Source organism: Lutra lutra, chromosome 9, assembly GCF_902655055.1.
Source record: "Lutra lutra chromosome 9, mLutLut1.2, whole genome shotgun sequence".
Lineage (NCBI taxonomy): Eukaryota > Metazoa > Chordata > Mammalia > Carnivora > Mustelidae > Lutra > Lutra lutra.
The window spans coordinates 73,420,688-73,564,866 of NC_062286.1; the positions used below are offsets into that span (position 1 = coordinate 73,420,688).

Here is a 144,179-nt window from a genome sequence, read left to right on the forward strand (position 1 = left end):
ATGTTTTAACCCATTTTTAAGTAAGTTATTTTTCAAAAAATGGCATATATTTCAGAACTAGTATGAACTAGATGAATGCAATAGTGAGAATACTTTTTTTTTTAAAGAATTTATTTATTTGACAGACAGAGACACAGCGAGAGAGGGAACACAAGCAGGAGTGCAAGGAGAAGCAGGCTTCCCACGGAGGACCCCCCCCCCCCCAAATGCGGGGCTTGATCCCAGGACCCTGGGATCATGACCTGAGCCGAAGGCAGACACTTAACAACTGAGCCACCCAGGTGCCCTGAGAATAAAATTCTTAAGGAATAAATACATGAGTCCCGAATGCCTATGTTTGGTAAATAATTTTGTATAACAAAAAGATGCTTTGGAAGGAGGGCTTAGAGTGTGGTAGTTTTGAATACAGCTGTCTCATTTGACTCATTTTAAATAAACAACTCCACATAGCTAATACCATTTAAATTACCAGTACAGAATTTCAAAGGGAAGTAGGGGGTGGGGGGGGATTAAAATTAAGATGTTGGTTGCCCATTATTTCATTTTATAATGGATGCCCCAATTTTTAAACACACGGTAGTACTGGATATTGTTGAAGTAACAACACTACTATATTTAGAAATAATCTTCATTATCTGCACAATTTTTCTTATATTTCAAAATATCTCATATGTATATGAAAAAATATACATGAAAAGTTCATCTTCAGGAAGAGAATAATTAACACTTTTAGCTTTCAAAATTACTAAAATGGCCTGTAAAAACCAGGAAAAACAATACTTTTAAAAAAAGACAAATATTCTGAAATTAAAACTTCATTTTTCATTTGTATGACTTCAACTTTGTTTTTTTTTTTTTTTGACTTCAACTTTGTAACACCAAAATGGAAATGGCATGTGTATGTATAAGTATGAGCCACTTATATCTACACTACCCACCCCAAAAGAACAGAAAGTACAACAATGTTATAAAACCAGGTTTATTCTGCAATACTTTATCATAATGAATTGCATCTCTTTGGTAAAAATAAACTTTATAAACATTTTAATAATCAGAGATTAGATACAAAAACTAAATATCTGTTAGGTTGCTTTTAATATGAGCGAAGTCTGGCAACTGAGAAGTGGTTCACTTGTGACTGGTCATCTACTGGCAGTTATAACTCAAACTCAGGGCAATTTTTATGCTACATTAGAAAAGAGGATAAGGAAACCAGTTTAATAACTCAAATTTCTTGAATCAGGAAGCATTACTCTTTCATTTAAAAATAAATAACAGTTACAGTGAATTGGCAATTATACATTTTTATACACTATATGATGGCAACATAATACTTTAAGCACTTTAATAAGAAATGTACAACAATTTTAAAAACAAGTTTTGACAATGGCACTGGCAGTTAGATGCAAAAAAAATGTGCTTTAAGAAAAAAATGGCAGGTATAACATTAAAATACTCTACTTTGTCTTTCAATAAATATTTTGAGTACATCATTAACATAGTGAAGTAAACTTTAAATCAAAGTTTACACATTTCAAACTAACAACAACAAAAAAATCTGTAAAGTATATGTAAATCAGAAAGCCTTTAATTAAATGCTATGGTCTTCACAAATGGTTGTTAAGTTACTGTAGTATTTAAGACAAAAGTCTTTATAGCTTTGTGAAGTATTCACATCTGTTGGTTAAATTGCTAGGAAAGGCCTCCTGGTCCACGAAGACACACACATTCCCTCAACGCTTTCTCTACCTTTGAATTCGTGCTTACATATATTTAACTGACCACCTAGTATGAACCCTTTACATAATGCCTCAGAAAGTAGCAAAAGAAAAAATATATATATTCTAAACCTTATTATATACAGGGGAATCTACGTTAAGAGAAGTCATGCTGGCTCTAGGGAGGAAAGGAAAGGCTCAAAGGTGGAAAAAAGGAGGCAATCCACCAATAATTAGCTTTTCCATGAATACAAGTATGTTTTCTTTCTCTGAATTTGAAAGGTAAAATAAAATATCAATTTAGTAATAATATTGCACAAATAAATTTCAAAAATCTATATTCAAGAAACACTGATTCTATTTGGGATGTGAAAGATGAAGATTGTGCTGACTCAAAACTTTCACTAGATATCTATTATAAACTGGAATTGGCTGTAACACTTTGTATTGATGTAAGGCAAATTATGTTAGCTTAAATCACAGTCTTAAAATATGCTGGAACATATATAACCTCTCTGGGACTGCCAAACTGTTTCTATTACAGTATAATTTCTTGTTAATATATTATTAGAAATACAATTTCCAGTCCATAGGACTTGAAACGACTTTCCTTAATTGGGTGGTTATTAGCTATGTTTTTATCTCAACACACCTGAGGAATGGGATCATAATATCTACGGAAGTAATAATGGGGGAATCATAATTAAAAAGCTACTTCCCCTTGAAAATAACTGCCTTGATAAATCAGCAAATGGAAAGTGATGCACTGAATTCTGTATAAGAATTGTGTAAAATATTATTATTTATATTAAATGAAAATAATTTTGAAGATCCCTCTTAAAGAGAGAACAACTCTCCCCCTCCTTATCTTAGAACACTTTCCTCTGCTTATGAAGAGTAATTATCTAATGGACAGGAACCAGAGAGAACACCTGTGGTACAGAATTTCAGTAGAACAAAATACACTGGAACCAGATCACTGAAACACACTTTTACTAAGGTCTATCCAAAGAGCAACTGTAAACAGCTTTAAGATATTGTTATTAAAGTGATTTTTATAATCTGTGTGCTGCTTATACTGTGGTATAAGCATTTTTTTGTGTGTGTAACAGTCACCATCTACAGCAAAAGGTACTAACTTGGATTAGCCATTTTCTGTAGCAGATGTGACATGTATGAAGAAGGAAAAAAAAAAAACCCAATACCTCATCCTGCATACTTAAGAACTATTTTTCATTACCAACAAATTTAAAAATAACTGTATTTCAACAGCACCGATACTATTAACATGGCTATCCAAGTTCAATTACAATGAACATGGAAACAGGACAGGTAATATTAATGTTGTTATCCCTGGCTTAAAGTTTTACCAATTGAAAAGATGTTTTCCATTATGCTTCTCATTTAACAGTTTTGCTCAAATAAAATTTACAAATGAAAATAAAAGTATCTCTTAAAAAAAATCCAAGAAAATGCTTTAGTCATAGAAACAGCTGAAGTAACCAACCCAAATCATGAGCCTATGTATCTATGTGTGTATGTATGTATGTATATACGAAATTATCAGAAAAATGAAAACAAGGTCATTGTTATAAAACAGAATGTACCATGAGATAAGACTGAACTTTTGGAAAGTTGCTCCCACTACTGTAAAAATATATACATAATGAGTAAGTTTAGTTTTATTAGTATCCTGTGTTCTTTCTAAATAATAAAGTCAAACTATAAAAATGATATGGAAAAATGTCTCACAGAAGCAGATTTGTTCAAATACTTAAAAGCCTTAGTCAGTGCACCTTTGGAACAGCAATATAAAATCTTTTAGCATGGAATAAATGGCACATATATTATACTGCCTCCCCCAAAGGGTATACTGTATAAGATTTAATTGTATGTGAATTTTAAAACTCATGAAGGTACTTTGTCTCTATAGTTTTGTTAAATCCTTTTAAATTTAACTAGGAATACATAAAGACTTAATTCATACAAACCTCGGACAGAAGTTTTTTCCTAAATGATCTATCTTTATTTAAAAGGACATAAGTAGTAACTATTCAAAATATTTCTATTAGATTACACTCCATTCCTACTACAAAATTCCCAGAATGCAGTCCATTTAACAACACATGAAAGATTCTCTTATTGCAAAAAGTGTGTCAAAATGGGTGCTAACCCTGTAACACACTTTATGGCTATATCCTCTCATTGGATTGTTTCTACTCAACAAAGACAGCTAGTGGCTAAAATTCAAACAATGGTTGCAAAGCACTTCGGGAACAAACAAAAGGCTCCAATAAATGTTATGCAATATCTGGGAAGAAAAAAAAATCAAAGATAATATTGTAATAGGAATTGGAGTGTTCTTAGACAAAATTTTACCATAAAACTGCCTTTTCTAAATTTTAGAACTCTTTGCTGAACTTCCTGCCTATGTAACCAAAAGGAGCTTTCTAGACATCTAGGACCTTTTCCAATTTATATTCAAGTCTGTCCACGCTTCAACAAAAAATAATTAAAAACAAAAATTAAGATAAAGTAAAAAATCCAAATCTCATTCTACTGGGTTGCATGTGTCCAGAGAGAAGTATGTGAGAAAGACATCAGCAACATTTTTGGCTGGATCAGCAACTATAGCTAATTATAAATGATTGGAAAAGAAAATGAGAAAAAGCTACAGAGTTGCCAATTCTTATACTTTAACATATTAACAGAATAAAAGATACTTCCTACAAGTTTTAAGACACAGGCTGTGGATTTTCCTATAAAAAATTTCCAAATTTTAAAGACACTTATCACAAAAATTATGCTTTTAGGGCTTGGCATCGTATCTATGGTTGGGCATGGTCCTAACAGCAATTATTTAATAAAGATTCAAACAAATGTTTCAAAATAAACAGGTAATTAGCACCCCTCCCCCACCCTAAACCAAAAGAAGTCCATTATGGCTTTGATATCCCTTGTAAAGAATTAAGTAGAAGAGTATTGCCACACTTGAAAATAATTTCACACTAATAAGTATTTCTATTTTTTCCGCTGCTTTTGATTTTGTGTCTTTGCAGTACTTATTAGGGAACCCAGACATGTACGGATTCCAGCAAGGTGGAGCAGAGATCCAGCTGCCTCTTTGAGCTCCTCATCAATTTCTTGACATAACTGTTTGCACATCTTTTTGCCTGGCTGCCCTTTTTCAGAGGTATCTGCACAAGCCTGTGATGCATAGCCACTGTCTCCAAGAGGATCATCTTCATAATCAACATCTGTATCTTCTTCACTGTGAAATCCTTCACTGCCATCACTTCCCACATGGCTGCTCTTTGGGATAAAATCATACGCCTCATCCACAGAGGACAGAGAAGACACGCTAGACCTGGATGCACAGCGCTGTGCCGCCATGCTACTTGCACTGTAATTGTGGTCTTCTTTTGGATCAATGCTCGTGGCCAAAGAATCACCCTCTTGCAATCGCACAGTACTGGGATGATTAAATGCACTGCTGTAACTCCTCTTTTTTTGCATTGCTGTTTTAAGAGGAAGAGGCTTCTCACCTGTGGAAAAGAACACTTCCATCAATAAGTCAAATGCATTTGATTGCCAAGAATAGACCACTTAAACGAGTAGTGAGTGTTTTAGGGTTAGTAAAGTTCTGTAGGTTTTTGTTCACTTGTTTCTTTTTTTACTTAGACCATATGTCATCCTTTGGTATTAACTTGAAACATTTTAAAATCACTTAATGATATGTCTTGACCTTTCCAGGAAAATTATAATTATTTTGAGCTGTTTGTAGAGAATGCCTCAATAAGAATGTACCACTGTTGAGCTAACCATTTTCTTATTGATATTTAGATTTTCCCAATTTTTCACTATGAATAATACTGCAATGTGAATCCTTCTAGATGCCTCTTCTTACACATATGCAAATATTCTTCTAGAATAGCAAGAAACAGATTTATTAAGTAAAAGAATATATACATTTTAAATTGTAATTAGTATTATTTTTTAACAGAAGTATAGTTGACATACAATCTTACATTAGTTTTAGGAGTACAATATAGGGATTTGACGATTCTAAACATTATGTAAGTAAAGTCACCATATAAAGTTTTACAATATTATTGACTCTATTCCCTATGCTGTACTTTTCATCCCCCTGTGATTTATAACTGGAATTTTGTAACCTCTTAACTGCCTTCACTTATTTCACTTATCCCTCCACCTTCCTTGCCCCTGGCAAGCACCAGTTTGTTCTCTTGTAAGTCTGTTTCTGTTCTTTCTTTCTTTCCTTCTTTCTTGATTTTACTTATTTGACAGAGCACGCACACACACACAAGTGTACAAACAGGAGTGGCAGGTTCCCCGCTGTGCAAAGAGCGTGACATGGGGCTCGATCCCAGGACTCGGGGATCATGCCCTGAGCCAAAGGTAGATGCTTAACTGACTGAGTCACCCAGGTGCCCGTTTTTTTTTGTTTTTAGGATTTTTATTAATTTGAGAGACAGAGAGGAGTGAGGGGAGGGGTGGAGGGGGAGGGAGAGGGACAAGCACACTCCACATGAGCATGGAGCCTACTCGGGGCTCAATCTAGGACCCCAAGATCATGACATGAGCTGAAACCAAGAGTTAGGCACGTAACGGACTGAGCCACCCAGGCATCTGCTTCTGTTTTTTGTTTGTTCATTTGTTTTGTTTTTTAGATTCCATATATGAGTGAAATCATATGCAGTTTGTCTTTCTCTGGCTTTCTTTCACTTGGCAAAAAACTCTCTAGGTCCATTTATGTTGTCAAGAATGGCAAAATTTCATTCCTTTTTTATGGTGGAGTAATATTCCATTGTGTATATATATCACATTTTATCCATTCATCTACTGATGATGGACAGAGGTTGTTTGCTTCCATACCTTGGCTATGCAAATAACGCTGCAATAAACACAGGGGTGCAGGTATCCTTTCAAATTAAGTGTTTGTTTTTTCAGGTAAATACCCAGATGTGGAATTACAGGATGGTATGGTACTTCTATTTTCAGTTTTTTGAGGAATCTCCATCCTGTTTTTCATAGTGGCTGCACCTACTTGCATTCCCACCAACAGCAGGTTCCCTTTTTCTCTATGTTCTCATCAACACTTGTTATTTCTTATCTTTTTGATACTAGACATTCTAATTAGTAGGAGATTTCACTGTGGTTGATTTGTATTTGTAGCTGGTATTTTTTTTTTTTTAAAGATTTTATTTATTTATTTGACAGAGAGAAATCACAAGCAAGCAGAGAGGCAGGCAGAGAGAGAGGAGGAAGCAGGCTCCCTGCTGAGCAGAAAGCCCGACGTGGGGCTCGAACCCAGGACCTGGGATCATGACCTGAGCCGAAGGCAGCGGCTCAACCCACTGAGCCACCCAGGCACCCCTGTAGCTGGTATTTTCAAATTGTGCTCCAAAATGGTTGTACTAAATTTACATCCTACAGTGTTCGACGATATCCAGTTCTCACAATTAAAACCCAATATTATCATTTTAATTTTTCATAATCTCATGGACAAAAAAAGTAGTATTTCAATATTGTTTCATTTGGCATTTCCCTGTCTTCTAGAGAAGTTGCATATCTTTTCAAATGTGTGTTGTCCACTTTATTTCCTTCCCTGAGACCCGCCTAATTCATGTATTGGCTTTTCTGAATATTTTTCTTATTTCTTACTTGTAGAGTCCTTTTACATATACTCAATATTAACCCTTTGTTTATTATATACATAGTAAAAAAAATGTTCTCTCAAGTGTTTTCCTTGTGTGACTTTTCTTACAAATACCTTTTGTTGTGAGAACTACAGAATTTTGATGTTTAAGTTTACCCATGTTTTCTTTTATGGATTTTGCACTTAGCATCTAAAGGGTTTTCCAATTCCAAGGTTATAAATATACTTTCTTATATTTTGTTATTTATAACTTTCATTTTTACTTTTAAATTCTCAACTTTAATTTCTACACATGCTATTTATTTCCTTATTTCCTGGTCCATGTAAAAATATCACAGTATTAACTTCAAGCTCATAACTGCTCACATATATTAATGGAAATACAATAAAATGGAAACTAAGTAATTCAAATGAAAACACAATTTAGTTAGAAAAAACAATTCTGCCTATAACATTTAAATATTTTACATTCTAAATTACATTTGAAAAAGCACTCACAAAAATGTATTTTAGGAAGAATGGCATGATTGCTTACATTCTAAAATTCCTTGTTCTATAGAAGTATTTAAAAGCATCATTGCAGTGGCAGCATCAATATCAGATTCTGAAAAAGGAAGAGAGTAACGATATTAATGTTCTTTATAAAAGAGAGGCTATTATAAGTATTTGTAAAGGTAACCAGTGTTAAGATTTGGTGTATATTCTTTTACTTAAATACACACACACACACACACACACACACACACACACACACAAAACAAAATGAGACATATTATTCTGCAATCTGTTTTTGTTCACTTAAAATTATGAACAGTTTATAGGGCGCCTGGGTGGCTCAGTGCATTAAGCCTCTGCCTTCGGCTCAGGTCATGATCTCAGGGTCCTGGGATGGACCCCCGAGTTGGGCTCTCTGCTCTGCAGGGAGACTACTTCCCCCACCCCCGCCCCTGCCTGTCTCTCTGGCCACTTGTGAACTCTCTCTCTGTCAAATAAATAAATAAAAATCTTTAATACAAAAATTATTAAGAGTTTTGTAGATAGTATCGAATAAAGGAGAATTGAGAAGTACCAGATAATAAAATTTCTTATGATTTTCTTAGTAACATTTTTTTCTCTAGCTTACTTTAGTGTAAGAAAACAGTATGTTATTCATAAAACATACAAAATATGTGTTCACAACTGTGTATGTCATCACTAAGGCTTCCAGTTAACAGTAGACTTATTAGTAGTTAAGTTTTTGGGGAATCAAGTTATACATGGATTTTCAACTGTATAGGGGAAGGAGGCAGGGGTTAGCAGTCCTAACCCCTGCATTGTTCAGGGGTCAACTGTACTTGACTAAAAATGTACACTAAGGCATTATTACTTTTTAGAATTTTTACCTTTTAAGAAAAAGATTATTTGAGAGAGAATGAGACAGAAAAAGAGAGGGAAAGAGGGAGAGAGCGCAAGCAGGTGGAGGGACAGAGGGAGAGAATATCGAAGCAGACTCCCACTGGCAGGGCTCAATCCCACGGCCCATGAGATCAGGACCTGAGCCGAAACCAAAGGTCAGACATCCAACCAACTGAGCCACTGAGGTTCCCCTATCCTTTTTAGCATGTAAAAAAATCTTTATCTGTGCGTATCTGCAGTTGTGAAGTACTGCATTAATTGCATCCTAATTACAGGAGTTAGAAATATGCATATTTGGTCAGTCTAGATCATGTGAATTTACAAATGCTAAATAAATAATTACTGCTGGCACAAAAGTATTAGTCATGTTTTTAATCATAATTATCTATGAGCCCACAAGTACTACAGACTTTGTAAGAGGTCAAACATAATTATGGATATTCCATAAGAAAAACAAACTTTAAAAGGCTGGTAAAATCAGCAGGTTCTACTCCAGATAAAGTTATTATGCTCTCATATCACTTTTCTGCTAGAAGTTCCTCTCCATCTTGGTGATTTATTATTCTGAATAACTGTAATTAAGTAAAAGTAATATGGTATAACCGAATGTGAAGGAAAAGTTAGAAAATATTGAGAAATCTTAGATCATAAAGGATGTTTAAAATAAGATTATGAAACCTCCCATTTCTATCTCAAAGCTAGAAAATTTTTATTATCCTAATGCTTTCCATTTTATTTGTAATACCTAATTATAAAGTTATTTTAGACAGTAAAGCCATAAAAATATTGACTTCTCTTCTCCCCAACTTGACCATAAACTCTGTGAAGACAGAAAAAGTTACTGTTACTGACTTTACCAAATAGACTTAAGTAAATCAGAAGATGGTTGTTATGAAGAAGTACATAATACTACTACTCTTTCCCCTTCAATAAACTGTGACCTCATGAAACAAGAATCTCTATGAATGCCTTCCCAATTAAGGTAGGAACCTGTCTTATCTCCTATGTTCCACAATGCTTGGAACAATAGTGGGTCCTTGATAAATGTGTAAATAATAAAGTATATGACTTCCTTGCACTCCTTTCCTTAGATTAAGCTAATTAGCACCAAATTACTGATGTTGGGTATCAATGGGCTTGGCATGTTCTGAGTATTATTAACTCATCTAATCCTCACAACTTTATGATGTGGGTACTATTAGTATTTCCATCTTAAAAATGAAAAAAACAGACGGACAGGTCTTTAGGGGAGGCGGGACTTGAACCTCTCTATAGCCTACTTCTAGAACCTAGGCCTTCAATTTGTACTCTATCAATTATCAATCATTAATACTTGTATCCATGTATCCATGACTAGAGTAGGAAATTCTGCGGGATTTACAGAATATACTGGAAATTCTGTATTTTGTTACTCACTCAATAAAATGAGTATCCTGTTATGAGCTAGACATCATTCCAGGCTATGGGAATACAGCAAAAAACAAAATAGGAAAACCCCTAACCTCTCAGAATACAAAGGAATAATTAAAACACAGTATGTTACAAGGTGACAAATATAAGGGAGAGGAACTAAGTGGAAAGGGGGATAGAGAGTGTTGGGAAAGGGACTGCACTTTAAATAGAGAGGTTAGAGAAGGCTTCAAGAAGCAAGTGTTGAGCACAGATTCAGGGAGATGAGAAAAAGAAGCCATGTAGCTATCTGAAGGAAAAGTATTTCAAGGCAGGAAGAACAGTAAGTAAAAAGAATATGAATCACTGTTTCTCATGTCATGGCCAAGAAAAGATCTCTTTTAGAGATATCTTCTTTTAGAATGAGACCTGACTATAATTTGATAGAGTTCAGTATTCCAACACGTCTTTGAAGAAGAAAAGGTGCAGACTCCAGCCCATATTGTAGCTCTGTGTGAACTGGAAAAAAGCAAGTCTGCCTCCAGGTGAATGCTTCCCTGTGTGAAGGCACACAGCTTGAAGACTGGAGCGTGGGCTGAATTTCAGACCCCACTCATTGCCTCAGCCAAGTGGCCTTGCACAGGGACATCTTGCCTGGCGTTATGTAAAAGCCCTGACAGAGAGTTTCCTGTTCCAGGAAATAATTTGTCTTTTAATAAAAAAAAAAAGGGGGCTACCTTGATACCAATTTCATTAAAGGAAAAAAAAGGAAGTAATGCTGAGGGAGAATCTAACTCTGAAAAGCATTATAATGAGGAAACAATTTCAAAAAATTTATAATCTTACAAATGAAGTACCTATAAAATCTTAACAAAAAGATTAGCGTATCTCTAGCTTAACTTCCTTTAGAAAATTCCATTAGAATTCAAGGAGTCGGGGCACCTGGGTGGCTCAGTGGGTTAAAGCCTCTGCCTTCGGCTCAGGTCATGATCCCAGGGTCCTGGGATCAAGCCCCACATTGGGCTTTCTGCTCAGTGGGGAGCCTGCTTCTCCCTCTCTCTCTCTGCCTGCCTCTCTGCCTACTTGTGATCTCTCTCTCTCTCTCTCTGTCAAATAAATAAATAAAATCTTTAAAAAAAAAAAAAGAATTCAAGGAGTCATGTTTCTTAAAAATAATATCTAAAACTAAAGAAAATTGGTGAGCCTTAACTGGACAACATGAAAAAGCTGCATGAACACCACTTCTCTTCTTAGTTTCCAAATATTTAATATGATAACACAATTAGATACTATTTTTGTAACAGTAGGAGGACAGAAAAAGTATACCTTAAATGCATTTATTTCTTGTAATAGATTTATTATAACCAAATTAATTTGAACTCTCCCACATGAAATTAACTTTATGAAACCAAAAACTTCCCTGCAAAACGATTTTATCTATGTGTAATTTGTTTGGTTTCAAGCATTTTAAGGATGCTTCCCATAATGACTTGCCAATTAACTCTAGAAAAATGTCTTAACTGCAAGAAAAATGACTCCAAACACTCAGTAATCAAGAATACCTGATTACCAATTATTTGTCCAAGGAACAATCTTGAACTTTTTAGAACAAAAAAACCAAAAACTCTCTGTATAGACTTTACAATTTTTATTTAGAGTACTCAATCTGTTTTGGTATTAAACTGAATACTTAGTTGTTTATTGTCACAATTGAAAATACTTCATGCTATTTTTTCACTGATAATACTTTAAGCTATTTAAAATGTAGCTCTGTGTTTTTAAAGACATACTATTACCTAGCATATCCAGTTCATAAAATTTGGTTCTTTTATAAAGTCTTTTATAAACATTTTCTCTGACACTATTTAGATTAAACAAATAATTCACTTCTAGTTGAAAGTCATTTGTCATTAAGATTCATGAGAGCCATCCAAATAGTGATTAAAAAAGCCGACTTAGCTCAAAGTCATATTATTTCTCTTTATTCCTTCATAGTTCTGACTGGAGTTGAAAACATGCTACTGATTTAATATCTGATTCCAACAAATTTCTGTCGTAAGTGTTAATTTGTATGTCCTGGTTTATAGTTTCTTAGCCTTAATGCTGGGAAATTACTAATAATAACTGAGAAAAAAATTCTAAGACACTAGGTTCACCTATGTGAAACTAAGGGTTATGACACAAACTGACAAGTCTCCGTTACTGATTCTCAATCCATTTGCTTAAGGAATGATATGAGAACCATAAAGGCAGAATTTAAATGGTTATAAGCTCAGTAATAACTATAAGGACTTCCTAGCTCTATCAAAGCTAACATATACATTTATAAAGCATCCAAACAGAGAAGCTGTCTCATGATTCTTTAATAGAGAAGAGCAATTTTGATAAACTGCCAATACTGTAAGCTGCTTGGACCACTGGTTTAGTTTCATTTCTATTAAGATAACAATTATGTTGGGGTGCCTGGGTGGCTCAGTGGGTTAAGTATCTGCCTTTGGCTCAGGTCATGGTCTCAGGGTCCTGGGATCGAGCCTGCTTCCCCCCTCTCTGCCTGCCTCTCTGCCTACTTGTCTTCTCTTTCTACCAAATAAATAAATAAAAATAAAAATAGATTTAAATTATGCTAATTTAGAATCTTAAAATTGGAATCTAGATTTGCACTTAGCCCATAACATCATCATTAACCATTTAAAGTTTATATTTATATATATAAATAGGTATATTTCTATATATGTAAATACGTACATATTTATATATGTAAATATGCACATATTTATATATGTAGATATATATTTATATTTGCAGTATACTATGACTTCAGTATAAATACTACAATTCAGTAAAGTTCCATTTTTGTCATCTTTGTTAACTGATGTAACCTTGTGCCTAGCCCACAGGTATGCTCCATAAATATCTCTTAAGCAGATGAATTTATTCTAAATCCAAACCTAACCAAAATACTGACAAAAAGATTTTGTTTTGCTATCTCAGTAAGAGATCCCTGTGCCTCCTGCCCTCTGTTATAAACTACTGTAACATATACATTGGCACATAAAATTTGTCATTGTAAGGTGAGCAAGAGAGACAACTAGACTTTAAACAAACTGCTATACCTACTTTGGGTGATAGTAACTATTTCTGGAGTTTCTACGCCTAAATAAGTTCTCCTGTTGCTCTTATGTGTTTAAACGTAGCTTTATTATAATGATTAGTAAAGATGAGTCTGTGAAGTGAGAGATAAATCTAATACTGGATTCTAATACTGGAACTCAATGACACCTAAGTGACCTTTATAAAACACAAAACTGACAATGTTGCCTCCTTCTTTAATGCGCTTCAGTAGCTCCCCCAGTGCCTCATACCTAGTAGGAGTACAGGTTCTGATATCAGAGTTTCTGCATTCCTTGTATGCTTTTTACTAGTGATGTGGCCTTGAGAAAGTTACTTAATCACTCCAATCTTCTCCAACTTTATTTGTAAAAGTAGGTAACAATACCTCAAAGAATTATAAGGATTAAATAAGATAATGCATTCAAAGCACTGTAGTAAGGAACTCAATGCTAACTAATGTTGTAATTATATAGAAGGAGTTCAACTCATAATGCTAAATAAGTTCTCCTTGACTTGACTGATGCTCGCTTAAACTTCATTTGGCTTGCACATGCTAAATGATCACATCTACAGTCAGTGGGCCAACACTGCCAAATCCTCTTCTATAATCCTAGGCTTCAACCATACTCACTGGCTTGCAGTTCCTAGCAGATACCCTCCAACAAGGTCAAGTATTTCCCCAACTTCTGAGGTCCAGCTCAAGCACCACTTTCTTTTCTAAGAGGCCTTTCCTGATCTACTTCTAAGCTTACTTTGCCAACTTACTTCCCTTTTTTTTTTTTTTTAAAGATTTTTATTTATTTATTTGACAGACAGAGATCACAAGTAGGCAGAGAGAGAAGAAGGGAAGCAGGCTCCCTGCTGAGCAGAGAGCCCGTTGCGGGGCTCGATCCCAGGACCCTGGGATCATGACCTGAACCAAAGGCAGAGGTTTTAACCCACTGAGCCACCCAGGCGCCCCGCCAACTTACTTTTTCCCCAAAGTACTCTGCATAACCTTGCCAACCTTTTTCAACTAAACTGTATGGTTTTTGAGAACAGGTCCTGGGTCACTTTTATCTCTGCATATCCCAAAGTACCCACACATTGTTCGACACTATGTGGGAAGTCAACAAGTACTTGTAGAATAAACAGTTGAATGTTTAGTCCATTTAGCATTGTTTTTTCCCAAACTTTTCTCTAGAAATAACATTGAGAGAAGAAGCAGCAAATTTCCTCTTAAGTCTAGGCCCTAAAGCAACCTGATTTAAATATAAAATTTTCTTAAGTTTTTGTGTGGTTTTGTATTTTCTGCTAAAATTCATGAGAACTGTATATTCTATTCCACAACAGGCCTGCATTTGTTTTAACCTGGAACTCCAAGCCCCTATGTCCCCAAGCTTAAGACTCACCAGTATAGAGATGGAGGGAAGTAAGTTATTAGCAGCACTGGAGAGGTGACGCACCATATGTCTAAGTCATTAGATGAAGGAGAGGGCTATGCTCTAGTTATAAAAAACTGCGGCTAAAACTAGCAGGAGAGGGGTGCCCGGGTGCCTCAGTCAGTTAAGCAGCTGCCTTTAGCTCAGATCTTGATCCCGATCCTGGAGTCTCAGGATCGAGCCCCGTTTCAGGGTCCCTGCTTGGTGGGGAGTCTGCTTGTCCCTCTCCCTCTACCCTACCCCCCAGCTCTCTCTCTCTCTCAAATAAATAAATAAAATCTTTTTTTTTTTTTTAAGATTTTATTTATTTATTTGTTAGAGAGAGAAAGAGCATGAGCACAGGCAGACAGAGTGGTAGGCAGAGGCAGAGGGAGAAGCAGGCTCCCCGCTGAGCAAGGAGCCCAATGTGGGACTCGATCCCAGGACGCTGGGATCATGACCTGAGCCGAAGGCAGCCGCTTAACCAACTGAGCCACCCAGGCATCCCAATAAAATCTTTTTTAAAAAATTAAAAAAATAAAACTAGCAGGAGAAAAAATTGTAGACGTGTCTGCTCACCAAAAGCAGCAGCAGAATCAGGATAGAATGGAGTAAGAGCAAGAAGAGATTCTAAATAAACCCAGAATTCACAAAGAAAATGTTCTCAAAATCTGTATATGAATGGAGCTTGAAAGACTAAAGGTCAGAACTTATTGAGATAATAAAAATATGTAGTTTCCGCATGCCTAAATGTAGAGAAACCACATCTACCCATGCAGGAAGGAGAAAATGGATATCTGCATTATGTTAAGCCAGAACATAATCTGAACATATGCTCAATACACTTAACTTCTTTGCAGAATTCTCTTCAGCTTTTTCACACCCCTTCTCTCCCTCATTTTTACAGACCATCATCACACCGCTTCCTAGGCTTGGCTTAGTGTAGTTCCAAAGAGCCAAAATGTATCTGATATGCAGAAAAGACCTCTGGTCTGAGGATTTCTGTTTTTAAAGGTCACAGAAATGTTTCTAGGCCCAAAAGCAAACAATGCTAGAAAACCTTATGTTACTACATCACTAACTTACGATATTAATTATGAGTAGGGGGAAAAAACCACTAATTTAGAATTTTTATATACTTCAGAAAAGTCACCTACGAAATTCTGAAAGTTAACTTGCTCCCTCCTTAAAGTTCTTTACACTTTATAAAAGAAATACTCTAAACTATATTCTGATCCAAACTTCTTCTGTAAAGGGTCAGTAAGTATTTTAGGTTTTGTCAGAGAAGAGGCACAAACAAGTATACCATAGAGATCTCTGTTGCAACTACTTAACTCTCTGTTCTTATAGGGAATTTTCACATCCCTTGAGATATTATTTTTATTATTTTTCAACTATTTATAAATATAAACTCACAGACCACATAAAAACACACGGCGGGCCAGATATGGCCCAAGGCATACTTTACTAATCTCTATTCTAGACTAAGACAAGCTTGAAAAGACAGCTCTATAATGAGAGTATTACTAAGAAATAATTTCTTATTTTCAAGGAGAAATACACAAAAGGAAATTAAAAAACGGAATATACAACAGTATACACAGTATTAGCCTAGCATTTGGGAAAAAATGTGTGTGTGTTTATGTGTGTGCATGCAGGCAGACACATCTACTCATGTCTAAAGTGTAAGAAGAATCAAAGTAACTAAAACAAAATGTGGACGATAATAAAGAGTAAGCTTTAGTTTCTTTTTGGGGGGGGGTTATTTAAATTCAAGTTAGTTAACATATAGTCTATCATTAATTTTGGGGTAGAATTTAGTGATTCATCACTTAACATTTAACACCCAGTGCTCATCGCATCAAGTGCCCTCCTTAATACCCATCAACTCCACTCCCCAACCGTCCACCTACCCTCAGTTTGTTCTCTAGATTTCTAAGAGTATCTTAAGGTTTGTCTCTCTGTTTTTATCCTTTTTATTTTTCCTTCCCTTCTCCTATGTTCATCAGTTTTGTTTCTTAAAATTTAGATTCTTTTCTATAAATGTTTTTATTTTCCAAATCTTCTACAATGAACATGTAATACTTTTACAATTAGAAAAATATTAAATAGACCAAAAGTCCTGATTTTTGACCTGAGCTGTTACAATTTAAAATAAAGTTTTTATACACATACCTTTGAGGGTTCGCACCTGGTTCTGCTTGAGTACAGAGTTTAAGAAGTGAGGTGATAAAGAGCCACTGAAAAATAAAGACAAGATAAATATGCTTGTACAAATCTTTGTTTCACTTTTTATAGAACTTAGTCACAAATACAACCAATTTATACAATAAAAAACACAAACTATTTTTACCTTGTTTGCTTTGCTAATACTATTCAGTTTAGGAAGAGTCTGCCAAAGCAGAAAGAGCATTAGATCCAAGATTAAATCAAACTATTTGGACGTTCTTAGGCAAAATAATTAATTTCTTAGTTTCTTCATCTGTAAAATAGGAATAATTAAACCTCCCACATAGGGCTGCTGTGATGAATAATAATAATGCATTTAAAATGCCTGTAACAATAGACAATACATAATAGTTACTATTTGGTTTTGTATTGGATGTTTTTAAGTTTGATATGATATCATATAGGTCTTACCACAGAAATGAAAGCGTTTATCAAAACAAGTATGTGAAGAGAATGTATGGTAATGATGCAAAACAGATAAAGTTCCTGATTTTATTAAGAAATATCAGTATCAAATTAAACTTGCTATAGTCATAAAGAGATCAGGACTTTAGGCTTTTTTTTTAAAAAGATTTTAGTTTTAAGCAATTTCTACACCCAGCATGGGGCTTAAACTCACAACCCTGAATCAAGAGTCATATGCTCTTCTGACTGAGCTAGCCAGGTGTCCCATTTTGGCCTTTTTTTTTTTTTTTCCATTCCAAAAATTAAATCATTTTTGGGACACACTACTTCTGTTTTTTGAAATTTGTGAAAGCATAAAAAATCTGTTTTGCTAACTAAATTATAACTCTATTTTGCATTAATAGTTTTACATATACTACATTTCATGCTTTTTCTCAATTTACCAATTATGACATGAAAGTGCTACACAAAGGTGTGTTAGATGGAACTATCATTTTGCCAAACAATGAAAAAGAGAAAATGTTTCCAGAAATATTAAAGTAATGTCTTTTTTTTTTTAAAAGATTTTATTTATTTATTTGACAGACAGAGATCACAGGTAGGCAGAGAGGCAGACAGAGAGAGAGAGAGAGAGAGAGAGGGAAGCAGGCTTCCCGCTGAGCAGAGAGCCCGATGCGGGGCTTGATCCCAGGACCCTGGGACCAATGACCTGAGCCCAAGGCAGAGGCTTTAACCCACTGAGCCACCCAGGCGCCCCTAAAGTAATGTCTTAAAGTCAAAAATTATCTTTATGCTGTCATTTATCTGTTTTTAAACCACAAAATCATTTTTATTTAACATATGATAAAGCTAAAAGATATAATCATGAAAATACAACTTATCAAAGGCACAGTGAAGTGCATATTTGATGGTATACAAGAGTGTCAATTCCCTCATTTAATCTTTAAAAAAAAGTATAGCTAAATAAAAGACATAAATGACAATACGCAGAACTTACCATTAGTTTCTAAATTTTTTTTAAACTGTTTTTTAAACTAGGATATCTCACAAGCACCAACATTAACTGATAAGATACCAAGTTTCAAACAATGAAGATACAAACTCTGATAAGTTTTCTAGGTTTCATTTCATAAAGATAAACCACTCAATCATCTACCAGAAAACAAGCTTAAGATCTCACTGAGTAGATACATATTACTAATTTCAACTTTAGCCTAATTTATTGTATTTCAGCTACAGACACTCCACTTAAAGTTATTTAATAGCAACTTTATTATTATTATTAACTAAGTTATTTAATAATAGTTTAAGAAATTAAACACTGTATGGAAATATTGATAATTATTGCAGTTGAAGAGTTCGTTATAGTTTTCTCCCTCCTTTTGTGTATGTTTGAAATTCTCCATCTAGTATTCTATTAAAAAGCTTTTTAACCATTATAAGGCCACCCTCAAAAGTATCTCAACAAAATCTGGCATTTTCAAATGAATTTACATAAGAAGATTAAAAAAAAAAAAGATTCTGAAGGCTTTTTAGGAAATGGAAACAAAACCAGATTTGAAGTATTTTCAGCTTTCACTTAAAATGGGAAAGCTGTAAGATCAATAGGAGTCACTGAGTTTGAAAACAAGAGCTAAGGAAATACATTACAATATTTACCAGCAGAAACCAAACAAATAAAAAAGTCAAAGCATTATTTTACTTGTCAGACATCTTAAAATTTGAGATTGTGAACATAATTTTCAAATATTTAATGTGCTGTGAAAGAAAACCAACTTAAAATAGAAAAAGGAGGGCGCCTGGGTGGCTCAGTGGCTTAAGCCTCTGCCTTCAGCTCAGGTCATGATCTCAGAGTACTGGGATCGAAGCCGGTATTGGGCTCTCTGCTCAGCAGTGAGCCTGCTTCCCCTCTGTCTGTCTCCCTACTTGTGACCTCTCTCTGTCAAATAAATAAATAAAATCTTTAAAAAAAAAAAAAAAGAAAAAGGAATACATACATAAAAATGTTATAAAGACAAACTTAATCATCTTATTTTAAAAAGTTCAAATATACTTTTAATTTCCCATTTCATTAGTCCGCATTAGTATTGTAGGCAATTAAAATAATTAAAACCTTTTGTACCTGAAATCATTATTATAACTTTCTTTAGGGTTTACTTATAATATACTCAGGAGTGACTATATTTTCCAAAATTTATGTTCTCACCTATCAAATATCCTGTTTCCTAATAACACAAGTTAAGACTGTAAGTTAAAATGCCTTAGGCTAATTTCTTACCCATAAATTATTCTCAATGCAATAAACCCCTCCTCCCCCAAACCATACAACTTTGTTAGGTTTTTCCATGTCATACAATGAAATCTTTTAAGTCACCACTGACACTTATATAGAAGATCCTGTACCTTTGTGGAGATGCAGGAGGGGTGTAAAATGTCAATGCTGAGGAAAAAGGTTGCTTCTTCAGTGCCTGCATAAGGTTGGGTTTATATTCTGGATCAACACACCATAAGGAACCTTTCCCATTAACCTAAAATAAAATACACAAGAATTATTAACCTGCAACTTTAAGACATACACAATCAGTGCCTGAATGTTTTTACTAAATGTGTGTGGGGAAAAAAGAACCCTACAGTACTCTTTTGAGTACAATGCAAAGGTTGAATTAAGACTGCTGTAGGGGCACCTGGGTGGCTCAGTGGGTTAAAGCCTCTGCCTTCGGCTCAGGTCATGATCTCAGGGTCCTGGGATCAAGCCCTGCTTGGGGAAATCTCTGCTCAGCAGGGAGCCTGCTTCCCCTCTTTCTCTCTGCCTACTTGTGATCTCTGTCAAATAACTACTAAAAATCTTTTAAAAAAAGGGATGGGTGGGTGCCTGGGTGGCTCAGTCGGTTAAACAGCTGCCTTCAGCTCACATCATGATCCCGGAGTCCTGGAATCCTGGGATCCTGGGCTCAAGCCCCACATCCGGCTCCCTGTTCAGTGCACAGCCTGCTCCTCCCTCTCTCTCTGCCTGCTGCTCTGCCTACCTGTGCTCTCTGTGTCAAATAAATAAATAAAATCTAAAAAAGAAAAAAAAAAAAAGACAGACTGCGGTAAACATATTGTAGTTCAAAGGCCCTGGAAGCAGCTACCTGGGTTCTTATCTCAAGCTCTGTTATTTACCTATTGTGTGATCTTGAAAGTTAATCAACCTCTATCTCTCCAGGCCATTACTCCTTCTTCTGGAAAGTAGGAATGATAACACTACCTATCTCACAGGTGGATTAAATTATGCCTAAAGCACTCTGCATGGTGCCTGGCACATAGGGCCACAGAACATGCCAACCACTTCATAGTCTGTGAGAATGGTACAACCTCAAGATGTACAGTGAACAGCATGGAGAGCTGTACGATGTGGTCTTCCACATAGTAAAATGTAACAAATACAGCCATTAGAGTTACTGTTATAGAAAAACCAGAAAGAAAAGGAAAAACTAAGCTTTCTATGCAGCATTTCCCCCAAAGTGATAAACAGTATGAGATCAAGTGATATAGCAAAAAACAATTTTTTTTTAATGGCATTAACAGTACTGCTTAAGTTCTCATTTAAGGTAAGTTTAATTTTCAAAAGCAAATGATTTCAAGGGCTCCTGGGTGACTCAGTAAGTTAAACAACCAACTCTTGATTTCAGCTTGGGTGTGGAACTCAGGGTTGTGGGACTGAGTCCAGCACCCAGCTCTGTACTAGGTGCAAGTCTGCTAGAGATTCTCTCCCTTTCCCCTCTGCCTCTCCCTGTGCTCAGTCGCTCGTGCACTCTCTCTCTAAATGAATAAATAAACTCTTAAAAAAAAAAGGCAAATGGTTTCATGAAAAACATAGCAAACGTCTCAAAGAGGGGTAAATCAACAACTGAGGTATGGAAAAGACTCCTGTAAAAGATAACAAAGAGGAAGGAAGAATCTTTGTGTAAGATGATTAAGTTACAACATTTGAGAGACTTTTAGATAATATGGCAATGAGCACACAAACCCAGATTCCACTGAAATAATCAACAGAATCTAAAAATTATGGAATTTTTATGATTTTAGAAACTAGAGAAACTGTTAACAAAAGTGCCTGCTTGGGGTGCCTGGGTGGCTCAGGTGATTGAGCATCTGCCTTTGGCTCAGGTCCTGATCCTGTGGTCCTGGGATCCAGAGTCTGGCTCCCTGCCCGGTGGGGAGCCCGCTTCTCCCTCTCCTCCCTGCTCCTGGTCTCTCTTGCTATCCCTGTCTCTCCCCCACCTCAACTAAATAAATAAAATCTTAAATTAAAGGGAAAAAAAATGCCTGCTAAATTTCAAATGGAAGGGGCCTGAAAGAACGGCTTGTGTGATCCACGGTTTCCTCACTAGGAAGGAACAGCAAGTGGACAAGATACATGGAAAACCTCACTAGTATTATCTAACACGCAGGGAAGAAGGCTAGGTTATGAGCTACTAACTCCTTCAAATAGGTTTGAAAAATGCTGCACATTTTACTTCCCCTTCTTAGAAGGTCACACTACCTACCAGCAGGTTAAGGGATCTAAATAGTCTTGCTATCATTATACCTGTTTTATATGGTTTCCTAAAGTTATCTGATCAGAACCTCCTTCTCCCAGGTAGTATTTGAGGAAGCTAGTGTTCTGTGGAACACTTATGAGAAAAACTGATGTAATTAATCAATTCTGGTAGAATATACTTTCCCAATATTAATGGAAAAAGCTACAAACATTGATTAGGCCATGAAGAAAAATAAATTCCCTCTTAAAGTTCACAATTTTAAGATTCCAGTGCAAAAAAAAAAAAAAAAAATCCCAACTCACAAAATTCTATGACCACTTGGAAATTTATAATTCTCTTAGATTAAAAAGATATCCAAACTACAATTATAGATTATCTGGTAAATAAAGGGTATAAACAGTTATATGAAAACTAAGAGAATGTAGCCAAAGGCAAATTTATATCCCCTTTCTTTCATTTTTTAAAACTTATTTATTTATGAGAGAGAGAGAGGGTGCACACGTGTGCATGAGGGGGAGAGGGAGAGAGAATCTCAAGCAGACTCTAGGCTGGGTGTGGAGCCCTCCTGGTGACTCCATCTTAGGACCCTGAGACTTTGACCTCAGCTGAAACCAAGAGTCAAGACACTCACCAACTGAGCCACCCAGGTGTCCCTATCCATTTTCATTCTTAAACAACTGAAATATCTGAAATAAGCTTTTAGCATATCTGGAGAAGGGGAGATTGAAAATTAGGGGGGAGAGAAAATTATATAATTTATATAATATATGAAAAATGATAAATTGTTAAACTGGAAATCAGGTGGGGTGCCTAGGTGTCTCAGTGGGTTAAAGTCTCTGCCTTTGGCTCAGGCCATGATCTCAGGGTCCTGGGATCGAGCCCTGCTTGGGGCTCTCTGCTCAGCGGGGAGCCTGCTTCCTCCTCTCTCTGCCTGCCTCTCTGCCTACTTGTGATCTCTCTCTGTCAAATAAATAAATAAAATCTTAAAAAAAAAATAAATAAACTGGAAATCAGGAAAAGAATGGAACTGATAAATCAAGAGAGTATTCTTAAAAAACCATCAAAATGCTAAACACCCTAGTTGAGGTAGTCAAAGGAAATGACTGAAGAACTTTAGGAGCTGTGATACCTATCACCTGCTAACTCTTTCTTCCTTCAGGATAAACCTTTTCTACTTCTTTAGCTGAACATCCCTAACTGCACATCCTGAAAAGAAGCTGGACTATAAGTATATCCTAGCACATGTACCACATCCATACACAGCCTACATACAGAACTCCACAGCCATGCAAGGAAATACAAACTCAATCTCTTCTCACTTCTCCAGAGCTAAACACTACTTGTACAGTGGTTAAGAGGGTGAACCTAAAAGCATTTTTGCCTCCTTGGGAATCCTGGCTGTCACTTAAGAGCTGTGTAATCTTCAGAAAAATGTGTTTGTTTCCTACGTATTAGTATACTCAAAATAGAACTATATTAAAAATAGTACCTACTTCACTTTAAGAATTACTGTATTATAAGAGTTAATTCACATAAAGTGCTTAGAGCACTGACAGACAATAAACACTCAATAAACATTGGCTGCTGCTGTTGATATATGTTCATTTTCTTTGTAGTTTCAAAAACAGTTCCTGTTTCCTCCAGTCTAATAGCATGCAAATTTGTTTTTCTGTTTCTATTCCACCAGATATTGGCATTACATTTTAACAAATATTTCTGAAGATTTTTTTTCTTTTTCTCTACAAATACTAAAAACCAACTATAAGGTATAACTTTCCTCCTCTCCCACCATGTGACGTACAAAACTTCCTCAGAACTCGTAAGATTAGTGAGATCCAAACTGTTAATTTTTGTTTTATACTTTTTCTACTTCAAAAATCCTTTTTTAAAATTTTAATTACACTTCACAATTCATTAAGAATTACTTGGACAACAATAAAATTTATGTGTGTTCTATCTCCCTGGTTCCTTTTTGTTCATATAAAATTCTATACGATGTAAGCTATTATGATTGCTTAAGATTTGACGTGATGAATTTGAGTGCTTCCATTTCCCAAACTCTTTTTAAGGCAATATTATTCTATTACTGAGGTTCTTTTATCTTCTGAACATCATGTCATAGTTATTACAGCACAATGGCATAATATAAGAATATTTCCACTGGTATAAAAATAGGTCCTAATCATTGCTTATGTGATACTGGACAAATCATGTAATCTGTAAGAGTCAGTGTTCTTATTCATATTTTATTCGTAAAATTAAAAAAAAAAAACAGTCCACTTCACTGAGTTTTGATTAGATTCAAATAAGGTAATTCTGGACACATGGGTGGCTCAGTCAGTTAAGAGCATGCCTTTGGTTCAGGTCATAATCCCAGGATCCCGGGATTCCAGGACCCTAGGATCATAGGATAGAGCCAAGCATTAGGCTTCTTGCTCAGCAGGGAACCTACTTCTTCCTCTCCTCCCTGCCACTCCCCCTGCTTGTGCACACTCTCTCTGTCAAATAAATAAATAAAATCTTTAAACAAGAACAACAAAAATAAGGTAATTTATGTGTAAGTGATATAGAGCTGCAAAATAAATGGATACTTGCCTATTTCTGGGGGTTATTCTGAAATTGGCATAAGGTTAGAGTTTATATGTTTATTTTTTTAAGATTTTATTTATTTGACAGAGAGAGAGAGTGAACAAGAGATTGAACATGAGCACAGAGAGAGAGAGAAGCAGGCTCCTGGATGAACAGGCAGCCTGACATGGGGATCAATCCCAGGACCCTGGGATCATAACCTGAGCCAAAGGCAGACACTTAACCGACTGAGCCACCCAGGTCTCTGTTGTCAGTTTTTTGTTGTTGTTGTTTTTTGTTTTGTTTTGCTTTTCTTTAAGATTTATTCAGAGAGAGCTCAAGTGAGTAAGTGGGGAGGGGGCAGAGAAGAGAGAATCCTGAACATGACTTCCCACTGAGCGCCAAGGACCCTGAGCCAAAATCAAGAGTCGGCTGCTTAATGGACTGAGCCACCAATGTGCCCCAAGTTTATATGGTTTAGTAACAGCATATTCCTACTCCTTTACCTCTAAGATGGAGCTTTGAAAAAATGAAAAACACGAACAAAACCAATTAATTCTGAGTAAGAGATAAAAGGTAATAAAGAACAAGAAATAAACTAAATTTAGAAAGGAAAATAGCTCTTGTTTTAGAAAAAATATGCTATCAGTGTAAGCAGTTTTTAACATCCTAGCAACCTAAATATATCAGAAAAGAAAAGCCATAGCTGTCATATTATGCTGTAATATAAGAAGAAACATACCATACTATTAGGTGAAACTTTTTTCTGGCCTTCAGCAGCAAAATATCATATGAACTATATACTAAGTAAGTATTTGAAATTTTGATTTGTTTTTTAAAGGAAGTTAAATTTTACAAATGTATTTTTGATGAAATTACTTAAATTAGGTATGTTTTCTGTCAGATGGCTTAGGAGATAAATGTATTTTTTAATGATAGGGAAATAAAACTTTAAAACATTATCAGCCACAACATCCTTTGCCTCAACCCACTTCAGTTTCATATAGAAAAGATATGTATGTATTATTTTTCATATATTGACTAAGACAATTATTTTAACAATTATTTAACAAGCCATGTTCTATCTTAGTATTCCTGACATGACACTCCTAGAAACTGGTTAAAGAGTCTACTTTTTAAATTCTATCGTGAGAATTACAAATTGTTTTGATCATAGTAGAATTGCTATTTCCTTGAAATAGTAAATTGGAAGAACTAGTACCGAAAACCTGCTGTTCAGGGCAGTTAAGTATCTTGAGTAAGGTCTCCAAATAACAGTCTGGTTATGTTACCATGGCAGCATTTCCTTTCACTTGGGTCTGTTCACAAACTATCAGTAACAAGAGATAAAATTATGTATTTGCTAACAATATGTTTTAGAGTCTTCAGCAAAGAGGAATTTATTTTAAACTCTCACTTAAAAACCTTGCCCCTTTATTATTGTGCTTAGATGACAGAACACAAATAATGAAGAGTTTTAGACCTTAGGTATTGTTTTAAACTAAATTTGCCTAAAACAAAATAAATCTGTGCAATGGAAACAAGAAATGTGCATTCTCTCATTCACTATTTTGCATTTTGGAATTACAAGGCTTATGGACTTACTCAGTAAAGAACCACTGAAGGTTTTTAAGAAACAAGGAATATACTAAGAAATGAACTTTAAAAAGATCTTAAGATTGGTTGTAAAGAACAGTTTAGGAGAAAAGGCAAACAATATTCACTATTCCTGAAATGTTTTTATGTATTTGCCCTATATATTTTAACAGTTTCTCCCCAACTATCTTTTCTGTGGTTTTTAGAATGACTGAATTAAAAAGAGTTAACTGATTAAAAAGGGCATTCATAAGTGCAGTTTACAGCTTAAAGCATGAACTTTTACAGTGGTCGGCGTGACTTCTTTTCCTGGAATATTCAGCTATTGAAGCGAGTCATCACTATGCAAATGTACAGACTAAAACTGTACTAACCCAGGCAAAATTTCTAATTTTGTGTTTCCCAGCTCAAGTCTCACAGTTATAGTGTCTTGGTTTGGCTTTATAAAAATTAAGAGAAGTAGATGTAAGACCTGGATGTTTAAATATTTAAAACATGAAACCCAAAGCAAAACAAACAAAAAAAGACAATGTCTAACTTTTATAATTTTAAAATACTGAGGTAGATAAATACCAAGCCAAGATTTTTAGATCTGTCTGTTCAGAGTAATAACTATGGTATGGATGATAGGGGAGAAAATCTAATCAGCAGCTATCCAGCTGGCTGCGTATCATTACCACTTTGTAGTTTGACCCAGACCTTACCATCTTGCCATTTTTTTGAGATTATCACCTATAGATAAGAGATATTCATCAGAAAAGTGCTGGCAAGGTTGCCAAATTCAATTCCAACATTTATTCAAAGTATAACTTACTTGCCTTCTGCAGATTATAAGAGAAGTGCTATTATTCTGAAATACTGATTCTAGAAGTATTTCATAAACTAAAAAAAAAACACAAAAAAAAACCGCACAGCAAACCCACAAGCAACCCCAGTTCTACCTGAATATATCATTTTCTGTCCAAACTTCAGAAATTTAAGCAGAGTGGCTATTGATTCTGCCAATTTCTTTCCTCCTACCCTGACCTGTTGTAATTGCTGACTAATTTTTATCCAAATATATTACAATTTCTATATTTATCCTCATATTTTTTATTCTCTCCTAAGATGATTTCTTTCTCTTTATCACACTCTCCCTGTACTCTGGACTGAATGCTTTCTTATTAGCTAGCTCTCACTTCTTTAATTTCTTTCTTTCTCTGAGCATTTAAAAATGCTCAGGTTAATTATGTAAATAATGCATACATTTAAAAATCAAGGATAAAAACAAATCCCTTTGATCACTACCACAAATTAAACTATACTGGACATAGTATTCGCAATTTTTATTATAAACAATACCACAATGGATATATACCTCATCGTATGCAAGTATGAATGTTACTCTAGGGGAGAAATCAGAATCTAATCCACTAGATAAAAAGATATGCACATTTTTAATTTTAATAATTGTAGCCAAGGTACCCTGAAAAATGGTCATACTAATTTACACTCTTATTAGTGGTATGAAAATGCTGGTATCATTTCTCCCATTCTTATCTAAATTGATATTATCAAGCATTTAAAATTTTTGCATTCTCATGGCGTACAACTATTTTTGCGGGTTCTTTTAATTTGTATGTCCCTGATTACTAGTGAGGATGAACATCTCTGCATGCTTATTGGCCATTTGTATTTCCTCCTCTGTTAACTGCCTGTTCATATTCTTATCCATTTTTTAAATATTCTCTTATTGAATTAGATGAATTCTTTACATACAGTGTGTACTGCTCATTGTAAACATCTCCTATCAACTTCACATTTAATGATGGAATGCTAATAGTTTGAAACTGGCCATGATGGAAATATTTATACTGTGAAAATCTATAAAAGCTATATCCTCACCCCTACTCAATCCCTACCCCACATATACCAGCACACCATATTTTGAATCCTAATCTGTTGGCAGCTAGTTGTCTCAATCACTTCTTAATCAATCATTTTCAAGATTTCTGCAACATTTGATACTGTTGCTCATTCACACTTAAACTTACCCTCCTACAACTGAATTTTTCAGTTGTTTCAGTTGTTTAGTTCAGTTTCAGATTTTTCAACTGAAAAATCAGTGCTGATGACTTCCAAACTTGGAGCTTTAATCTAACATTACCACTATTCCTGTACCATATTTCTAAGTACCTAGTAGACAGTTCCAGTTCTAGGTCCCAACATAAGCATAAACACAATAGGTCTAAAACTAGAAAATAAAGAAGTGATATAATTCAAAATAAGATCTAATAATACATGTTGGAAAGAACATGTCCAATATTCCTAAAACTTTTAGTCATTTGAAAGGAAAGTTTGAGGCTGGGGGAATCTGCTTCCAAGATGGCTTATTCACATGACTGTTGGCAGAAGGCCATATTTCCTTGACACATAAGCCTCTCCATAAGGCTGCTTAAACGTCCTTATGATATGGCATCTGGCTTCCCCTACAGCTAGTTATCCAAGAGCCCAAGATGGAAGCTATAGTGCTTTTTATGACCTAGCCTCAAAAGGCATGATGCACCATTTCCACAATATCCTCGTGGTTATACAGGTCAACCCTATTCATTACTGAAGGGAATTCTACAAGGGCAAGAATAGTGGAAGGTAGGGCTCATTTGGAGGCCTCTTGGAGGCTATGACAGAGATTGATCCTTTGACATTACTGAGGCTTTTTTAATGGCCTAACACTTAGTTGGTCTTCATAAATATCCCATGTGTAGTAGACAATGTGCTAGATAGCAATATGTTATGAAAGATAACTAATACAACCTCCTTTAAGTTAGCTGTAAGATGATGATGGATGATGATATATCCTAATGTCTTGCTACTCATGGACTAATGGCACCAGGATCAATGGGGCACCTGTTAGAAAAGAAAGCCTCATCTCCACTCTAGATTTCCTGAGTCGGAATCTGCATTTTAACAAGAGCCCCAGATATCAGTGTATACACTTAAACTTGAACAGCACTACCTTAGAAAAATCCTTCAGTCATTTAAAAACATAATTATTTGCTCATAATTTTTATTCAAAACAAGAATAGGAGAGTTCTGCTACCACTTGGGGACAGAAAGCCATTAAAGAACATTGTTCCTAGCCTAACAAGAAAAAAACAAAATAATCCATAAAATCGTAATATTTTATGAGCTCATCTGAGAGCTAAGGCCACAGACAACTGAGAGAACTAAATTCTAAAGTGTGACAGGCCCGTTAGGAGAGATGGAATACACGAACTGTTTTACCTTTGGGAGAGCACAGAAACAGTGGCTGTCATAAAATAAGGTTAAAAAAAAAACAAAAAACAAAAAACATGGGGCACCTGAGTGGCTCAGTTGTTAAGCGTCTGCCTTCAGCTCAGGTCATGATCCCAGGGTTCTGGGATTAAGCCCCACATCGGGCTTCGGGCTCTCTGCTTGGCAGGAAGCCTGCTTCTCCCTCTCCCACTCCCCCTGCCTGTGTTCTCTCTCTTGCTGTCTTTCTCTCTCTGTCAAATAAATAAATAAAATTTCAAAAAAAAAAAAAAAGACTTAAATTTTAACAAATTCTTTTTTTTTTCATTTTAACAAATTCTTTTTTTTTTTTTAAGATTTTATTTATTTATTTGACAGAGAGAAATCACAAGTAGGCAGAGAGGCAGGCAGAGAGAGAGGAGGAAGCAGGCTCCCTGCTGAGCAGAGAGCCCGATGTGGGGCTTGAACCCAGGACCTGGGATCATGACCTGAGCCGAAGGCAGCGGCTTAACCCACTGAGCCACCCAGGCGCCCCCCATTTTAACAAATTCTTAAAAGCAGGGCGCCTGGGTGGCTCAGTCAGGTAAGTGTCTGTCTTCAGCTCAGGTCATGGTCCCAGGGTCCCAGGATCGACCCCTGAGCTGGCTCCCTGCTCAGCAGGGAGCCCGCTTCTCCCTCTCCTCCCTGCTGGTGCTCTCTCTCACTATCTCTGCCATGATCTCTCTCTCAAGAATAAATAAATAAATAAAATGTTCAAACAACAACAAATTTTTAAAACCCAAGTGTGAGCTAGCAAGATAATTTAGCATCCTTGCCATTCCCATATAAAAAGGTCTGCATCTATTAGCCAGCATTTTTCTACAGGCCTCCATCCAGTGCTCCACTCCATAGGAAGACTTTAGACAGGACAAGAGACCTAACAGAGACACCCAGGGAGATGGTGATGGATGTGCAGAATATACTAAGGTTTAAGGCTGAACAAGGATAGCAGGCAAACCTCATCCATATTCTGGGCTTTACATGACCATAAGATGAGATCAGGTGTCACTGTGGGAGAGGAACACAATCTGCCTTACATACTGGACAAAGCTCCGCTATGAAGCAAAAGCTGCCTGCCACTCAGAGAGAGGCAAGACACCCTCCTCACCCCAATCCCAGGTAAGGGATGGTTATTGCTGGAGAAAAATACAACACTCAACTATCCTCACACTTTAGTGACACTAGGCAATGGCCATCTGTCATTAGGTAAGGGGCAGGAAATCTGCTCATGCCCAGATGATACAAAGCAGAGATCTGCTGCCCTGAGAAAGGGAATGGTAACTTACTTGTACCAGGACCTCTCACTGATACTAGTCAGAGTTTATTTACCTTGAAGGGAATGAGCAGGAAACTGGCCCAAGCTCTGGAGCAGTGCTGTCCAATAGGACTTTCTACAGTGACAGGAATATCATGTATCTGTACTGTCCAATATGCCAACCACTAGCCACATGAAGAAGTCACCACTAGACTTCACTCTGAGTAGATGGGAGACCGTCTGCTCCAAGGGAAGGTAAGGAAAGTCCTACTTTTGAGACACAGGCATACAAAGCCTGCTTAATACTAAAACTAGAGCAGAAAAATCAAGAAACTCATGCTCCTACCCCAAGAGCCTCATACCAAGTAACAGCAATTGCTACGGGAGGGGCAAGAGCACAGAGCAAAATATGTAATTACCTTCTTGCCCCTAAATGTATCACAAGCTGAAAGATCAAGGTAGAGCAGAAATGCTAAGAAAAATTATCTGGCACTCCAGGACTCACATTAAGCCCAAGTATTAGCAGTCCATCTCTGTATGAATTTGAAGCCTGTGGTACTCAGAAGGTTAACTATGACAATCACAAAAGCTAAACCCAGCCCAGTTATTACCTAAATTGACCTATACCTGTTTCACGCTAACAACCTGACAAAAGTAGAGGCATGTTTATTTCTGGACAGAAATATTATCTATCGAAGTCTCAACCATTCTTTTACAATGTTTGACATTTAATCCAAAATTATGAAACACACACAGAACAGGTTAAAACAGTCAGCAAAATCAGACCCAGAGATGGAGGAGATATTAAAATTATTAGACAGAAACCATATTTATAATTAATATGTTTATGGATCTGGTGAGAAATTTTAGCAGAAAGATGGGAGACTACTTTTAAAAAGGCAAATGAAGGGCAACCCTCTTGAGTTCCCTCCCACTTTGGGACCTTTGTATTATCACTTTATTATCACTCAATAAACCTTGCTTTGCTGCCAAACAAAAAAAAGGCAAATGAAAATGCTACAGATGATAAATATGCAGAAGTCCTTTATCAGGTTTATCAACAGAATGAACATACCAGAGGGAAGACTAAACCAAAAAAGATTGAAAGAAATGATCCAAACTGAAACAAAGAGACAAAAGACTAGAAACTAGGGCAGAGCAACTAAGAGGTGAGACAATAGCAAATGGTCTAACATATTTTTACTTGGAATCCCAGAAATGGGAAGTGAGCCACAGAAATATTTGAATAGCTAATGAGCAAAACTTTTCTAAATTAATGACCACAAATCACAGATCCAAGAACCTCCAAAAAACCAAAGCAGGATAAAAATAAAGAAACACACACCTCGGTGCACCACAGCCAAACTGCTGAAGTAATGACATAAAGAGAAAAGTCTTGGAAATCAGACAGAAAAAGAAAAAGAAGAAACATTACAGAGGAACAAAGATAAGAATGGCAGCAGACTTCTTATCAGACACTATATACGCCAGAACACAAGACAGTACCATCTTTAAAATACTTCAAGAAAAAAAAAAAAGAAAATTTCTTAACATCCACAAAAAGATTCTTATAAATTCATTGCTAGATTTCAACTATAAGAAATATTACATATACTTATCCACGAAAAAGGAATTGATTCTGATAAACATCATGATTAGTCAACTTTTTCTGTGTAAAGCCATATAATAAGTGGTATAATAGTATAATGATGAGGGGCACCTGGGTAGTTCAGTGGGTTAAAGCCTTTGCCTTCGGCTCAGGCCATGATCCCTCGGTCCTAGGATTGAGCCTGCTTGGCAGGGAGCCTGCTTCCCTTCCTCTCTCTCTGCCTGCCTCTCTGCCTACTTGTGATCTCTGTCAAAAAAACAAAAAAACAAAACAAACAAAAAAAAACCTATAAAAAAATAGTATAATGATATTATTTGAAGATAGACTGTGATAAATTAAAGATAAATACTGAAAAGTAGAGAGCAACCACCACCATCACCAGCAGCCTCCAAAAAGGGAATAGCTGATAAGCCAATAGTAGAGATAAGAGTGAATCATAAAAAAATACTCAATCCTTAAAAAGACAGGAAAAGTGGGGGAAAAGAATAGAGCAAACAAAAAATAGCACAATGACAGATTTATAGCCAACCATATCCATTACATTAATGTAAATGGTCTACGTTCCAATTATAAGTCTCAGACTGTCATACTGAATAAATAACATACTGAGAGTGGCAGAATACTATAGAAACTAAGCATAGAAAATTAGAACATTAGAAAACTAATTTATGTCCTATAGTAGACTGAAATTGTTAGATTTATATCAATATTTAAGAAATTTAAAAACATCTCAATGAAAGCAAGTGATGAATATAATTAGGCTCAAACTGAAGTAATTATGAGTTGACAATTTTTTGTCTTCCTTTAGTTTCCCCATATTTTAAGGTCTCGAAGTTAATTCTCCCCCACCCTCCCTAAATACAGCAATGTTCATAAACACTGACCTTGCCATGGCTTCTTTCCACTTTCTGAAAACATTTATTCAGGGACAGATTATGTCGAACAGAATTCTTCCAGCCTGTTGGTGCAGTAGCAAAATATGGGAAGCGGTCCAAAATCCAGCTATAAATTTCTTTGACAGGCAAACATTTATTTGGAGAGTGTTCAATAGCCATGTAAATGAGAAGACTAAAGGAGTATGGGGGCTTTGCAGTTGCTGATTTTTTTTCTGGGTTCTGATAGCAAGATGGTCCTAAGGATGGCACATCATCTCCCTCTATGTCATACAATGGACTAACGATTGGAAGACCCTCACTTCCAAAGCTGAAGTTTGTTAGAAGATTAGTACTTTCATGAAGCCAGTTCAAATTTGTGAGTTCATCATCGGCTGACTCACTGTCCACTACAGTGGCCTTTGGCCTGGCAGCATCAACAGCTTCAGGCAAGCTTCCCATTTTGTAAATCTGGCTTAATCCTGCAACCTTTTCAGCTCCTGGAGTTTCAGCTCTCTTTTCTGGAGTCATTCCAATTACTGGACCCATTTACTCTTACAGTTCTGCAATAAAGAAAACAATTGTCAATCAATATAATACTTAAGACTCGTAAGCTCACGGAAAATGAAAATACATATTTAAATATCACAAATCAGAAATTTTGCAATCAATTATCCCACATAATACTGAAGCACAACATTTGTACAACAAAGACACTAAAGGTTACAATCCAAGGAAGAGAACTTATTTCATATTATTTGAAATGGCTGTAAATAAAATACAGCATTGTAACACCATATGTGAGTGATATTAATACAAGTAAATAATCTATTTTGAATACTTATTAAAGTCCCCAGCCTACAGTAACAGCCTCGTAATGGTTATTGTTATTAAAAATGAGCAGACTTTCTGGGACACCTGGGTGGCTCAGTGGGTTAAGCAGCTCCCTTCGGCTCAGGTCATGATCCCAGTGTCCTGGGATCGAGTCCCACATCTGGCTCCTTGCTCAGCAGGGAGCCTGCTTCTCCCTCTGCCTCTGCCTGCTGCTCTGTCTGCCTGTGCTCGCGCTCTCTCTTTCTATCTCTCTCTAACAAATAAATAAATAAAATCTTTAAAAAAAAAAATGAGCAGACTTTCTTTGAATTATAAGACTAGATAATCCATGCATTTTTTTTTATTTTTTTTTAAAAGATTTTTATTTATTTATTTATTTGACAGAGAGAAATCACAAGTAGGCAGAGAAGCAGGCAGAGAGAGAGAGGAGGAAGCAGGCTCCCTGCTGAGCAGAAAGCCCGATGTGGGGCTCGAACCCAGGACCTGGGATCATGACCTGAGCCGAAGGCAGCGGCTTAACCCACTGAGCCACCCAGGCGCCCCAATATTAAGCCAAATTTAAAATATTGCTTAAACAATAATTCCAAACAAACCCTTTCCTCAAATCAAAATATTTACTACAAAGAGATAAATAACTTCTAATATTTTTATAGATTAAACTAAAAAGGTAACATTTCTTACTAAATTCACTATCAGCAAAATTATTACTTACTATAAATTTATTACATTCAATATTTTATATTATATATTTAAATATATATAAATTTATATGTGTAATATATAAAAATTTATATATAATATATATAAAATATATATATATTTATATTAATTCTATATCATCTCATCAAGTATTGACAATGAAAGGCTGGCATTCTCTAAGTAAAATTTGAATTATCACCGTAATTTTCCAGAAGGGAAAAAAAGCTATTTCTAAACTATTCTTTTTCATTTCTATTTTCTTTTTTTTTTTTTTTAAAGATTTTTTATTTATTTATTTGACAGAGAGAAATCACAAGTAGGCAGAGAAGCAGGCAGAGAGAGAGAGGAGGAAGCAGGCTCCCTGCTGAGCAGAAAGCCCGATGTGGGGCTTGAACCCAGGACCTGGGATCATGACCTGAGCCGAAGGCAGCGGCTTAACCCACTGAGCCACCAGGCGCCCCTCATTTCTATTTTCTTAAATGTCTTTTGTTTTGCCTTTGAAACATACTTCAAGGCAAAAAACCTATCATGGGAAAATAAGTGACCAAAGAGAAAAGTGATACAAGTAATGTACTATTAAATTCATTTTTAGTGGTTCATAAAAGTACCTCATTTATGAATTCAGTGAAAAACTTTCTATCTGCCATCATCCTATTCAATCTACTTATGCTTATATAACTGAAATAAGAGAAATACCCCCACAGTTTTATTTCACTTAGAACAAAGCTGGCAGGTTACTTCAAGAACTATGAAACCAGTCAATTTTACATGTGTAACAGTCTATCTGGATTCTGGTAGCTATTAATAGATGTAGTCTCAAAGCTCTTATTACCAACAGCATCAGCTAATATTTTGGGGGCCAGGCATTGTGCTAAACATTACAAACTATATCTCAATTAACCATCAATTAAGCCCTATAAAGTAGGCACTATTATTAACCCAATTTTATTAATGAGGAAAATGACTCAGAGGTTAACCATCCTGTTTTAGCTTACCTGGTTAGTAATGGGAAACAATAGAATTTAAATCTGGGCAGACTGACTTCGGGACCACAACTACTACATAATCCTGGTAAGAATGCAAACTCATCATTGTTGAATACCAATGACCTAGTCCTATCTATTTTAAATCTTACTACTGTTCTCTCCACATCCAGTTCCTATTTTTCTTACTTAGACCTGTACTTATAACTTGACATACCAAGATACTTTAAGAAGGAAAAGATCAAACTGTAAAAATTTGGTTTGTATTTCAGGTATGAAAGCCACATATTCATAAACACGCACATGTGTGCATGCATATGCGCAAGTAATATATGTCAGAGATGACTTTCTGTCCTATGTAGAGGACCAAATTATTCACTTTACCACCAAAGTCTCTCTACCCATAGAGAATTTCAAAAAAATGTGTCAATGAAAATTCACTGAAGAATATCTTGCTTCCTTTAAAAAAAAAAAAAAACCCAAACACACATAGCAGTCAGTGTTCAAAGACGGGAATGACTAATTTCCAATGTTCTACTTTTGCCTTTCACCTATATCTCCACTGATCTTCAATCACATACAGAAATCAGAGAGTACCAAATACCAGTAGCTTACACTTACTGAGATTTTATTATATTATAGATACTATGCTATGGGCTTTAAAATCTCTACTTACTCTGTGCTGCTACTAAGTTCTGTGTATGGTCCTTTATTCACAGCCATGGAGTCCATAATGTTTAAGCATTTTATTTTTGTATTCCTAATGAATCTTAATATGTTGGGCACATGAGTAGGCATCCAAGTTATAATCATTTCAAACTAAAATGAACTTAAAATCGACATATATGTTTACTCTATATCAAGTGCTGTGTCACCGGCCTTTAAGAATTACTTTATTTTAGAAGAAAATCCTTAATGCTAGAAAATATCCTAACTGGTAACAATCAGAAAATTGAAATTCCCTGTTATTAATAAGGAAATTGAAGCAAAAAAAGCCATTTGCCTAAAGTTATAAAACTAATTAACAGTAGAGCCAAAATTATAAATCGGGCTGAGTTCAATATGCAAGTTCTTTGTCCATTAGAGTACACTCAATCTCTTAAGTAGCTGATATTTTTAGCAATACTAATTCAGACAGACATTGTTGACAGATATGAGAATAACATATATTCTCCTCAGAAACTAATTCAGATGGTTGCAAATATATATTATTTCTCTGAATTACAAGTTTAGAATAAAGTCCATTACTTTAAGATGTAAAGCAGTATTATGGCAGCATACATGCCAAAGATTACACAAAGTGAACAGCCAAGGAAAGTTAAAAAAAAAAAAAATCAAGTACTGACACTGATAGGGTGACATTCTCTTAGGAAGGTTTGAACTGTGACTGTATTTTCAAGGAGAGAAAAAGAGTTTAGTATACTAAACTATCCTTTTAGTATACTTTAGGACATTCCACTTAGAATACTAAGTCCACCGCAATAAACAGGCAAATCATCTTTTCTCATAAATGAAGTAAGTATGTAAAAAGCAAACATATATTAGAAAATACCCAACTTCACTGATAATCAAAGAAACTCAAAGCAAAACACAAATGTGATATTAAATATGACAATGTATTTGGCACAATGCCTGGTATGCAATAAGCACAAATATTAGTAATAAAAATAATATCTACTTTTGCCCAAATTAACAATGGTTTAAAAAATATTATATTTAATACACAATTTTGGGCAAGGAGCTAGTGCCATTTTGGAATACTAACTGGCAATATGCACCAAGAATCATTAAAAATGTCATATTCTTTGACTCAATAATTCACAGATCAATGGAACAGAATTGAGAACCCAGAAATAAACCCACACACATATGGTCAATTAAGGTACAATGATGGAGACAAGAATATAAAATGGGGAAAAGAGAGCCTCTTTGATAAATGGTCTTGGGAAAACTGGACAGCTACATTCCTAAGAATGAAACTGGACCACTTAAACCATATACAAAAATAAACTAAAAATAAATTAAAGACCTGGGGCTTGGGTGGTTCAGTTGTTAAGCGTCTGCCTGCGGCTCAGGTCATGATCCCAGGATCCTGGGATTGAGCCCCACATCGGGCTCCCTGATCACTGGGAAGCCTGCTTCTTCCTTTCCCATTCCCCTTGCTTGTGTTCCCTCTCTCACTGTCTGTCAAATAAATAAATAAATAAAATCTTTAAAAAAAAAATAATACATTAAAAAATAGATAAAAGATCTAAATATAAGACCCGAAACCAGGAGCACCTGGGTGGCTCAGTGGGTTAAAGCCTCTGCCTTCGGCTCAGGTAGTGATCTCACGTCCCGGAATCAAGCACCGCCCCACCCCCGCCTGCCTCTCTGCCTAACTTGTGATCTTTGTCTGTCAAATAAATAAATAAAAATCTTTTTAAAAAAATTTAAAAAAGAAAGAAAAGACCTGAAACCAGAAAACTCCTAAAAGAAAACAGTCACTGATCTCTTAGACATCAACTATAGCATTATTTTTCTGGATCTGTCTTCCCAGGCAAGTGAAACAAAAGCAAAAATAAACAATAGGGCTATATCAAACTAGAAAGTTTTTGCAAAGCAAAGGAAACCAGAAACGAGACAAAAGGTTTTCTCCACTGAATGGGAGAAAAGTTTTGTAAATGATATATATGTTAAGGGTTTAAATATCCAAAATATATAAAGAACTCACAGAACACCACCAAACCCCCCCTAAATAATCCAATTAAAAATGGGCAGAGGACCTAAAGAGACATTTTCCCAAAGACACACCGGATGGACAACAGACACATGATAAGATGCTCAACATCACTAACCATGTGGGAAATGCAAAAGCAGAACCAGAATGAGATGTCACCTTATACCAGGCAGAATGGCTACTACGAGAAATATAAGAAATAACAAGTATTGGTGAGGCCACGGAGAAAAGGGAACTCCCACAAACCACTAGTGAGATGGAAATTGGTACAGCCACTGTGGAAAACAGTATGGAGGTCCCTTGAAAAATTAAAAATAGGTACCACAGGATCTTGTAATTCCACTTATGAGTATTTATCCAAAGAAAACAAAAACACTAATTCAGAAAGATAGGAGCACCCCTATGTTTACAGCAGCCAAGGTACAGATGCAACTTAAGTGTCCACTGTTACGAATGGATAAATAAGATATGGTATATATAAGCAATGGAATATTAGTCATAAAAAGGAATGAAATCTTGTCACTTGTGACAACATGGATGGACCTAGAGAATATTATGCTAAATGAAATAAGTCAGACAGAAAGACAAAAACCGTATGATTTCACTTACATATGGAATCTAAAACACAAAACCAAACCAATAATATCAATAAAGAAACAGACTCATAGGGGCACCTGGGTGGCTCAGTCGTTAAGTGTCTGCCTTCAGCTAGGGTCATGATCCCGGGGTCCTGGGATTAAGCCCCACATCGGGCTCCCTGCTCAGCAGGAAGCCTGCTTCTCCCTCTTCCACTCCCCCTACTCATATTCCTGCTCTTGCTATCTCTCTCTGTCAAATAAATAAATAATATCTTAAAAAAAAAAAAAGGAAACAAACTCATAAATATGAAAAACAGGTGGTTACTAAAAGGAAGAGTATGGAGGGATGGGTAAAATGGGTGAAAGGGATTAAGAAATACAAACTTCCAGGTGTAAAATAAGTAAGTCACAGGGATGAAAAGTGTAAGACAGGGAATATAGTCAATAATATTGTAATGTACTGGGGTGCCTGGGTGGTTCAGGCAGTTAAGCGTCTGTTGATTTCAGCTCAGGTCATGATCTTGGGGGGGGGGGAGTCCGCACTCAGTGGGGAGTCTACTTGAGGATGTTCCCCCTCTTCCTCTCCCCTCCTCATCTAAAATAAATATATAAATCTTCAAAAGAATAACAGTAATATTGTAATGCACTTATTGTGATGAGGATTTTGTAACATATATAGCTGTTGAATCACTATGCTGTATACCCAAAACTAGTTTAATATGCTATGTCAACTATACTTCAAATTAAAAAAGTCATATTCTTTGACCCAATAATTCCATTTATGAATCACTTTGTGAAATAATCCTACACAGTAAAAATAGATTGTCTCTGTCTCCCTCGTCTTTTATACACACACACACACACTCATCCAAAAATTATTAAAGACAGTAGAAAAGTATAAACATCTTATACATTTTATTATAGAGAAACAGCTAATTAAACTGAAGTACATCAATTCAATCTAATATTTAGTCATTAAAAATAACTTTCTTGAAGACTGTGAAGTAAACAAAAAAGCTTATTATAAATTGGTGAAAAAGTAAAAATATATAAAACACTAAAAGTGGTTTTTATTAACTTGATAATTTTTTCTTTGATCTCTTTACCATTTTTTCTTTAATGCGTTTATTATTTTTAGAATAAAAAATTAAAATACATTCAAGGGGAAGAGCTGTGCTGGATTATTTTTTAGTGTTTCCACTTAACAAAGAATCAAATCACAAAAAGATCAAGGACTTATCAAAGATCTTAAGTCAAAAACAGAAGCCACCTCAGAAAAAAACACACACACAGAAAAAAAACAAAAGGAAAAAAAAACGAATAAAAGTCACCTCTTAAATTCAGTACAGTCTATTTTGCTACCAAGCTTTTCTGTAGCACAAATTAGCTCACTGGTAAATAGGGGAAAGATTTTAGTACAATGTGAAAATCACATTGGTTTGTAAGTGATTTTTACCAGCTTATGTTTTTGCAATACTAAGTAATAACAGCTGAACCCAAAATAGGCTAACGTAATGGAAAGCTGCAAGCTGCTGAAAATACAGTATTGTACACAATTCTCATTCAACCCATGTTCTTCCTCTTGGCACAGCTTGGCCACATGCATTTTCTTGGAAGTGTTAATGAGCTGTTCTCTCCACAAATTTGTATGCATTTTATCCTATCCTCCATAACCTTGCAGCTTCAACCCTTCCTTGCATTCCCTTCCATCAGGCTATTTTCACCTTTTTTTTTTAATTCCTAAATTGTATTTCTTTATTTGTAATAAATTTAATATATCTTTTAAAATATTCTAGGGCGCCTGGGTGGCTCAGTGGGTTAAGCCGCTGCCTTCAGCTCAGGTCATGATCTCAGGGTCCTGGGATCGAGTCCTGCATCGGGCTCTCTGCTCAGCAGGGAGCCTGCTTCCCTTCCTCTCTCTCTGCCTGCCTCTCTGCCTACTTGTGATCTCTCTCTGTCAAATAAATAAATAAAATCTTTAAAAAAATATATTCTAATATTCTTAAAACTTAATTTTGTTAGTGTTCTGATTACAAAGCTTCATACTTTTAGGTGAGTTGACCTATCAGCTAGCACAATATTTTAATGTTTTCAGAAATATATAATATGTAATATTACACAAGAAAGACCTGTATATTTCACACCAAAAATTTTTTAAAAAAGCTTTTACTTTTGTTTGGAAAATTCTAGTTTTATACCAAAACAAAATCTAGTTTTATAAGAAACGGCTTCTTAAAATGAACTGAAACCACTCAGTAACAGGTCATTAATAACGTGCATGGAAGTTTGCTTCAAAGCAGAACAAGTAAAGAAATAAAAGGAAATCTGAGCTAGCGATGTAACATTTCCTTTTATTAATCTTTTAAGAACAATACCTCAATAAACCACACGTAATTGTTACACATAATAAATGTCACTCAAAATAAGCATTAGGGTCAAGAGACTGTGATGTGGGGTTTGAAAACTGTACTCTAATTTCCTAGGAGCATAACTAGCATAACCCAAGTAATGAATACATCCACTAATAAACCAATTCCTAAAACCAAGATAATGCTACAAAAAAAGTAGGTAAATGTACAAGACAATTTTGCAAAGTACACATTGGTGTTAAGACTCCCAAGTCTTCTACATTTCAGAAAAAATTGAATTTCTTTAGACAAGAATAATTTAAAAGTGGAGAGTTCAAACAAGCCCACTATAATCACTCTGCAACTCCTGCCTAGAGCTTCACTGTGTAAGGTCATAGCAGTATCTTGAGAAGAGGGCTCAGGATTAAAATGTAACATTTTTTCACATCTGTGCAGCCCATGCATCTATCAAAGATATTTAATAGAGATCTGCATATTTCCATACTATGTTCAATATTACAATGACGGTCTACTCTAGGACAAGAGAAATAAAATTCCATATTGGAATTCTTGGATCATTTCCCAAAAGGTTAGAGAAGAGCATTTTTGCTTAGGTCAGTATTAACAATGGTCTGAGAGGAAATGCTTGACAGAGCTCAGAGAAGGGAAACTAAGGTATAGAATTTTCAATATTACCCTGGTATTAGAGGTATTGTAAGAGCTATTATTGATAGATCTTTTGCCCAAAATAACTAAGAAACCTTCTAAACACAAAATGTTGGTTATTGACACACAGTATTTATTTATTTATTTATCCATATTTTTAATTGACTGTATCAAAGACTAGGCAAACAAAAACATTTTTTCTTTATACTTCTATCATGTTAGGACCCCTAACCATTATTTTAGCTCCCTCCCCCTTTTTTTTTTTGAAGTTTATTTATTTATTTGACAGAGAGAGACACAGCGAGAGAGGGAACACAAGCAGGGGGAGTCAGAGAGGGAGAAGCAGGCCTCCCGCAGAGCAACGAGCCTGATGTGGGGGCTCGATCCCAGAACCCTGGGATCATGACCTGAGCTGAAGGCAGACGCTTAAGACTGAGCCACCCAGGTGCCTCACTCCCTTTGTTTTTTAAACATCATATAGGGACGCCTGGGTGGCTCAGTTGGTTAAGCAGCTGCCTTCAGCTCAGGTCATGATCCCAGCGTCCTGGGATCGAGTCCCACATCAGGCTCCTTGCTTGGCAGGGAGCCTGCTTCTCCCTCTGCCTCTGCCTGCCACTCTGTCTGCCTGTGCTCACTCTCGCTTCTCTCTCTATGACAAATAAATAAATAAAATCTTTAAAAAAAATAAAATAAAATAAACATCATATAAAATTGAATTGTACTGAAACTTACTTTTCCCCCCACCAAATTTTTTAACATTATTGCAGCAATAATTCACTTTTAAAGATGACAACTATTCTACTTTATGAATATACCAAAATTTATTATACTCTTGTGGACAATTATTTATTTATGTTTGAGGCTGTTACAAGTAGCATTGTTATGGATATCCTTGTTCCTATCTCTTGGAATACAACTGCCAAGAACTTTAGTGGGGTACCCAACTAAAAGCAGGATATATTGGGTAGAATTATTGGGTCACAGAGCATTCTTCTCTTCCACTTTAACTGGTCATGACAAATTGCTACCAGGAATATACGTGTATTCTGTTTACTCCATGTACTCATCAAAAACATTTTTTTGCCAACCTGATGACTATGAAATTTCATCTCCTTGTGTTTTACTTGGCATTTCCCAGATTAGTAATGGGGTTGAACATGCAGGTATTCCCTGCTTTTTGAAGTTATTATACTACTTTGCTTCTACAAAAGACCTACATTAGTACCTGTTGAAGATGATTTTCACTTTTAGGAAAAGGCACAAAATGAAAATAGGATTTAGGGTCTGTTCTGAAGCATGTGTGAACCCTGAGCAGGGAGAGTGGCACTGCCAAGCTCCTTCCCCAGAGGGTCTATACTTAGCCCCTTAGAGTCAAGCTGCCATAGCTTTGAATGGTACCTGTGGAATTCTGGGCTTTATCTTGATTTATTTTGTGTATCCCTTGGTAAGATGTGTCCTAAGGTACCAGAAAAGCCTATGGGAGGTTCCTTTTTTTGGCTTTGGGAATGTTCCTATAAATTGCCATATAAATTAATGGTAATTTCTTCTTCACTTTACACCACTTGGGCTTCCTAAGGTTTTGTAGGAAGATTCTACTTTTGGATAGCAGGAGAAACCTGTACATAAGAATTAAGTTCTGGGACACCTGGGTGGCTCAGTTGGTTAAGCACCTGACCTCAGGTCAGGACATGATCCCAGAATCCTGGGATGGAGTCTGATATCGGGCTCCTTGCTCAGCGGGGAGCCTGTTTCTCCCTCTATTGCTCTCCCTGCTTGTGCTCTCTGGCTTTCTGACAAAAAAACAAACAACAAATAAACAAATGAATAAATGAATAAATAAATAATCTTTATTTTTAAAAAAATCTTCTATTAATTGTCTATTTGAGTCACTTATATTGTTTGTATACTAATCCTTACATGTAATGCAAAGATCTTTCCCTAGTAGGTGGTTTGTCTTTTTAGTCTATTAGTTGACTATGAATGAAAAAGTTAACTTTAATATGATGGAATTTATTAACCCTTTGCTTTATAGTTACTGTAGTTTATTTCTCATTTAAGAATTCCTTCCCAGGGTGCCTGGGTGGCTCTACTGGTTAAGCATCCAACTCAATTTCAGCTCAGGTCATGATCTCAGGGTCCTGGGATGGAGTCCTGTGTGGGCCTCCTCAACAGCTGGTAGTCTGCTTGGAGATTCTCTCTCTCCCTGTCCCTCTGTCCCTCTGCCAGGTCCTGCTCTCTGTCTCTATGTCTAAAATAAAATAAATCTTAAAAAAACTTGTATCCTTTCTGTTGCGGGAACCAATCTTGAGCATTGGCATCCTTGAACATTCTTGCTATATATGCCAAGAATGAAAAGCCTTCACTTGGGCTTTTTTTTCAGGGTTTTGTTTGCTGCAAGCAAACTTGAGGGATAACCTAACATCTCCTCCCAAAGAGCAGGTCAAGCTCTGTTAACATTTTTTCTTTCATTCATGAGTTATTTAGAAGAATGCTTCTTAATTGCCATGTGATCTTTTTTTTTCTAACTGATTTCTAATTTAAATGGTCCATAGGATACTAATCCTTTGAAATGTATTAAAACTTGTTTGGTCCTAGTGTGTAGTTGATTTTCATGATTCAGCTGATGTTTCCAGTGATTGGATGAAATAGATGTCCACTGAATTAAGCTTCTTAACTACATCATTTAAATTTTCTATATTTGTACCAATTTGGGGGGTCTGTTTTCTTTATTAAATACTGAGGAAGATATATTACAATCTCCTACTATGCTGGTGAAATTAATCAGATTTTCCTGGTAGTTCTGTTAATTTTTGCTTTTTTTGTGGTTACAGTTATTAGTTGCATACAAATTTAAAGCTTCTAGTATTCCTGGCAAAAATGAAGCATTTACCATTTTGTATCAATTCTTTTTCTGTAGTAATTCTACTAGTTTTAACATCTATTTCAATTGATATGCCAGATTTCTTTCCACTAATATTTGCCTTAAATATTTTTTTCCATCATTTTACTTTCAACATTTTTTCCTCTTGTTTCCTTCCAGTCTCTGCTTTAAACCCCATTTTAAATATAAGGTATAGATATGTTTATTTCTAACACTTTATTTGATATTCTACTCCATATTTCTTTCTCTTTTTTGGTCTTCTTTAGAATTCCTTTTCCCCGCTTTCATTTTTTATCATTTAGTAGTTTGGAAGTTATATATTTATTTCTATTACTAAAGTGTTACCTTAAAATTTTTATCATGCATTCTTTTTTTTTTTTTTTAATTTTTTATTTTTTCAGCATAACAGTATTCATTATTTTTGCACCACACCCAGTGCTCCATGCAATCCGTGCCCTCTACAATACCCACCACCTGGTGCCCCCAACCTCCCACCCCCCACCCCTTAACAAAATTCTCAGATCGTTTTTCAGAGTCCATAGTCTCTCATTGTTCACCTCCCCTTCCAATTTCCCTTTATCATGCATTCTTATCAAAATCTAAAAGTTACCTTTAATCTGAGTAATAAAAAGATCTTTTGAGGGACACCTGGGTGGCTCATTGGGTTAAAGCCTCTGCCTTCGGCTCAGGTCATGATCCCAGGGTCCTGGGATTGAGCCACGCATTGGGCTCTCTGCTTAGCAGGGAGCCTGCTTCCTCCTCTCTCTGCCGGCTTCTCTGCCTACTTGTGATCTCTCTCTCTGTCAAATAAGCAAATAAAATCTTAAAAAAAAAAACTTTGCAACTTTTGAATACTAGTTCCAATCACCTCCTCCTGGTTTATAAAATAATGGGTATTAAGTAAACAACTATAATAACTGGTAATTTAGTTCTAGCTTTTACTATTCATGGTTAATAATATTACTTATAGTTAATTTTTATTAATTTACCCATATACTCACCACTCTGATTATTCCTTCTTGAATCTCATACTAGCTATGACCATTTTTCCTTCTACATAAAACATGGACTGCTTTTGAACTTCCAGATTTTATTTACTTGAGCATATCTTTATTTTATCCTTTGTTTAGGAAAGACATTTCTGCTAGCTATAGAATTCTAGGTTGAACTAGGATAGGTCATAGTAGTTAAATTTCTTTCTACTGAGTATATAATTTCATGGTCGTCTACTTCCATTATTGTTACTGAGACCTGATATTCCTCTAAAGGTGTTCTGTTTTCTCTTACAATGTTCCCCTTTATTAGCCTCTTTTATATTTTCCATTTTCTTCTTAGTGTTACATTCTGGATTTCTTCAGAGGACTATCTTTCATTGTATCAATTTTTCTTCAGTGGGGTCTATTTACTTTTATCTATCTTTTGAATTTTAATTACTATATATTTTTATTTCTAGAACCTCTGATTCTTTATGAAATATCTCTTTTCCTTATTTTACGTTGTCACTGAACATATTAAATGTATAATTTTTATATTTTATATCTAATAATTCCAAGATGTGAACTACTGGCAACTCTGATTCTGCTGATTCTCTTATATTATGCCTTGTTTCCCTAGACAGTTTGTAATTTTTATTACAAATTACTCATTTTCTTTTTTTTTAAGATTTTATTTATTTCAGAGAAGGAGCACGCAAGTACAAGCGGGGAGAGGAGCAGAGGGAAAAGCAGACTCCCTGCAGAATAGGGAGCCTGATGTGGGGCTCAATCCTAGGACTCTGGGATCATGACGTGAGCCGAAGGCACATGCTTAACCGACTGAGCCACCCAGGCGCTCCTAAGCTACTCATTTCATTAGAACTTTACTAAAAGCAACTCTTTGTTGGTGACGATTTGTGTTGCTTCTGTCAAGTCCCCAGGAGTAGTAACAATGAAGAAACATTTTGAATTCTTAGTGTGAATTCAAGTAAACCTGTGTGAAAGGCTTGTTTGTGGTTAAAAAAATTTTCAGTAGTGATTTTATTCTTCCTGTTAGCAGCAATATTCTTATAACTTTCTTTCTTCTCTAAGGACATGAAGAGAAACAGTATCTAAATCACACATCTAGAAGTTATAGCCTTTTGGGGCTCCACAGTAATGGGGAAGACTATTTCCTGCTAGGTGTTCTACCTTGGCTGGGTCTGGGCTTTGCTTCCTGTTCCTGAGCCCCACAAGGCTAAGAAAACAGAAACTCACTTGATTTGGTAAATACCCTCAAGGCAAGAGCCAGCTTCAGTACTCAGCTTACTGCACTGAGTTCTCTCTGGGTTTGCAATTAGTGTTCAGTCTAAATATTCTTTACTTTTGTGCCAGAGCACTGATGCATTTTACTGAATATTTTAGGTTGTTTTCAGCAGAAAGGCCATTTAGTTTGCCATGCTGCTGGAAACAGATATTTATATTAGTTCCTGATGGCACTATCACTAACCTGCATTATCCTGTATCTTAAAGCACTGTTTAAGTTTCTCCTGCTTCAACACACTTGAGAGATTTGACTCACTCCTCTATCAGTAAGAGTTGCTCATTGTGATAGTGATTCCCAAATGGAAGTAGATACAGGACACTTCCCTGGAGGTGGAAGTACTTATCAAAAATTGTGCACATTTTTCTAAATAGAGGTGGTTCTTCTCACCCCTTTAAAAAAAATAATATTCATTAAAGACATAAAGACATTTTAGCCCCTTTAACTATGATTCAGGCTTGTCATTATAAACAGACTTGTAAGGTATATTTATATGGACTCCTCAAGCATACAAGAGTATTTGCCACTTTATAAGTGTTTCTCAAGTGAGGATGTCCCATTGATATACTCTGGGGGCCAAGAGTTTTGCAAACTTTCATTCTGTGCTTTTATTTCAGTAATAGCATAAAAATGTATTTTACTATTTTCAAAGAGAATAATGAAAGACTTATTAAAAACTTCAGGAACTAAAGTCAGTGATCCTTAAAATGGGACTTGAATTTTTTTTCTTTAAAAGGGATCCATGTATCATGATCTCACGGTCTTGGGATGGAGCCCCATGCTGGGCTCTTCACTCGGCAGTGAGTCTGCCTCACCCTCTCCCAACTGTGATCTCTCTCTCTCAAATAAATAAATCTTTAAAAATAAATAGATAAAAGAGATCCATGTATCATTCAAGTTGAGAAATATTGCTCTACGCTGAAAGACTTCACCTTGCTATGCTTGAGTTACTGGATTAATCTTCTTAGTTCATTATATCCTAGTTTTCATTTGTACTGCACTCACTGTACCTGATTACACAGGTGTGTCGTCCCTTATCTAAAATCCTTGAGGGCAGATATATTTGAGAATTCAGAATATTTTAGAGTTTAGAAAGGAACTATAATGCAAATATGATATGTTGTACAAGATGTTGGTGAGGTTTGAGGCAGTACTCCCTAATAAACGTGTTAGTATTTCTGTAGCAAAATGTAGTTTCACACTAAGAAGAGAGTAAACAAAGACCATTAATAGTCGTACATCAGTTCAGATCATGTTTTGCTACTAAATATGCTAAGAAAAAACTTTGGTTTTCAGAGCATTTTGGATTTCTAAATCATTAACATCATATTATATTATCTGCTATAACTAGAAAGCCAAAAAATTTTTATTAAATTTCATATACGGGGGTGCCTGGGTGGCTCAGTCGTTAAGCATCTGCCTTTAGCTCAGGTCATGATCCCAGGGTCCTGGGATCGAGCCCCGCATCAGGCTCCCTGCTCAGCGCGAAGCCTGCTTCTCCCTCTCCCACTCCCCCTGTTTGTGTTTCCTCTCTCGCTGTGTCTGTGTCAAATAAATAAAATCTTTAAAAAAAAAAAAAGAATATCATAAAAGATCACAGTAAGATCAGTAAGTATAAAGAACTCACCTTTATACTTAGTTCTAAGTATTTTCACTTAGTATAATATTTATATAATACTAAGTATTTATACTTATATTCTAAGTTCTTTATACTTACCGATCTTACATGAAAGTATATGAAGTATAGTATTGTACTGATATATAGTACATACTGGTATTGATATATAGTATTGATCTATACTTAGGGTGCATAAGTTTAATGCATAAACTTTGTAATTTTTTCCCCAACTATTTAGGAGTCCCTTTTTGTCCATTTGTGGTTTAATAGTTGAGGGTACAGAATAAGTAACTTCCTGATCAACAGAAAATATATATTATGAATTCTAAAAATGTCAGAAGTACCTAAATGTATACAGAAATTTAAAATACACCCCAAAGCTAATGTATTAGCTATACTGGATTATGATTATATTATCTATACATCTTGCAATGTGAAGAAAAGGTAGAGAAAGAGAAGTATAACATATATATGACTCAGAATAACCTTTCTTGGCCCTATTCAAAGAAGCTTCCAAAAAAAACCACACCACAAAAAAAACACACCAAACCCTTTTACTCCTACTACATTCATGGCTCTATTGCCGTAATTGTATACTATTTTACCATAGAATCTAACAACTATGTGTGTATGTATGTATGCACGCTGTGAAATGAAAGGCTTCGTCCTTGAGAAAGGAATTAATACATGTAATACTAGGAAATACTTAACAGAAACTTGAGGGGACAGTGTATCTGAAGTTAAAATTGTGAAGGATAAGCAATTTCATATTACAAAAAAATAGTAAAATCTAAATCACTATTCTTGATATTATAATCACATCTGGTGGCAGTAAAGCAGAGAGTTAAGAGCATGAGCTGTGAAGAGATATTGCCTGGGTTCAAATCCCAGCTCTGCCACTCAACTGATTATAAGACCTAATTTAGAATTTTAACAGTACTGACTTTCAAAAGACTGTTAATACAAATTAACATGAGAATATAAAGCACTTAGAAAAGTGGTAGAGAGTAATGGTACAATGAATACTAGCTAGAGATATGGTAATTATTGTTAGCTGTTAATTTTTTAAGTCATTTTTATTTCCTTCTTAAGGTAGATTTATAAATGATATAGATTTCGAATACAAAAATTAAGGTACAAAATCAGTAATAATACTTCATGTTTTGAAGTTTGAAATTTTAAAAAATCCTAACATTAAGGATGGGTCCCCTTTATGACCAATGACTGGCAAGTCAGCCACCTGAAATTAGGACTTCTCAGAAGAATGCTGCAATAAAAATTTCATCATTTTCTCTATGACGTGACTTTCACTTCCTTATTCTATTTGTTTCTATGCACTTTATATATCAGTATTTTACCAATCACACTACGTGACAGAACTCTTCAAATCTTTCTAGTTTAAATGACTAAAAGAAATCAAATCATATAAACTTTTAGAACTTTTTAAGTTTTGTTATTAAGTGACTCCGAAAACTCTTTAAGTTCCTTTATTCATAGCTCTGCCTGATGTTAACATTCTCATATACACACAGACAAGTAATTTATAAAAATATAAAGAAAATACATTACCTCTCAAGTAAAAAAAAAATGTTGAGTTTTCACTAGTAATGACATCCTCAATAACAAAAAGAAAAATATAGTGGCAAATAGGAAGCTATAACCAAACAGAACAGGAATATAAATATCTACATATTATATAGTACATTCATTTATAGCCAACTAATTCAGAATCTACTATCCTGTTACAGAATTCCTATCAAGTTAGAATATTCAAGATAATAATCTCTTCTTTGAAGGTATTACTTATAGTTTTGTGATTTGAGCATAATATCTACAGTACTTTAAAAATATGGGTTCAGGGCACCTGGGTGGCTCAGTGGGTTAAGCCTCTGCCTTGGGCTCAGGTCATGGTCTCAGGGTCTGGGATTGAGCCCCACATCGGGCTTTCTGCTCAGAGGGAAGCCTGTTTCCCCCTCTCTCTCTGCCTACATGTGATCTCTCTCTGTTAAATAAATAAAATCTTTTTAAAAAAAAATATGGGTTCATAAAAAAATGCATTAATGAATATAAAATTTACTTAAAACCCCCCAAATCAGGCTCAGGCCAGCAAGTCTCATGTATATGAGACTTTTTTAGTGTATATTTTAGTAATATAGATCCATAGCAAATAAGGAATAATTGCAATTAACTCAGTTCTATTAATGATGTGTCTAATATTTCTAAGAAGTGCTTTTCAATATAACTGAATCTCCTGATGTTACATTTTTCAATTTCAATTAAGTTTTTACTTTACCTATATTACAGCTCTTTAAGCCCTAACTCTAAGATATTATTCGTGAAATAATTTTTTAATCGTTAAAAATTTATTTTTAATTCATTACCTAGAATTCTCATTAAGAAATTTTTTAAAAAGCACCAAAAAATACTCATCAAAATAAAATATGACAATCAATTCTTGATATCCCAAAGCAAATTTATTTCAATTTTTTCCTTGCATTCCCTTGCCAGCTAATCACTGAATATTTCTTTTCATACCATATTTCCTAGATTAATGCAACAGCATATAAGATTATAATAAGCTCAACATAAACTATTTTAGCAGTTTACAAATACTAATTATTTCCTAAATCTAGAGAGTTCCTCATTAAAAAAAAAAAAAGAATACCCCAAAAGAGTAATAAGGAAAATCAATTTTGCTGTTAAAAGCTTTTACTACACTAGAGTGAAAAGGAACCATGCCATCTGTTATGTTTTACTACAACTGGGAAGCAGATGAAACCAACACTTGAGCAATTGTACAGAGAAATCCTGAAGAAGACTGCTGTCAGTCCTATGGTTAAAGCAAGGGATGATTAACCTTCAACAACATGGCAGCATCTAACCCCACAGATAAAGCTATTTCTCACCATTTCACTCTTCCAGTCTAGCTTTCTACTTAATATCAGTCTCATTATAAATCCTTCAACATGTAAATTCATGAAGCATGTGGCAAATGAGTGTTATATTTAACTAATTGCATTTACAAATTCTATCTTTCTACATAGCCTTAAGACATTTGGAAACTTTAGGGCGCCTGGGTGGCTCAGTGGGTTAAGCTGCTGCCTTCGGCTCAGGTCATGATCTCAGGGTCCTGGGATCGAGTCCGGCATCGGGCTCTCTGCTCAGCAGGGAGCCTGCTTCCCTCTCTCTCTCTCTCTCTCTCTGCCTGCCTTTCTGTCTGCTTGTGATCTCTCTCTGTCAAATAAATAAATAAAATCTTTAAAAAAAAAAAAAAAGGGGGGCGCCTGGGTGGCTCAGTGGTTTAAGCCGCTGCCTTCGGCTCAGGTCATGATCTCAGGGTCCTGGGATCGAGTCCCACATCGGGCTCTCTGCTCGGCAGAGAGCCTGCTTCCCTCCGTCTCTCTGCCTGCCTCTGTGTCTACTTGTGATCTCTCTCTGTCAAATAAGTAAATAAAATCTTTAAAAAAAAAAAAAAGACATTTGGAAACTTTATTTTAATTGACTTTCCTTCTTCCTTCCTACCAATAACTTAATGTCATGAGTAAATCAAACAATCCTGCAAATATAAAAGAGCAACCAAAGGGCAGGTCCCATCTTAGATTTACGGCTTACTCATCCAATCACTTTAAAGTAACCAATATAAAGAACTATTTGACTTGGGCTAAGACAACCCTAGCAAAGGGAAATAGTCTTTCACTTAGTTCAGATCACTAAACAATGTTTGACATAGAAAAAAACAAATCTACATGGCATAATACAGAATTCCAAAATGTTTGTGATTTTAATAGCACAGACTGGCAATTATCTAAATTCTTTACCATAATTTAAAGCTTTCTCCGATGAAGATAAATATATAAAAGAAATTTCCACTCAATTTTCCTCTCATTCCCTCACCTCCATTCTCCTTGGGAGTGAACAATTTTCATTGAATAATTATAATAAAATACCTTTTCTCAACCCTGGAAGCCAAGCACTATATTCCCAGGATTTATTCAACAGTATAAGAAACTTATCATAAGGTCAATATAAAATTATTTTAGCAGCTTACAGATACTAATTATTTTTTAAAATCCTAAGAGTTCTTCATTTTTTAAAAAAGAAAACAATTTTATTCCTATTAATTTACCACACTGAGAAAAACAAAGTATAACATTTATTGAGCACATACTATTTGCAAGGCACTATGTAACAAACCTAACACATACTGGAACTTTTAGGATATTCCATTAACTCAAACTATCTGATAATGCTGGTAACCCTCGGTAAGAAAAAATTTAGACACATAAAAGGAAGGAACTCAATCTTTTCTATTGAATAACAATAAAACTTTCATTTTGATTAAGATTCTCTATTATAAATACTGTCCATCCCATAAAATCCAATACTGAGATTAGAGGGTAGAGTCAAATACCAAATGTACTGCAAAAAGACGTGTGTTTGATTATAATGCTACATGATGTCACATATCCAGGACAACTGAAGCATTATGGTCTCTTAGGGATAAAACTGCCTCTTGGTCATAGATTTAGGTGACACAGCATGTGATCCATTGTCTCTACACAAAAAATGTGTGCAGCTGCATTTTCCAGTCAAGAAAGGGCGGGAAAGTGGGGAGGGGGGCAGAATACAAAAGGGTCAAAGATTTATCTCACAGGGAAACTGTTTTTCGAATGGGGGTAAAAAAAGAAATAAAACCGAGTGAAGGAAAAGACCTTTCTCCAACTCATGCTGAAAGCATCAAACACTAAAATCTGGGGGAAAATTCTGTTGTAACCTTCCACTGAATCCATTTTTCTCCACCCCTAACTTGCCCAGGTACCTAATGTAAACCATGATTTAAATGCCATTTCTATCTAAATAGTTTTGTGCTACCTGTACACAGTATATAGACTTCCCCTATACATTGTTGCAGCATTTGTCTTTTAAAAAAAAGTCTCAGTTTTTCATCAGTTTCTTGGGGAAGTTAAAATGAAGTAAAAGCTTTATAAGTAGAAAAAATGAAACACATTTGCTTCTAACCAGTCAACAAACCTGGTATTTTCTTTATAAAGACCAAATACTTTTCCTCAAAATGAATGCTAGCAAATAACCTCACCTTTCACACACAGAAATACTTATTTAAAAGAATAGTACCACAAAAGATCTAAATGCAGTGAAAGCTCTTTTCTCTGATAAGGAAAATTACTAGTTCTAATAAATGTTTAAAAAAAGTTGATGACAAAATAACTTGAAAACTTCTATTACCATCTAAAACATAGCATTAATTTACTTTACCTGTTATTAAATATGATAGGGAAAAAAAGCACTATTCGCTCTTAGAGTAAATCTAGCTTAGAAAAACCATCTTTTCTCAACCTTTGGCGCTGCAATCAATGTTGTGCACAAAGGAAAATATGTTAAAGGGTGGAAAACACTGACAACACAGAAATAAAAAAAATAAAAATAATTGCTAATGGAAGGAACTATCCATGCCATCTAGTATTAGAAGTAATATCACCATGCCACAAACCATACAGTAACCAGTTAACCAACCAGCCCTTTGGTTTTTTGACAGTCCTATGCCAACCACACTGGAAAAATGCTGAAAGGAACAAAGTTACAGAAACCTGAAAGTCAACAGATGTAATGTCCTAAACTATACAGGTAAATTTGGTTGGCATCTGAATACAAATAGTAAGTATTCCTTGTCATCAAAATTTACTTATATAGAAATTATTTTTAATCCTTTGAAATAATCCATAATCAGTCAGCCATGCAGTAAAATCCCCTACAGCCAATTAAATTTTTCCACTGAAAATAAGCATCTTTTAAAAGAACATTCAAGATCGGAAATTACATTTAATAAAGGCAGAAAATGGTATCTTACCTTACTAATAGCCTTCTATATTAACTTTGGAAAGCAAAAGTACAACTTAGGACTCTATACCAGTTGATATAATATATATCACAAACACAAAATATGATTAATTAAAAGTATGATTAAAAGTAAGTACATTTTGGGGTGCCTGGGTGGCTCAGTGGGTTAAAGCCTCTGCCTTCGGCTCAGGTCATGATCCCAGGGTCCTGGGATCGAGCCCCGCATCGGGCTCTCTGCTCAGCCGGGAGCCTGCTTCCTCCTCTCTCTCTGCCTGCCTCTCTGCCTACTTGTGATCTCTGTCTGTCAAATAAATAAATAAAATCTTAAAAAAAAAAAAAAGTAAGTACATTTTAAATAAGACTCAACTAACTCTGAGTAACTACTGAAATAAAATACATTTATGCTAAAAATTATTAAAGATAATTATGTTATTAAATAGACTATCTCCAGGGCATTGTAGAAAGTAAAACTTAACCTAATAACTAAGTTTCTAAATAAACATACTCAGAATATAACCTAAATCCTAAACAGCCAAATCAACTGTAGCTATATGTAGCTAGGAGGTCTAGTTGTCACTACCAGTAGATAGGATCAGCCACCAAATGGATGTTGAGTTCCATTTGATAATACAGAGAATATTGACAGCAAAATGGCTGCTTTTCTTCTTGGAGGTAGATATTGCTCATCTAGACCCCTATAATAATAGTCTACATGAATGGTACCCATTATAATTGCTGCACAAACATATACAGTGGCTCTGACAATAGCTTTTTAATTAGTCTCCCTGCATCTATGTCTGATCTTCCCTTAATTTGTTCTCTACAATATAATCTCATAAAATGCAAATCTGACAAGGTCCCTTTCTTTCTTAATCCAGCAAGGGGACCCTGAGGTCCAAATGTATAGTCCTTTACACAGTACAATAGACCTGGCATGACTTAGCCTCTAACTTCTCTGGCCACACCTTTTGCCACTCTTTTCCTGATTCTCCCCACTTTAGATGTCTGAATAGGCCATGCCTTCTCCTCCTCCAGGGCCTTTACAAATGTTACATCTTTTGCCTGACACACTCTTGATTTCACCTAGCCCTGGCTGCTATTTATCACTCACATCGCAGTTGTAAAATCTTAAAGGAAATCTTCTCTACAACCCAAGACTAGGCAGGGCCCTAAGTTCTGTCCTTCCATAATATCCTATACTTTTTTTTTTAAAGATTTTATTTATTTATTTGACAGAGAGAGAGATCACAAGCAGGCAGAGAGAGGGGGTGAAACAGGCTCCCTGTTGAGCAGAGATCCCGATGTGGGGCTCGATCCCAGGACCCTGGGATCATGACCTGAGCTGAAGGCAGAGGCTTAACGCACTGAGCCACCCAGGCACCCAATATCCTATACTTTTTAATAACATTTAGCATACCTGAGATGGCGTAAGACCTATCTTTCCTAACTGACTGAAAGCTACACAATGGCAGAGCTGGTTTTCTGCTTTGTTTACAGCTCAAATAATTTTTGTCTGTCAGATATTGGTTCTAGCTCTGCTACCACATAACTTGGACATCTATAAAGTGAGATGGTTGGATTTTCATTCTATACTAATCTAAATGCCATTAAAAACTGAAATTAGGGCGCCTGGGTGGCTCAGTGGGTTAAAACCTCTGCCTTCGGCTCGGGTCATGATCCCAGGGTCCTGGGATCAAGTCCCACATCAGGCTCTCTGCTGAGCAGGGAGCCTGCTTCCTCCTCTCTCTCTGCCTAATTGTGATCTCTCTCTCTGTCAAATAAATAAATAAAATATCTTTTAAAAAAAACTGAAATTAAAATATTACCAGCTTTCCTATAGATACATACATGGTAAAACCTATATATTCTACCCATATGTATATTTCTTATGTGTGTGTATAAATCATGTACACATGGATTTATGTAAATGAGAGCTAGTAGTTTCTTATATAAAAAAATTCACTAAATGCTTACTGATACCAGGAATTGTTTTTAGTGACTTACTAGTATTAACTCTTTTAATCTTCACAACTCTGCCAGGCAATTGCTATTATTAGTGTCCATTTTCTATATGGAAACAGATACAGAAAGATTAAATGGTATGCTCATTACCACAAACTCTAAAGTAGCACAAAGGAGATACAAGCTCTAGAGTATGGCTCTAGAGCTCACACTCCTCACCACTACACTAGTTGCTACCCTGTTTAGATTGCTCCACAAGTACAAAAGACTGAAAAAAAAGTATATGCGAACATAAATATATCTGACTCAAAAATCTATAGCATCAAGCTAATGCTCCTCTACTTGAAGTTAGTCCAAACCTGACTAATTTTGTCCAAAAACTTCTTGTGCATTTCTCTATTTATATTCTTGTTCCTGCTTTTCTAACATCTGGATTGTCTACCTTCCCTACCACCATTCAGCCAAAACCCTAAGGACAACTCCTCCATGCAATTACCACCTGAACATCTTTTAGAAATGTTTCTCTCTCTTACTATGTTCCAATTGCATTAATATGTCCTTTTTTTTTTTTTTTTACTGTGGTTATTTGTGTCAATAGCTCAAAGCAAACAACAGAAATGAAACCACTTTATAAACACTAAGGTTCTATACCTTAAAAAAAGACTTGACTTACTCCAGAATGAAAAACAAAAACAAAAAGCCTAGAAAACAATGGACATAACAACCCTAAACAGAGTACTTAAGCAAGGAGTATTTGGAAAATAGTATCAGAAAACTTTTTAAGCATTAATTATTTTAATTCCATTTGAAAATCTGCTATTTGGAAGTAGTAATTAAAGGAAGACTACAGTAAAACCATTTGTATGAAACACTATAATGGAAAAAGTTTACAAAAACAAAGAGAAGGGGTGCCTGGGTGGTTCAGTGGGTTAAAGCCTCTGCCTTTGGTTCAGGTCATGATCTCAGGGTCCTGGGATCGAGCCCCGCATCAGGCTCTCGGCTCAGCAAGGAGCCTGCTTCCCCCCATCTCTCTGCCTGCCTCCCTGCCTGTGATCTCTGTCAAATAAATAAAATAAGGGCGCCTGGGTGGCTCAGTGGGTTAGGCCGCTGCCTTCGGCTCAGGTCATGATCTCAGGGTCCTGGGATCGAGTCCCGCATTGGGTTCTCTGCTCGGCGGAGATCCTGCTTCCCTCTCTCTCTCTCTGCCTGCCTCTCCATCTACTTGTGATCTCTCTCTGTCAAATAAATAAATAAAATCTTTAAAAAATAAATAAATAAATAAAATAAAATCTTTAAAAACAAAACAAAACAAAAAACAAAGAGAAAATGAGTTTATTAAAGGTAATGATACACCATTAGTAAACCTCTTTTATAACTAAAAAATTGACCCTCCCCACTCCTTGGGGAAAGCTGGTTCCTACACTACTCTTGAATCTGTGTCTAGAAGGGTATACATCATACTGCAATTATTTACTTACATGCAGCATTTGCTATTGTAAATAAGTACCTTTTTTTTTTAAAGATTTTATTTATTTATTTGACAGAGAGAGAGAGAGAGAGATCACAAGGCAGAGAGAGAGGGGGAAGCAGGCTCCCCACTTAGCGGAGAGCCCGATATGGGGCTCAATCCCAGGACCCTGAGATCATGACCTGAGCCGAAGGCAGAGGCTTAACCCACTGAGCCACCCAGCCGCCCCTGTAAATAAGTATCTTTACCTTGAACAAATAATTTAAATCTTTGTTTTTCTAAACATCAAGAAACTACCCCATTAAGTCTTCCAATTATTTCATATTTCTGAATTTAATTACTATCTTATATAAAGTAAAATCAACAAGTTCTCAAAACTAACCAATTCTTTCTCCATAATTTAAGAATAGCCCTAGGTGCAAATAATGTAGGTTAGCTTTTAAATATTGGAAAGAGCTAAAGCATTAAATGTCAAAGCGCTAACACTTGTGTATTTGCAACTGAAAGATAATCCCATGACCCTTTCAAAATTTCCCAAAGGATTTTTAATAGACTTTTAAATGCTTGCTCAACTAAGAAGAAATAATCAGGGCCAAATAACAGATTCAGAGTGCTATGACATATAAAATCAATGGACAGCATTAAGTGGCAATAATTTTAGAAGAAATTAGTTTTTTTGCCAAGATTTTAGGGGGGAAAGAGATATAACCACTCCCCAAATTAAAGTTATCAGGAAGAGGATTATGGAAATTGGCAGCTTTGGTGGCAGCAAATTTTTGATTCCCTGTGAATCTTTACATAAAACAGAGCAATTAGAGAGCAACCCAAAACCCATGGGTAACTTTTACAACAAAACTATTTGACAGTCTCACCACAAACCCCGTAATACAAAGGACTGAAACAAACCACAAACAGCCAACCTTTTTTCAAACCCTCACTCCTCCCCCAACCTGTTTTCTATTGGTGTCTAAGTGAGAGAAAGCAGGGGGGAAACAATGAGATGTATGAAGAATTTGAGAACAGAAGTACAAAACAGCCAAAAGGTATTCAGTGGAAAGCAGTGAGAGACAATTTGTGAGAAGCTAAAATCACTTCTGTATAAGTGCAAGCAGTTCACAATAAGGCATACAGGCCTGGAGCAGACTGGTCCTCTTAGGTGACTTGAATCTGGCACTTGGGCTGTCTTCCAGGATAGAGCCTACACTTAAGAGTAAGTGCTGGGAATGAAAAGAAAATTGAGCAGGTTATGGACAAACAAGATACAGGTAAGAGAAGGTTCAAATAGAAGTGTCAGAGTAGAACAGAGCCTGGAAATTTCAGAAAGCCATCTACCGTTTTTTTAATGGTGCACAAAAACAACAAAAGAGAAATCTGTGAAGTCAGAAGAGCTATCTGAACTAAGTCTCCTCCTACAAGTTCAAGAAAACTATTTTCATATAAAAAACAAGTCCAAGTTTTGGGGCTGAATATCATACAAAGTTACAATAAGAAAAAAGAAACAGGAAGAGAGTCAAACTCATAGAAGCGAGGGGGGGTGGAATGGGAGCTGTTCAATAGGTATAAAGTTTCCATTATGTCAGATGAGTAAATTCTAGAGATCTGCTGTACAATACAGTGCCTACAGTTAACAATATTATATTGTACACTTAAACATTTTTTTTTACCAGGGTAGGTCTCATGTTAAATGTACTCAACACACACACACACACACACACACACAGAGTAATAAATTTTTTTTAAAAAGGTGGGGGTGGGATACAATAACATCCTACAGATAATTAAAGCATGCCAGAAAGAGATGCTCATAGGAGAAATAAAAATGAGCTTCTATTTCAAAATGAACTTAAAAAAATTATACAAGACCTGAAAGAAAAACATTTATCAAAATAAAAACTCAGAAATAAAATTGACAAGAGTTCAGGAAAGAATCTGGATTTATAAAAAGGAAAAAATCATTTCAGAAATGAGGACTTAAAGTAGAAGAAAAAGTAAATATACAAGATAAAGCCTTAGGGCGCCTGGGTGGCTCAGTGGGTTAAGCCGCTGCCTTCGGCTCAGGTCATGATCTCAGGGTCCTGGGATCGAGTCCCACATCGGGCTCTCTGCTCAGCAAGAAGCCTGCTTCCCTCTCTCTCTCTCTCTGCCTGCCTCTCCGTCTACTTGTGATCTCTCTCTGTCAAATAAATAAATAAAATCTTAAAAAAAAAAAAAAAAAGATAAAGCCTTAAAAAAGAAGGTGAAAAGAAAAGTCAAAAAGAAATGAAGAGGAAGGAAGTGTGCAAGCTTAATCCTAGTGTCTGGGGATATATACTTGGTAATAAAACAAAAAAGAAAATTAAGTGACTTTCAAAAAAAGTCAGGAATAGCAGTTATTTCTTGAGGGAAGGGAGTTATGTTTGGGAAAGAGGCAGATTTGGAAGGGCTTCTAAGGTAGCTGGCAAAATTCCATCCCTTAACCTGGAAGATGGTTGCATGGGTGTTGGTCTTATGATAATTCACCAAGCTACACATTTGTTTTCTACATCTACATTTTATTTTACAGTAAAAAGGGTAAAAAAGGAATTTAGGAAAATCAAAAACTACAGATAAATTAATTTAAATCTACTAGGTATCAAAGGAAAACAGGTGCAAAAAACTTTTGGAATAATCTTCAAACCAACTTCATAAAATGACGTGGCAAACCAAGAGACAAATTTTCTCACGTTTTGTCCTTATGTTTGGCAAACAGGATGGTGAATTAAAAGTCTAGTATCTCAATATAGAGTACCTACCTGTTCTGTTTCTCACATGTAACACATACTTTAAAAAGTATCTGACATTGACTAATTCTTAGAATTAACTGCATACATAAAAAATACATAAAAGGGTTTTTTGTTTTTGTTTTTGTTTTTTTTTTTTTAAAGATTTTATTTATTTGACAGAGAGAGATCACAAGTAGACGGAGAGGCAGGCAGAGAGAGAGAGAGAGGGAAGCAGGCTTCTTGCTGAGCAGAGAGCCCGATGTGGGACTCGATCCCAGGACCCTGAGATCATGACCTGAGCCGAAGGCAGCGGCTTAACCCCCTGAGCCACCCAGGCGCCCCAGGGTTTTTTTTTTTTTTTTTAAGATTTTATTTATTTATTTGACAGATTGAGATCACAGGTAGGCAGAGAGGCAGGCAGAGAGAGAGAGAGAGGGGAGGAAGCAGGCTCCCTGCCGCGCAGAGAGCCCGATGCGGGGCTCGATCCCAGGACCCTGGGATCATGACCTGAGCCGAAGGCAGAGGCTTTAACCCACTGAGCCACCCAGGCGCCCCAAGGGTTTTTTTTTTTTTAAGAGATACTCTAAAACTACCTGGAGAACTCATCTTTGCAACAAATATGGTGGTCTTCCAAATAAATAAAATTAAATTCAACGAACATTTATCCAGGATATATTATGTATGAGGTATTTACACTTCACTTGAAGAAATAAATAACACCTATAATAGAAAGCTATATATAGTGTGTGTTTTGAGAAAAGGTACAAAGTACTGCAGGTACAGAAGAAAGAAAGGGCTTTGCACCTGCCCTATTGCATTAATATTCTAACCAGACCCTTCTCATATTCCTCCAATCTATCCTTTCCAGTAATGGCAGAATGATCTTTCAAACACCAAAATCCCCTTTTAAAAACCCTTCACAATGTACAGTACACAGGCAATTTAAATGCCTTACAAGGACAAGGTAGGTAACAAATGAATGAAGCTGGTCTGGTGTTAGACAATAGAGAATGATGGAAACTGTCAAAAAGAAGGCAACTCCTTATTATAAGGGTTAGTCAATTATCACCATGTAGGAACAGGAAACCATTGTTGCTACAATGTTCAATTTTTCCAGAGATGACAGAACTCTAGTCATTGCATGTGAAATGTACCAATATTTAAATGTTGGCAAATAATGCAAAATTTGAAAAAAAAAAAAAAAAAGGTAACAAAAGTAACCCAAACAAAAAACAGCTGTAGGCAAAATTTGTGACCTCTGCCTTCAGAAATGGGTCTGACATTAATATCCCAATAGCTGGCCCAAGTGTCCTCAAAACTGCAAAAATGACTGTCTTTCTAATTCAAAGGAATAGTGAACAATTACAAAGTTTCTCTTAAAACATTAGCACCTGCTACCACTGGTCGGCTAGCAATGGCTAACAGATGACAAAACACAAGGAAAAGTAAAAGAGAAACATTTATTTGATAGCCACCTCAAAATTGCTTAACCAGTTTTTGGTTGTGATTGTTTTCATCAACAGTTATATTCATGGGCACCATTTTATACCTCATACATGTTATATGGTCAAATTTTCTTTTCTTTTTTTTTTTTTAATTTTCTTTTCTTTTCAAGATTTTATTTATTTCTTTCTGAGAAAGAGCAAGAGAAAGCATGAGCTGGGGGAGGAGCAGGAGAGAGAGAAGCTGACACCTCACTGAGTAGGGAGCCTAATATGGGATTCGATTCCAGGTTCCTGGGTTCACAACCTCAGCCAAAGACAGACGTTTAATGAACTCAGCCACTCAGGCACCGCAGGTCAAATTGTCTTTTGCTAAAACTGCTTCTGGATTATAGGATACAATCAAATATATACATGTATTTGTTCTTTAACAAAAGAATACCATGAGACTCTAGAAAATCATGGGGCTAGTAAAATCTAAAATTTTTTGTACAGTAACCTATAAGCTCCTGGAAAAATCTGGCTCCTGTATGCCAGTATTTCACACCACTTCAAGTTCCTGAATATACTACGCTCTTTTATTCCTTCAGGCTTTTAGATGTATTTAAGGCTCTCTTCCCCATTTGTTACAACTGCTTAAAGTCATCTTTCAGCCCTCCTTGAATTATTTGCTTTTCCACCATGCTTCCTTAGCATCCTAAACAGAACCCTATTATGGAACTTATTTGCTGTTTATGGCATCCCTAGAGATCCATGATATACATATATAACTGATACAAAAGGAAACTACACTTTTACACTTACCATATACAATACATTGAAATTTTCTATTCGATTTTTTTTTTTTTTTAAGAAATGCTGATTACAGTTTACTACACTGGTTCTATCATCCACTTAGGAAATACTGCACTAGACTATAAATCCTTACAGGCAGAACTCAATATATTCATTTTTATGCTCTCATACAGACCATTTAGTAAGCAAATGTTTAAATAAATGAATAAATATAGCAGCATCCTGTACCAGAAAAGTCAAAGAGCAAGGCTTTGAGATCAAACAGACCCATCAGCCAATAAGCTTATACAATCTGAGAAGTGACTTAACCTCCTTGAGTCCCAAGGAGTCAAGTAACACCAGTTACTTAACTCATTATAACAATAAAGTAGTAGCCCTCCTAGATGAGGCATTCTATAAATTAGGCATCAAATGAGTGAAAATGTCCTGGAAATTAGTATTAGTTTCCTCTCCCTACCCTGTATTTTTACCTACTCCTTCCTGGAGACAGATCAAGATGTTTCTCATCCTGGCAAATAACCCTTTTTTAAAGACTTCACGTCACAGTACATAGAATATGTATTTTTTCAAAGATTTATTTATTTATCTAAGACAAAGAGAGAGAGAGTGAGAAGGGAGAGGGAGGCAGAGGGAGAGAATCTTCAAGCTGATGCCCCATGGAGCATGGAGCCCATGTGGCTAGACCTCAGGACCCCTGAGATCGTGACCTAAGTCAAAATCATGAGCCCGAAGCTCAACCAACTGAGCCACTCAGGTACCTCAGAATATGCATTTTTAAAGACTGACAGACTTGAATTCAAATACCCAGCAGTGCATTTATATAACTTTTCATTATCTTTTTCTTTATCAGTAAGAAAAAAAATATTTCCTGTAGGGTTTTTATAGGGAATTAATAAACTATATATACTATATACTATGTATATAGTATAATTCCATAAGACTACAGTAGGTGCTCAATAAAAGGTATTGATTGCTGCTATGATTATTAATAAATGTTGTTTAATAACTATATAAGAGGTAGCATTCAAACTAAACTTTTGAGGATGGAGGAGCTGGACAAAGGCCAGGGGCAAACAAAAGGAATAGAAAAATATTTACAAGAAATCACTTCTTTTTCTGTATTTCCTCGTTTAAGATAAACAAACCACAAGGATATGAGTTTATCAATTTTCTCAATTCACTACTTCCAAGGTTACAAATAAAACTCAAAAATACGATTTTAGCTCTGTGTCAAAATTCTAACTTAAATAATAAATTATGCTCAGTGGCTGTACAAATAGTGTGAAAGGTATAATGTATTAAAAACATTTTAGAAAGAACTTCAGTAAGAATTCAAAGTAAAAAAAAATTAACTGAAATCTCATTCAACATGCCTTTAATCAAATTTTTGTCCAATAAAACCAGCACTGTTTTATTGGTAATATTCTCAATAACACATTATTATAACACTACATTTATAACTGACAGTGAAATCAACACCTTTGTAAGTAAGGGGATAAATTCTATGTTTTTTATCAGGCAGACTCCAGAAAAGTAGAAATGACATCTCCTGCTCACCACTATATTCTTAGCACTGAAATGCAGTAGATGCTCAAAAATTATCTATCCAAGTTTAAATGTTTATTTATGGAAAAGAAAATTAGGTTGAGGGGGGGAATATATGAATCAAAATTAGGTTAAGGCCTTGAGGATGGGATATGCTTAGCAACTTGCTTCTAAAAACAGTAAAATATGGAAGGTGGGGGTAAAATATGGCAAAGACCTCAAAGAGTGATCAAGATCATCATCAATTTTATCATATTGTTAGTATGTACTCTTGGAGTACAAACTATCTAAACTAATCTAAAAAAGTTTATTTATATAAAAACAGAGTAAGGAAAATAAGGAATGAATCAAAATCCCTTGAAAGTAAATAATGATAAACATTCTTTTAGTCCCTTTATGTTTGGTGGTAAGACAAAGATAGCATTCTCCTATAGTGGAAATAAAGTTATTAATAAAACACACTGTAGGCATCGTATAAGTCTATAGTATTAATTACGAAGTTACATATGGCCAAAGCAAATGCCCTCTGAATTTTAGTTTCCCAAAGTATCATTCTTGGTCCTCAACATTTCATTTCACTCTGTGACAAAAATTCATAACATTAACTGTCATCTCTAATCTTTAGTCACTTTAAGGTCATTTCCTCCTTGCTATCTCCCACTCACCTTACACTCAACTAACTAAACTCATCTTCTTGATAAAGCTCCTCTTCCAAACCTCCCTCTCAAAGTTATGCCTCTCCACCCCACAGTTTATAATCAGCAGTACACACTACTATCAAATGAATCTTCCTCAAATAAGGATTTTATCATAAACCCAGGCTCAAACACTTTCTTTTAACTAAACCATATTTAAATTCAGAAGTGATACTTTCAAGGCCATCCATAATTGCTTATGCTTTTTTGTACCTTCCCTTGTAAAGATCCTTGCATCCATCTCTACGTCATACCATAAGCCTTTCCTTTATTCAGAAAATAATTCAATACTCACTAAGCATAACACATATACACAAGAAAACAAGATTCTTCTGGGTGGTCAAAGACTTTATAATCTCCTTGGGGGTGATAAAACCTAAAAAAAAGACTAACAAAGAACACAGGAATTTTTCTCATTCAAAGCTGTAACTTCAGTTCCTATAACAGTGCCTGCCACATGTAAGGGCTCAAAAAGTATTCATTAAGTGAAAACAAGGCAGTATAGAATGCTACAGCCAAAAGAATTATATGCAATTTGAGAAGGTAAAGAATTTTCAGTTGGAGAAGTGAAAGCAGGTCTGTATTTCTGTGATTCTAAGGCTTTAAGGGCAGCCAAGACTCAAGATCAAGTATTTCTTGCGTGGTTAAGAGGATGTGTGCAGGTACACTTCCCACAGAAAAATGTTACACCAGCAAAGATAAGAAGAAGTAAAATTCTTTTACAACACTTCAGTAGTAATTAAAGAACAGTTCCTGAAGGTTACTGGAAAATAAGATAGGAGAAGACAGGGACCAAAGTTGGGAAAGTCCTGAGAAGAAATTTGGTATTCATGTTTGACATAAAGGGTGATACAATTCATGCTTGACATAAGAGTGGAATAACATAGGTTAGACTTTAGAAAGCAAGAGCCTTATTTCTTGAAGAAGCCTCCCCAATCACAACCCTGTAGGTTCCTTCTCCTTTTAAGCCTTACAGTACTTGCCTGCATTATAAAATTTAACTCCTAACTGTATCCTCTCACAATATAAATTCTTATTTTCATTGGTGTTAGTCTGTTCTCTTCAACTGAAGAACAAGGATCATATCATAGACCTCTGTTTTTTCCCTAAGAAATGAGAAAAGCATTGGGCCCCTGAAGCTTTATTTCAGGAGGACTTTTTGCATTTGTGCAAAACCCAGTTACCAAAATGACAACAATCTAAAAGCAACACACAACATACATACTATGAGTAGCTAAGCTACCATAAGAACAAGAGTTAAGTCCTCTTTGGATAGCACTTTTCTTTTTTTTTTTTTTTTTTTTTTTAAAGATTTTATTTATTTATTTGTCATAGAGAGAGAAGCGAGAGTGAGCACAGGCAGACAGAGTGGCAGGCAGAGGCAGAGGGAGAAGCAGGCTCGCTGCCAAGCAAGGAGCCTGATGTGGGACTCGATCCCAGGACGCTGGGATCATGACCTGAGCCGAAGGCAGCTGCTTAACCAACTGAGCCACCCAGGCGTCCCTGGATAGCACTTTTCAAAGTTTCATTCGATAGTTGAAGCCCATAACTAATAATGTGTCAGACAGCATATGTTTTCAGTGCTTCCTGCTTTATATAAGTATTTCATCACCTCATTTACTTTTCTTTCTCAACTAAGCATTCCTCTCAGTGGTCAACACAGAATACTAATTTCTCAATCACATTATCTTTTCTGCACTGAAGCCTCTCTAACCTTTTTATTTATTAACTTCATTGATTGAGAACCATTGTTAAGGCATAATTAAATTCTAATAAAGGGTGCTGCTGTAACTTCTGTACATAATTCTTTTACACATTCTAAATGTTTCCTGTGGCTTAGCACCCTTCAAGTAAAACTGATTCAAATAAAAACATATGTTACAGAAATAATTCAAATCCACCAAAGCTTTTACAAAATGAAACATGATGTGTTAGTGTCCAGGGATTACACCTAAATCCTAAAATTCGCCAGCTCTCCAAAAGTTTGGATTTTTTCCATCTTCAACCCTTTGACCCTCTGTTTTAAAATTAAATGTCATTCCTTAAAATAAAATCTGTTCATGTTAACATTCATATTAACTATTAAAACTTTCCCCAAAAAAGCTTAAAGTGCACATACACAAATCAAACGGGTATGTATTTCATCCCTAAACAAGTATTTTCACTAATAATATATTTTTTCAGGTCAGAATTTTTATGTAAGAAGAAAAAAATAAGACTTTTATAAAACTCAAAAAGAAATATTCCACGTGATTATTTCTTATTGCATTAGAACCTCTCACTAACGCTTTTGAAATACAAACGACTTTTTTTCCAGAGTTGGGGAACTCCATAATGTTCTACTCTATTGCCCCACCACCTCTTAATGGTACCTAATACTGCTGAGATTTTAGAGATGAATCATCAAAACAGCATAGGAAGGCAAAAAACCACGTCAAGGACTGCAAGGTAACAGGTAAATCTCACAATTCGGATGGAACAGAGATAGACATGAACCGTCCAGCTTTTTCCACTTCCTCATCTCAGAAAACACCAAAATAAATGTGGATTTGAGGCTACAGCAAGATTGCAAAGCCCCGGGTACCAGTGAAGCCTCACACCTAGTGGCGCTAGGGCACTCTATTACACTCGGCCGGCCACGTGGCTGTCACAATCAGAAGGAAGACAGGAGAAACAGCACAAACTAACCTGGAAACAAATAACCTTCCTCCTCCCTCCTCCGCGGAGTTGGGGTAGAAGAAAGACCATGCCGTTTCTTTGCATGATAAGACTTTCTTTTTTCTGTAAGGTGAAAACGAAGTACAGGGGCTGCTTTAAAGAGACTTTAAATCAAAAAGCAGGTCCAAGAAGATCCCGAGTGTGCACCCCACTGAATTCGCTAAGCTCACTCCCGCGAGCTAAGATGGGAACAGAGGCATTTTGCAAAGGGGTAAAAGAGGTGGAGTTGAGTAACAGTGGAGGATGGAGGGTTATGCACTGGGGCCCGCTTTCTCCTGACTCCCACCGTCCCCCGGGGTTTCAGACTCGCTGCTGCTGCTGCTGCTGCTGCGGTGGGGCGAACCCAGCACGCGGAGGGCCTCGCCTGCGACCTCTCACCCTCCCAGACACAAGACAGAAGGGCAGAAGTAACCACGGGCTCAAGAGAGTTGGCAAACAGGAAGTGTCCATATTGCAGCGCAGAAAAACCCTAACTCGCACCCCACTAAGACAGCCACCCGGCGAGGCCCCCAGGGCGCCCACTGGAGGAGGGGCCAGAGGGTGCCGGGGGTCGGCCACCCCCACATCCGGGGCCCGCCCCTGTACCCCCAACGCCCGGCAGCTCCGGGGCTTAACAAGTTCACTCCAGGCAGCGGCGGGCGCCTCCCCGGGCACTACTTGGCCCGGCCCAGCCAGGCCGCCTGGGGCCGGACCAGGACTTCACGCCCGGCACGTCTCGCTCCACTTGGAGGCGGGGGAGGGCGTGCTGCACACACTCCCGAGGGGCTTGAGGCACTTCCTCTAACAGCAGATTCGCCCCGAGTGGAGCCCTAAGCGTCCTCAGGGCCACCCCCGAGCCTTGCTGGAGAGCCGGCACCCCTAGCCACGGATCCCGCCGCGCGGCACCCGCTACGGGGCAGTCATTACCTCTCACGAAAAACTCTTAACTCCTCAAGGGGCCGCGCTCCCCTTAGTTCGACACCCCCGGGAGCCCACGCAGGACCCAAGCCAAGCGCAGGGGAGACCCCCATGCCGGCGCCAATTCCTCACAGGACAAAAATGTCCGGGCGCGTCACGGGACAGCCACCTCCTCGCCCCACGCCGGGCGCCGACCGCACGCGCTGCCTCCGCGCCCGGGAACTGCGCGGCGGGCCGGGGCTGGGAGCGCGGCCGCCCGGCGGCGCCCGCCCAGGAAGGCGCCACTCCGCACGGGACTCACCGTCTGCTCGGCCGCCGCAGCGGGGAGGCGAGGGACGGGCAGGGGAAGACACAATATGGCAGAGCAGCGCAGCTGCTCCCGACGGCTCCCAGCAGCCGCCTCCGGGAAGACGCGGCAAAGAGCAGGCAGCGGCAGCTGCGGTGGCGGCCGCGGCAGCACCACATCCCCCTCCCGCTCGCTTCCTCCCCCTCCCTGCACCCTCCTCCGATGCCATGGCAACGCGGCGCCAAGGAGATTAGCCCCGCCCCTCCCTCTGGTCCCCGCCTCTTGCGACCACTCCGGAGGGGGCTCGGCCCGCCCCTCGGTTTCCCCTCCCACCTCCTACCTCAGGGCCGGCCCGGGACCTCGCCGGCGGCTCTGAACTGCTGGTGGGAAGGAAGGGTGATGCAGTGTCCGGAAGGGCGGGGTTCGCACGGAAGGCAGGGAGGAGACGTTGTGGGCCAGTGCCTCTTTCGGGCTGAGGAGGGGCTGGGAAGGCGGGAAAAATGGAAAGGCCTCGCCTGTCCGGAAGGACCTATAGGAGGGCGGCGGGGCGCGGCACGGCCCCTGAGTGGCCGAAATGGTGCGGAGGCGGGGCTAGGGTGGCTTCCCCGGTGGTTCCGCCCGGGGAGCCTGGTGCTGGGACTGCCCTGAAAACCTCCAACAGCCGGACCTTCTGGGGGCTTCCCCAAGAGCTTACCGCCATTGGGCAGGCTTTGAAAGCGCTGTAGGAACGGTAAAACATTAATATGAACTAAAAGTAGTTATTACACTCGCTTGACTGAAATTTTAAGTGAAAACTGAGCTCAGCGTGTTTGTGGTGGAAAAAAAAGGACTTTGGAATCAGATCCAAAATTTAGTAAGCATTGCATTTATTGAGCCCTCACCAAGTGCTAGGGACTGAGCTAAATTTTTGACATGCGTTGTAATAACCATAATGCTAAGATAGCGTTGCCAGATAAAACACAGGAGTGTCCCATTAAATCAGAATTTCAGATAAATACAGAATCATATTTTTTAACAAGAGAATGTTCCATTTGGGGATACACTTCTGGTGGTTTGTTTTGTTTTTTGCTAAATCTGCAAACCCTATCCTAACTCTTACAAATTCCCACTTTACAGATAAGGAAGCCGAGGCTTAGAAAAATAACCTGAAAAATATAAGGTAAGTGGCAGAACTAAGGCTCCATCTTACTAAGATTATGATTCTGATTACTAGATTTCTGAATATCTATATTTACATCTTCAAAAACTAGAGTAGTCATACCTATCTCACAAATGTGCTGAATGGATTGAAAGAAAAGGTGAAGAGACCTGCATAGTGACTGATGCATGGGAGGTTCACATTCTTCTTCTTCTTCTTTTTTTTTTTTTAATTTATTTATTTGACAGAGAGAGATCACAAGTAGACAGAGAGGCAGGCAGAGAGAGAGGAGGGAAGCAGGCTCCCCGATGAGCAGAGAGCCCGATGTGGGGCTCGATCCCAGGACACTGGGATCATGACCTGAGCCGAAGGCAGAGGGTTTAACCTGCTGAGCCACCCAGGTGCCCCGGTTCACATTCTTCTTGAGCAATGAATGTTAACTGAATATTCACTATGTGCCAGGCTGTGAGTATAAAGTGAGCTGATTATGAAACAAGCTTCCTACTGATAATAAAACAAGTCAAGCTGTGGGGATGACAGAGACACAGAAGAATTACAGGCATCAGAATGTATAAAATAAAAAATGGAAGTGTTCAGTCCTCATTCCACAGAGGAGAATGCTGTGTCTGTATGATTTGTCCAAAATCACCTGCCAGTTCCGTTTGGTTCTCATTACACTGTCCTGAAAGGCCTCATAACTGTATTTAGAGTAAGAGGCCACAAGGTAAATATACAGTCAGCTTCAGTTAAAGCAAGAGTTGCTTCATTTTTTCCCTTTAGAACAATCACTGTTGCCTCCTCATGTGGACAAACTGAAGGAAGTTCCTAGAGGGAGAAGGTAGTAGAAAGGGAGCAGAGGAACAAAGGGAAGATTGAGAGGAGGTAGCTTCTGGTGATCCACGGCCTTCTCATACCTTAGTCCTTTGTTTTATCTCTGCTGCCCATGGTGATCCCTAATAAATATAGGTCTTCATCTCCTTACAGATTATTGTAATAGCGTCTTATTTGATATATTGAACTTTAGTTTCTATTTTTCCTTCTAATCAATTATTTATTTATTTATTTATTTGATGGACAGAGATCACAAATAGGCAGAGAGGCAGGCAGGGAGAGAGGAAGGGAAGCAGGCTCCCTGCCAAGCAGAGAGCACGACACCGGGCTCGATCCCAGGACCCCAGGATCATGACCTGAGCTGAAAGCAGAGGCTTTAACCCACCAGGCCACCCAGGTGCCCCTCTAATCATTTTTAAACTCAGGTGACCAAACAGTCCTCCTCAACTCTAGAAGAATCACAGAATTTGAGATATGGAATTAATATATACTTTAAAGATATGTCATCTAGGAGCCCAGTTTATCATGGATGCAAAAACAAATCCAGAACAGTTAAGTAACTTGTTCAAGGTCAAATAATAAATATACTGCATTGGCATCCACTAAGATCTCTCTGCTGGTCCTCTCTACTAATTCAGTAGAGAGGCTGGGAACATTTAAATAATCTCTGTGCGTAAAGCTCAGGTCCCTTAGGAAATCTGTCACACTTTAAGTTTAGAGTCCAGGGACACTTGTATACTTAAAGGCTATTTTAGAGAACTTTGGATACCTATCAAGGAAAAGCTCTGATTAAAACTAATGATGATTCAGAGTGCGTAGCTTTTCCCAGGAGTTTACAAGAGTAAAAAGGCTATGAAGCCATAGTTTAACTCTTTTGGAAAAAGAGGATCCTGGCATTTAAGGTATCTTGCGAAGTTTGTATTCTTCGTTCTCCAAAATACTTTAAAGGAACATATTCAGTAATAAACCTCCCTGGAAGACAAATGCATTAGAAAATATATTGTTTGAAATGCCCTCATATTTAGGTTGAAATATGATATAAACTTGAATATACGTGTTTACATTTTAAATGTATTTATCATTGTATTACATATATTTAACAAAGACTATTTAATCATGACTTGGTGATTCCAAAAATAACCAGCTTACCGATAACAATTGTAGGCTTCAAGCCCCTTGAAGTCAATGACCATATCTTTTTCATTCTTATAGTCTAATTTCTTGGAACAGTTTTTGGGACAGAGGTGATATATAATATATTATGTATATAATATATAATATATAACAATGATATTTGTTGATAAAAGTAGTCACTTTTCTCAAATTACGAGCTGCCAGGACTAGGATACAACAGTCCTAAGTACTGGTCTGCCACTTGGGCTAAAAAGATGGAATTGAGGATCTTTTTCAATGTCCTTCCTAAGTGCAACTACCTGTATTTGATAGTACCTACATTTCTCTTTTTTATATCTTATTTATTTATAAAGATTTAGTTTGTTTATTTGAGAGAGAGTGCGAGAGACATAAGCCAGGGGAAGAGATAGAGGGAGAGGGAGAAGCAGACTCCCTGCTGAACAGGGAGCCCGACTCAGGTCTCGACCCCAGGACTTTGGGATCGTAAACCTGAGCTGAAGGCAGACACTTAACCAACTGAACCACCCAGGTACCCAAGGACCTACATTTTTATAGATCCTATTATTGGCAGTAATTTGGACCAAATTACTTGGGACTTAGTGTCTCACTAGTTTCTTACTAAGGACTCTTACTAGGACTAGTGTCTTACTAAGGACACTGGAAAAACTTAGCAAAATATAAAAAATATCAGCTTGAATGTGTTAGATAGAAATTATCGTCCATGACCTGAGGGTTGATGGAGGCCCAGTGAATCCACTTACAGATTCCATAGAAGGTTGCTGAGAGTATGAACAGGAATGGGGGATAGTGATTAGAATTCAGGATATGCAAAGGGGGAAGGAGAATGACTGGGTTGAAGCCCCCTTGCTTTGGACAAGGCATCCAAGTGGTTATATCCTAGAAGTAAAGGGGAGACATCTCCATTTCAAATCATCTCACCCCTGAGATTGGATTAGAGTAATTCCTTTAAGCTAATGCCCCGAAGCCCTTGGCAGAAGCAAACTGAAATTTTCTCTGGAGTAAAGTAATATCATTTTAGGCCTCAAGTCCTGTGTACCATTTTACAAAAACTATGTCTAGTACACAATGAAAAATAAGCAATCACACAAAGAAACAAACAAAAACAACAGAAACAACAACAAAAACTGAACAAAAGGGATTCAGATAGTGAAATTATCAGACACAGATTTTAAAATAACAATGCTTTCTATGTATAAGTAAATAAAACATAAGAATAAAAATTTAGACAGATAACTGGAAACCTGAAAAAAAGAATCCCATGAAAATTTTAGAACCAAAAAATTCACTAGCTGAAGATAAGAACTCAGTGCTGGGTATAACAGCATATTAGACACAGATAAAGATAGAATTTGTGAACTACAAGATAGTTGAGAAGAAACTATGCAGAATGAGGCATAAGAAAAAGGATGGGAAAATACACAACACAGGGAAAGCACATAGAAGATATAGTTATAAAGCTTAATATGCATGTAGTTGGAATTCTGGAAGGAAAGGAAAAATAGTATTGGGCAGAAATAATATTTGAATTAATGAATCACCAGCAGGATACAGTTGGCATGTAGCTACATCATGGAAAAAAATGCTAAAATCCAAAGACGAAGAGAAAAATCTAAAGAAGAACTAGGGAAAATAAGAGCTTATCTTTGAAGAAACAATAGATTTAGAACTGACTTTTTAATAGAATAGTCTGAAGCTGGAAAATGATGGCACAAAAACTTTACAAAACTGAAAGCAAATGTAAAAAAATCAACAATTTTAGCATGAGATGTTAACATATTCTGCTACTGATAAAATAGACAGACAAAATATTCAGTGAGAACATAGGTTTGAACAACAATTAGCAAAGTCGATTATAAAAACATATTGACTACTTTTCTATAGTCCTTTACATATGAATAAATTTATCAGTTTATATTATTTCTGTTTTGGCTCATGAAGCTGGAAGGGACAGCTGAGGATCTGGAGCCTTCAGGGTGGTTAGAACCTATCTTCTTACTATGTACCAGGCCCTGTACACAGCACAGGGATAAAAGTTGTAGTTATAACTACATAGAAGCAAATCAGAAAATATAATGTGGCATTATGAGTGCAATGAAAAGCTTTACATAAGGAGCAGTGGGAACCAAGTCCTAATTCAGCCATAGGAGATAATGTCTGAGCAAAGTTTGCAAAAAGAAAAGAATATGGAGGAGAAGTGGCAATGTGGAGTGTGGGGAGTGGAACTACACCTAGCAAAGCCTCAGTTATGTGAGAGCATAACTATTCAAGTCAGAGAACTGTCAGTCATTTAGAATATCTGGAGTGTAAAAGGTTGCTCGAGTTAGGGGTTATCTGGTTGCAAGAAACAGAAATTCGCACCAGCTGGCTAAAGTAAAGGAGGAACGAATATAAAAATAGGCAGGGATTTTGTGAGACAAAACTGTGGAAAGCAAAGCCAACATTACAAGAACCCTCCTTCCCCCTTTCTCTCTCTCAACTTCCAGTCTCTAATCTGAGCTTTTCTTTGTATGTCTGCTTCATTTCCTCTGCAGATGGGCTCCTCTGCTAACTTGTGTGCTTGTATCCTACTATGGCAGTCCCAAATAGCGGCCCCTGCTCTCCACTTCTGGCCTCCACCCAGTTTGCCCAACTTTCCTGCTAAGCAACCCACATTTATTACTTAACTCCATTTCCCAGTGCCAGTTCCAAATTCCCAGGAGCTGTACAATCTGACTAGTCCAGTTTCAACATGCATGTAGATCAGGGGTCAGCAAACTTAGGGCCTTGAGGGGTGGGAGGGGAGTTGGCAAATCTGGCCTGCCTTCTGCTTGTGTAAAGTTTTAATGGAACACAGCCACACACATTCATTTGCGTGTTGTCTTTGGCTGGTTTGACGTCACAAGAAAGAGTTGAGTAGTTGCAACAGAGAACCTATGGACCACAAAGCTGAAAATATTTACTATCTAGACCTTTGCAGAAGAAAATTGCTGACCCCTGGGTTGGATAGTTGGATGTGGAGACATAGGGCTGTATAGAGGCTCAGGGGGAGACAGTGCTGGGAATCAAAGCTTTGAGCAGTGGATAAACCCTTCCCCCTCTTTGCAGAAAAAGTATAATGTAGGGAAAAGGCAGCTGAGGAAGTATTTTGAGAAAGGAAATGTTTGAAGGCTCTAACACAGGAAAGAAAATAATCAGTCTCAAGTATGTGCTAAATTTTTCACACAAAGGGTGGAAGAGTGCAAGACAGTTACTCCTTAATCTGGAGAAGTTCATTAAGTTGCTAAATTTAGAAGAAAGTGTCACCATAACTACCTTTAAATAACTCACTTGTGGCAAATTTCGCAGACCCTCCATAGTTAGCTCTTGCTGAGAGGAACTGGCTGAGGCGCAACGTCCACGGTATGTAGAAAGATTTTTAAATGCATGTCCTAAAGGTTCAGTATCTACTTTTCAAAAGAGGAAGAAAAGAGAGGCATTGAGAGGATGAGACAGTTGGAAAGACAAAGGAAGACAAAGACTTGGGGAGTAAGAGGAGATGAAATCTAAAATCTACAATTTTGGTAACCTGAGCTAAGATTGTTCTAAGGAAAATTCCAAGGAAAGACTTTTTATTTGAGTAGAAAAACCATTAGAGGTTTTAAAGCTCTAGAGATCATTCTAGTGCTTGTTATATTCAAAGTGTAATCTGAGCACGCTCAGCAGCTTTGGCATCACCAGGAGTTTATTAGAAATGCAGAATCCCAGGCCTTAACCCAGACTCATTAAATAAGAATCGGCATTTTTAGAACTCCCCATGGGTGATTCATATACACCTTAAAGTATAAGGAGCACTTAATTAGAATGGCAGTTTTCATATTATTCAGAGTAGACTGATAGAGTTTTGTTTTCTTTGAAACCTTACATGGAATCCAACTCTATAAAACAGATCAGAGTGGACATGCTGTGGTTGAAAATGGGCTGATACTGAAAGGCTGGGAAAGCCCAGGCATTTTTATCCAGTGTTCCTCCAGGAACACAATCTGAAAACCACTGATCTAGGGTGCCTGGGTGGCTCAGTGGGTTAAAGCCTCTGCCTTCGGCTTGAGTCATGATCCCAGGGTCCTGGATGAGTCCCGCATTGGGCTCTCTGCTCAGCAGGGAGCCTGCTTACCACCACCACCACCCCCATCGTCTCTCTGCCTACTTGTGATCTCTGTCTGTCAAACAAATAAATAAAATCTTAAAAAAAAAAAGAAAAGAAAAACCACTGTTCTAATGGATCTGGAGGAACTATTATCAAAATCTTTAGGGCCAAGTTCTGTCAAATTCCCAGGCACTCACTTACACACTCTCTCTCTTTTTAAATATTTATATTTTTGAGAGAGAGAGAGTATTCAGGCTTGGGGGGGCGGGGGCAGAATGAAGGGTGGGGGGGCAGAGGGTAAAAGAGAATCTTGAGAATCTCAGGCAGACTCCTCACTGAGTACAGAGTTCTTGCCAGGCTCCATCTCATGACACTGAGATCATGGCCTGAGCTGGAGCCAAGAGTCAGAAGCTTAAACCTACTGAGCCACCCACCTGCCCCTCCCAGGCTCTCTTCTACCTCATTGAGAACTTCTACAATGAATACCTGATAGTGATAGGATATGTACCTTGAGAGAGTTGAATTTTTTTTTTTTAAGATTTTACTAATTTATTAGAGAGAGAAAGAGAACACAAACAGGGGAAGCAGCAGGTGGAGGGAGAAGCAGGCTCCCCACTGAGCAAGGAGCCCCATGCAGGACTCATCCCAGGACCCTGGGATCATGACCTGAGCCAAAGGAAGACATCCAAGCAACTGAGCCACCCAAGAGTTCCAAGAGTTGAAATTTTTAAAGACCTAGAAATCACCAGTCTAGCTTCCTGTCTCAAAGATGGGGAAACTAAGGCTTAGAATGTGACCAATGAAACTCAATTAAAACATAGGCACATTTAAAACTATACTAATCAATCACAGAAGAGGCTGCTATAGATTGAATATTGCCCCTTTCCCCTCCAAAGTCATATGTGATTAGGTCTTGAGAGGGGAGATGGAATGAGATGAGTGCCTTCATGAGAGAGGCCCCACAGAACTCCCGTGCCCCTTCCATCATGAGAGGTTATGGTGAGAAGATGACCGGCCATGAACTAGGAATTGGGTTCTCACCAGACACCAAATGGTGGGACTTCCCAGACTCTAGAATTGTGAGAAGTAGATATATGTTGTTTATAAGCTATCCAATCTTTGGTATTGTGTTATAGCAGCCCAAATAGACTAAGACAGAGGGAAACCTAAAGCTTCAATAATTCTTAGGGACAAAAAGTGCTGAAATTCTATATCCCTTCCCTGGTCCCTCCCTCCTTAGCAGTCAAGTAGAGAGACAATTTGTACAGTTCTTAATAGCTATAGGCTTAGAGTCAGGTTAGAATCCTGGCTCTGCTGCTTACTAGCCCAGGCAAAATATTTCAACATTTTCTGAACCTCTTTGTGTCTAAAATGAAGATAGCAATTCCAGCCTCAAAGGGGTGCTATGAGGCCAATGTATGTGAAACAATGGAGCACATGACCTGGTGAATAATAAGTGCTCGGTAAATGCTAGCGGCCCTTGTCATTTTTTAAATGAACAACAACTAGAAAGTCAACCTACTGCAATTTTAGGAATTGTCCAAAAGAATTGCATAAGAGATGCTATAGAGGTCGGTTTCATTTTCTACTGCTAGAAGAATAAAACAAATTATGTCTATAACAATTGGCTATCCAGTAAATAGAGTTTATTCAAAATTAAATATACAGTTGTGAAACTGACTTTTGACCAATGAGGTAATTATTTAGGGAAGGCAGTATTAAAGAGATTCCAAATTATATTTTAGCAAATACAAATTTTTGTTCCCCAGTAGTATTGCATTTAGAGTTAGGCATTTTTAGTAACTGTGGTCAATTGCTTCACTCTGTCTCTTTGATTGTGCAAGCCCCAAACCTTGAAGTCACCTTTGGCTCCTCTCTTTCTCTTTAAAATATGTCTAAAATCTCACCCCATCTCCCTACCTCTACTGTCACCATCCTGCTCAAAGCCACAGTCCTCTCTCAGCTGAATGGCTTTTTTAATACTTCCTAATTCTTGGCTTCTCTTCTTACGCCTAGGCAATATTTCCTTACCATAGCAGCCGGAGTGATCCTCTTAAAATCTGTGGGTTCATGTAACGCCTCAGCTCATAACTACTCCGTGGCTTCCTCATTTCATTCAGAATAATGCCAAAGCCCTTATTATAGCCCACCATGTTTTACATGTTCTAACCCTACCACCGCCACCATTGGCCTCCCTGCTCTTTCTTGACGGTGTCAGGCACACCCAGCCCTGTGACCTTTGCTTTCTGCCTGGAATGTTCTTCTTCCTGATACTTGCTTAGCTAACTCTCTCACTTCCTTTAAGTCTGCACTTAAATTTTACTTTCACAATGAGGCTTGCCTTGGCCTCCTTAGTTAATACTGCAAATTATCCCCAAACAAGTCCTAAGAATCCTAATCCCCTTTCCCTATTGTACCTTTTCTTTCCCGTAGCAATCATCATCTTCCCACACACTGGATGGTTTATTTATTATGTTTTCGTTAAGTCTGGCTTCCTGACTAAAATGTAAGCTTCCCAGGGACAAGTCTTTCTTCCGTCCTCTGATATAGTCTAATTATCTTGAACACTGCTTGGCATACAGTAGACAATTAAAAAAATATTTGTTGAATTAACTTATTAGTTTTGTGGTTATTGTGTGTGTTTGTTGCACTATCTTATTCAGACAAAGATTAAACAAATGGATAGGGGCACCTGGGTGGCTCAGTGGGTTAAGCCTCTGCCTTCAGCTCTAGGTCATGATCTCAGGGTTCTGGGATCGAGCCCCGCATCGGGCTCTCTGCTCGGCAGGGAGCCTGCTTCCTCCTCTCTCTCTCTGCCTGCCTCTCTGCCTACTGTGATCTCTATCTGTCAAATAAATAAATAAAGTCTTAAAAAAATTTAAAAAAAACTCATCTTTTAAAAAAAACAAAAAAAACAAATGAATAATAATTTAACAAAGCCAATTGTTACATCGTGGGGGTTTTTCATTTTCTTTCGACTTCTCTTTGTTTTCACTTTCTTCTTCATGCCATGCTGAAACCCCCAAATGTCCTGAATATGACTCTACTTTAAGCTGATGTGCACATTTTCTCACCTAAGAATTAGTGCTGCCCGTGTTGCCCTTCCCACTCCCCTTCTAGTACTCAGCCATACGCAATCTGTTCATAGAGCACAACTTTTATGTCTAAATAGCCATTATTTCTGGGACTGCCTGGTCTTATGTATTGGCTAAGAGGCAGTCATTTTCAAGCCAATAGTTCAGGTTAGGACTAAGGCAGTAAAGAAGAGAGAGAATAGTAGTGGTGCACAGAGGAAGATTTGAAAGTTGGATCATCTAGGGGAAAATGATGAATCTTTGTTACTCCCTCCATGGGACAAGAGAAGGAGGACAAATTGGAGGAGGGCATTAATAAAGTTGTGTGCTATTCACTGTGGTTTGTGAAATCCTCCCCTGGCTCACTTAGAAAATCTTCAGCAGAATCTGCATCACCTATAAATATTTGATGGATGGATTTTCTTTTGAGGAGATCTGAATATGTTCTGGTTCCTACTTCAAGGTTGACATTGGGTGAAAGTGGAGACTTTCCATGGCAGGGCTATGCAAGACACATTTTAGGTGTGGAGACTGCAGTCTTCTGGGGCTGCCTGTCTGCCATGGGTTAGGGTGATGGGCCATGCCAAGGAAGGCTGGCTTCCTGTCCCTTCCAGGGCACAGCATGTATGTCCCACAGCTATAGAGAGGTAAAGCTGGCAGCTAGGGGATGGTGAGTGTATACAGTCATGGGATGGGGCCCTGAGGTGCCAATGAGCAGCTGCCCTCATCTTGAAAGTATCCCTGTGCAAGACATTAAGTAATGTATTAAAAAACAGCAAGATGAGTTGAGATAGAGGAGAAGAAGAAAGAAAAACATTTTGTATTTTAGTACCTTTAGCAGTGCAGCACATTGGCACTTTTTCTGCTTTTTTGAACAAGGTGCCATATTTTCGTATTTCACTGGGCTGTACAAATAATGTGGCCGGTCCGGTCTGTAGGCATTCTACTTCTTTTTCCTTCCTGAGTCACAGACTATAACATCTGAGTGGTGATGTGTCTTCCATTAGGGAAAATAAGCCAATTTTTACAACATATAGTATTATTAATCTTCAATTACCTTTGATGGGTTTAGCAAAGGGGAAGCAATTTTTTCCTATACCCATAAGAATCATTCTATCATTAAATTCACTTTATTATATGATTTAAAATGAATAAGCAGGGAAGAAAATTTAGTACTTGTCAGTAAAATTCCATTTTAAATTGCAGTAATTTCTTTTCTGAATGTCCTTGATATCCAGCAATCATGATATAAAATGTTGCTTATGTATAGATATTATATTACATAGGAGAATTTATTTTCAGTTCTGTGGCAGTCAAGTCTTCTAAGAATAAAATAAACATTAAAAATAATTGAAACTTTGAAATATGCATTTCTTATTGATATGATTGCTGTCTCTTCTCATGTCAGGGAAGTGGTACTGCTTGGTAGAAAGAACCCAGAATTCTGAATTAGAAGAAGAAAATGGGCAAATTATTTATTCTTTTTAGCTCCCAATTTTATCTTTGTTAATAAATAAAGACCTGTATTGAACCTCACTCATTGTTGCTCTGCACTGGGCTTTTGCTCTAAGCAGCAAATTTCTCAGTTTTCTTCCAACCCTGGAGTTTAATGATATTTGAATCATGCTTTAAACACATACACATATACTCTATTTTTTTCTAACAAATACTACTATTATTAAACTATTTTTAATAACTATGGGTCTTAGAACATGTTTGCACGAATGTAATAGAAACCTATTGAATTTGCTCAAGTAAAAATTCTTTTTTCCTTTTTTAAAAGATTTTATTTATTTGAGAGAGAGAGCATGGGGTTGCAGAGTGAGAAGGAGAAGCAGACTCCCCACTGAGCAGGGAGCTCAATATGATGCTTGATCCGAGGACTCCAGGATCATGACTTGAGCCAAAAGCAGATGCTTAACCAACTGACCCACCCAGGCACCACTAATATGTTATTTTAAAAGTAGTTACATTATAAAAATACTTTCATAGTCCACAAAGGAACAGAGAATGATTAAGTCACAGGAAAGATGGGAATCAATACATTTCAGGACTCTCAGTATCAAGATTTTAGAGATCTTTGCTCTAGTGCTCCATCATTACTGTGCCTCAGCTACCTAATTTGCTGAAATGGCTTGGTCAGATGTCTACCTTTGATCCAATCAGCTGTGGCTCAGGAGAATACAAATGAGATAGAAACAGGGCAGCCAGACTACTCAGCCAGGATTTGTTCAAAGGTCACATACTGTTCAGGTAATAGCTGGATACAATACATAAGGCAGCTAATGATGGTGTCACTTTGAAGAAGTCTGAACTACCACTGGACTTATTTCCTCATAAGCAGATACTGCATTTCATATTCTTTTGGAAAATATCTTCAGATCGTTAAGAGAAAAAAAATACCAACTTTTTTTTTTTTTGACAGAGAGATCACAAGCAGGCAGAGAGGCAGGCAGAGAGAGAGGAGGAAGCAGGCTCCCTGAGAGAGCAGAGAGCCCGATGTGGGGCTCGATCCCAGGACTCCGAGATCATGACCTGAGCCGAAGGCAGTGGCTTAACCCACTGAGCCACCCAGGCGCCCCCAAAAATACCAACTTTAATTCAGTTAATCTGGCAAGTAAAATGTCTCCTTTTATTTACTTCAGTGTCTGTGTTCCCACTTGATGGAGAAATGTATTGAACCTCATTCATTGCTGCTCTACACTGGGCTTCTGCTCTGGCTAGGTTCATAGAATCCTTTCCCAAACCAATTAAGAAGCTCAAATGCTGCATGTTCAATAACAAACATGATAGAACAAATGCGTTCTTCTTGTATTTACCACATTATTTTAAACATAAATTGTGTATCAAAGATGTGGGTCATTGATTCCATCCATCCTCCCCTCCAAAAGATTCTGACTTGCCTCCATCACAACAGCCCCTCTGGCCTATTTGTACTGTGTAACGTCACTCCTCCCCCGGACTCAGGCAAGTAAGCCATGTGTAGACAGTTGGCTGGCACAAGAGGATGCACCCCATTGCACAGCTAAATCAATCAGATTTTCCTTTTTGAACATTTGAAAGAGGAGACAGAGACCTAGGGAGTGGGTAGCTACATCACTTTTATAGGGGAGCTGGAGAGAGTGACTGCCTTGTTCTTACCCTTGCATTTTCCTTGAATTCTGTAAGATTATTACTTCTTATAGTATAGATCAAGAGTATAATAAACACATGGGCTAATTTGAGTAGGTTACTTGAAATAAAACTTGGTCTAAAGCAAATAGAAAAAAATATAAAATACCAATATTGTTTTCCTTTAAAAAAAATTTTAAAAAAACCTATTATTTCCTAAATCTGGTAGTTCTCTAACTTGAGCATGCATCAGAATCAGCTGGGGGCTTGTAAAGTGCAGATTGCTGGGTCCCATTCCAGACTTTCTGATTCAGTGTGTCCAGGATGGGACAGAGGGCATTATATTTCACATTTCTTTATTTTTTTTTAAGATTTTATTTATTTACTTGACAGACAGAGAGAGAGAGAGATCACAAGTAGGCAGAGAGGCAGGCAGAGAGAGAGGAGTCAGGCTCCCTGCTGAGCAGAGAGCCCAATACGGGGCTCAATCCTAGGACCCCGGGACCACGACCCCAGCCGAAGGCAGAGGCCCTAACCCACCAAGCCACCCAGGCACCCCATATTTCACTTTTCTGACAAGCTCCCTGGTGATGTTGATCTTTCCGGTCCAAGGATCACTCCTTGAGAAACAGTGCTCTAGAAATAATTATCTAAAATGACCATATAAAAAAATAAAATGACCATACCTAACATAATTTTTTTTAAAACCCTATTAAGATTCTTCAAAAGAGTACAGTGTCTAAGAGAGTTCATGCCCTGGTAGAAGCCAGATAACCTAGATGCAGATCCTAGCTCAGCCACTTACAAAGCCGCTTGGACAAGATACTTAACATTTCTGTGCCTCTTCATCTGTTGAGTAGAGAATGTAATAGACAGTGCTAACAAGCAGCCTGGCACTATATAACTGCAGGCATTCGTATAGACCCCAACATATGAATGGCATCCCCTAGAAATATGTGAAGGGACCATCAGGAATACCTCCCTGAGGGAGTTGTAACAGTTAAGATCATTATAAGGATTAAATAAAGTATAATGCATATGAAAGGTTTAGAATAATACCTGGCACATGGTAAGGGCTCATTAGATGCCAACTATTAGAATTTGGTCCATATCTTAGCTATGCAAAGAAAATCTTGAAAACATAGTCATGGTGACTGTATTCTTCGTCCAGAATTAAAGGAATGCAGGGTGCCTCAGTGGCTCAGTTGGTTAAGCATCTGCCTTTGGCTCAGGTCACGATCCCAGGGTCCTGGATTGAGCCCCACATCAGGCTCCCTGCTCAGCGGGAAGCCTGCTTCTCCCTCTCCCACCCCCCCTGCTTGTATTCCCTCTCTAGCTGTGTCTGTCTCTGTTAAATAAATAAATAAAATCTTTAAAAATAAGCAAATAAAATAAATAAAACCTTTAAAAAATAGATAAAATCTTAAAAAAAAAAAAAAAAACAAAAGGAATGCAGTTACCACTGTGCAGGCATACTAGATTAAAGATGTTTTTTCTAGGAGATATATTCTTTGGACAGCAAGGAAGCCAAAAAAGAAAATATGACCTTAATTCTCCCAGGACACAAAACTACCCTTTACACATATCCAGTATAAAATTAAGCAAATAACCACTGCTGTCCCCAAATAGTTTTTTAATATCCTGAACTATTAATACTCTGGCTATCAAGAAGTAGTTAGTGCTCTGTATAGTTTGGAGCCTAATGATTTTTTAAACTAAGTCAACTTCCTTCTCTAACATACAGTGTCCTGATTTAAAATATTACTGTAGGGATAGGTGGTAGATTGCACAATTTTATTTGACAAGATAAGAAAGTGCTTTAAGGGGCACCTGGGTGGCTCAGTGGGTTAAAGCCTCTGCCTTCGACTCGGGTCATGATCTCAGGGTCCCGGGATGGAGCCCCCGAATCAGGCTTTCTGCTCAGCAGGGAGCCTGCTTCCTCCTCTCTCTCTCTGCCTGCTTCTCTGCCTACTTGTGATCTCTGTCTGTCAAATAAATAAATAAAATCTTTAAAAAAGAAAGAAAGAAAGAAAGAAAGTGCTTTAAGCACAGAAATAGTTAAAAAACCAAAGTGGTAAATGTAACTATAGGAATAGTACAAGCCAAGAGAGCTTGATGCCATAAGAAAAGTCCTTTGAGACATGTATGTGAATGTTCATAGCAATATGACATAAGAGCCCAAACCCAGAAACAATCCAACTGTCCATCAACTAGTAAATGAAGAAATAAAATGTGATATATTAGTTATGTATTACTATGTCCAAATCACCGCCCCCCCCAAGAGGTAATGACTAAAAAAAGTGTTTATTTTATCACTGTTCCTGTGGGTTTGGAATCTGGACCTTGCTTAGTTGGGTAACTCTAGTCTCTTTTAAGATTGCAGTCAAGGTGCTATTCAGGGTTGCATCTCATCTGAAGTCCACACTCACTCATGTGGTGTTCAGAGGCCTCAGGTTCTCGTTAGTTCTGACCAGAAACATCAGTTCCTTTGCCATGAGGGATCTCTCCATAAGGCTTCTTACAACATGGCTGCTCAGAGCAAGGGTTCATGAGAGAGAGAAAGAGCCCTAAGAGGAAAGCTATAGTCTCTTTATAACGTAATCTTAGGAATGACGTCCCACCAAATACGGTTCATTAGGAACAAGTTGCTAGGTCCAGCCCACTCTCAATGGGAAGGAACTACACAAGGGCTTGAATACCAGAAGGCAGGAGTCATCTAAGACGATCTTAGAATTTGCCCACTTCTATGTAAAATCCATACAACAGTACTATTTGGCAAAAAATCAGGAACAAACTACCAAGATATGCTGCAAATGGGTGAACCACAAAAACATTAGGCTAAATGAAAGAAGTCAGACTTAAAAGATTGAATACAGTACTGTATAATTCTATTACTTGACATTCTGAAAAGGCCGAACTATCAAAACAGAAAGAAAACCAGTTGTTACTTAGGGCTGGGGGTTTGAGTGGGGAAAGCAGAATTTGGGGGAATGATGGACATGTTCTGAACTGGATTATAGTGATAGCTGCACATCTCTGTGTATTTACCAGAAATCATTAAACTGTACACTTACAAGAAAAATGGCATGGGATACAAAACAACCTGCCAGTTATTTTAAAAAACTCTCAGTTTCGTGAAAGGCAGAAGAATTATGTTAGAATAAAAGAAATGAAACGATACGACACCAACTGCGATTCATGATCCTGGATTGGATCCTGATTGTTTGGGGGGAAGGGATGGTGGCATGCCATATGGATATTACTGAAAAATTGGAGAAGTTACATATGGACTATTGATTAGATAATACTATTGTAAAAGGTTAAATTTGCCAAATAATTGTCCTGTAGGTATGTAGGAGAATGCCCTTGTTCTTCATAAATAAGTGTTCTTTCGTGGTAAAGTTCCATGTTTTCTTCAACTACCTCTTGACTAGTTCAGGAAAAAAATATATGTGTGCAGAGAATGTGGAGGAGAGATAGAGTAAATGTATTTCATTGTTAACAGCTGGTGAATCTGGTTGAAGGGTATATAGGAATTCTGTGTATTATTCTTGTAACTCTTTTGTATGTTTAAGATAATTTCAAAATAAAAAGTTTAAAAAAGTAAAACAAATCTTTGAATGAATTCTCCCTCTTGGCTTCCAGCTAGGATCAAGCACAGCTATCAGCACAAAGAAAAAAACCAACCACAGAAAAAAGGAAACAAGTACTTTTGACTACTGCTTGTCAGGTACTGTTTTTCTTTGTTTGAACTAATTCCTATAACACCCTTAGAGCACTAGTTCTTCATCCCATTACATTATACAGCCCATTACAACAACATAGGGAGTTTTAAAATTCCCTATGCCCTTGCAACAGCCATACAGACAAATTTAGAAGCTCTGGGAGTAGGACCCAGTCAGCAGTGTTTCTAAAGTTCTCCAGGTGATTCCCCTGTGCAGCCAAGGTTGGGACCACCGCCTTGGACCTAAAGCTTTATTATGTGTCTTTTCCAGTTGTCAAAGTTGAGGCCCAGGGAGATTCGATAACTTGCCCATGGTGATACAGCTTGTGAAAGTGCAGGGGTTAAAGCTGGACATGGACGCACAGAAAACGGAGTGTGTGGGGGTGTCTATGTGACTCCATTTTCAGGCTCTCTCCACCACACTTCCTGGACCTCTGGAGTCTTCCCTGGGCTTTCCCCAGCCTGCCCTGCAGTCAAGGAGCCGAGCTGGATGCTGCAAAATATGATCAGACTTGCACTGGATTTTAAGGAAAATGAACATGAATATATAAAAGATAATGAATATTTGTAGAAAAACTCTGTAGAAGCACATAGCTGTTTTGTGACCGGGTGAAATCTAGTGATGGAAGTAGGTTCAGTCAAGAAAGTCTTCTTTGATAAGTTGTCAGAAAAGAGAAATTGACATCTCTAAACATTCTTTCTCATGAAAACCTTTACCTCCTTTCAATGTTTTTTTACTCGAGTATTTTCCTCCTTGGCTTCTCCTGAAATTTCCTTCGGCTAGACAAAACAGACCTAATTTTTTAAAATTGTAAAACAAAGAATTTTGAAAAGACTTCCCTCCAAATTTAGAATAATTAAATATGTTTCCTTGAAGCCATGTTTCCCATTAACTTGCAAATCATTAGAAAGAATTATGTCTCATTTTAGTTTAGTCCTGTCCATTAATTTTTCATATTGCTGAACAGGTATCATTCATGTTATAAACCTTAATTGTTGCTGTTCCTAGGTTTTCCAAACATTTAGAAATAAACCTCTTCAAGTGCTATTTAAGCTGAGGAAGGAGAAATTTGACCCGCAGTTTATCACCTAACTCATTAGCATACTAATATGACTATAATTTGCATTTGACTGGGGGTTGTGCTTTCACCCTGTAATCTTGTTGGTGGAATATCACAGTTTTGGGTTGATTTTTAAGACAAATTGTATATCTACACTGGGGAAATAAGGTGGTATTAATACAAGAAGCTTGGAAGTGAATTAATTGCTTTGAAACAGTCCCATGTTGGTTTAGCCCCTTAGGTGGTGTTATTTGCACAGCTCTCTCAAATGCTAATGATCAATTCACATTGGCATTTAAACAAAATCAACCCTAAGACATTTCTCACACTTCCTAATGAATGATTCCTTTTTTCTTAGTCTCAGAGTTACCTAGGTCCTGCAGTGATCTAGAGTAGCTCCGTTTTGATAAGAGAAAGTGTGACCGGGAGACTTTCTAATAGCTTTTTCAGATAACTAGTTCCGATAACTAGCTCCTAGTCAAGAACGACCCAGCTTTAAAAAAAAAAAAAAAAAAAAAAAGGAATGACCTAGCTCTTTCCTAGCCACGGATGCAAAACTTTTACCTTGCTGTGGATACCCATGGGAAGGAAAATAATATGGGCCTGTACTGATGGCAATCTTGCTGGTAATTGAGATTTTTATTATTAAAAAAAAGTAATTAAATGTTTTAAGTAAGGGCGCCTGGGTGGGTCAGTGGGTTAAGCCTCTACCCTTGGCTCAGGTCATGATCTCAGGGTCCTGGGATGAGCCCTGCATCAGGCTCGCTGTGCTTCCCCCCTCCCTCTCTCTGCCTGCTTCACTGCCTACTTGTGATTTCTCTGTCAAATAAATAAATAAAATCTTTAAACATATATATATATGTAATAAGTAATAAGTAATAACATGTTATTCTAAAATATTCTGAAAATATGTTAGAAGTCTGCAGTAAATGCACACTTAATGCATAGAGAGGCAGGATATTTCTGTTATAGTAACACCGTTGTTTTCTGAATGTGCTATAGACTGAATGTTTTATTTTCCCCCCAAATTCATATGCTGAAACCTGATCCCCAAGGGATGGTATTTCAGAGGTAGAGCCTGTGGGAGGGGATTGGGTGATGAGGGCTCATGGGATAAATGACTTTATAGAAGAAACCCGAGAGGTGCTGGGTGGCACAGTCAGTTAAGCGTCTGACTCTTGGTTTCAGCTCAGGTTGTGGTCTTGGGGTTGTGGGATCAAGCCCTGAGTCAAGCTCTGCGCTGGGCACAGAGTCTGCTTGTCCCTCCCTCTCTGCTCCTCCCTGCCACATGCTCCCTCTTTCTCTCTAATCAATCAATCAATCAATAAAATCTTTTTTAAAATTAAGAACCAGAGTACATTACAGAGACATGCTATATTGCAAAGACCTAGAATAGTAACTGGCATATATTAAAATCTCAGTAAATATATACTGAGTGAATGGATGGATGGATGGGTGAATAAATGAGACCTTAGCAATACAAACCAGCAGGGAGGAAAAGAAAGCTAAGATTGGTACAGGCAGGCTAGCACCTGAGGCAGATAATCCCATCTGGTACAAGGTACAGTGACCATATTCCTGTTTCTAAAGAGTAGAACAAGTTGGGTATAATCAGTTCATTTTGGCAGGTAGGGTTGGGCAGAGGCAGAAATGTTATTAACCTGGTCACTATTCTCCACCCTCAGCTAATGTATTCCTTCCTTCTCTGTCCCACCTATATGTGTTGCTAAGATTCCATCATTCGTAGCAACTAAGCCTGCCCATCACCATCTATAGGACAAGCAGAAATATCTATCTATCTATCTATCTATCTATCTATCTATCTATCTATCTATCACACCCATGATCTGAATAGCTGTCCTAAGTAACCTGGGCTGTGTCTAGACATGGAATAGGTAAAAGCTAGTAATATGCACCAGTATCGTCTTACTTCAGGCTGCTATAACAAGCACCACAGACCAGATGGCTTATAAACAAAAGAAATTTATTTCTCACAGTTCTGGAGACAGGAACTCCAAGATCAGGGTTTCAGTATGGTTAGGTTCTGGGGAGAGCCCACTTCTGGGTTGCAGACTGCTGACTTCTCGTTGTATCCTCACATCACAAAAAGAGGGTGAAAGATCTCTCTGGAGTCCCTCTTATGAGCACTAAACCCATTCATAAGGGTTCTACCCTCATGATCTAATTATCTCCCAAGGGCCCCACCTCCTAATACCATCATACTTAGGGGGTAAGATTTCAATATATGAATTTTGGGGGGACACAAACATTCAGTTCATCACAAGTATCAAACCCTAGAAACACCATCTCAAACATTTCAGAAAGCTAGGGCTGAGGCACCATATGCCAATTACATAGATTCAGTAATACATTCGTTTGCTTTATGTGAATCCATATTTGTATTTATACCAAAGTTCTTATACACCCAAGCAGAATTATATACCATTTGGTAATATTCTGCTTATTAAACTGGCTAACAAGGTAATTCTTTGGGCCTAGGTGATTTGAGGAAGATACAACAAGAATTTACGCAGAAAATAGCAGTAATCTTATAAATACAGCCAAGTCAATTGTATCTGTTATGTGCTAACAGAAAGACTCCTGGGCTGTAGTAGATAGCCCACTATGTAATCATCCTGGCTGAATAGCCTCAGATACTTTGTTTTGAAGGGAGTGCAGAAATCCTGCAGGCTTAATTGCCAATAAATCAGCATGACCTCCACTCCCTGGCAGTCCTTTTTTACAATGATCTTTTCAACCAGAAAATGAAGAGATGGATTTTACAGTGTGCGCATACTGCCTAGGGTGAGATAACAGAATTACACTTGCTGTGTTCTCCATTACAGCCCATGCTAGATAATGAAGGACTCTATTAATGACATGTTCTGTTTGCTTTTAGGTTATTTTCATCTTGTATTATAGTTATTTCTTTTTGTTATTATGGAGAGCTGTCTTTCCTTTCTAAAAAAAAAAAAAAGCCTTCTATCATTTGTTAATTCAATATTTTATCATCACAGGAGATTTTAGTCCCTAGTTAATTCACAAAAATTTGCATTAAAATATCCTGGCTTACTCAAAAAGCTATTCACAAACTGATTGAATTGGATGTTACTCTTAGCTGATTTTCAGATTTGTCTTAAAAAGTAGCTCCTTTGAATTAATATTTCTTTCATGACTATAACTAATACAGAAATTTTAACACCCATCCATACACAGGTGTAACATAGCCTGCTGTTTGTACTTCTGAACTGTTTGCATGTTCAAGTTTAATTTGAGTAAGCAATATTTTGTGGTGTGTGTGTGTGTGTGTGTGTGTGTGTGTATATATATATATATATATATATATATATATATATTTAGATTTTACTGTATGAACACTTAAGAAAATCACAGAATTTAAAACTGCTAAATAATAGGTTCCACATCCTGCTTAATTCTGAAGTACCACTGCTATCTGTTCTGAATTTAGGGTGATGCTTCTTTTAGCTGAAAGCAGGGAACTGGTCCAGATGATTTCCTAGAGCTCTGTCTGTCTAGCTTTAAGATCTCTGATGCAACCTGCCTGGTCAGGAGGCCATCTTCCTGTGTGTGGGCTGTGTGCTGGACAATACTGCTGTGCTGACAATATACTTTAAAAAAAAAATGTTTTAGGATTGGGAAGATTCTGAAATGATGGCAGCCAGGACAATCTCTCCAAATCCCTGCATAACAAAACACAGAGCCACTAGATAGCAAGACCGATAACATTTATAGTGAAATTAGGTGATAGAGTATCCTTTGAAAACCCACAATACAAGCAAATGAAAATGAGCCACAAAAATCTAAGTCCTACCACTTGTGTGGTAAAAAGCAGAGGAAAGCAATAGAGCCTCTAAGTGAACTTGAAAACAGAGCACAAAAAATGGCCAACAGCTATCTACTGGAAAGTGTAGAAGACCGATTTGAGAATAGCAGCTGAAATTGGGAGGTAGTTCAAATGACAGCTGAATGCAAGAGGTCTCCAGTAAGGATGGAAGGCACTAGAACAGTTTGGTCCCAATGAACTCATGCAGCTAGCCAGTCTGTTCCCTTCCAGTATAGATCCTGACCTAGACTCCTGAGAGCAGAATCAAATAGATCAGGATGAAAATAATAGAAACAAAGGAAAGAGAAGAACCATAGCCAGGAAATCTCAGAAAGTAAAGAGTTATTTTTTAAACAATTTATGAATAAAAGAGGGAGCTCTGTGAAGTTAGCCAAGCTACCCTGAACCATGCCACCTTCTAAACATTCAGAAAATCTTTTTTTCACATAAAAACGGGCAACATATCACTTACTATATGGAAAGAAAGAGAATAAAGAGCACAATGGCATCAGACAGTGAAAGCACATCAGAAATGTGTTCATGGCATATGTCAAGATTATAACCTTTAATTTCAAAATAATCTAGAAGGTATTAAGAAAAATAATCTAAAAGATATCAAGAGATAAAAAGAAAAAACATAAATCAGATCTTATTATAAATTCAGAAATGGGATGCTAGAACTCAGAGAATTAAAAATAAAAGAAAAATCACTTCAGAAATGGAGTCTTAAATAAAAAGAACACTAGAGAACATAAAAACAATATCTTTTCTTTTTTTTTCTTAAGTAAGCTCTATGCCCATTGTAGGCATTGAACTCATGATCCTGAGGTCAAGAGTCACATGCTCTACCAACTGAGCCAGCCAGGTGCCCTGACAAATAGTATGTTAAGCAAGAGCTGAAAAGAATAAGAATTTTCAAAATGAAAAAGAAGTTAACAAAGATAGACACAATTCAAGATAAAGTGACAAATTTAAGGCAAAGAATATCTAACATATAGATAATAGGAAGTCCTCAAGAAAGAGAAATCAAGTTGAGGGAACAAAACAAACACTAAAAAACATTAATTCAAGAAAACTTTCCTAAAACAAAAAGAAAAAAAGGTTTAAATTGCATATGGAATGAGTACACTATGTACCTGAGAATCTTCACTCAGAACAACCAACATCAAGACGTAATTTAGTAAATTATTAGTTTTTTTTTTAAGATTTCACTTATTTATTAGAGGGGGGGGAGAGAGAGAGAGATGCAGTGCGGGGAGGGGCAGAGAGAGGGGGGGAGAGAGAATTCCAAGTAGACTCCCTGCTGAGTGTGGAGCCTGACACAGAGCTCAATCTCATGACCCCAAAGTGATCACCTGAGCCAAAACCAAAAGTCAGACAATTAACTGAGCCACTGAGGCACCCCAAATTATTGGACTTTAAAGAAAAAGGGATAAAAAGTCTTTAGACATCTAGGCAAAAGGAATGTGTGATTTATATGACAAGCACAATTATATTATCATCAGTCTTGTCAACACTTTAATGCCAGACATAAATGGGGTAACATATTTAATCACTCAAAGAAATCAAATGTGAACCAAGCGTATATTTAGCAAAACTGACCATCAGGTGTCAAAAGCACAAACAAATGTTTATCAACATGCAGGAATTTAGGGAATAGTACCCTCATTTTTCTCTTTGAGGAATCTACTAGTGATCAGGCTTTCGAGAACCAAAATAACTAGAGAGACATTGACATAAGACCTGCTCATGAGCATTAAACAAATAATTACGTATAGGGCTAAATAAGGGCTAAAAGGGAGAGTATGGTATGTAATGGCTCTCTGACAATGGAGTTACCATACAACTATTAAAACTGAGAGAAGAAAAAAAACAAACTGAGAGGAGAATGGGAGAGGAATACATGAAAAACTTCTATCTTTCCTCAGTAATTGTATTTTTCTGTGCCTATGTTGTATAACATGGGATCATGTAAATGGAAATTCTGGGATATTCAAATTGAAAACCCAGATTTTCCTGTGTGGAAGACTAAATGCAGGCAGGCTTAAACACAAAACCTGTAATCCTGAATTTGACTTGGAAATATCAATATTAACTCAGAGGTATTTTATGTTTAAAATGTGTATTTTGGGGCACCTGGGTGGCTCAGTGGGTTAAGCCTCTGCCTTCAGCTCAGGTCATGATCTCATGGCCCTGGAATCAAGCCCCGCATCAGGCTCTCTGCTCAGGAGGGAGCCTGCTTCTCTCCCTCTCTCTGCCTGCCTCTCTGCCTACTTGTGATCTCTCTCTTTGTGTCAAAAAAAAAAAAAAACAAACAAACAAAAAAACAAGCTTTAAAATGCGTATTTCTCTGTATCTGTGTATTGTTTAATATGAAAACTTTTTTACAAGGAGGGTTTCTTTTTTTTTCTTATTCTAAAGATTTTCTTTATTTATTTGAGAGAGAGAGAGAGAGAGAGTGAGAGAGAGCACAAGTGGCAGGGAGGGGCAGAACCAGACTCCCCACTGATCAGGGAGCCAGATTCAGGGCTTTATCCCAGGACCCTGGGATCATGACCTGAGCTGAACACAGACACTTAACCGACTGAGGCACCCAGGTGCCCCAAGGAGGTTTTCATTTTAAACTTTCTTATCTCTGTCCACTGAAGAACCCTAGAAACAATGACCAATCCTGTGGCCATGAGCATCCTTAGCAGCCAGCTTGTGGACTTGAAATACCATGGTGCCATTTCTCTCTAAAAGAAATCTGAGGGGCACCTGGGTGGCTCATTTAAACGACTGTCTTTAGCTCAGGTCATGATCCCAGGGGATCCCAGGCTCCCTGGGGATCCTGCTTCTCCCTCTCCCTCTACTGCTCTGCCAGCTTGTGCTCTTTAGCTCTCTCTGTCAAATAAATAAAATCTTAAAAAAGAAATAAAAGAAATCTGAACTTCTTGAGGAAATGGCTGATTTCAGGTTTGGGGCAGTGTATTGGTTTGCTAGAGCTTCTGTAGCAAAATTGCATAAATGGAAGAAATTTATGGTCTCACAGTTCTGCAGGCTAGAAATCCAAAATCAAGGTATTGACAGGGTTGGCTCCTTCTGAGGGTCATGAGGGAAGGCTCTATTTCATGCCTTTTTTCTTAGCTTATAGATGGCCATCTTTGCCTTATGCTTCTTCACAATGTCTTCTTTCTATATGTATTTTTGTAGTCCCTTTTCTTTATAAGGACATCAATTAGATTAGGGACCACTGTAACTACCTCAGTTTAGTTAATTACCTCTGCAAAGACCCTATCTCCAAATAAGGTCACATTCTGAGATACTGGGGGTTAAGACTTCAACATATGCATTGGGACTATAATTCAACCAATAACAGGTAGTAAATATATAAAATGAACTTTAGACACCTTGTTATACTAAATAGTGAGGAAGTTCATTAAGATTATCAGGATCAGGCACCTGGATGGTTCATTCAGTTAACCGTCTGCCTTTGGCTCAGGTCATGAGTCCAGGGTCCTGAGAGTGAACCCCGAGTTGGGCTCCCTGCTCAGTGAGGAGTCTGCTTCTGCCTCTCTCTCTCTGCCCCTCCCCCCCAACTCAGGTGCTCTCTCTCTCTCTCAAATAAATAAATTAAATCTTAAAAAAGAATAAATTAATTAAATCTTAAAAAAAAAATCAGGGTCATGTCCAAAGGCCAAGGAGCCAACCTAAAGAGGTTCCCACTGGCCAAAGAAAATGTGGGAAAATTACAATTTGAGCTTCAAAGCTGATTTTATACATATATATAATTTATATTTCATATATTAATTATTATGCATATTATTGCATATTATTAATATGTTGTATATTTTATATGTAATAAATTGGTTTCCTTTTGAGGATTGACAGGGAAATAATTCATTATGAGAACTGAATATAAAAGAATTAACTAGTTATTTATTTCCTATATGAACAATGCCATTGTGTTACTAAATAGTAAATAAGGGAAAGCATCTTTTTATAGAAGTATTCCAACTAATAATTGAAAAAGAAATGATGGGGGTGCCAGGCTGGGTCAGTTGGTAGAGCATGCGACTTGCTCTCAGAATCATGAAGATTAAGCCCCACGTTGGGTGTGGAGCCTTCTTAAAAAAAGAGAGAAAGAAAGAAAAAAGAAGGGTGCCTGGATGGCTGTCAGTTAAGGGTCCAACTCTTGTTTTTCGTTCAGGTTGTGATCATGGGTTGATGGGATTGAGCCCCCCATTGGTCTCCATACTTAGCTCAGAGTCTGCTAGAGGTTCTCTCCCTCTCCTTCTGCTCCTACTCTCTCTCTCAAAATAAATAAATAAGTAATTTTTTTTCTAAAGAAAAGAATTGATAGAATTAGAGTAGCACTATTTTCCAATTCTTAGCAAATTAATGGATAGGCACTGAGCATTAGGAATCTGCTGACATCACAAAAAGGGAGGCAACCCAACATGTGGCTCCAGCGAAAGAAACCATCTTTCCATTCAGGTTACTCTAACAAAATGGCACAGACCGGGTGGCTTAAAACAGCAAAAATGTATTACTCACCGGTATGGAGGCTGAGATCAGGGTGTCAGCATAGTTGGGTGAGGGCCCTCGTCTGGGTCACAGACTTATCATTGTATCTTCATATGGTAGAAGGGTTGGGGGAGTTCTGTGGGAACTCTTTTATAAGAACATGAATCCCATTCATGAGGACTCCTCTCTCATGACCTAATAATCTCCCAGAGGCCTCATCTATTAATACCATCACCTTTGGGGGTTAGGATTTCAAAACATGAATTTAGAGGGGACACAAACATTCAGTCCATACCACATAATCTTCCCTAAGGAACCAAACATGAACCGGAGCATACCTCTGGGTCCAGCTGCCAATGTGCAGGAAATGAAGAAGATGAAGAAACTTGTTGAACTGCTGTATGGGTGCATAGTCAACAACATTTGGATTATAATTAAATAAATAAAACTAAATAAAATAAAAATAAAGTTTTATATCCAACACCTCCCCCCCCCAAATTAGAGTGTAGGAGAGTATATGGATTAAGTGGTCTGGGTTCTTCAACAGATAAGATGTGAAGAAAAGAATTGGAGGAGAAACCTATGCATTAAGAGACTTGCAATAGATCACTAAATAGTATCCCTGGGTTGCACACTTGGATATCTTATTATACTTGGGTAATATAAACATAAAGCAAGGATTGCTTTAATCTTCAGAATAGCAGTTACTTTTGTCAACATAGGAGTTATCACTGGAATGGGTATATGGAAGGGCTTCTGGGTAGGGGCTGGGGTTGGCAGAGTAATATTTCTTGGCCTGGGTAGTGTTTATAAAGATGTTTGCCTTATAATGACTCATTAAGCTATATGTTTTGTGTGTTTTTCTGTACCTGTTTTGTTTCTCAGTAAAAAAGTTTGTCTACTTTGTGTTTTTGTTTTGTTTGGGTTTAAGAGCTGAGCAAAACAAAGAGCTTTAGAAGAGCTCCATGCCATATGCTGCTTTCATTCCAGGATACTTGTCAGTGTCTTCCAGAAGTGCTACTGTGACCCCATTTCCCATTAAATTCAGCAAAGCCTGTTTTTGGGATAATAGGCAAACTCATTTCTGTCTACAGCCTGGCTTACAGGCTGGGTAGGAAGAAAAGCAAGTGAGAGATCAGCAAAGTAGAAAAGAAAAATGTTTTGCCATCCAAGCATATTCCTGCAAAAAAAAAAAAAAAAAAAAAAAAAAAAAAATATATATATATATATATATATATATATATATATATATATATATATATGGCAAAACTGGGAAAGCCCAGGTATAGAAATGGCAGCATTTAGTATAGTAGTATCGTACCAGCTCTCTGAGAAACTACAGAATCCCTCACTGTCTGTTGAGGTTTATAGCTTCACTTCTTTCAAATTAGACAAAGTGGCTTCCACCCATTTGATCCATTGATCTTTTTTAAAGCTGCAGAGTCTACCTGGAGATCAGTTTGCACCCCAAGTCAATCTTTAAGTTATCAGCAAGATCTCTCTGAAAGCTAACTTTCCTGGAGTACTCCTTAAAACAAAGAGCCGGAGTCCACTGTGTGAACACATTCCCTGCAATGAGCGAAGAGAGGGCTGTGAGCTCTGGATCAGACAACCTGCAAGTATTTATTGAGCACGGATTTTTCTATAAAGTCTTAATTTCAAATATGGGGTTGGAGCCCCAAATATATGGTCACCATACCTATTTTATAAAATCATTCTTTCCCTTTCTTCTTCCAGTATTAATGAAAACACTGCTGCCCTTGTAGGTAGATCTGACAGATGGACCTAACTTTTTCTTAAATTTTTAAATTTTTAGAACGGGTCCAGGAGGTTCCAAGGATATGCCCAGAACCCCCAAGGTGCCATTTAGAAAAGAAGGTTAAGCAGGTAGTTATTTAAATCCCGCCAGTTATTTAAGGGCCAGCTCAGCATCATCTCTCTGTTCTTCAAGCCCCTTGAAAGCTTTTTAAACGGAACTGCGTAACCTAGTCTTTGTTATTGCTGGTATTGTACATTGCTCTTCGACTGCTTTATGCTTATTAACTTTGTGTCCTTATATGGTTACAAAGCTTCCTGAAGGCAGCAGTGATGTTTTAGGCTTTCTTGCACTCTTCATTGCATATAGAAAACACTCAGTACTGGGGTGCCTGGGTGGCTCAGTTGATTAAGTGTCTGCCTTAAGCTCTGGTCATGATCCCAGGTTCCTGGGATTGAGCCCTGTGTTAGACTCCCTTGCCCCTCCCCCTGCTTGTGCTTTCTCTCTCTCTCTCTCTCTCTCTCTCTCTCTCAAATAAGTAAATAAAAATCTTTAAAGAAGAAGTTAAAAAACAAACACTCAGTACTCACTGATTTCATTGACTGATCCTTTAATACTTCCATGTATTCAGTCAACAGTATTTACCGAAGACCGACTATACGCTGCAGTTATATAGCTATGAGCAAGCATGTGCTCTTGTGAAACTTCCATTTTAATAGTTGGAATAAGGGGAAAATCCCAGGATTCGTCTTCTCCCCCCAAACTATGTACTCTGAAATGACTAACTTTCCCACAGTAGCAGGGGCTAAACCACCCTTCGCCCAAAAAGAATTCCCAGCCCATTCTGCTGCTTAGTAGCAGGCAAATTAAAAGAAAAAACAAAACAGGTTCAGCAGGTATGAATTCTTTCTGATCCCTCTCCCTTTCAGGGAGGTACATTCTTCAGAAAGTCAAGGAGAACCTTTCAAAATCCTGGGGTGGAAGGGGATTCACACAGTTTCCCTTTGACTACTGTACTTCTCCCCAGTACTTCCCCCAGACATATACTGATGGTTATATATCTGTACGTTTGTATATATGCATCTCTCTCTCTTCTGGGGAGATTGTTATTTTTAAATCAGTAGTCACCTTAGTACCCTTTGCCCTCTAGAGAGATTTATCAAAGGCAGGAAGGTGCCAAAGCTGTAAACCTCTGACTTTGTGATTCTCTTTTTGATGTTGGAGCTCTCTCACCACCTGCTCCTTTGGTCTAAGCAATTCCCAAGCTTCCACAAGCCTGGGAATTTGGCTACTTCTTAACCACAGTTTTTTATTCCATCAATTGTGTCAAAGTGGCAAATTTTATAGTCCTGGGACCACACTGATTTCTCAAAGTAAGTGTTTTCCTGATTTCATTTGTTTTGACAAAATAATCTTTGATAGGAAAACTAAATACATTTCCACCAAACTGCCCCAGATTTATTATACATATAGTATAAAAATGATAAAACTCTGTTTTTAAAAACATTATAGTGCAAATTGATACAATTGGTCCTGTTGGGCTCCCTGCTCAGAAAGGAGCCTGCCTCTCCCTCTCCCTCTGCTGCTCCCCCTGCCTGTGCTGTCTCACTCTCCATCTATCTCAAATAAATAAATAAAATATTTTTTAAAAATCGCCCAGGGTTGCTAACAGGTCAAAAACATGCAGTAAGTAAAATGATACTTGTTGAATGAATTAATTAAATTCACTTATTTTATCCACCACTCCCAGATACCTCATATCTAAAGAATGGATTATCTGTGAAGATAAGGAAACATGCTACTAACATAAATAACAGGATTATAACAAATCATGCATCATTGAAAAATAATATTGCTATGGTCAAAATTTAGTGCTTAAGCAAAGGCTTGTAAATAATTGTTCACCCGTTTTTTTGTATATCATTTGAGTAATCCAATTATAGACAGATGGGAAGATAAAAGTTTCCCAGAAAGGAATAAGGATCTCTTTCTAGTGGAAATGCACAAACATTCTAAGTACAAATCCAAAGTTTGTTCTAGGTGATCCATTCTTAATACCCAAAGAATTGCTGTCAGAGGTAGTATGTAGTATGTTGTGAGGTGGGGCTGAGTGTCTTTAAGGTAATGTGAATTCATGGGTTTTCGTGTGGGGTGATTGTTTTTATTTGTCCAAGTAGAAAGGGCACGTGGGAAGCAGATGGCTGTTAATCTGGCACAGAATGGCTCCAGATGATTGTACTGTTCCCAAGTTGAGCTCTGAGGAAGCTCAAACTAAGTTGGCTGTGGACAGACAATTGGTGAAACTTGTGGGGAACTGTGGAAAGTGTTTCCTACGTGTCCTCTGACCTGAACTTTATGCTGTAGGATCCCCTCGTCTAGATTTGTTTACCTCACAGGAGACTTTTGAAATGATACAGTCCTCCAGGATTAAAGGATTCTAGTCAGATAAAGTTGATGTCTCTTTTCCATACCAGAAATGGCAGAGAAAATATTGAAATTCCTTAGGTTTCCTCTTTATCTGTACAAGTGGAAAAACAGTAACACAGTGGCTCTGTAGAACCTTTATGTTAAGGTAAACAGCTGGTCTTACCAAGGCAGTTTCTCTAAGAGTGGATCATTTGTGTCGGGGCGGGGAGAGGGGCTGGGGACTAGGGCATAAGTTAGACAACCAGTTGAGTATTTCTACCTCTTGAAGAACTGATAACTTACAACCCTCAAAGGAAGCATAGGGCAATTAATTCTGGGCTAATATGTTGCTACTAATCTATGAATTCAAGCTAGAATTTTCTCATATAACATATATGAAACAGCCAGCTTGCCTATTTCCACAATCCACAGAGCTATAGTATTCTTTCTAACTTGTCTAATAAATGAATGGAGCTCAAAGTTTGAGGACAGGAAGAATTTGAAACCTGACCAAGTCTTCAGATGGGATACATACTACTTATTGACTACTGAGATAATTGGAGAGCAGTAAAAAACCAATGTGAATCAAAAGTGAGTAAGTTAAGAAATAAGTCCTATGTTTATGTAAATAATAGATCTCTATGTACCTGTTCTTCTTGACCTACGTTGAGTCACATCTTCATTCATTTATTTAACAAATATTTACGAAGTTCCTACTATGTGACAGGCTCTGATAGGCACTGGGAACATGATAGTGATTGAAACAGATAAAAATTATGAGGCTTACACCCCAGTGTATTTTTTTACATACTACTTTAGTCATTTAAAGGCCAGTCAAAGGGAATGTCTCTCCTCTGACCTATTCCTCCTGCTCTCATGGAAGGGAGCCCTGGCTGCAGCAGCTAAAGGCCTAATCCCTAAGAGCTATTAGGAGTGGAAGGAAGTGCCTTAGGATTTCCTTCCCTGCCCCCTTGACTGTAAGTCTTCATTCACTGTGCTATGCCCTAAGCCTCCCAGTTTCCAAAATCTGGGGCAACCACCCACAAGCCTGTGTTTCTGCAGGATAGTGGTAACTAGCATTGGTTGACTACTTACCATGAGCTAGACTCACACTAAGTAGTTTACACACATTATCATGGTCAAGCCTCCCAACCTGATGAGATAGGCACTGTTAACTACCACACAGTAAGCTCTGAGTGGACATTTCTTGGGGGCAGGAAAACAGCACAGAGTTTTGGTTCTTGGGTCTAGGTTCAAGAGAGAGAAAGCATTTTTATATTGGTTATGTATTACTGTATATACTCCCCAAGGTTACCCCAGACTTAGCAGCTGAAAACAACAAACTGTTACTATCTCATAGTTTCTGAAGGTCAGAAACTTGGAAGCAGCTTAGCTGTATGGCTCTGGCTCAGGGTCTCATAAGGTTGTCTAGTGTCAGCGAGGGATACAGTCATCTGAAGGCTTGACCAGACGATTGGATCTGCTTCTAAGGTGGCTGACATATGCAGCTCTTGACACAAGCCTCAGTTCCTCACTGGCTGTTAGCAGAAGACCTCAGTTCCTTGCATCATCTATCTCCTCACATGACTGCCTCAAGCCATGGTAGCTGGTGTCCTCCAGAAAGACTAATCCAAGAGAGAGCATGGCAGAAGCCACAGTATCTTTTTGTAACCTAGCCTCAGAAGTAAGATTCTGTCACTTCTGCCATGTTCTATCCATCACATAGACCAACTCTGATATAATGTAGGAGAGAACTCCACCAGGGCATGCCTTCCTGGAGGTGTGGATTATTGGAAGACCATCTCATGTTCCATTTGGGGATTATTAAAACCAATTGGGGATTATTATATCAGTTGTTATTTTAGTAAAAATTAGGTTGGTACCACTGTCAGACTGGCATGCTAAGGTTTTTTTATTTTCATTTTATAGATGTTAGGAACTTAGACATTTGCTCAAGGTAATACTACTATTAGTAGGAGGGAAGGATTCTGATGCCAGATGGCAGAGGTCAGTCTCCCAACCAGAACTCTATAAAGCCCTACCCTCCAAAGGCAGACCATACTCTCATAGTGCCTTCTAACCACCAGTCCGAAGCCAAGGAATAAGGGGAGGGGGAGCCAAGGCCAGAAATGGGGTATAGCCTGAGTCCTACTCAAGATTCCCATGAGGATGTATATGATAGAGCATCCTGGAAAACAGGAAGGTAGATATATGGTTAGATCAGAAGAACACTCAGGACCAGAGATAGAGTGAGACAGTTAAAGAAAGAGATCTCCTGCTTCCTATGGGGTGATTGAGGTCTTCATTTCCTAATATGTGTGAAAGAGACATGAGAAATCTGGTATTGGTACAAAGTACTGCAAGGGTGCCTTTCCTTAATGCCGAATAATTAACCCAATAAAAGGAAAAGATACAGACACTTGCCTTGGCAAGGTAAAAGAAACACAAATTAACAGTCATTAATGTGAACCATTTGCCATTTGTGTCTGGCTAATATAACCACATCCAGGAATAAATGCAAGGAAATCATGGATTCTGAAGTACAGGTAGGAGACTCTGAAAAGTTCTTTTACTGGATATTTTTCTTGGGACTGGTACTGCCCTACATTCTCCTTCCAAAAATTAAATAGAAAGTACCTATTCCTCTTGAAAAATGATCTTTGCCCTAGAGATCCCATGGATAATGACCCAGAATGGTACAGTCATACAAGAAATCTGTTAGAGGGGTACCTGGGTAGCTCAGTTGGTTAAGTGCCTGCCTTAGGCTCAGGTCGTGATCTCTGGGTCCTGGGATTGAGTCCTGAGTCGGGCTCCTTGCTCAGCGGGGAGTCTGCTTCTCCCCCTCCAGCTCCCCCTGCTCATTCCCTCTATCTCTGTCAAATAAATCAACAGGGAGTCTGTTCCTCCTTCTGCCTTTCATCCCACTTGTGCTCTCTCTCTCAAACAAATAAATGATCTTTTAAAAAGTAAATTCTGTTAGACATGATGCCAAATTAAAAAGCTTATGTGTGTTTTCCTCCTCTGCAAAACCTTCCTCGATGTTGCTGTGGTGGTCCAGATACTGCCTTTACCTTTTTTGCCCAAATGGGAGTTTGGATTAAGTGTGAAGAAGGAAAAGTTAGTCATTTGAAATCATGGAGGACTAGGGGAGGACAGACACTGTGGGGGAGGAAGGTTGTACTGCCCTAAGGGTTGTTGTGGAACTCTTCCCAGTTATCCTCAGTGACCTGACTCCTTACCCTCTTTTCTCCTTTCTACAGGTCTAAAAAATTCAGCTTTTTTCTTTTTCTTTCTGATCTGTTAATACCTACTATACTTATTGGTTCTCATTTTCCTCCAAGAGTGGTTGTGGAGTAGTATGTATCCCTTCCTTGCTGGGCACCAAAATAAGTACATAGGCCCTTTCAATCCTAAGGACTTTTTGAGGGGGGCATCATGGGGAAACAGAGGGTCTAAAAAAATAACAACATGAAGAAGTTATGAAGTCTCTAAAAACCTTACACAGCATTTAACTTTATCCTTATCTGGTACCCAGAAGTGTAGATGGCTCGTTTCTGCCTCTGAGGGTGGAGCTCTCATCAGAGCTCCTCCTTTCTGCACCTCTTCCCTCCCTTATCTTGTTCCCACAGACCCCTTCCTCCTTCCCTGGTGGCCTCACTTTCAAGATGTGTACAGTTTGTGTGTAGACACGAAGATACTCAAATACTCCCATATCCAAAGAATCATTTACTGTCAGAGTCCCTCTAAGATCTCTCTCTCAATGCCTCTCTCATGCTACCTCAGACCTTTCATGCTCTCAGCAGAGCATAAAAAACTGCAGTTGGGGAGAAGGGGACATCGGGAGTGGCAAAACTACAGACTTTGGGAAGACACTAAAGATAACATCATACTTCCTTTGCCATTTTGCTGAGGGCCCTTCATAACTGGTCTGAGTGCTTCTGGCCATGATCTCTAGGTGAAGCATTTCAAAGACTGCTCTAGATGGGTGTTCTCTGAAACTGTGAACATGAGTCTGGACACTGCAGATACTGAGTGTGAATCAGAGGAACCCAGTCTGGCATAACCAGGAAGCTACTATGGGACAGACCAGTTACCCGCCACGATGTGGTAATATCACACACAAGGATAAAACTTGATAGCCTTGGTTTGCTAAATGGTCATAAAAAAAAAATAGTCATTTTGGGGGGTGCCTGGATAGCTCAGTCAGTTAAATGTCTGCCTTGGGCTCAAGTCCTGATCCTGGGGTCCTGGGATCAAGCCCCAGGTTCTGCTGCCTGCTCAGCTGGGAGTCTGCTTCTCCCTCTCTCTCTGCCCCTCCCTCTGGTTATACTCTCTCACTCTCTCTGTCTCAAATAAATAAATAAGATTTTTTTTAAAATACTAGTCATTTTTTTATAGTGGAAGGGCGAGTACATCCAAAGTCAACTTATAAAAATGTCTCCAATTCTTGGTGTGCTTAAAGCATTCAACAAAAAGAGGTTCAACAAAGGGTAGAAACTGGAAGCTGAATATTGGTATTATCTCAAAGGACTCAGAAATAGTTGGGTAACTCAGGTATAGCTTATTAATAGTTCAGGCTTTAGTGATATGAAATACACTTTATGGGACACATCTCTTGAAGGTCACTCGTACAGCTTAATTTCTCATTTATATTTAAACAACATGGTCCTAGTGCTGAGTGCCTCTTGGCATCATCAGTGATAACTGAGCCTGGTCTCCTTAGTACCCTTGATTTCTTGCCCCTCTCCATAGGGGCAGTTATATTCTACACCCAGTCCCAGGAGAGGAAACAAATGCAAGTTCGGGGACCAAAAGTATTCATGATAATAGATAAACTACTTGGAGGCATTTTACAGAAGTAATTATGTATTCTTAGAACTATTTAATTTGGGGCATATTTTTATGAGATAAGATTTCTGTATGGTATATATACTTAAGTTAAAAATTGACCTTAAACTTGAAAAATAAAAAAACTCTACATTGGAGAAGGCAGCTGATGACATAATGGTTTGAAGAAGTTAAAAAAAAAAGAAAAACAGGTCAAAAAAGAAAACACAGGGGTGCCTGTTTGGCTTATTTGGTAGACCGTGCAACTCTTGATCTTGGGGTTGTGTGTTCAAGCCCCATTTTGGGTATAGAGACTACTTAAAAATAAGATCTTAAAAAGAAAAGAAAAAAAAGACAAGAAAACCCACTGGAGAATTTTGAGAAACTCCAGATGGATTTGAACTTGTTGATGGAAGCAGGGAGCAATATGACAGATTAGGTCTGACTCGAGTATCCATAATTTTCAAAGGGAACTTAGGAATTCTCAGATAAGCTAAATTGCTGAAAGAAGGAAGGACCTCTAGAATTTATGATTCCCTGCGCATGAGTTTTGAAGAACGATTTACAAGTGTGGAACAGCCCTATGGGTAAAATGGGGGCAATGAACTTGTTGCTCTGTGCAAGATAGCTGGACTTCTGTTCTTATCCAGCCACATGGAAATGGTTATGGTTCCCTGAATACTCCGTGTTGTGGATCCCACCCCCTGCATCCCCATCCCATTGTTATCGACCCTCTTGGTTTCTCATAGCATTGTATGAGCATTGTATCCTTCTGTGGTAGTTAACACAGTTTAAAATTAATTTATTTGTTTGAAAATTTGATTGTCTCACTTCATCGTACTACAAATTTCAAAAACAGGGACTAAGACTGTTTCATTTAGAATTGTGTTTCCAGGGGCACCTGGGTGGCTCAGTGGGTTAAAGCCTCTGCCTTCAGCTCAGGTCATGATCCCAGGGTCCTGGAATCGAGCCCCGCATCTGGCTCTCTGCTCTGCAGGGGGCCTGCTTCCTCCTCTCTCTCTCTGCCTACCTGCGATCTCTCTCTGTCAAATAAATAAATAAAATCTTTAAAAAAAAAAAAAAAGAATTGTGTCTCCAATGCCTACCAAGTACAAGGTATCTAGTAGTAATCAGTAAATATTTTTGAACAAATGAGCCTTGGCATATGTTTTATTTTTTGTTTTTGTTTTTTTCTTTTGTCTGCTTTGAATGTCTTTCCAGTTCCTTTTTGGCTGATGATCTGATATTTATGTTTTCCAAAACCTAGCTTATATTACTATTCCAAAATACTGCTCCTTTAGAGGTAATTATGGCCTCATTTCTCTGTACATCTTCTAGGCATCTGGATTGCTATACTCACAATATTGTCCTGCAATTGTTTGTTTACATGGCTCTCTTAACTGTGAGCTGTATGGTACAGTGACTGGGTCTTCTTCTTTTTATTCCCAGTACCCAGTGGCATTAGTAGATGTTCATAGGTATTTGGAAATTGAAGTAATAAGTGAAGCTTATGTTTTCTGACCACTTCAATAAAGGAGAAGTCCTTTTATAAGGATAGTGGCGAGCTGTATGTCCATAGCTCAGTGAAGGTGCAGGACACCAACGATGCTTCCAGGTAACATAGGTGTTGCTTCCCCTTACTTTAGAAACTTGCTGCTTTTCTCCCTCACTCTTGTGGCCCAAATGGAGTTTTTCAGGCCACTGTCTATGATACAAGTCAAGAGAGTCCATACATCTCTCTCGGGCAGCGGGGAGGAAAGGGTGCCTGAGTGGCTCAGTCAGTTAAGCATCTGACTCTTGATTTCTGCTCAGGTCATGATCTCAGGGTCCTGGGATCCAGCCCCCTGTCGGCTCCCCACTCAATGTGGAGTCTGCTTGGGATTCTCTCTCTCCCTCTCCCTTGCCCACCTACCCCCACTCTCATACGCTCTTTCTCTAAAATGAATTTTTAAAATCCTTAAAGAAAAAAAAAGGATCTCTGTAGGTTTTCTCCCTCTAATAGCTGAGTAATGGATAGCAGTTCCTTCCTCTCTGTTCGTATTAATGTCAAGGTATGAGCACAAGTTATTCCCCACTACTTGGAGAATATAGCCATCTCTAGAGAGTCCTGAGAGTCCTGTCAGAGTCCTGACAGGTGTCTACATCTAGTAAGATCCAGCCATCCCTGCCCTCTCAGGGGTTTGGTTTTATAAGCAAGTACATTCCCTTTTGGATTAAACCTGTGAAGTTGTAAGACTTACTAGCAGGCAGAGGTTCAGCTTTCTACCACTGTTGGTCTTCTTTCCCCCATTCTTCTCCCAGCCACTATTCTAAAAACTTCTTGAACAAATAATAAAGAATATCTGTGAGATAATAGTGTGTATATATATATTATTGCCCCAATTCCCAGCACAGAGTTCCTAAAACCCTTGTAATTTAAAACTAAGTGATAAGAGTAGTAAGAGCACCCTTTGTTCTAATATTTGGTCTTTGACCCCCATTCTTGATAAAGAATTCCTAAATCTCTTGGAATTTCCTTGGTGACAGCAGTAACTCTTGGTGGGCTCCTGGATCCAGACTGGCCGCCAAAAATACCAAGCAATGATAAGAAGCTTGGAATCTTTAGCTGCACCTCTCATTCTCCAGAGAAGGGAGAGGGCCTGGAAAGAAGTTAATAATTGATAATGCCTAAGTGATGAAGCCTCTGTAAAAATCCCAAAAGTATGGGATTCTGAAAGCTTCCAGGTCAGTAAACACATCCATGTATGGGGAGGGTGACACACCCCGATTCCACAGGGATAGCAGCTCCTGCTCTGAGGATCTTCCTAGACCTTGCCCTATGTATCTTGTCATCTGGCTGTTCATCTGTATCTTTTATTATATCTTTTAGTAATCAGGTAAACCTAAGTAAGTGTTTTCCTGAGTTCTGTGAGCTGCTCTAGCAAATTATTGAATCCAGTGGGAAGAGGCCATGGGATTCTCCAATTTGTAGCCAAGTCAGACAGAAGTTGTGGGCAACCTAGGGACCCACTTGTGTTTGGCATCTGAAGGGGGGACAGTCTTGTGGGACTGATCCCCCCACATGTGGGATTGGAGGCTATCTCCGGTAGATAGTGTCAGAACGCAATTAAACTGTAGGTCACTCAGCTGATGTCACACAATTGCTTGGTGAGGGAAAACACACCCTGCACATCTGGCATCAGAAGTGCTCTGAGTATGGGGGAGTGCCTGGCTGGCTCAGTTGGTAGAGTGTGTGACTCTTGATCTCAAGGTTGTAGGTTTGAGCCCCATATTGGGTGTAGAGATTACTTAAAAATAAAATCGTTAAAAAAAAGAGAAGTGTTTTGAGTGTGGTAGTGGTGTGAGAGTAAAGAAGAAACACAGGAAGAAAGACTGGTTGTTTTTTTAAAAAACAACATCCATTGGAAGACTTCTGGTTTTCAGATGACCAAATAAAGATGGTTCTGCCTCCCACCTCCCTCCCTTTTCTCTCAAGAGTTGCCTTTAAACAATAAGGAAAACAAACAAACAAACAAGAAACACAGATTTTATCTTTAATAAAACTGAGAGACAGTTGTGACTCTGAACCAAAGAGGAAGATGGTCAAAGTAAAGTCCCCGTGCCAGACCATCTTGATCAGAAGGAGCTGATTCATTTGACCCAACTGCAGTAAGGCTCAGGAATTGGTGGCACCATGTTCCTGGAAGACAGAGGTGAGGCAAGGGAGTGGAAAGGAGACTGTTTAAGAGTATGTAAGGAATAGCTAGACCTGTAGGTTCCCATGCATTCTACAAGGGACTAACTTTCCCCACCCTCAGAGATGAGAGTCCAGTCTCTGGAGAAGTCAAACTAGAAAGTTTTAGGAAATCAGGTATAGAGGAGAGCTGGCAGTGAGGTGTAAGAGTCTGAAAAGAGGGAAATGAGGACTTCAGTGTCAAGTTCTAATGGCATTTCCCCTCCTCCTCCCATGGGAGAGACTCAGCACAGACCTATCTATACTAAAATTTAGGGACACCAAATGAAAAAGTTGGCTAGCCACCTCCTTGTATTACATTTCACTAGAATATAAACCCATCCTCAAATAAACAGCTGCAAAACAGCTTTTAAGTATCTAATTTTAAGTTATAAATGGGTAGAGAAAGATCAGTGGAGATCCGAGGAAAACCTCCAATATGGAAGTTAGAAACTAGAACAGTAACAACAGCAACTACTCAGGAAAAAACCTTTCAGAGAGGAAAAAAACCTTTTAGAGAGAAAAAAATCATTCCATGGGATTGGGAAAAAAGACTGATACCAAATTTCTCAACAACACAGCTAGAAGCTAAGGGAGTAATGCTATTAAATATCTGAGTAAAATTATGGGGTGCCTGGCTGGTTCAGTAGCCTTGATCTTGAGGTTGTGAGTTAAAGCCCCATGTTGGGTATAGAGATTACTTAAAAAAAAAAAAAATCTTAATTAAAAAAAAAGAAAAAGAAAAAGCCCGGGTAAAATTTATTTTCAGCCTGGAGTTTTACACCCATGCACCCAAACAAACTATTGATTATGTGTAAGGATAGGATATACACATTTTCATACATGCAAAATCTCAAAAAGATATTCTTTTCACATATCCTTTCACAAGAACTCACTAGATGATATGTTCCACCAAATGAAGAAATAAGCCAAGAAAGAGCACAGTGGATTCAGGGAAGAGGGGATACAAGACTGGAGTAAGAAGTCACCATGTAAGTTAAGTGGGATGGAGGGCTCCAGGAAGGATGCTGTCAGGGGAGAACAAAACAGAGCTACTAGATTATCTAACAGGTTCGGTCATATGAGAATTTTTAGTGAGAAGCATTTTCTAGAACTATCGGTGGGTATGGAAACACAATTTGTTCAATGAAATGAAATCTGAGGAAAGGACAAAATAAAGGCAGTTATCAACTTCAGGACAAGCTAAAAGACATCCAAGAAAGAAAATGCAATCACTGTTCTTGACTCATTGGCAAACAGTACTTACAGTCCTATTAATTAACACTGAATATGGATTCAGCCAAAAAATATGATACAACTATGTTGGGGGGTAAGGGAAGGGGCAGAGGAAGAGTGGTAATTGCCTTGCCTGCAATGAAAGAAAATCAATAGATAATATCTATCTTGATGACTGAGAGGATCACATGCTGAGAATCTTGGAGGCAAATAGAAACAACTATAAAAGCTGGAAATGATTGTGTCTGTAAAATAGCGTGGTGAGGGTGGAATGGAGCTGTATGAAAATATTGTTGGTTTTTTGTTATAGGCTTTGGGGCACTACGTGACCTTTTAAATTATGTACATATATTGCTTTGATAAGTAAAAATTAGTTTTAAAATGTCAAGGGGCACCAAATTATTACACAGCTCAGTTGCCCGCATGTGGCATTACGGCTCTGCTTTTATGCTTGAAGGATTGAAGATGTGATCAGAGAGCAGGTCAGAGGATGGGTCATGAAGGGCCTCGTGTGCCAACCCAAAGAGCTTGAATTTTATTGTACAGGGAATGGAGAGGCTTCAGGGATCTTAAACAATGGAATAATAGGATCAGACACGGTCTCTGAGCATTAGCTTCCTAGACCAGTTTGGCCTGGGAAGGACTATAATGCCACTTTTTCCCTCGCCAACATTTTATTATGAACAATTTCAAATGTTTTAGTTACTAGCTTTAAATTTCTATTTATTTATTTTACTATTTTTATTATACATTATTAAATAATTATAAACTATTTAAATTTACAATGAAAATTTTTCAGAAAAATTGGCTTATGCCACAAACATCCATATGACTACCTAGATTCTACGATTAACATTTTACCGTATTTGCCTTCTCACATAATGTCCTATCTATCTATTCCTCTGTCCACCCATCAATCCAGCTGATATTTTTGATACATTGAGAGACATCGATATATTTCATCTCTTAACACTTCAGCATGTATATCATTTATGAGAGTTCTTTTTACAGAAGGGGAAAGTATAGACTGGAATCAGATAGACCTGTTTCAATCTCAGATAATAATTTTGCTGTTAGATTATTCAATGTAACAGTTTGTTTGAGGGTCTTCATTTTAAAGAAAGAGTAGAATTACTAATTGCTTATTCCTTGACTTTCACTAGCACAAAATTGTATCTACATTGGTATAACCTACTTTTTAAAATGTTCTTCAGTAATGTAAACATCTATTTTTCTAGTTAAATAATTACCCCCATGGCAATTACCAATTTCCAATACTAGTTCTAGAATATTAGCCTTGTATGTCAACCTCAGAGATCCTAGAATCTTGATCATTTTCTCTGCCAAAGAGGAGAAGGAGTGCAGTCCTCTCAGTGAGAGTTACCACCACTGTCCAACATACTGTCAGAGAGAATCTGCCTTAGTTTCCTGTGAAATAAGTCTTCGATCTCGGAAGATGATAGTGTTTACTCAGAACAGGAAATGAGCTCTTAGATGCCTTTGGGAACACTAATTGCAAGGAGTTAATAATTTATCTTTAACAGTTTTCAACAAATATTCATTGAGGGAAATCTTATCAAAATATTACAAACTCTTGAGTCTGGTTAATTCTGTCTACCACATGTTTAATAAATGGATTCAGCTTTAATAACTTCAGGAAATGGAAGCTTATCTATTCAGCCACTATCTCTTGATTCTAGAATGCAGAGATGTAGGGATCTTGTCCTCAAGGTATACTCTGTCTAGTGGGGAATAATACAGGGAAAAAAACTAAAAAAAGAAAACCCAAACAGTAGAGAGTGATAAATAGTGTTAATAGATGCTTCAAATGTAATAGGGTCAAGGCACATAAGTGGGACCAGTTTTGTGGAGAGGAGGTTGCTGTCAGGGATCAAGGAAGCCTTTCGGAGAATGGCACACTTGTGTTGTAAAGGAAAGGCCTTGAGAAACCTCACCTGACATAACTTGAGTTTTCAAACTGTTTTATATAATGGAAATGTTGTCTTATAACTTTTTATTCAACATCTACTGGGGACTGCTCTGTGCCAGGTACTGGCCATGGTTCTAAGAATACAGCCGTGAACTGGGGAGATCTTTGCTCACAGTCTAGAGGTGAGACAGACACTGAGGAAGTTAAGTGTAAGTGGGAAGAATATTGTGATTCACAAGAGAAGGGTCTGTAGCAGAGGGGACCAGCCCTCGCCCAGGGGGTAGGCATGAACACACAGCTGAGCACTTAGATGTTTGCCTGGTCAGTGCGAGTTCTGTGTTCTCTTTGAAAGTGCGTCATCCTCACAGTTATTCTGCATCCTCTACAGGGCCTACACCAGGGACCAGGGCTGTAGTTACCAGCTCAGAAGTCACAGCCTGTATGGGTCTTTATGCTCAGGAAGGCACTTCTGGATCTTCACCATTCTGAAAATAATCTGTAGTTTCATGGAGTGCCAGAGAATGTTCTGATTACATTCCTCCAAAGAGTTTTTACTGAGTGTTTATTAAAGTCTTGCCTGGTTAAGAAGGACGTGAGACTGTAGGTCCTGAAATGACTTAATTTCACATTGCAGAAGTCCTGTGCTTGAAATTCTAACTCTAGCCAGCAATCTTACAAATGCCCATCATTGGTCACTGTAGGACAGATATTCACTGTGATTTTTATGGAAGGTGGGTAAGAGGCCATCACCAGCTGTCAAGGATGTATATTATAGAAGCTCTTCCACTAATTCCCACCTTACAAAATTAGACAGATATAACCAAAGCCCATGCCAGAACAAAAGCCGGTTAACTCTGCACACCAAAAGATGGCATCAGTAGGAGTGAATGTACTATGAGCCTTTCCTGTTACATTCATATACTTAATAAGTGCTTGCAAAATTCATTGAAAACAAGGTCAGCTTTCCAAAACCCCAGAAACAAAGATGTAGCATCAGAGCTGGGAGGGATCTTAATGGTCATCTAGTCTAGATTTTGCCAACCAGTAGATTTTATTATTTTTTTTATTTATTTATTTTTTTTAAAGATTTTATTTATTTATTTGACAGAGAGAGATCACAAGCAGGCAGAGAGGCAGGCAGAGAGACAGGAGGAAGCAGGCTCCCCGCTGAGCAGAGAGCCCGATGCAGGACTCGATCCCAGGACTCCGAGACCACGACCCGAGCCGAAGGCAGCGGCTTAACCCACTGAGCCACCCAGGCGCCCCCAACCAGTAGATTTTAAAGCTTTATCTGGTAACTGTAACCAAGACATTAACCAAGATCAACCTCTTAGACTCTTGTCAATGTTTCTGATTTTCCTGGAACCCCCACCAAGGAGTATAGCTGTGTTGATAGCCCCATGGCCATATTCCAACTTTACTTCCCTTCACATTCATTCAGTGGTTCCAGTGTCAGCACCCACCCCAAACCTGCTCTTCCTACAAGCTTTCCATCCTAGTCAGTGGCAGCTTGATGCATCTAGTAGCTCAGGCCAACAATTTGGGTGTCATTTATAACTATTTTACTTTCTTCCACACTTGCTCTCCAGTCTCTCCAACAATCTTGTTGATTCCATCTTCAACATATATCTAGAATATGACTTCACTTGCTGCTATCCCAATCCACGCCATCATCAGTTTCTCCTGAATTGTTGCGGTAGTCCCCTACTTGGAGACAGCATTTCTACCTTTGCCCCTTCCAGTCTTCTCAACAGAGCAGACAAAATGATTACTTTAAAACCTCAGGTCATCTCATTCCTCTAATCAAAGTCCTCTAGTGGCTTCCATCTCACATAGTATGTGAGATGGAGTGGCCTTACTATGGCCTCAAATGACCTGCATGATGGGAGCTCTTCCCCTTCCTCCTCCTGCTCCCACCACATTGTCCTCCTAATGCATGTGGCACTTTCCCACCTCAAGAACTTGTCACTTGCTCTTCCCTTGGCCTCCACTTCTTCCTGCAGGGATCCTTTCCTCTCTGTCTTCAGTCCTCTGCTCACAGGCTTCTGCATCATTGAAGCCTTCCCTAGCACCATTTTAGTGACATCCTTTCCCTCATCCCAAACCTTTCTTTTTCCCCTACTCTGTTGATCTCCAGAGCATTTACCACAGTCCAATAGACTGTGCTTTGCTTGTCTATGTATTTATTGATTATCTCTATCTCATGACAGAGAGACTTTATCTTGTTCATTTCCATATTTCTAGCACATAAAACTCTACCTGTCACCTAGTATTTAATAAGCATTTGTTGGATACATAATATACAAATTGTAGCTTTATTGCTATAAATATTATTACTAATATTGTTATGATAATTCAGATTTTTCCTTTGTTAGCAGGCTAACTTCTGTTCACCCTTCAAGACTCTACTTAGGAATTCCAAATTCCAAAAAGTTTTCTCTTTGTCTTCAAGATGGTGTTAGAAGTCTCTTCTCTGAGCTCCCATAGCAACCTGAGCATGTCTCCATCAGAGCCCTCGTCTCATGACAGTGTCTGTTTACCTAGGGAACTTCCCTACCACTGGCCTGGGAGTGGAATGTAGTATCTTTAATCAGAGCTTCCTAGGACTTCACACAGTGTTTGGCACAGGTTAAGCCTATAGCTGTTCAAAGGAAGGAAGGAAAAAGGGGTCAATAAAAAAAGAAAAGAAGGGGGACGCCTGGGTGGCTCAGTTGGTTAAGCCACTGCTTTCAGCTCAGGTCATGATCCCAGGGTCCTGGGATCAAGTCCTGCATTGGGCTCCTTGCTTGCAGTGGGGGGGCTTGCTTCTCTCTCTGCCTCTGCCTGCCACTCTGCCTGCTTGTGCGTGCTCGCTCGCTCACTCTCTCTCTCTCTCTCTCTCTGACAAATAAATAAATAAATAAATAAAAATCTTTAATTAAAAAAAAGGAAGGAATAAAAGGAAGAATGGATGGAAAATAGACTGTAATTTTCATTTCCAGTAAAAAAAGAAAACTCTGGGGCACCTGGGTGGCTGTCAGTGAAGCATCTGCCTTGGGTTCAGGTCATGACCTTGGGGTCCTGAGATCAAGCCCACTTTGGGCTCCTTGCTCAGCAGGGAGTCTACTTCTCCCTCTCCCTCTGCCCCTGCTCGCTCGTGCTCTCTCTCTCTCTCTCTGTCTCTCTCAAAAATAAATAAATAAATAAATAAAATCTTAAGAAAAAATAGAACCTGTTACAAATTCAGTTAACACACTTGAGGGTTAATGCAGACCTCCTTTTTGAAAAGATTGTGCTGAAGTCCATAGAACAAAAGCCGCACCATCTTAACAGTTCAGTGACATCAGTACATTCACGATTATTTTGTTTTTAGTATATTTACATTTTTGTGCGACCATTACCACCATCCATCTCCAGAATGCTTTCCTCCTGTACACCTGAATCTCTGTACCTGTTAGATGCTAATTCCCCATTTCCCCCTGCCTTCAACCCTTGGCAACCACCATCCGACTTTCTAAGTCTGTGATTATTCTAGGTACCTCTTGTAAGTAGAATCACACAGTATTCTTTCTTTTATGACTGGCTTATTTCACTTAGCATAATGTCCTCAGAAGGTCCACATTGCAGCATCTGTCAGAACTGAATTCCTTTTTAAGGTGGAATAAAGTTCTGTTGAATGTATGTACCACATTTGTTTATCCATTCATCTGTCCATGGGCACTTGTGTTGTTTCCACCTTTTGGCTATTGTGAATAACGTCACTAAGAGCATGGGTGTACGGAAGTTCTTGCTTTCACTTCTTTTGCGTATGTACCCAGAAGTGGAATTGCTGAACCATGTGGTAATTCTATTTTTAAACTTGGGGGCACTGCCATCCGTTTTCAATAGCAGCTCTACCTGTTTACATTCCCACAACAGGCGTAGGACTTATAATTTCTCTGTATCTTCACTAACATTTTTTATTTTGCTTTCTTTCTCTTCTATTTTCTTCCTGTCTCTCTGCCTTTTTAATAGAAGCCTGTGGTACTGCAGAGTTCTTAACATATAAGTACATATGTAAATACATTTAAACTCCCAGTAGTGAGTCTTTAGCCTGCAAGGCAGCTGGTGGTACTAAGGTGAACTTCTGGAATTTGTTCAGCTGCATAGACACTTATTGCTCTCTCCCCATCTGCTTCCTCCTAGCTGAGCCCCACCAGCCCTTTTGAGTGGCTTCATGGTACAAATTCTCATGATTCGGGGTGCTTGGGTGGCTCAGCAGTATTCAATATATACTTCGAGCTTTCCTCTCTCTTCACAAAAGGCAATCGAGGAAGAACTATACATGGTTTACCTGTAGGAAAGAGATAGCATAAAGGTAATAAAAGGGCTGAGTGAGTTATAAAGTAAGAGAGTGAGGGCAGATTCTATAGAGCCCTTGTGTGCCAGCAGCAAAGCTGAGTGAAGGAACATCTGGAAAGCCCCTTCCCCCAGCCACATCCCATATCACCCCATCAGCATCACCCCTGGAGTCCAGCTCTGATCTTAGGAAGCTTAGGAAGTTTGGAACACCAAACATCATTTCTCCCTGCCCCCAACCCTTGGGGCAATTCTAAATATTACAGAAAATTCTAAAATATTTCCAAAAACTTATGTTCAGGGAGCTATGATCCAAACATTTTAATTTTACAATTTTTTAAAAGACTTTTATTTATTCATTTGACGGACAGAGATCACAAGCAGGCAGAGAGGTAGGCAGAGAGAGAGGAAGGGAACCAGGCTCCCTGCCTAGCAGAGAGCCCGATGCGGGCCTGATCCCAGGACCCTAGGATCATGACCTGAGCGGAAGGCTGAGGCCTTAACCCACTGAGCCACCCAGGCACCCCTTAATTTCACAATTTTTAAAAAGATTTTCTATTTTTGACAGAGGGAGAGAGTGAGAGAGAGCACAAGCAGGGGAGCAGCAAGCAGAGAGAGAAGGAGAAGCAGGCTTCCCGCCGAGCAGGGGGACTGATGCTAAGCGTGACTTGATCCCAGGAATCCGGGATCATGACCAGAGCATAAGGCAGATGCTTAACTGACTGAGCCACCCCAGGCCCCAAATTTCACAATTAACTGTTACTCTGGGCGAGTCAGTAAACCTCACTATACCTATTTTCTCAGCTATGAAATGAAATTATTGGACAAGAAGTCTTTAAGGACGTTACCAGCTCGAAATAATTTTGGTTCTAAAACTTCCAATGACTCAAAACAATTCCTTTTATTTTAGAAATGTTTCAAATGTATCAAGGTAATTCTGTCTTACTCCGGCCTCAATGGCGACCTCATTTATGTTGAGTAACTCTGAAAACTCAGAATCAGATGCTTGTTGCTCTTTATTCTCTGCCAGAATATTGTAAATGTGTGTGTCTACATTTGCAGAGAGCTGTAACTTCTCAGTCATTTGCCATCTTATCTGCCACCACCTCCAAATGTTTCTTTTCTAAAAGCACACAACAAAAATGCCACTGGATTAGATGTAATTATGAAATGCTACCTAGAAGCAAACATGATATCAGTGTGTGCTCGGGAGCACTCAGAAGCTGTAATTGCTCATGTATCCCTCTCTTTTACTCACTTACTGTCAAATACACTTTGCAAACAACGTAAAAAGAGACAAAATTCAGAAATGTCATAATTTCCCGCAGTATCACCATGACTGAAAGGGATTGAGCCTGTTATTGTTATGGGCCAGATGTTTTCATAGGTTTCCCAGCCTGTTGAGAGCCATTTCAGGATGGTGAGTTAAGGAATGAAATCTGAAATTGCCCCTTTGTTTCTAACACACCTTTCAGTTGATGTCATCAGGCATTTCTTAGAGTGAGCCACTGCCCACCTGTCAGTCATGTTCATTTTCATCAATTTTTTAAGATAAAATTAGTTCATTGGAAATAACTCTTATTTTTTAAACATATTTTTTAAAGATTTTATTTATTTGACAGAAAAATCACAAGTAGGCAGAGAGGCAGGCAGAGAGAGAAGAGGAAGCAGGCTCCCTGCTGGGCAGAGAGCCTGAATGCGGGACTCGAACCCAGGACCCTAAAATCATGACCTGAGCTGAAGGCAGAGGCTTTAACGCACTGAGCCACCCAGGTGCCCCATAACTCTTATTTTAACTTTTTTTTTTTTAAAAGATTTTTTTTTTTTATTCATTTATTTGACAGAGAGAGATCACAAGCAGGCAGAGAGGCAGGCAGAGAGAGAGAGGAGGAAGCAGGCTCCCTGCGGAGCAGAGAGCCCGATGCGGGGCTTGATTCCAGGACCCTGAGATCATGACCTGAGCCGAAGGCAGCGGCTTAACCCACTGAGCCACCCAGGCGCCCCTAACTTTTTTTTTTTAAGATTTTATTTATTTGACAGAGAGAGAGAAATCACAAGTAGGCAGAGAGGCAGGCAGGGAGAGAGAGGGGAGGAAGCAGGCTCCCCGCAGAGTTGAGAGCCCGATGTGGGGCTCGATCCCAGGACCCCGGGATCACGACCGGAGCAGAAGGCGGAGGCTTTAACCCAGCGAGCCACCCAGGCGCCCCTTATTTTTAACTTTTAATTCACTCATTCTGTATTCTGGATAAACTTAAAAAAAAAAAAAAAAAAGCTTAAGGAGCACCTGGCTTAGTCATTTAAGCACCTGACCTTTGGTTTTGGCTCAGGTCTTGATCTTACAGGTTGTGACACTGAGCACTGCCTTGGGTCAGGGTGGGGGGGGGGTTATTTATGTGCTCAGTGGGGAGTCTGATTGAAAGATTCTCTCCCTCTCTCCCTCCCCTTACTCGTTCTCTCGGGTTCTCTCTCTCAAATAAATAAATAAATCTTACAAAAAAAAAAGTTAAACATGCTATCCCTGAGTTGTTGTGTATGCTCTGATTTATCCGTAATTGTTACCATATGCAAAAGAGAATCTCATAGATAATTCTTTGTTTTTAAACCCCTTTAACACTTACTTTGGCAGCATACATATACAGAATAGTTACAAATCAAGTAACTTACTTTAATGATTCTTTTTTTTTTTTTTTACTTTAATGATTCTAAAATAGGGTTTGCAGTTTCTCTGTGTTAAAAGTCCATGCTATCAATTACATCATTTGAATTTCCTTTGCAGGAAACAAATCACCACCTATTTTAAGCAGAAGAGCATTTAATTCAGAGAGTTAGGGAATTGTTAGGGAGGCTAATAGGAGTGGGATAAGCTGGGTTCTTTCTTTTTTTCTTTTTTCTTTCTTTTTAAAGATTTGTTGTTGTTGTTGTTAGAGAGAAAGTGCACAAGCAGGAGGAGGGGCAGAGGGAGAAGCAGGCTCCCCACTGAGCAAGGAGCCAGATGTGGGACTTGATCCAAGGACCCTGGGATCATGATCCGAGCCAAAGGCAGGTGCTCAACCAACTGAGCCACCCGGGCGTCCCAAGCAGGGTTCTTTCTAGTGACCCCCAGAACATCACCACCGAACTGTCCTGCCAGAGGAGTGCCAGTGGGGTGTGGGAACTTGCTCTGGAAGGTTTAAGAATGCACCAGTTGGGTTGCCTGGGTGGCTCTGCAGTTGGGCGGCTGACTCTTGATTTCTCAGGACATGATCTTGATGCTCAGGACGTGATCTCAGGGTCCTGGGATCAAGTCCGTATTGGGCTCTGTGCTCAGTGGGGAATCTGCTTCAGGATTCTCTCTCTCCCTCTGCCCTTCCCCCTGCCCTCTTTCTCTCTCTCAAAATAAATACATAAATCTTAAGCAAAACAAAACGCCCCACTGACTGTGATCCAGGCAGGGGTCAGGAAGCTGCCCCTGCAACTGCTTTTTGACATTTATGAAGCCAGTCTCTGGACACCAGGATGTTGTTGTAGAAAAGCCCAGTAATTCCATCACCATGACTGTCAGCAGCAACACCTAAGAACTCAAGAAGGTGGTACTGACCCCTTCTGCTTTCCAAATCTTGCTTATTGCACTGATTTGGTATGATCTGCTTCACATCCAGAGCCAGCTGCAAGGGAGTGTGAGAAGTGTGTTGTTTTTTTTTTAACACAGATAATCATTAATTGTTATTGTCATAAGTATTACAAAGGCAAAACCACAGAATATAATAACAACACATAACAGGGTGGTCTGACTTCCTTTGCAAGGGTCAGAGACATTTTTTTCCCCTGTATTTTTGTAACAAATTACACCATCTCTTCCACACATTGTCTTTTTCATTTAATAGGATATCTGGACTATTACTGTGTATCAACACATAATGAACTTTTTTTTTTTTTAGATTTTTTTTTTATTAATTTGACAGAGATCACAAGTAGGCAGAGAAGCAGGCAGAGAGAGAGAGGGAAGCAGGCTCCCTGCCGAGCAGAGAGCCCGATGCGGGACTCGATCCCAGGACCCTGAGACCATGACCCGAGCCGAAGGCAGCGGCTTAACCCACTGAGCCACCCAGGCGCCCCAACACATAATGACCTTTTACATTCTTCTTTGTTTTATGACTGCAAGGCATCCTACAGTATAAATGTATATAATTCATCTTACCATTTCCCTCTCCATGGACGTTTGGGCAGTATACAGGCCTTTACTATCACAAATAATGCTGTGGTGAATGGCCTTGTATTTATGTGATTTCCCAAGTGTACAAGAGTATCCATAGGATGAATTCCTAAAAATAGAACTTCTCAGTCAGTGGGCATATTGTTTGTAATTTTGTTGTTCTTGTTGTTATTTGTGATTTTTTTTTAAAGAAAAAATATTTTCTTTTATCCATTAGTTCATTTTTTGAATAGCTAATACACACACAGGGTAAAAAGATAAATATAAAGGAACAAAAAGGTAGATAGTGGAAAGCAGATTTCCTTCATGATTCATCCAGAAATGTTCTATGTATATATAAGCACATAGACTCTTTTATCCATATACATCTACACACAACATATGAACATATAAATTAATATGCAGAATTTCTCTTCTTAGGGCTGATTTTTTTTTTTTTTTTCCGCATGTGGTCTCTGGGGATCAGGGGAGTTTTGCTAAGACATAGAGACCCCAGGCTTCAGTGTGGCATTGGGTTAGAAACAAGCCTTCTATACTGTCTCATCATTTTCTCTTTAGTGTCCATGCATGGGCTTTCCCAGTGCCCATGTGGTCATTCTGCAGGCAAGGATGGCTATGGATGCGAGCTCTCCACAGTCCATGGCCTCAGGTTTTCTAACAAGATCTTCTGTGCTTTGTGCAGAGTAATAGTTCTGGAGTCTGTCTTCTCCATAATTGGACAGAGTCCCTCTATCCCTCTCATGGTTAAAACTTCTTTTTTGTGTGGCCCTATATTTTTTCTTGCTTTCCTCCCTTCATGTGATGGAGCGTGTTTTGCAACAGTTTTCTAGAAAAGCGTCCATGGGGGGTAAATTTTTTGAGATCTTGGGTGTCTGAAAATGTTTTTATTCTCCCTTCCCACTTGATTGATATAGTGACTGGATATAGAATTCTGCATAAGGAATAGTCTTCCTTCAGTTTTAAAGGCTTTGCTCCATTGACTTCTGGTTTTAAATGCTTGCTGTTGAGAAATCTGAAGTTCTTCCTAGTGATGGAAGGATTTCTGCTTTGTTCCCAGTGAAATTTCAGGATGATTGTCTTTGCAGGAGTCTCATTTTCATCCATTCTCTTAGGCATCCAGTAGGCCCTTTCTTTCTGGAAACCCTGAGTATCCTCTTAAATTATTCATTGCTGCTTTTTTCTCCTCTGTTATTTAGATGTTGGATCTCCTCTTTGGGTTCCACTTATCATTTCTCTCCTATTTTCCTTCTTGTGGTCTTTTGCTTTGTTTTCTGGGAAATTTCCCCTACTTCATCTTCCAAAACTTCTTTTGCATTTTTTTCATTGCTGTTGTATCGTGTTTTCAATTTTAAAGAGCTCTTTTGTTTTTGTTCTTTGAATTTTTTCATACCATTCATTGTGCACACTCTTTTCATTTCCCTAGGGATATTGATAATGGTACTTTTATTTATTTTTTGCGGGGCTCGATCCCAGGACTCTGAGATCATGACCTGAGCCGAAGGCAGCGGCTTAACCTACTGAGCCACCCAGGCGCCCCGATAATGGTACTTTTAAAGTATGTTTCATTTTTCCTAAGAGGGATCTTTCTTCTAAGTTGCTTTTTTTCTGTTTCTTTGCTTTGGTATTTATCTTCCATGTTAGAGTCTTTCTTTAGATGTATGATAATTAGTTGTCTATTCATAATTTTAAGATAGGGACTAAGGGGCACCTGGCTGGTTCATTAGTAGAACATGCAACTCTTGATCTTAGGGCTGTGAGTTCAAGCCCCATGTTTGATGTAGAGCTTACTTTAAAAAAATTTTTTTTAATGGGGCATCTGGGTGGTTCTGTCATTAAGTGCCTTCCTTTGGCTCAGGTCATATTCCTGGAGTCCCTGGATTGAGCTCACATTGGGCTCCCTGCTCGGTGGGGAGTCTGCTTTTCACTCTCGCTATGCCTCTCCCCCTGCTTGTATTTTCTTTCTCTTCTCAAATGAATAAACAAAACCTTAAAAATGATTTTTTAAAATAAAATTAAAAATAAATAAAATGAAGGACTAATTTCCTGGGGTATTGGAATTGTCCCATATGGTGTTAGGGGTGTGACTTATACAGATATGTACATTTCAATACTCTATATAAATTATACCCTCAAAAATACCGTAAAAAAAAAACTGAAAACAATAGAAGCTCTGAGCAAGTGGGTGGGAATTACCAAGCTATAGTTCTACCTTTGGGACACGTGGGTGGACCATTTGCTGGTACAGGACCCAGTACTCAGTGGGGCCTAGCATTCCTGTCCTGATACTCTTTTACCCCTATAGGGTGTAAACCCCTAGGCTTTGCTAGCGTAAAGGAGGGCAGTTTACCCAGCAGTGTGGAATGGGGAAGGAGTTTTAAGGATCTCACTGCTTCTTAAACATATTTTACCCAGTCCTCTGTATTTCGGCATGATGTCCCCTCACTTCAACTGTAGTTTTACTAATGCAATGAGTTCTCGAACCTTTTGAAAATCCTTCAGTGTGAACTGATTTTTTCCTCTGTTCTTCACTGCCACTCTCTAGCTTCCAAAATATTATTATTGTTCTTTCCTCTTGCTTTCCCAGCCCCAGAAGGCTTATGTCTTTAATAAACAAACAAATAAATAAATAAATCCTTTATTGTACTTTTTTTTGTCAGGTTTCAAGAGGAAGCAAAGTTAGATGTGTGTATTAAATCAACTCTCTTAACTCAGGAGTCAGGAAATCAGAAATATACTTTTTAACTTTCTCGCTTCTGCCATACAGGAAAGCCCACTCTAAGGAGTTTGGAGTAGATGCTAAAAGCAACTCCCCGAAGCTCCCCTTTGACTGCTCCACATCCACACATACTTTTCTACTCTGACTTTAATTTCTAAACAATAATAGCAATCAAAACATGCTTTCACTGAACAGAATGGAAAGATTCTTTGTGCAAAGGAAAACACACTCAGTATCTCTTTGAAGGGAAGATGAAAAAGTCCCCTTCCTTGGACCTCTCTCTGGGTAATGTTCATTCATCCAGTTCCAGAGCCATCTCTCCAGGATATCCTTTAACCTAAAAACTAAATTATAAAATTAACCACTATCCATATGCCTTATAGGACATAGTACGGGAGAGGGGTACTGGTTATTACGTGTGTATTAGGGGGAAAACATGGGTGCCCTCCATAGTCCTACTTTCTGCATTTAGTCATGAGGCCAGAGTTGGTATTTATCATTTCCTTCCTTTGTACCAGCAGTTCATCTGTTTGGAGTTCATTTTGTCTGTTAAATCAATTAGTGGCAGGGCTCGACTTTTCAGACTGCCAACAAAAAATTTTTAAATGGATCCTCCCTTATCCTTTATTATTTTCAAAATGCAAATCTCCAGCCTCTGGCTTTGTAGGGATAGTGTTGATATTGTTGATTGCTGTGAGGAGAGAAAAGCAAATGCGTCATGTGTTGTACTTTTCTGTGTAGACAGAACTGCAGGTGAAAATCACAGCTTGACATCTGAGCACTTCTACAAAGTTAGGCAACAATGGGTTCATTTGCCAATGGAAGAAAGATGGACATGCCTTGGATTAAAGGCTGGAAAGTGGTAAGGTTGCCACTGTTTGTCATCCAAATTGTGAAGCTTGACCTTGTGTTCAGGAAAATCACCAGCCTCAATCCAGAGATGGCAGAATTAAGGTAGTCCTCAAAAAGCATTTTGGGAAAGGTAATAAAATTTGTTTCGGTGTCCTCCTTCCTCCCTCATCAGGCTCAGCTTTCCCTGGCCTGTATTGCATTTGTAACCAATCGCTGAAACATTAACTGTTTATAATATGTCTTCTGATAAAAGATGGGTATAACCCCCTTCAAGAGATATTTGCATTTCAATAGAGTATTCATCAAAATGGACATTTCAAAATTAGAAAGTGTAGGACTTTACTGATAGACTAGTAGATGATGGGATTAATCTATACCACACCCACTTTGATTTCCTTTCTTTCTTTCTTTCTTTCTTTTTTTCTTTCAGAGATAGAACCTGGGAAGGTGGGAGGGGCATGGGGAGAGAAAGATTTCTGTTGTTGTTGTTAAGGTTTATTCATTTTAGAGAGAGAGGGAAGGGACAGGAGCAGATGGAGAGAGAGAATCATAAGTACACTCTGTGCTCAGTGCAGAGCCCACCTCTGGGCTCAATCTCGTGGCTCAGAGATCACAATCTGAGCTGAAACCTACCAAGAGTCAGGCGCCCAACCAACTGTGCCACCCAGTGGTTCCAGGGAGAGAGAATCTGAAGCGGCCCCATGCCCAATGTGGAGCCCGATGTGGGGTTCCACCTCACAACCCTGAGATCATGACCTGAGCCAAAATCCAGAGCCCAAACCTACTTGATTTTGACAGAAGTTTCCACTAGCTTATAAAACCATTCCACTGACTCTATCTGTAATACAGATTATAACTGGTGATGAGGAAAGGTTATTTCCACATCTCCTGACATCTGGACCACATTCACTCTATTGTCATTGAGCTGAAAGGTGGCTTTTAATTAATTTATAGTTCTATTATTACTAAACCCAGAATACGTGGACAGTGGTTACCTTGGATGTTTAAGACATAGCACTCTAGTCTGTCCAGGATGAGGGATAGCTAGAAGAAAGGCAGGCAGGGACAAGGGGCCTCCCCACTCTAAGAGGAAACCACCCTGACAAGGATTTTACATCACCCTGAAGGAGCCCTTTTCCACATGATAGGTGAAAAAACCTAATTGGATGACAGGTGCAGGGGGGCTAATCAGATTAAAAGAGTGCTCCCACAAGCCCCCTAGACTTAAAACCCCCTAGACTTAAAAACTTCCTCTGGGCTCCTCTCCCTCTTTGGGAACTTTGTACTATCACTTTGCTGTGGTTCAGTAAACCTTGCCTTGCTGCCCATCACTCTGGTCTATCCTTTCATTCTTTGAAATGGTGTGACCAGGAATCACTAGCACTTAGAGGGGAAGAAGTCCTATAACATCAACACAGTTTATCTCTCAGACCATCCAACCATCTTCCAAATTTGTATCTGGTCACTAGGATAATTGGCCTAGGAACAAATGGTAATGTCCCCTGGTCCCTTTTATCTAGCAAATTAAAAACCCTTTTTGTTGCCCTTTTCACATTGGGAAACTCTTCAGCAAGGTCGAGTTGAGAAACCAGTGCATTTTAGTGGATTTTAGGTATTATCAGGGCAGTAGGAATTACTATCACTTTCAAGGTCCTTCCAGATGGACTAAGAAATGAAATTGACATGGGACAGATCAATAGGAGAAAATAAAATTTGGTAGTATATGTACAGGGAATCCACACAGATGTGGATATTCCCAAGATACTCAAAGCAAAATAAAGTATATATGTCATCCTGAACTGAGGAAACCGAGTAGGGATCTAGGACTTCAGAAGAAAGGAATGCAATTTATAGGGAGGTGAAAAAGAGTAAATATTTGGTCAATTAATGTTTGCTGAACCATCCAGAGACAATAGGACAGGAGAGGAGTTGGATCAAATAGCTTTGCTAGGTTCCTCCCTGTCTACCACACCTACTTCATATCATAATGTAGTTATTTATGGTGATAACTTTCTCCCTGGAGCAAGTCCTCTATCTCAATTCTTTCAGGCATTTGATGGGGAGATAAAGAGCTTTAACTAAACCTGCTAGGTTTTTATTGCTTTTTAACTGAAAGTAGTCTTCATGCCAAAGGGGCCCACCTTGGGGCAGCTTGCCATCGGCCACTACAAGTACAAAGTAGGCTGCATTAACGCTGGGAGTTTTCAAGGGAAAAATAGGCAAATACTGAATAATGTTCCAGGGCCCTGAAAAAGGAATGGTATGGTATTGAATGACTTTACGTTTGCTTTAGGGGAAAAAGATGGGCAAAACCTTTGGTGCTCCTTGAGAGAGCATACAGACCTTGGCCAAATCAAAGTATGCCTCAGAGACAGAGCAGGGACTGGGCTCCGGTCCCCTCAATCCTGACCCTAAAATCCAGCATTCTTGGGCTGCCTCCATAAAGAAAATAAGCTCAAACTCGATGCCTCTTGAGTAGCATATGTTGCAGGAATGCAGAGGGAGTGTGCTTACTGAAAGAAAGATGCTTACTACAAAGATGACGAAGACTGAACCAAGCTAGTCTGTGCCAAGATGGGCCCCAGTGCTGACCTTTTGCCAACTCCCCCCCTCATTATAATACCAAAAAGTACAACCAGGGGTGGAAATTTAACATGCTAATTAGACACAACACATGAAGAAGCATGGACTTTCAATGTGTGTGTGCTAGTAAACCCCTGCCTCTACATGCTTAAACAGAGCTCCCACCTAAGTGTCTTCTAAAAACCCTCCCTGACCTCTGCTCGGGGAGTCAGTCTGAGAATTCTTTCGTCTGTGCTGTCTCCCTTGTGTTGAGCAAAAGCCCTAGTAAAGTTTTGCCTGGAACTGCCACTGGGCTTCTCGTCAATTTCTTTTGCTTGGAGAGCTCAAGGGCCCAGTTGGGTAACACCTTCAGCCCTTAGATTTGTATCCACCAATTCGGAATTTGTGCTTTTTGGACTTTTCCTTTGTGCTATCTATGAGCATAAGATTTATTAAACAATTGACTACAAGGAGGAGTTTTCAGAAGGAAATAACGAAAAGTATTTTAGAGAATGAACTCTTTTCACAGAAACAATTGATATGCTAATTGAAATGAATGCCACTTAGCTGTTAATTGTAACAGTCCCTGCAAGGTCCTTCCCTTGAAATGTTTTATTAGCTTTAAATGTAAGTTATTCTAAGTGCTCACAATTAATTGTGTTAGATCTCTATGGCTATGTTTATAATTCCTACCTACCCTCCCAGCCTCCCAACAAGCAGTTGAAAAACTGGGTTTTTACCAGCTAAAATCCTAAGGAATGAGACCAAGTGCCACAGAGCCCACACTGAAGCAAACCTTGATCCTTACTCAGGAAGAAAGGGGCTGGTGGCAGCATTAAAAAGCTTTCAGTAGGAAGGAAGCAAATGACTTGGGTAAAGTATTTAGATGGTCTGTCAAATAACAAACCAGAGGAAATTGTGGGGTGGGTCAGGAAAAAGGTTAGCAGAAAAGACCTTCAAAGTAGATGTAAACAACCTAATAGGAGTGAGTGTGCCTGTGGGTTTGGGTTCCTGGGAGTTGGATGTCCATTGAATGTGAGAAAATGGACTGTTTAAGAATTTTAAAAAACTAGGGAGATCCGTGCTTTTGAAAGCTTCTGGCCATTTTGTAATCTTTAAACCTTGCAGAGAAGGCTGTTCATAGAAGGCAGGAATCTGGAGCAGGTTTACTCTGAAACTGGCCATTAGACACAATAACATGAGTCCAGCTGCAGAATGGGAGGGGAACCCTGCTTTATTGTATGGAGAGGCTACCAGTAAATACTGTCTGTTATAGTGATCTAAAAGAGTATTGCACTGCATTTTTTTTTTTTTTTTTCAAAAAGCATTTGCTTTGTTCACCTTGAAAGTCAATTTTTGGCACCTTTAAAGAGAGGTTTTATGAAGAGGTGAAGTCAAAAGGCTGAGGGCCTGGGGCCAGCCTGGGGGGCACTAGGAGTCTTTCTCAGCCGGGCAGGCAAAATCTCCGGCCGATGAATTTTAAAAATTAAGGATTAAGTTTACAAAACACATATAAATTTTTTTTTAATGTAGATAGCTCAATCTACAGAAATAAAGTTTTTAAATTTAAAAAAAAAGAGGTGAAGTCAAAACAAAACCCATTGTAATTGCTAGAGGTAGGTGCATGCTTTGCTCATAGCAAATGTGCACATTGGCATTCAGTACTAGGCCCATTGCCAAGGAGGTGGGGCAGAGGAGAGACTGAGGGAAACCAGGGCACTTGCTTGTTAAAATGTTTACTCAAGAAATTAATTTAATAAATAAATCCAGGGAAAGGAGAGACAGAAAATGATTCCTTCTGTTTTTCCTGGAGTCACCACTCATTTCTGTTGTGGAAACAACTACTGATAATACTAGAAATTAACTTAATTATGTTCATTGCATTTAAAAAATAGTTAAAATGTGTGATTTTCCACTTGGGATGCTTTATTTTGTCCCTGACATGTTACCGTTACCAGTCTGCTTGCTTGTTGACGAATGTCTCTCCCCTTGCTCTACTGGAAGCTCCTCAGGGGGTCAGTTTTCATCCTCACAACCCTCAAGATGCTTTGCTTTTTTTCCATTCTCTGTAAATCAGTCACAGATATCTTTGGATAGTGCTCTGATGTTGCCGGTCCTGGAGGCATTGTTCTAGTATTAGAAATTGCTGGAAGGTAGCCAATGTCCCAACTAGCAAAAATTAGCCAGCATTTGGAATGGCCTCTTAGACATTATTCTTGATACTCTTGAACTCTTGAACCACTTACAGGGAATTATAATGAAATGCAAAGGTAACCATGTTTTTCAGGAGAGTGTGTCATGGTGTAGATGAAAAGAAGGCCTTCTTTGTTTATTACGTCACCACCGTTGCTCGTGACATCTGCTAACAGGTGCCAGAAACCTGGAAATCGGCAACCCCATGCTTTTGGAAAGCATTCTATTAACACCACTACCTCTAGAACATGAAGGAAATAATTGCATTTCAAAAACAGCCCATGGATAAATACAATCATGTACTCTTTCACTGCTGAATCATTTTCAACTTGGAAATGGAGATAATGAATGCTGGTAGGAGACTTACACCCGGTGTTGTGAAACGGTGTGAATCAGATCAGGCACGAATCTGAAGGGCTTGAATGGCTTTCAGAACCTCCAGCTGATGATTCTGGAGGAAGCCAGGGCCATCTGGAATCCCAAAGACAACTTTATCAGGTAAATAGAATTGGTAGAGGAGTTAATTATAGCAGTAAATATTGCTCAGGGCACTGACTCGTAGGTGTCATGCTGGATGGTACTTCAAGTCTCTCACCCGTGCCCAGCAAACATGGCTGTGTGGTTCTTTCATTAAGAATGATAGTAATTTGGTTTTCTCCCTATGTGGCTAGAGTGACTAAACTACAATATTTGGGGGAGAGCTGATAAAGTCAGCAAGCCCTTTCAGTATTTCCTTTTTTAATTTCCCTTGGCTGCGAAGCTCCTTGCTCCCCAAAACCAACACCTAATTATTTTGGTAAGAGCTTCACACTGGCTTCAAGTTTCTTCCTGTCAGCCTTGCTGTTCCTTTGATGCATTATGAGTCATCTGAGAGCATTTTTCTCACATCACTCCCTCAGCAGCAAACTATAGACAACGTTGCCTGTTGCATGGGTTTTCAAAGTCCTGTCCCTGAAACCAGCAGTATCAACGTCACATGGAACTCTTAGAAATGCAAATTCTTTGTCTTCATCTTAGACTTACCAAACAAGAAACTATGAAGTTGATGAAGATGGGCCCCAGCATTCTGTGGTTTAACAATCCCTTTAAGTGATTCTGATTCATGCTAAGGGTTGAGAACCAGTGGCCTTTTGGACCAAGTAGAATCTCTTTTTCTATCCTTCTCTTCCAGTTATCTATTATAGCTTATCAGTTCAGTTCTTCTGCTTTTTAAGCACCTATTCTGCATTGGGGATTTACATTTGCTTTCTGACTAACATGAAACCTAGCTTGTCAAACTTAGTATTGCACAGTGGAGGAGATCAGAAGAGGTTTCCCCAGAATGTACCATTTTGGCCGATGGAGTTTGAGCTAAAGGCAATCAGACACTGAAAGCCTCAAGAGAAAGTTTGTCCCTTCCTTAACTACCTAGAAGAATCTAAATTAGGTGTCTTTTCCAGAATCAGAGTTATTACCAGAAAACTAAATTTTATCTGATTGAACCCATCTGTATGGTAGGACAAACATCTAATTACTAAACATTGGCTGTTTTTATTGCCCTATGAATAGCCCCTCTTCCCTTTGAAGCCCCAGGCCCTATCCTATTCCTTGGGTCCATTATGGCATGTGTACCCCATTTTACCATTCTGTTTTGAACTCTCAGGTAAATGGGGTTCCCACAGGTATGAAATTAAGTTAGTTTTTTCTCCTATTAATCTTTTTCATGTCAATTTTATTCTTAGACCAGCTAGAAGAATCTTTGAAGGCTAGAGAAAAATTTTCCTCCCCAACAACTAGTTTTTTTATTTATTGGCAATATCAAGGAATAAGACGTTTCATGTATATGAAAGAAAATCCCATATGACCAAGACATTATTCTTTTATATAGTAAAATATTAAATGTTAAAAAACTGGTAAAGACTTTTGCAAGAAGTGTTCCTGTATTAATTGTCTTTTTGCTGGGTAACAAATTATTCCCCACATTAGAGGCTTAAAACAACAAATATTTATTATCTTATAGTTTCTGTAAATCAGGAATCTGGGTGCAGCTTAGCTGAGTTCCTTAGTCTCAGGGTCTCTTACAAGGTCCCACTCAAGGTGTCAGCAGGGCTGGTGACTTCCATGTTCACTCACAGGTTATTGACAGGATTCAGTTCCTTGTGGGGTTGTTGGCCTGAGGGCCTCAGTTCCTCACTGGATGTTGGCCAGAGGCCTCCCTCCGTTCTTGCTCCTTGCCACAAGCAGCTCACAACATAGTAACAGGCTTCCCTCAGAGCAAGCAACAAGGGAGAACAAGAGTGAGCAAGTAAGACAGAAGCCACAGACTTTCTGTAACCTGATCTTGGATGTGACATCCCATCATCTTTGCTGTATTCCATTAGTTAGAAGCAAGTCGAGAGATCCACATCCACCCAGCTCATTCTTAAAATACTTTGACTCATCCCTAAGTGCCTATACCAAATCCTATACTCTAAGTTTTGTTTTGTTTTGTTTTGTTTTTTACTAGAAGACATGATTTTGAATTCTCTGCCTTATTTTTTAAAACTCCAAAAGGGACTGTATTGGAGCAGGTCTGTGGATTAGCATTTGAGAAACAACCACCTAGAGCTATGGTCCTTGAAACTTCAGTGTCTATAAGAATTACCTGGGAACCTCTTAACAAGGTATATTCCCAGCCTTAAAACCCAAGAAAGTCTGGTTCAGAAGGACAGGAGGTTAAAAACTGATGGCCTTCTTGAGCACCACTTCACATCTTCACATCCTCCTCCAGCCACTGCCATGGGGGGAGACATTCTGTGGCTTCCATAGTTCCATGCAGGTGTGACCTTATGGCACCATGCACTGGGCCTGTGTATCTGTACCTCTCACTTTCTGTTCAAGAGCTTCTCTGAAAACCGGGGTGAGGGATGCCCAAAGGAACCACTCATCATTTACCCACAACATTTTTTTTTTTAATTGGTTGACAGTTTGTTTGTTTGTTTATTTTAAAGATTTTATTTATTTGACAGAGAGAGTTCATAAGTAGGCAGAGAGATAGGCAGAGAGAGAGGCGGAAGCGGGCTCCCCGCTGAACAGAGAGCCCAATGTGGGGCTCAATCCCAGGACTCTGAGATCATGACCTGAGCCAAAGGCAAAGACTTAAACCACTAAGCCACCCAGGGACCCCAACCCACAACATTTTACTTGATGTATTCTCATGTATTCATCATAGCTGGTTTTTTATTTGGATAATGAATTTTTATAAACATTTTTTCACAGATTTCATAATATATTTAGATTGTCAGAATTCAGATGGTGGGGCACCTGGGTGGCTCGGTTGGTTAGGCCGCTGCCTTCGGCTCGGGTCATGGTCCCAGGGTCCTGGGATCGAGTCCCGCATTGGGCTCCTTGCTTAGTGGGGAGCCTGCTTCTCTCTCTGCCTCTGCCTGCTGCTCTGCCTGCTTGTGCTCTCCTCTCTCTCTTGACAAATAAATGAATAAAATCTTTAACACAAAAAAAAAAAAAGAATTCCGATGGTAAGGGGACACCCACAGTGTGGAACCCTCTGATAATCCCAGAGACTTCGCATCGTTGTATACCTGTAGATTATGTTTTCTTACTCTTCTCTTCAAAGCATGACCCCTTAGCTATTAATTTCATCATTGGTTTGTTTGTTTATAAGTCTTCCTAAATCTTGTGTAGAAGAAGAAAATAGAAAATCACCTTCAGATTCATGGAGTACTTGCATATTTATTCAAACCAAGCACTGGAGTTGGTATTATGATGGACTTAACTTCAGTAAATAATAAAAGTAGAACTTAACCAAACGATTTTCTGAAGAGGGTAGAGTCTGAGGAAGGGAATTGGAGATCATTTGTATGCCAAATAATATTTGCTATATAAGAAGATTTGTTCAAAATTTTCCTTTGGTAATGATTTCCCTAGTAAATGTTTGTTTCACAGATGTTGAGAATCATATTTCTTAATGAGGTTTGGTATATCCCTCTAATAGAGACACCTAGTTCTCTACCCAGTATTCCTCCAAACTCTGCTCTGATTAACATAATACTGATTTTGTCTAGGGTAGCTCTGTGCCCAGCTGAAAAATTTAAGGGTAATCCAGTCCCTGCCAACAAGTTGTAAGTGAGAATTGCTAGGTGAAGCTTCTGGGAAAATTTAAAAGGATGCAAAGTAAACTGGCAGTTACATTTTACCCTTTGACCTTTATCCTTTTTTTGCCTGCAACATGGTACAGTGTTGTGGGAGGAGTTTCCATCCGTCATCTTGTATCCATGAAACAACCAGTATGAGGAAGAAAGCCTATGGTGGAGATGACTAAGCAGCCTGACCTGAAACCACTGTGGTGCCAAACTAGCTTTAGAGCACCTGGACTTCCTGATCCATGAGAAAAATAAACCCCTTATTTTTTAAGCCACTACTATTTGATAGTTCTGACTGTTACATGTGGCCAAACCTATTTCCTAAGATAATCCCCTAAAACCTTTTATTTGACATTTTCTAAAGATTGTCTTACAGATTTCTAACAGTGAATGTACTTCTTCCTATTTTTAAAAAGTACAAATTTATATTCAGATATATCTGTATTAAATTAATTCAGTAAAGAAAAGAAAAATAATTTATTACTCATATTTTATAATTTTCAAGTGGAAGCAAACCTTAGAGATCACCTAGTTATTGAATATTTTATCATTACCTGAAAAAATTATATTGTTTATGAGCTTATTTGCTTGTTTATTACATGTCTCCCTTATTGAATAGAGCACCACAAAGAAAGGGACATTGTTGTGTTCTTCACTATCTCATCATAAAACATAAAACAATGCCTGCCACACACTATGTGTATGATAAATGTTTGATCAGTGAGTACATGTAGTTATCTAAATTCATCTAATGAGGAAGTGGAATCTCAGAGACCATTGTTTGTCCAGCACCACAAATCTGTTCAACCATTTGTGACCTATAAAAATAGTTATTTCATATGGTTCAACCTAAAAGGGGCAGAATGGAGATAAGAATTGAAGTCTTCTTTTCTTTGCAAAATACTGACTACTGGTTGTGATACAGATTGCAAAATTATTCTTTATTAAAAATAGTTTGTCATACATTATAGCTTGTACTCCTGTATATTTAAAATATGGCCTACTTATTAGAAGTATCATTATACTCAACTTGCCAGGAAAACAGAGGAAAGGAAATTAAAATTACTCAAGGAAGAGTTAAGTACTTAATATGTGTCATTACACTTCATTCTCACAGAAGTCCCATTTCACAGATGACAAAACTAAGCATCAGTTAAGCTAAGTGGGCTTGCCTGGAGTTTCACAGCTACTAAGTGATGAAATGGATCTGAGGTTGGGCCTGTGCCCTTCCTAGCAGACCAAATACTATTTTACTGATTATAATCTATAAAGCACTCGATAAATGTAAAGTATTAAATTATCTCCATCTTCCATTTAATTAATTAATTAATTAATTAATTTAATTAAATTTAATTTAATTAATTTAATTAATTCCATTAATCATCAACCTCAGAAGCATAGTGATATTATATCTATAAAGAACATTTCTTTTTTTTTTTTTAAAGATTTTATTTATTTATTTGACAGACAGAGATCACAGTAGACAGAGAGGCAGGCAGAGAGAGAGAGAGGAGGCAGCAGGCTCCCTGCTGAGCGAGAGCCCGATTCGGGACTCGATCCCAGGACCCTGAGATCATGACCTGAGCCGAAGGCAGCGGCTTAACCCACTTAGCCACCCAGGCGCCCTAATAAAGAACATTTCTATTACCTTTAAAATGGATTCACATTTTTAAATGTAGACAGCGTGCTTTTGGTTAGACAATTTTCAGTTAGAACACAAAACACTATAAAGCAGGACATTTCCTTTTTTTTTTTTTTTTTCTCCAATTCTTGTTCATGCAATTTCTTGACCACGTAAAATTTTTACAATCTGTACACTTGGGTTAGTTATCTAGTGGTTTAGAAAAAAAAGAAACGTGAATTCAGAAAAACAGCTGCTCCTAAATGGAATGATATCAGATAGTCTCAAAATAAGCTTGGTCCAAGATTGCTTATTCTCCTATGAATTGGTTGGTACTTCTTGAAACTTCCTCACTTTGCAATAATTATATTAAATCACCTCTCTATTTCTGCAAGATTAGGCTATCAGTGGTTTTAAACCTATTTGTAGAAATCACGCCTCTTCTTCAAATGGAATCTTATGTGGAACATTAATATGTAAATCAGGTAAGAAAAAAAACCAGGGAGGTCTGAAATGGGAGTCCAGAGGCACATCAGCTGGGATCCAGTTTGGGTCTGGAGAGGAGGCTGCCAAGCCCTGTGCAGACTCCTCACATCAGACTATCTCTAAGGTCCCTTGCAAGTTGAAAATTCTATGAACCAATAGCTCTGTTGGGTATCTGTTGGTAATCTTATTGCCATGAAAACCAGTTGTATTCAACAAGGGGAAAATAACAGTAACTGTCTTTCTCTGGGAACATCTGGTCTGGAAATTAGAGCATTTTAGTTCTAATCCCAACTCTGCCACTATTACCTTGGTTGCTGTCTGCCCATCTATGAAATGAGGATGAAACATTCCCTGCCTACTTTATTTTTAAATACATTTTCTGGTGGGGTTAAAAATTCCCTTTGACAAAATAAAATTAGAACAATTGTAAAGTTTTGCCTTCAGGAAGATATATGACAAAAGCCATGGATGTTGACTTTTCATTTCAAAGTCACAAATGTTAACTACCTCCATTAATACTTATAATAAAATTAAAAACTTGAAATAGAAGTTCTATTAGTGCCTGGATATAGGGGCAGGTATTCATTTTCATTTTTGCATAGTTATAAAATTGTTTCCAGGAGAAAGTGGAACAATTCCTTTGTTTAAAAAAAAAAAACAAAAAACCTGGTTTTTACAGGGTTGATAGGTTTTATCAAATTAATACATGATGCTTATTAAAATACATAAAAAATAAATTCTACCATTTAAACCTATCATAAATGACATTTGTTGAAGATCTTTTTAAGACATTCAATATGCAACTGAGATACAGACAAAAAGAATAGTAGGTAGGTAGATAAATATAAGCTGAGTCAGGAGATCAGTAGACAAAAATGGAAATTGCACTCTACATGCTATTTTACTTTTTTTAAATTTTTTAAATGATTTTATTTATTTATTTGAGAGAGAGAGAGCATGAGAGGAGAGAGGTCAACGGGAGAAACAGACTCCTGAGGAGGGAGCCCGATGTGGGACTCAATCCCAGGACTCCAGGATCATGACCTGAGCCGAAGGCAGTCGCTTAACCAACTGAGCCACCCAGGCGCCCCCATGCTATTTTAAAACAAAAAATAACTTTATACTTTCATTTAGTGAAGGTAAAGGAAATTGAAGTGAAACTGTACAAATTGCTGAACTTAAATAAATGTTTCTTCACTATGAAAGTTATTAGTTCCTAATTTTGTTTACGATTTATTTATTTATTTGTGAGAGAGAGAGCAAGAGATCATGAGGGCAGGAGGGGGGAATTGTGGGGAGAGCCAGAGGGAGAGGAAGAAAGAAACCCAAGCAGACTCCCCATTGAGCACGGAGCTCTATGAAGGGCTTGATCTCATGACCCTGAGATCATGACCTGAACCAAAATCAAGAGTCAGACACTTAAGCAACTGAGCCACCCAGGTGCCCCCCCTAATTCTTTTCAAAAATTTATGAAAAACTCTAGAATGTCAGAATCATTACATAAAAGGTTTTTTAGACAGTATCTATGCACCCCAGGTGATGCAAGAGGAGAAAATCAGCGTGTTCACTCTTCCACCATACTTTTGATTTTTGTGTTGTCATTCACTTTCTGTCTGGTAGTCATAGTTCCCAGTTATTTAATCTTAGTTTTATATTTAAGTAAATTAAAATTTCATCATTAATTCTTTTACAATGGCTTCCATGTTCCCTATTCGTTTATTATTTTGATTTAATTTTTGTTGGCTGAGTTTCATCATCTAATTTTCCTCCCAAGGTTGAGAAGTCCTGTCCCTTTTCTTTATATCTAAAGGACAGCTGCCTGGCATAATCATTTAGCATTACGTTTGGCTAACTATAAAGAATCTTTCCCCCAACACACATACACATGAGAGATTTTAACACAGAACTTTATTGCTTTTTCACATAATAGAAGTCCAGAGCAGGCATGATGTCTACATGAATTCATCACTCTTCTATCATTTCTTAAAAAATGGTCCTTGTCCTCGTGGTCCAAAAAGGCTACTTGAGTGTCAGCCATCATATCCATATTTCAGGCAGCAAGGTGAAGGAATGAATCAAGAAGGAGGGAGCCCCCCACCCTTAAGGAGACTTCTTTGAAGTGGCACACAACGTTTCTACTTATATTTCATTAGAGAAATATCAACTACATGGCTGTGGGATATATAGTCTTTTAGCTGATTGTAATTGGCTCAGAATTTGGGTTCTTCATGTTAAGAAGGAATAAAGTAAATGTAGAGAAATATCCAGCAACTTTTACCTGCCACACCTGGAAGTGGAGTTTGGGGTTACACTTTCATGTTCTCATAACTGTGTAGTCATACACCACTGTCTTCAAGCATTTGAATATCACTACAGAGATTTCTGAATTCAACCTAATTCTTTCTTCCTTTTAAGTAACCTGCCTTTTCTATTTGGATGTTCATATAATTAATTCTTTATACTTGAACATTTGTCTCTGCAGGTGTATCTTCGGTTCATCTTTCTATAACATTTTTTTTTGCAAATATTGATGTAACTTTTTGATTTGCAGATTAAATATTTAGGAAACATGTCTTCCATTATATCTTTAAATATCATTTCTATCACATCTCTATTTTCCAAGAGTTGAATCTTCTTCTATATGATTTTTATATTTTTGTTCTTTTATTCTTTCTCTCTACCTATTCCTCATCTCTTGACATGCTTTAATCATACTTTATCCCTAGTTTTCATTATTTCTAATGTAGCATTCACTTGAGATATGTTTTTTATTTTCTTTTTACTTCTTTCTCTACCAATCTGCTTTTATCTTCTAATTTATTTTTTAAACCCTAGTAATATTCTTTGAGATATATTTTTAGAGCAATCAGTTATGTTTAATACATTTTGTTCTTATGATAATTTATGTATTTGTTTATTTGATTAGTTATTTTTTATGGGTTTTTTTTTTAAGATGTATTTATTTGAGAGAGAGACAGCATGAGTGGGGGGAGGAAGGGCAGAGGGAGAGGGAGAGAAGCATCATGTGGAGTTCTATCTCACAAACCTGAGACCATGACGTGAGCTGAAATTAAGAGTCAGATACTTAAACAACTAAGCCACCCAGATGCCCTTAATTAGTTATTTTTAAACATAATAAACCCCTGAAAATCCAACATGAAAACTAGCTCCTTGACAATAATCTGTATCTAACTATATGTTTTCCTCATTGCATCCCAATGCCTTCTGCATCCAAAGTAAGCATCATCTTGAATCCTGTGTTTATCATTCCTTTGATTTCTTTTTATATTGTGTTACTGTATCAATATATATTACTCAAAACCATCAATAAAACAAAAGGCAACCTACTGAATGGGAGGAAATGTTTGCAAATGATATCACTGATAAGGGGCTAATATACAGAACATATAAAGAATTCACACAGATCAATATAAAAAAACCGCATAATCCTATTAAAAATGGGCAGTGGAACTGAACAGACATTTCACCAAAAAGACATACAGACGGCCAACAGACACATGAAAGGATGCTCAGCGTCTTTTCCCTAATCGTCAGGGAACTGCAAATCCAAACCGCAGTGAGACATTATTTCACACCTGTCAGAATGGCCAGTATCAAAAAGTCAAGAAATAACATGTGTTGGCAAGGTTGCAGAGAAAAGAGAACCCTTGTGCACTGCTGGTGGGAAAGCAAACAGGTGCAGCCACTGCAAAAATAGTATAGGTTTCCTAGAAAAATTAAAAATAGAACTACTGTACAATCCAGCAGTTACACTTCTGGGTAATTCCATTTCTGGGTATTTATATAAAGAAAACAAAAACACTAATTTGAAAAGATATATGATCCTGCATGTTCAATGTAGCATTATTTATAATAGTCAACATGTAGAAGCAACCTAAGTGTTTATCCATACATGAATGGGTGAAGAAGATGTAGTAAACACACACACACACACACACACACACACACACACACACACACACACACACAATGGAATATTACTCAGCCATAAGGAAGAACAAAATCTTGCCATTTACAACAACATGAATGGACCTAGAGGGTATTAGGCTAAATGAAGTAAGTTGGGCAGAGAAAGACAAATACTCTGTGATTTCATTTACATTGTGTGATCTAAAAAACAAAACAAATGGGCAAACAAAACAAAATGAAACAGACTCTTAGATACAGAGGTTGCCAGAGGGGAGGATGGGTGGGATAGGGAAAGGGGATTAAAAGGGGCAAACTTGGGGCGACTGGGTGGCTCAGTTGTTAAGTGTCTGCCTTAGGCTCAGGTCATGATCAGGGTCCTGGGATTGAGCCCCACATCGTGCTGCCTGCTCAGCAGGAGACCTGCTTCTCCCTCTCCCACTCCCCCTGTTTGTGTTCCCTCTCTTGCTGTGTCTCTCTCTGTCAAATAAATAAATAAAATCTTAATAAAAAGGGGGGGGCAAACTTCTCATCATAAAGTAAGACATGCAGATGCAATGTACAGCACTGGGAATATAGTTAATAATATTGTAACAACTTTGTGTGGTGACAGATGGTAGCTAGACTTACCTTGGTGATCACTTTGTAATATATATAAACGTTGAATCACTGTGTTGTACACCTGAAACAATCATATTGTCTGTCGACTAGACTTCAGTTAAAAAACAAAAACAAAACATACACCAAACGTGTTCCTTATAAGGATTATATATGTGATTATGTGTATTATATATACACACATATAATTACATTTATTCTTTATGTTGATTGTTTTTGACTTTATTAATATACCACCCTGAATATAATACTTTTTAATTTATATTATATTGCTGTTTTTTATCTATATCATAGTGTGTTCATCTGTTTTGGCTACCATATAATACTTGGTGGCATGAATATATCACAATTTATTTATCTACTTTCCTGTTTATAGGCATTTTAATTATTTCTAGGTTATTGTTTTATGAAGAATATTTTTTTAAGCATTTTTTAAAAAAATTTTATTTATTTATTTGACAGAGATCACTAGTAGGCAGAGAGGCAGGTGGTGGGGAGAGGGAGCAGGCTCCCTGCTGAGCAGAGAGCCCGGTGCGGGGCTGGATCCCAGGACCCTAGGATCATGACCTGAGCTGAAGGCAGAGGCTTAACCCACTGAGCCACCCAGGCACCCCTATGAAGAATATTTCAATAAACATTCTCCCACATGTATTTTGTCATATAGGTCCAAGAATTTCTTGGGTTTAATGCCTAGGAGTGAAATTGTTGAGTTATGGAGTTTGTCCAAAATAGAATTCGTTATGTTATCCTCTAAAGCAGCCTCCTCTCTACCTCCCTATTTCTGTGTAGTAACATCCCAATCACCAGCAACTTTGGCTCCCCAGTCCTCCTTTGTTCCCTATATCCAATTGATTGCCAAGCCTAGAAAGCTCTTGCCTTCTCATGAAATTTCTCATCTCTCCTGTTCAAGCCTCATTAATTCTCCCCTTTACTCCCTATTCCTCATAGTCAATCTGTTCCAATCACATCATTTCCCTGTTCCCATCCTTCAGTGGCTCCCTATTGTCTATGAGATTAAGTGGATCCATAATCCAACAAAGTCTTCCACAATAAGACTCCAGTCTACCTTTTCAGCCTTAATGTTTCTCTTTTGGTAGCAGAGAATGTTTGAGTTGCAAGGGACCTTAGAGATGATCTGATCTGACCCACTGACCTACAGACGAGGAAACAGAGGCCCAGAGAGAAAAAAGGATTTTACCATGGTCACATATGTGATCCATTTGAACAATCTTACAGCTATTGCAGGCACTTCAGGACGAAGACAAAGAGGTTTGTGATCTTCCATCTTGAGTTAAGGACAGTGGATTGAAATAGTTGTAGATAGGGAGGAAGCATCATTTACCATGTCAAGAAAAATATTGAGGCTCTTGTGCTGGTGGAAAAGAACCGTAAAGAATGGACCCTTGTGTTACTATCTTGAACACAACAATTGTTGCACTATATTAAGATATAATTATTGTTTGGGAATGAAAGGGTGAAGCTGTGCTCTTGAAGATAGTCCATCAGTAGTGTCTACACTCTATCTCCAGGTAAAGATAGCAAAAAATTTTGGGCATAAGTACTTGGGTTGTTGTTTCTTATTCCTCAAACATCTAAAGCTCAAGAGTGACATTATACAGCCCATCACTCACTCATTGATTATATGTCCTATATCCTCTCTTTTGCCCAGGATAATAATAGTACCTCCCTCATAAAGGTAATAGGAGAACCGAATGAGATAATCTAGTTAAAGCAGTTAGCAAATAGAAAACACTCAGCAAATGCTATTGATTATTATTTCACAAGCAAGACTGACAGATACAGAGCAGGGTTGGTAGGGAGAGGAAAAAAGAGAAAGAGACTTCAAGTCCAACCCTACTACTCAGACCTCCCATCTAGGGCCCCTGCATCTCCTCTTTGAAAGACATGCTTGCCAGGCACAATTACTACCACTGCCTTGTGGAATAGGACTGGTCTTGAGCACCTTGGGATTGAGCTAATGTTAGAATGATCAAAATTTAGACTATATGTAAATATATATGCATAATATGCTATATATGTCTTAAATACTTATCTATACACATGTATGTCTTTAAAAATTTTTTTTTGTTTCTGTGTTCCTTTTGGTCTCCCTTAGTAATTAATAAAGCCTGTCCATTTTGTGTAAGGTGACCCAAGAGAAGATTTTTTTTTTGTTTATTCATGTTGAGTCAGAGTATTTAAGAGGCAGCAGCAGGCTAATGGAAGAGAGCTCCTTTCACCTTGAAAATAAAGGTGAAAGTGATGGAGAGAACCATCTTACTACTCTTCCGAGCTTTGCTGTCTCTCCTGGAGAATACCCTTTCAGGGCTAAAACCTGCAATTCCAGACAAGTTCTAACCAAAAGAAAAGGTTAGCCTTTTGGAACTGGAATGATTCATAATAAAAAGCAAGTTAGGGAAGGTTATGGAGGAAGATGAAAGCAAAGCTTGTCATCTTTTAACTGTCAGTCAGTTAAAATTAGTAAATATTTATTGTGAGTCCGCTGTGTGCTAATCTAATGATAGATATGATCCTTGCCCTCAAAGTCAAACATCCAAAGTGAAAAGGTCAATATGTACATGAGTGGAATGGAAAAACAAGTTAAAAAAACAACAAGGCCTATCATAAAACAACATACCAAATGAGGGGAACAGAGAGTCAGCAGGTTCTGCAAGTGTAACATGGAGAGAGAGCTCACTGAGCTAAGTGCACTTCCAGTATGAAGAGGGAAGGACTAGCCCTAGGTATTTTAAAAAATGTAAACATTGGATAGTGGAAAGGAAGAAGAAATGGCCAGAGTGGACATAAAGTATCAGGAGAATGTAAGTTGTTTAATAGAGGCAGTGAGAGGATCTTTCTGGCTTGGATCAAGAGTTCCTTTAGGGTACTAGCCTGGATGGAGGACTTTGAATGCCAGGGTGAGGAACTCAGCTTCACCCTTCAGAACATGAGACACTCTTTAAAATGTCTGAGGCGGTTAGTGAAATAATGAGTAACTTTTGAGGATGGCTGGACATTAGGGAGACAGGTTAAGACACTTAAATAGAAAACCCTCAACATTTCAACAGTACATGAGTCTTGGGGAGACTTCTAATGTGTCAAATGTGGGACACCTGGGTGGCTCAGTCGGTTAAGCCACTGCCTTCAGCTCAGGTCATGATCCCAGTGTCCTGGGATCGAGTCCTGCATTGGGCCCTCTGCTCAGGGGGTGCCTTCTTCTCTCTCTGCCTCTGCCTGCTTGCGTGCTTGTGCTCTCAATCTCTCTCTCTATGACAAATAAATAAATAAATAAATAAATCTTTAAATGTGTCAAATGTTTAGGAAATTCAGAATTTTTTTTTTTTTTAATGGTAACTGCTGACTTGCTCCACAGAGAAAGGAGAGAAAAGAGCAACTGGAATTTTATTTAACGCAGAAGATAGTTATTGTGCTAGCACTTACTTGCACTGCTGACATTTTGGGGTCAACTCTGGCAGAGGCCACTTCCCTGGAAAGAGTGGCACACAATTCTCAGTTCACAGATTGAATGTAGGAAGACAGACAACCTTCAAGGTTGGAGAAAACTAAAGCCCTCAGAGGGCTTCATGATGTTCCTTCCTCTTCTAAAGTAAGTTTCTACTTCATTAAAAACAAAATCCCACTTGGCTGAAATCCTCTCTTTATACTAATATGACCAGGAAATTTCATATATAAAGAACTGTTTCCTCTTTTTAGCTAGACATTTCTGTAGGCCCAACTTGTGTCAAGATTTTTTATTTTTATTTTTTTGTTTGTTTTATTTTTGAAATTGAACACTTCATAGACAGTGGCCTCAGCTGATAAGGACACAGGCTGTTCATTCTCAGACATCAAAGTGTTTCCAAAATTGCTAACAGTAATGGCATATTCTGGGAATGTTCTTTACACCAAACAGACCTAAAGGAGCCAAATGTCTGCTCTTGGTTATCAGAGTCAGGTAGTGGATGGATGTAATCCAGGTTCCTGGTCTAGGGATACTGAATTGAAAGCAAGGTGGCTCCATTGGACAAGATTGAGGTGGAGGTCACTGAAATGAGGGGCATAAAAAGGAATTAGGAGCAGTATTTAGGTCTGCTGGGACCTTAGTCCAGGGATCTGTCCACCAAGCTGCATATATACCTCTTATGGGGTTTAGAGCCTTCTGCCACTCTCTTGCCCCCTCCATAGCCACCTGTGATTGCTTACCCAAGCAAGAAGCTTTGGGCTCACTCCCATACCAAACCTGCCTTGGCAAAGAGGGGTGGGGGGCAGATGTTGCTTCAGAATCAAACTTATGTCACAAGACTCTTGATTGTTTGACCTGGCATATCCCTGATCAGTTCTAACCTCTGCCAGCTGTTACCCATTAACCTACTTCTCCTATTTTTCTGACATCTGATAACTAAGGTCCTATACTTGCACCAGCTTAAGACCAGCCAAACCTTTGCTCCATTGCTATCCATCACCCTGAATTAAACCTGCATCAATATGATTATTTACTTTTCATGTGGTCACAAGTAGTTGTGTTGACAGACCAAGTCCTTCCAGGCAGAGCTCCCATCTAACTTGTGACATGACTTTCAACCAGCAACCAGGTTATGATGCCCTATGGGGCTTGATTCCCTTTGGGGTAATAGTACAGGCCTGGAGAGCTGGGATATGGGAATCAGATCCAACCAGTGGAGGGAAAGTGTCAGTGGGGAACAGATGCAGCTGTAGATGCTAGGAGCAAGTTCAGTCTAGAAAGTGTGTCCTTAGAGTTTGGAGGTACTTCATGATTGGTGGGAACAGGAGGCATTCAGAAATTTAGACAGGTAAGCAGGCAGCTCAGGAGAGTCTGGAGCTGGTTAGCAGAGGCCCAACCCCATGACTCAGCTCAGGGATGTGTGTTGGTGATGGCGGAGGTAGCTTTGAAAGAGAAGGCAGAGCTTTGGTTCTGGAAGAACACATGGTCTGAACTTGTTCCTGACTGTTTCCCAACCAAAGGCTCAATTATTGGCTCCCTTCCAAAAGCTTCTTCAGTCCCTCACCTTAGGGGACATCTTCCTTCTCTCAGTGGGTTCCTCTATCATCTCTGTCCTCTGCTGTCAACCCAAATCTTGGGCTCTGGTTTTGCTC

At 38.2% G+C, this 144,179-nt stretch overlaps 1 protein-coding gene across 5 annotated transcripts; it reads right to left on the reverse strand.

Moving 5' to 3' along the window:
* Positions 1-968: 968 nt before the first annotated feature.
* Positions 969-69,413, reverse strand: FOXN2 (forkhead box N2). 5 transcript variants are annotated; one of them, XM_047745503.1, is made up of 6 exons: positions 69,390-69,413; positions 33,054-33,604; positions 19,731-19,855; positions 16,869-16,933; positions 7,934-8,002; positions 969-5,263 (listed from the first exon to the last, which is right to left on the reverse strand). In XM_047745503.1, the coding sequence occupies exons 2-6, from the start codon at positions 33,588-33,590 to the stop codon at positions 4,740-4,742; spliced, it is 1,320 nt and encodes a 439-aa protein (XP_047601459.1). In that variant the 5' UTR covers positions 33,591-33,604; positions 69,390-69,413; the 3' UTR covers positions 969-4,739. The 5 variants fall into 5 exon arrangements, with proteins under 5 accessions (XP_047601459.1, XP_047601456.1, XP_047601457.1 ...); XM_047745500.1 differs by lacking the exon at positions 69,390-69,413 and adding an exon at positions 69,065-69,248; XM_047745501.1 differs by lacking the exon at positions 69,390-69,413 and adding an exon at positions 68,773-68,985.
* Between the last annotated feature and the right edge of the window lie 74,766 nt (positions 69,414-144,179).

What these genes read in the sequence shown, in the direction of transcription:
- FOXN2 (XM_047745503.1), bottom strand. Translation starts at nt 33,590, where the DNA reads ATGGGTCCAGTAATTGGAATGACTCCAGAAAAGAGAGCTGAAACTCCA. An exon ending in CCTCCTGCATCTCCACAAAG is followed by an intron (nt 16,934 to 19,730) that starts GTACAGGATCTT and finishes TTTATTTTTCAG; the next exon opens with TGGCTCTTTATCACCTCACT. An exon ending in AGAACAAGGAATTTTAGAAT is followed by an intron (nt 5,264 to 7,933) that starts GTAAGCAATCAT and finishes TCTTTTCCACAG; the next exon opens with GTGAGAAGCCTCTTCCTCTT.